This window comes from Mesocricetus auratus, unplaced genomic scaffold (genome assembly GCF_017639785.1).
Source record: "Mesocricetus auratus isolate SY011 unplaced genomic scaffold, BCM_Maur_2.0 Super-Scaffold_100022, whole genome shotgun sequence".
NCBI lineage: Eukaryota > Metazoa > Chordata > Mammalia > Rodentia > Cricetidae > Mesocricetus > Mesocricetus auratus.
In genome coordinates this window covers 10,575,960-10,706,899 of record NW_024429203.1, presented here as the reverse complement: position 1 = coordinate 10,706,899, position 130,940 = coordinate 10,575,960, and the positions used below count along the sequence as shown (strand labels likewise).

General features: G+C 45.4%; 2 protein-coding genes across 3 annotated transcripts; one reads left to right on the top strand and one right to left on the bottom strand.

Annotated features, from left to right (window-relative positions):
- Positions 1–26,746: 26,746 nt before the first annotated feature.
- Positions 26,747–46,418, bottom strand: Adamts8 (ADAM metallopeptidase with thrombospondin type 1 motif 8). The gene is given in 10 exon segments (XM_005084451.4): positions 26,747–27,953; positions 30,089–30,264; positions 30,377–30,549; positions 32,676–32,859; positions 34,744–35,048; positions 35,947–36,114; positions 36,724–36,859; positions 37,873–38,112; positions 45,362–45,610; positions 45,612–46,418. Coding segments are annotated over 10 exon segments (2,718 nt in total). The 5' UTR covers positions 46,128–46,418; the 3' UTR covers positions 26,747–27,382.
- Positions 46,419–64,377: 17,959 nt separating this feature from the next.
- On the top strand, positions 64,378–88,600 carry Adamts15 (ADAM metallopeptidase with thrombospondin type 1 motif 15). Of its 2 annotated transcripts, none has more exons than XM_005084452.4 (8): positions 64,378–65,689; positions 75,371–75,503; positions 75,963–76,130; positions 76,367–76,650; positions 80,968–81,145; positions 82,252–82,433; positions 82,525–82,700; positions 84,942–88,600. In XM_005084452.4, the coding sequence occupies exons 1-8, from the start codon at positions 64,733–64,735 to the stop codon at positions 85,714–85,716; spliced, it is 2,853 nt and encodes a 950-aa protein (XP_005084509.1). In that variant the 5' UTR covers positions 64,378–64,732; the 3' UTR covers positions 85,717–88,600. The 2 variants fall into 2 exon arrangements, with proteins under 2 accessions (XP_005084509.1, XP_040585945.1); XM_040730011.1 differs by lacking the exon at positions 64,378–65,689 and adding an exon at positions 66,818–68,170.
- Positions 88,601–130,940: the final 42,340 nt, after the last annotated feature.

Here is a 130,940-nt window from a genome sequence, read left to right as displayed (position 1 = left end):
TGAATTCCACCCCTCTCTCTCACTTCAAATTAGTCTAATATCCCCTTCCAACCTCCCTTCCTCTCATCCCCACTCAAGTTCATGACCTCTTTAGTGTTGCACATATATTTGGAATTGAATAATCTGTCAATGATGACCCCAGAGAAGATTGGTTCTCTGTCCCTCAGCAGTCATTGATCACCTGTAGCTTTTCACCTAAAAGCAGGGCCTTGTGACATTTCCCCTATTTGAGTTGGCATGTCAGCTGATGTCATTATGTAGGCTTTGTTTTTGAAGTCATATCTTGAGGCAGCTATGACTGTTGCTCAATTTCTCCTATCATGTGGTTCTTTCTTTTCTCTCTTCTCCCTCTCTTTTTTTCTTTCTATTTAATCCAATCTGGCCTCAAATTTATGATTCTTTGCCTTAATCTACCAAATCCTGAGAGTACAGGCATGTGCCACCATACCCAGTTCTGATTCTTTTGATACCTCCCTGCCAAGTTCATTGACTCTTATCAGGGTTATTTCTTTGGATCCTGAGAAGCATGCGTTTTAGACTGATTTAAACCACATCTGCCTTGTTTATAATAAACAGTACATCTTCCTGTTTTAGCAAACTTCCATTCATGACTTCCAGGAAGTAACAGAACTAAGAAAATGCTAATAAGAAGGGTACAGAAAATAGTAGGGTTTTTTGGGGGGGTTTCCTGAAGTTAATTCCATTATATGTACAGACACTGAAAACTAAGAGACCAATATTGAGCAGAATGGGTAGAATTAAGAGCTTTAGGTGACACTTAGGAGGAATTTAGTCTACCTTGACCTCAGTTGTCTCCCTTGTAAGACAAAGCTAAGAACAAAGAATCAAAGTGAAGCCAGCTGTCTGACCAGACAACCATCTGGCCTGATTTCACTTTTCTTAAATTTGAGCACCACTGGCAAACCAGTAATCTACCTAATCATTACTGTTATTGTATATACTTACAGTGTTCATACATGCACTCTTTCACTTAACAATATCTACTGAAGTCATGTTACATAAAATGAACAATACATGATAATTTGAGAATAAGATGAAAGTTTCTGCGGCTGGAGAGATGGCTCAGTGAACAGCATGTACCACTCTTGCAGAAGACTTGAGTTCAGTTCCTAACACCTGTACTGGGTGGTTCACAACTGCCTGTAACTTCCAGCTTCAAGGGTACTCAATGCCTTTGGTCTCCCAAGGCACCTGTACATAAACACACACATGAAAAAATAATAAAAATAAACCTAAAAATACATTAAAAGGGTATTTTTTTTGTCCTGTAGAATGCCATTTTAATTGGAGAAAAGAAAGACAACCTAACAAGAAGCTGGGAGTTCAGGAAAGGAGACCTTGGTTCCAGAAGAGATTTTGGGGGGAGATTCATAAAGGATGAACTAGTTGAACTGAGTTCTAGAGAATTAAGTGTAGTTTAGAGAGGCAGATGTTGGTAAATACCCTGCTGGCATGCTAAATGGTTGAGCAAGAGACATGGAGGCTGGGATGTGGGACTTTGTCTGGAAAACTACACATCATCTAAACAAAAGATAGCAACTGTGAAGATAAAATTCAAGTGGAAGAGTAAAGAGGAGACATAGCCCCAATTCCAGGGACAGTGGGTGAATATTGGAACCTGAGGGGTGGGGACAGGAGGGCTGTGAGACCGGTGAGGAGGTAGGACTATGGGAGTGAACGGGAAGTGATGAGGTGAGGACTGTGGAGGAAGATGACTCTTGCTGGTGGCTGTTCTGAAGGCTGAATGGCTACTCCACTCTTTATTTGAGAAGCACTTGTTTTCACATCCAGTCATCTGTCCAGAGCACATCAGGTGGATTAAATGGCACCCAAGCAGAGTATAATGACCCGCACCATCCCTCAAATCAGGTTTCACTTTCTGCAATTTCAGTTACCCATGGCAACTATGGTCCTAAAATATTAAATGGAAAATTTCAAAAATAAAGAATTCATAACTTTTATATTGTGTGCTGTTGTAATTTAGGTTACCATTGCTGTGATGAAATACATAACCAAAAGCAACTTGGGGAGGAGAAGGTTTGTTTGGCTTAGTCTTCCACATTACTGTTCATAATCAGAGGAAGTCAGGACAGGAGCTCAAACAGGGGAGAAACCTGGAGGCAGGAGCTGATGCAGAGGCCATGGAGGAGTGCTGCTCGCTGGCGTGCCCCTCATGGTTTTTATAGCCTGCTTTTTATAGAACCCAGGACCACTATCCCAGGGATGGCCCCACCCACAGTAGCCTGGGCCCTCCCACATTAATCACGCATTAAAAAAATGCCCTACAGGCTTGCCTATAGCCCAATCTTATAGAGGCATTTTCTCACTGAAGTTCCCTCTTCTTAAATGACTTTACCTTGTGTCAAGTTGACATAAAAGTATCCCGCACATGTACCATATGAGTAATGTGATAAAAATCTCTGTTGTCTTGCTCTGTCCTGCTTGGGACAGGTACCATTCCATTTGCCCAGGAGATCCACACAATATACACCAATCATCCATTTACATCTAGTAACTATCTCAGTTACCAGCTTACAATGCTGTATCCTAATGCTATGTCACAGTGTCTATCCCACTCACCTCACTTATCTCACCCGGTGATATTGTAGAACCTCACATCATCACAAGAAGAAGGGGGAGTATAATACGATTAAATTGACAGCTGAGCCTGGTGGCACATGCTTGTAATTCTATCATTTGAGTGGCTGAGGGAGTATATTGTGAATATCAGGTTGGGATATACAGATAAGGGCCATTTGAAGGAACATATGGAAACCTAGTATAGTAGAAGCTTCTTAAAATATATACATATATAGAAGAAATCTTTTTTTTAAAGGCATCCCTCCCCCTACCCCAAACAGGGGGTTTCTCTGTGTACAAGTGCTGGCTGTTCTGGAACTTGCTCTGTAAACCAGGCTGACCTCAAACTCACAGAGATCTGCCTGCTTCTGCCTCCGGAGTGCTGGGATTAAAGGTGTGCACCAAAAGAAATCTTAATGGAGTCACTAATAATTGGGGAGACAAAACTGAAATTATATATCCCACACTACAAAATAAAACCTCTAGTGTTAGGAATGGGTTACATCTGAGTTGTTGGCCAAAGGGGCCTCATGGAAATCTCTAAATAACTCAGGCTATTGTCAAGGCTATGGGTTGTTCTCCATAAACTGATGGTAAAGTCATGTTGCCAAAGACAACACAACTCATTGAACATGGAGAAGTTGAGCTTGTGTTCTACCTAGAGCCTTCACTTCTACTAACTAATGTTTATGCTACTGGAAGGTGCTCGGAATGTTAGAAAAGGAGAAAGGTAAACACCAACCCAACTACAAACTCTTCCACTTACAATGCTGTTCTGCTTGCAGGATATGCTGGTGAATATAGTGGCATAAAAGCTGTGGGAGTGAAAAATTAGTATCTGACTTGTTTAAGGCACATGCCATGAGATGGAACTCATGCCAGACACTGTTCTTGCAGTGCCCGTCCACAAGCAAGCCCAAGATATCAGGAAAAGAAAGACCAGATGTCCAGCTGTTTGTATTAAGAAGTGTCTTTATTTTGCAAGTGCTAAGAGGCCTCTCTCTTGTAGGAGGGAGCAGTCTTATATATAGTCTTACAACACAGTAGAAAAACCCCAGGTGGAAGAGAGAATGCTTTCCTGGTGCTAGATGTTGATGTCAGTGGGGCAATGTGGGGGCAGTAAGCCAGGACTAGAAAACAGAATGCACCTGTGGCTATCAGCTGATAAACAACTCAGAGACCCTGTGGGGGCTAGGCCCCAACATGTTCTGATGACCTTGAGCTAGATAGCCCTGGGACCTGGGTGTCTTAGTTAATGTTTCTATTGCTGTGAAGAGACACTATGGCCACGGCAACTCTTTTTTTCTTTCTTTTTCTTTTTCTATATTTTATTTTATTTTATTTTTAAGTCATTTTGCATACTAACCACAGTTCCACCTGCCCCCTTTTCCTCTTCCCCCCAACCCACCCCCATCCACTCCTCAGAAAGGGTAAGGCCTCCCATGGGGAGTCAACAAAGGACCACGGCAGCTCTTATAAAGAAAACATTTAATTAGGTGACTTACCTACAGTTTCAGAGGTTCAGTCCATTATCATGGCAGGGAATATTGTGGCATGCAGGCAGACAGGGTACATCATGGCTTACAGGGAACAGGAAGATGACTGAGACACTGGGTGGTATCCTGAGCATAGGAAACCTCAAAACCTGCCCCCACAGTGGCTCACTTCCTCCAACAAGGCCATACCCACTCCAACAAAGTGACACCTCCTAATGGTTCCACTTCCTATGAGATTATGGGAGCCAGTTATATTCAAAGTACCACACTGGGAAAGTCAAATAATATTGTTCAGCTGAAGAGTTATAGTAATAAGGCAGGCAGATCTCTGTGAGTTTGAGGCTAGTCTGGTCTATAGAGTAAGTTCCAGGATAGCCAGAGCTGTCATATAGAGAAACCCTGTCTTAAAAAACCAAGAAAAAAATTAATAGTAGTAATAAAATGAATCCTAATGATATTCTGCTGTTGTGGTAGTTTGAATAGGAATGACCTCTGAAGGCCACCAGGGAGTGGCACTATTAGGAGCTGTGGCCTTGGGGTAGATGTGGCCTTGTTGGAAGAAGTGTATCACTGGGGATAGGCTTTGAAGTTTCAAATGCTCAAGGCAGGTTCAGTCTCTCTCTCTCTCTCTCTCTCTCTCTCTCTCTCTCTCTCTCTCTCTCTCTCTCTCATCCTGCTGTCTTCTGAACTAGATCTATAACTCTTGGCTACTTCTTCAGCACCATGTCTGCCTGTTTGCTGCCATGTTCCCTGCCATGACAATAATGGATTAAACCTCTGAACTGTAAGCCTGCCCCAGTTAAATGTTTTCTTTTATAAGAGTGGCTGTGGTCATGGCGTCTGTTGGTTTCATTTTTTTGCTCTTTGGCTCTTTGGCCTTTTTGAGGGGGGTCACAGCTCCCAAATAAATACATGGAGGCTTATTCTGATTTATAAATACCTGGTCTTAGCTTGACTTGTTTCTAGTCAGTTTTTCTAATCTTAAAATAATCCTGTCTACCTTTTCCCTCTGGGCTTTTATCTTTCTTACTTCTGTGTATCTTACTTTTCTTCTTACTCTGTGGCTGGCTGGGTGGTGGCTGTCCTCTGCTGTCCTCCTCTCCTTGTTCTCTTGCTTGCTCCTCTTCTTCCTCGTTTCTCCTCGTATTTATAATCTCTGCCTGCCAGCCCCACCTATCCTTGCTCCTGTCTCATTATTGGCCATTTAGCTCTTTATTAGGAATATCAGTTGGAGAAATGACTCAGTGCCTAAATCTTGCAGAGGACCCAAGTTTGGCTCCCAATGCCCACAAGATGGCTCATAACCATTTGGAACTCCAGTTTCAGGGGATCTGCTGGCCTCTTCTGGCTTTCTTGGGTACTGTACACACAGGTAAAACACATACATAAACATGAAAAAATAAATACAATTAAAATATGCCTACATCTACAGATGCTTAAGGCTGGGAATAGCAGCCACAGGAGGGAGGTTGTGGTATGGAATGAAGGGTCTGGGAAGTAGAATATTTGCCGGTGAAAGCAGTCTACCAGTTGTCCCCATACAAGTTCTCCAATTCTGCCTATCAAGCTCCCGTACAACCTGTCTTGCTGACTTCTGTGGACTGCCTTCCTTTGGGTTGAAACTGTGTCACACTCTGGGGAAGAGCTGCTGAAGGTTGTCACTGGTGAACTGGCAATGAAGTTGGTGTCTGTCTGATGATCTCCCAAGGGTGAGATTTTGACAAGTTTGACAATGCACTTGATGCAAAGACAGGTGGGTGATTCCCAGAGCCTTTCATGTTGCCATTCCATCTCTCAAGACTGAGATGGCTTATTCCAAATCCCACCCACTACTTTACCAAGCTCAGCTCTCGACACTCTCAAGATGGATTTCTCTCTGTGGTCAGTTAGGCCACTGTGTGGTTTCCCCTACTGGATTCCCTTTTTGTGGCTGGAGGGCAAACATTTTCTTGCCTGCTGCTTCCAGGAATGTGCATGCGACATAGGAGAGCTTTATTTTACCTCCTTTGAATGGAATGGCAGTCATCCAGCATGCCTGGGAGCGCGTATAAATAGAGGGACACGCAAGCCCACGTTTAATATCCAGAACATAAACCAGCCACCCTGCACTACACCGTCATGTTTTGATTAAAGGCTGCTGACAGCTCCACAGACCTTACCGTGGGGCCCAGCAAACCACCTAATCCCACTGCTGTAGTCCAGGCAGAGACGGGCACACTTCACTGCCAGGAACAGCCTCCCTCCGGTGACTAGTAACTCTGAGCTATTTTGCCCCTTCTGCTTCAGCTTCTCATTACCTCTGACCACAGTCAAAGAGGACATGTGAACATAGAAGACTGAACTGTACCTCTAATCCCAAACCATTGTCTTCTTTTATTGTTCTTGTCGTTTTAGTGCTGAAGACTTAGACTCACCCCCCAGTGTCTCTTGGACTATAGAACAACTTCAAACGGATCCATGGAAAAGTGCGCTTTTAAAAAATTTCTTTCCCAGTTTCCACACAAGAATGTCACTTCCTGGTGTATCTAGCACATGGCAGGGATTTTTATTTCTGCTAGTCAGGTTCTTTATCCCCTGGTCTCAAGCCACCTTTCTTATATGTATAACCATTACACCTCCAGTTCCTGTGTAAAGACTGGTCTGTTTCCTGGGGTAATGGGCAAGGGGGTCAAGACTGGGCTGGTGAAGCCTACAGAAGCAGCTGACCTGGACAAGGGAAATCTCATGGATCCCAGACTGATGGCTGAGAGGCTAGCATGGGACTGATCCAGACCCCCCCCCGGAACATGGATGTCAGTGAGGAGACCTGGGCAATCTATGGATCCTCTGGTAGTGGATCAGTATTTATTCCTGGAGTACGAATGATCTTTGGGAGCCCATTCCAGGTGGAGGGATGTGCTCTCAGCCTGGACACAGGGGGAGGGCCTGGGCCCTGCCCCAGATGATATGACAGACTTTGAGGATTCCCCAATGGAGTTCCTTACCCTCCCTGGGGAGCAGAGGGAAGATGGGATGGGGAGCTAGTAGGGAGCAGGGGAGGAGGGGAAGGAGAGGGAGCTGGGATTGACACATGACGTAGGCTTCTTTCTAATTTAAAATTTAAAAATTAGAAAAATTATTTCCAAGCTCTTAAAAAAAAAAGACTGGTCTGTTTCCTAAGATTGCATGTCATTAACATAGTGGACACTTTCCCTAGATTAATTCCCATTTTTGTAGCACAAGTTCTAATTTTTGTGTGTGTGTTTTTTAAAATTAATTTATTTTTTACATTCCAATCCCAGTTCCCCCTCCCTTCTCTCCTCTCTCTCCTCTCCCCCCACCTCCCATCTGCTCCTCAGAGAGGTTAAAGCCTCCCCTAGGAATTCTACTAAGCCTGACCCATCATCTCATTGAGTCAGGACCAAGGCACCTCTCCACTCACCCCCACACCCCATGTCTAGGCCGGGGAAGGTATCTCTCCATACAGAATGGGCTCCAATAAGTCAGTCTATGCCTCATATATTGTCCCAGCCACACCATTCAGTCTTATACTGGTTCCCATTTGTCAGACCAGAGTCAACGATCTCTCACTACTCGGGTCAACTGTTTCTGTGGATTTCCTCATCATGGTCTTGACTCCTTTGTTCATGTTATCGCTCTTCCCTCACTTCAGTTGTACTCCAGGAGCTTGGTCCGATGGTTAGTTGTGGATTTCTGCATCTGCTTCCATCCGTTTCTGGAAGAGGGTTCTAGCTTCTCTGGGCTGTGGATTGCAGGTTGGGTATCCTTTACTTTATGTCTGGTATCCACTTATGAGTGAGTACATAGTATATTTGTCTTTCTGGTTTTGGGTTATCTCACTCAGGATGTTTTTTTCCTAGTTCTGTCCATTTCCCTTCAAATTTTAGGATGCCATTGTTTCTTGCTGCTGAGTAGTACTTCCATTGTATAAATATACCACATTTTCTTTATCCATTCTTCAGTTGAGGGGCATCTAGGTTGTTTCCAACATCTGGATATTACAAATAATGTTGCTATGAACATAGTTGAGCAAATGTCCTTGTGGTGTGAATGTGCCTCCTTTGTATATATGCCCAACAGTGGTATTGCAGGGTTTTGAAGTAGGTTCATCCCTAATTTTCTGAGAAATCACCATACTGATTTCCACAGCAGCTGTACAAGTTTGTACTCCCACCAGCAAAGGAGGAGTGTTCTCCTTTCTCCACATCTAATTGTTCTTAATAAAACTCAGAGTCAGATATTGGGTTAATGCTGAAGATCAGAGAAGCAAAGCAGTCAACCACTAGCGAGTTCTTTTACCTCTACCAATGCTCAGAGTGAAGGGGCAATCCTGTCCTTAGATTGCATCTCCCGACTGCACCTGTCTCCACCAAACCTCAGAGTTCCTCTCTCTTCTCCTCTGGATTTATAGTCCTCTCTCCTCCAAGCCACATCACTCCTGTCTCTACCTCCCTAGTGCTGGGATTAAAGGCATGTGATCCCAAATGCTGTCTGGGATCACCTTTGTATGAGCTCTGTTTCTCTTTTGGACAGATTCAATATTGTGTAGCCCTAGTGGCCTTGCACTCAGAGATCTGTCTGCCTCTGTCTCCAGCGTGCTGGGATTAAAGGTGTGTACCACCACTGCCTGGCCTCTGTGACTAACTAGTGTGGCTAGCTTTCCACTCTGACCTTCAGGCAAGCTTTATGTGTTAGATCATAAAGAAAACACCACCACACATTTTCTCTGCTAGTGAAATACAAAAACTGAGATTAATTTTAGGCTTTCATGACTAGTCCCATTCATGGGTGTCTTTCTTCATGATAGCACGAATTGTTAACTAGTATTTGCTCAATGACTGACTTATTACATACATTATTCTCTTTAACACCTCGTCCACTGATTGTAACAGACAGATTTTCAGTTAGAATATAGTCTAGACTAGAAACTCCTCAAGAAAAGGGAGTCTGTGTATCTTTGTAACAAGAACCGTGACAACTGGGTGGTGATGGCACACATTTTTAATCCCAGCACTTGGGAGGCAGAGGCAGGAGAATTTCTGTGAGTTTGAGTTTAACCTGGTCTATAGAGTCAGTTCCAGGGCATGCAGGACTACACAGAGAAATCCTCTCTTGAAAAACCAACCAACCAACCAACCAACCAACCAACCATCCAACCAACCATCCAACCAACCAACCAACCAATCAACCAACAAACCATCCAACCAACCAGCCAAACAAACAAACAAAACAAGTACAGTGCTGTGCAGTATGTTTGTGGATTTAATAATAATCTGCTCTTGAAAGAACAGAATTCCCAGTACTTACTAGTGAATCCAGTGAACTTTCAGGCACATCCACTGTCTAAATCCTGGGAAGCTGGCATATGAAAACAGTAATTAAGTTATTATGAGGCGTCAAAGAGAGCCCAGAGAACATCACACCCCTGTGCTCCAGAGTCATCCAGGATGTCAGCATAGAACTGAACTTCCAAGATGGATAACTTCTAGTGCATTAGATTTCTTGGGATTCCATTTTCTGAACTCATAATTGTTATTATTATTATTATTATTATTATTATTGGAGACAGGGCTTCTTTGTGTAGTGCTCGTTGTCCTGGAACTCTCTCTGTAGACCATGCTGGCCTTGAACTCACAGAGATCTGCCTACCTCTGTCTCCCAAGTGCTGGAATTAAAGGCATGCACCACCACAGCATGGCTTAGAAGAATTAATTTTTATAATTGTTATCCTTTAATAGCCTTAATAGTTAACACAGCTCCATTAGAATTAAAAGGCCATGGGCGGACACTTTATTAGATATAAAGAGAATGTTTGGGATGTTTGTATAAAATGTAAATTCCTTTTATAGCAATTTTAGGGATTTTTATGTGTGATGCTAAGGGTTGAAACTAGGGCCTCATCCGTGCTAGATAAGTACTCTATCAGTGAGCCAAAATCCAAACCCCTAAATTTAGCTTTTGAGCAATGCCTTTGGAATTCCTTAGGTACCTAAAATATACCATCCCTGATTGTAAAAGATTTTTACTTTTAAAGGGTTCATTTGACTTTATTTTTATTATTTTAACGTATGTATGTATGTATGTATGTATGTATGTGTGTGTATATCTGTGTGTGGATATGTTTACAGGAATGTAGACAACCATGGAGGCCAGAAGCATTAGAGTTCTTGGAAACTGAAGTTACAGGTCATGGGAGATGCCTGATGTGGTGCTAGAAACCAACTTTGAGTCCCCTTTGAGAGAAGTAAGTGCACATAACTCCTGAGTTCTTTCTCCAGTCCCTGGATTTGATCTTTGTAAGCACTGTAGTGTAATTTTTAGCTCTTTTTGACTAATAACTAGATGGATATTCACATATGCTATTTTTATCTATCACTCCTTGAGTACATGTTCAGATGCGCACACAATACAAGAAAGGAGCTACATATGCAAACAGTAGCAACTCCCCGTGGGCTTGTGTATGCATATAAAATGACTTTAAACACAAGCCCAAGGGAGAACCGTCAGGAATGTGTTACATTAGAGGATCATTCACTGAGGCTTTGCTGTGGGTCATTAAGTGCTCCATCTTAAAAAAAAAAATCTCACTTGAAGATAAAAGCATTCCTGTGAAGAGACTTGAGTTCTGAGTTCCATTTTAGAGACAAGAAAGCTGAAGGTTCTAACAGTTAGCCAGGACAGGAATTCAAACTTCTCAGACTCCGAAGTCCACACCCTATCATAAGCCCCACCGCGAAGGACAGACACTGACTGGATTTGGAGCTCGGTACAAGTGCAAAGTGGAAAGACCCTGCCAAAGGAGAAAGACGGAAGAGTGGTGGGAAAACATGAAGGGTAGGTGAGTCCGCTTTCTTCAAGATGAAAGTACAATGTGAGTGCAGAGGTTAGGACAAGGAATGGGGTGGATTGTGACAGGAGAAGGAATGAACTTTGAATGCTCTCTTAAAGACTTTAGACTTTGGCTGGGGATATGGCTCAGTTGGTAGAGTGTTTGCCTAGCATGTATGAAGCCCTGGGTTCTGTCCCCAGCACCACATAAAACTGGGTGTGGCATTGCACAACTCTAATAGTAGGAGGAGGTAAGAGGATCAGAAATTCAAGGTCATCATCATCTTTGTCTACACACACACACACACACACACACACACACACACACACACGGACTAGAGAGATGGCTCATTAGTTAAGAGCACTGGCTACTCTTCCAGAGATCTCTGATTCAATTCTCAGGATGGACATAGTGGCTCATAACCATCTGTAACTTTAGTTTCAGGGGATCCAACACCCTTTTCTGGCCTCCACATGTACCAGACAGGCAAGTGATACACAGACATGCACACATAAATAAATCTAAAATGTATAAGCTTGTTGATGATGATGATGTGTGTGCTCTATAGGTGTGTGAAGGTAAGAGAACAATCTTTGATATCGTTCCTCAGGTGCCATCAACTCTTTTTTGAGACAGGGTCTGTCACTACTCAGAAATTCACCAAAGAGGCTAGGCTGGCTGGCTAGTGAGCCTGAGAGATCTATGTGCCTCTCTGCCTCTCAAGCTCTGGGTTTACAAGCACACCACACCCAATTTTTTAAAATGTGGCTTTTGGGAATCAAACTCAAGTCCCCATGCTTATAAGATAAACATTTTACTGACTGAGCCATCTCTTTAGCCCAGTAGTTTAGATTTATTAGGGGCAATGGGCACTGCTGAAGGCTTTTGAGCAGGGGATGGCATGGTCTGATTTTTTTCCCCCTGGAGGTGGTTCCCTTTGCATATGCAGGCTTGGCTGCATGACTTGGTGGGAGAGTGCATGTTATTTTTTCCTTCCTGGAGCAGTTCTCTCAAGGAAAGAGAACGTATACTGTTATCCCTTTTGATCACAACTTCTGTTTGGTACTCTGCCATTCCCCATGCCTTTCCTTGGACATCTTTGGCAAGAGAAGAAAAATGTTCTATCATTTGTTCTTTCTGCTCAGGTTTAAGTCAAGTATTTGTTTCAACAGTCATTATCAAATGACTGTTCTTACTGGTGAATCAGAAGGATCACAGACTAAATAGTTGTCATTGTTTACAAGCTGAAAACCCAGGTGAGTCTAGGAATAAGAGTTGGAAAAATAGGCACAGACAGAGGTGGGATATGGGTCAAATCAAAGGTCAGTACACAATGAACTGAGAGAGATCTCGAAATAGAAGGTGCTTCTCTTGGGATTCACACTGTAGGTCTTGGCAGGCAGCCCGCCCTTATCGTTATTAATTTCCAGAGTTCATATCAGGCACCATACCCTGGTGTTAAATTGTTAACCTCCAGAATCAAGGCCACAGCCACTGGAGAGAAGTCTTCTCTTTTAAGCTGTGACTTTGTCAGAATCTTTCATCCAGACATGCCACAAAGGGTAAATGTTCTGTCTAATCCCATGATTCTGAGATTCTATAAATACTTTGGTGCCTCCACACACACACACACACACACACACACACACACACACACACACACACACGTAGGGAGAGAGAGAGAGAGAGAGAGAGAGAGTTTAGAAGCTTGTGTGTCTCTGTGTGGACCTACTTTCTTCTACTAATTGAAAAAATAAAGCCTAAAATAATTCAGACAAATTAAAGTATTTCTAGAGCTAGCTTTCATGACAAAAGTCTGCTCTTGATCCCGAGACAGATTACAACTCCCAGAGTCAGGAGATCTTTAGAGTTCATCCAGTTTCCCCTGCCCTATGCTATGAAGTTACAGTCAAGCCATCAGCAGAGGGCTCCCTCAACCATGGAAGCTGGTAGGACTGCATGCAGTGATGACCAGTACAAGTGGGTGAAGATCTGGCCGTGACGTTTAAACTTAATATCCTATACAAGTTTTAGGAGTATTCTTTTTATTTATGTGACATGCATCATTGATATTTTGATAGGGGCTCCTTAAATATGCAAATCACTGTGGGTTAACACGGACACTAAACACAATTAATTCTTCCTTCCCATGAATATAAAATACTTTATTTGTTTGTGTCCTCTTTAATTTCTTTTGTCAATATTTAATTATTTTTACTGTAGAGATCTTTCACCTCCTTTGTTAAATAAAATATGTGTTTCTAGAATATAAATGATTAGAAGTACCTTAATTTTTTTTGCTAAGTTTATTTATTTATTTATTATTTATGTACATGAATGTCATAGCATGTATGTGGAGGCATTTTGGGTAATGGGAATTGAACTTGAGTCTTCCTGAAGAACAGCAAGTGCTATTTACCATTGAACTATCTCTCTAATCTATTAGTTTCTCCTTTCTTCCTTCCTTCCTTTCTTCCTTCCTTCTTTCCTTCTCTCCTTCCTTCTTTCCATTTTCTTTCCTTCTTAAGGTGCTTTGAAATGTAGGCACACTTCTTGATTTTGAATATTGGCTTTATACCCTGTAACTTTATGTTTATTAATCCTAGCAGCTCTTTTACTAGAGTTGCTAGGATGCACTTTCTATTTGATAAAGTCATCTGTAAACAAGGACCATTTCCTCCATCCCAACCTAGATACTCTTTGAGTCTTGCTCTTGTTTAATTATTCTGGCTAGCACTTCCAGTATGCTGCTGAATGGATGTGGTGAAAGTGGGTATCCTTGTCTGTTCTTGATCTTGGAGATCATAATTAAGTGGAATAAGCCTGGCACACATGGTTTCGCTCATGTGTCAAATCTAAAGAAGCCAACCTCATAGAAGTATACAGGAGAACAGTGGCCACCGGAGGCTGAGGATGGGAGAAATAAGGGATATTGATTAAAGGCACCGTTTGTGGTCCGATAGAAAGACCAAACTTTGGTGTTGCATTACACGGAAGGGCAACTGTAGTCAGCAATATTGTGTCATGTAGTTCAAAATGGCTATAAGAGAGGATTTTAAATGTTCTCATCACAAAGAAGTGACAAATGGTCGAAATGATGGACAACTTAAACACCCTAAGTTATTTATTACATAACGTATAAAGTACCAGAAATGACATTATATTCCCTAAATATGTGTAATTATTATGTCAATTTAAAAAAATCCAAAGTACTTTTATAGAGAAGGAGCCGTAGCCCATCCTGAAAACAGAGCACTTCAGCAAGAAGATATTTGTTAGTGTTTACATTAAATGACACTGTTTAAATTCCTGGATCAAGGTCAGCACAATGTTTATGCTTGGTGTAATACACAGCTAAGTTACCCTTCAAAGAAACTCAGGGCAACTCCTTGACCAACCATTTAAATGTTTCTGGATGGGCCATTTGGCAGCTCCTAATTATCAAATCACAGAGCCATCAATCACTGTCCCAGATCTGGACCAGAGCTCTATGGATGCCAGACCTCTCATTGGCATTTGCTCAAATCCACCCGGCTAACTGTAGAGCACCTGACGGATAAGGCTCCTGTCAGTACATCTAATGCAGGTTCTCTGCTGGGTGAGTACGGAGTGCCAACTGCCCTGGATGAAAATTGAAAGCCTATATAGAAAAAACATAGGCGGGAGAAGAAATTGGATGCAGATGAAACAACATCCATCTAAAGGTAGTCTCTTGGGGGATGTTCTGAGTTTCCCCTCTGAAGCCTACACCAGTCCAAGATCCAATTTGGTTCTGATTCCTTGGAGCTTGCTAGACTACAGATGTCTAGGTTTCCCTGTTTAACTCTCCCTCTGCCCTATCTCTCCTCCATCAACTTGAGGCTGATAATAACAGTCTTGTGTTACGACGTTATCTGAGATGGGTTACTGTGAGTTAAGTCCCTTCTTGTTTGATATCAGGTATGTTTTCCTGAGGAAACAGTGAGAGAAGCATTCCAAACTTCTTGACCACATTGAAGAAGCACCTTGGTATTTTATTATGAAAGTGAGGACATATCTGGTTAGTGCAGGAGACTTTCGACCTTTTCAAATTCCGGGGAAGAGAAGGAGCCGCACATGACCAAATGTTTACTCCCATCAAACAGTATCAAACACAGCAATAAGGTCTGAGGACCGTGGGACACTGGTACAGACACGCAGGAGGAAGTGGAGGCGAAGCAGTTTATGAGGTCAGGGTTCATCACCATGATCTGGACAGGGCTTCCAGCAAGGAGTGAAACTTCCTTGGGACGGAAAGGTCAATGCATAGGAGCAGAAACTGGGGAAGCCAGAGCAGCCCAGGGCAGTGGGAAACTCCATGACTCCTGTTTGTCCTGGCTTCTTTTATTCAGATGGTTCTCATCAACTGCATTCAGATTGATTCCATTTGCAAAGCTCTCCTGGCAGTCTCCACGGACGAGGCTTGGTGGCAAATTTCTGGCACTTTCTGATCCTGTCCAGGCCTTGTCTTCTTGTGTAGTTTCTTGGCACTTGGGCTGTGCAGCAGAAATTGGCTAAGTGGAGGCTGCTGCGGAACAAAGCCAAATGTAAAACAGAGCACTGGAAAGCCAAAGCTAGGGAGTTTTCTAGATGTGGGGGAAGGGAGGGCAGTAGCTAGGAAAGCCAGAGGTTTCCTCAGAACTCTATGGAATCAGGCCCTAGTGAAGGTTTGTCATTGTAGGCTGCCTTATCAGCATCCTTGCTAATTACGCAAGACCAAAGGTCCTATCTTCTTTAGGCTGTGGCTCACTAGCGGGCTCAATATAAAATGTCTGGGTCCCACCCAGTGCTATCTTCTGGTTTTTCTGGTCCTCATGAAGGCATAGCATTCATGAGACTCTGACACCACCCACTCCTCTTCAAGGCTCCAGCTCTACCCTGCAACCTCTCTCGGCTGCTTCATGTTCACTCTGCCACCTTCCAGCCCCACTGCCGCCCACGTGTGCCCCGGCGTTTACTCCTCCGCGGAGGCCGTGTGGTCTACATTCACTCACTCTTCACAATGCGCTGTCGCTGTCGGTGCAGGGCTGGGGACAGGGCATCTCCTTCTCCTCCTACTGTCAGACCAGAAAGGGGCCCACTGCCACCATGCTCCGTTCTCTGTGTTTCTGCAAGACAGACAGCATGTGTTTTGTTACTCAGATCCTGCACCTTGTAGCGTGGGGCTTATTTTACTGCTCCACATACAGTCCAATAAAGACACACACACGCACACACACACACACGCAAACACATAATCACATACATTCAGTTTGGATTTATTATCCAAGAGATACAAAATGATGTTCTCAAGACATTTCCCTGCTTTTATCCCCCATCTTTCTAGTTTTTCTCTTCAAAGGCAGCCCATGTTTAAACAAGTCCAGTATCCTTCCCATTGTAAATACACAAAGGAAAAAAGTATGTATGTATACATATATGCATGTACGTGTACATGTATGTATGCTCATGTTTCTACCACTGGTCGCACACTGCTTTATTATACGTGTATATTTGCTTTATTATATTTAAAATGTTTTTTACTTCTGAAATCAAAATATAAATGCATTGTTTTCCCCTTTGCTTTAACCCTCTCTGACCCTTCCCACGAACCCACGTGTTCTCCCTTAAGTTCACTGACTATTTTTTTAAACGTTGTTACACATACATATGTATATATTCTCAGATGTATAAATACAACCTGCTCAGCCCATATAATGTTATTTGTTTGTGTGTATGATTTTGAGGCTGACCACTTGGCATTTGATCACATGGTATTAGATAATTGTGTTGGCTAGCTTTATGTCAACTTGACATTATAGCGATCTGAGAGGAGGGAACCTGGATTGAGAAAATGTCTCCATAAGACTGGGCTGTAGGCAAGGCTGTAGAGAATTTTATTAATTATTGATTGTTAGGGGATGGCCCAGTTCATTGGGTTGGTGTCACCCCTGGATTGGCAGTCCTGGGTTCTATAAAAAAGTGGGTTAAGCAAGCTCTGGGGAGCAAGCTAGTGTGTAGCACTCCTCCATGTCCTCTGCATAAGCTCCTGCTGCCAGGTTCCTGCCCTGTTTCGAGTTCTTGTCCTGACTTCCTTTGATGGTGAACAGTTATATGGCAGCATAAGCTAAATAACCCTTTCCTCTCTCACAGCTTTTTGGTCCTGGTGTTTCATTAGAACAATAGAAACCCTCTAAGATGATGACAAATTTGTTTTTTTTTTTTAATTAATCTTTTTCTTTTAAAAACATTGCTTGAGAATTTCATACGTGCATGTAATATGCTTGGGTCAAATCTATACTACAGTCCTTCCCCTCCAACTTCTCTCCTTGTTCCCAAACCAATATTGTGCTGGATAGTTTTTTGTCAAATTGTCATAAACTAAAGTCAGCTGAGAGGAGGGAACATTAATTTAAAAAATGCCTTTATATGATGAGCTGTAAATAAGCCTGTAGGGTATTTTCTTAATTAGTGATTGATATGGGAAGGCCCAGTCCATTGTGGGTGGTCCTGGGTTCTATAAGAAAGTGGATGAGCAAGCCGTGGGGAGCAAGCCAATAAGCAGCACCCCTCCATAGCCTCTGCATCAGCTCCTGTCTCCAGAACCTGTGTCTAGGTTCCTGTCCTATTTGAGTTCCTGTCCCGACTTCCTTTGATGGACTGTGCTGTGGAAGTGTAAGCTGAATAAAACCTTTCCTCCCCAACTTGCTTTTTGGTTATGGTGTTTCATTGCAGCAGTAGAAACCATAAGTAGGACAACGTTTCCCTTAATAAGCTTCTTTTTACACCCACTGAGTCCACTCAGGGCTGCCAGTAGATGCGTGGGCATGGGATCATCCACTGGAAATGTGGAGATGCTTCTAGGTGTCAAAACCTTGAAAAAAACAGAAACTCTCCCTTCCTTAACAGCTTTCCTAGTTACTGTTCTATTGCATGAAAAGATACCATAATCAAGGCAACTCAGAGAGAAAAGAATTTAATTAGTATTGCTTATGGTTTCAGAGGGTTCATCCATTCCCATCATGGTGGGGAGGCAGGCAGGCAGGCAGGGAGACAGGCAGGCAGGTAGGCATAGACTAGAGCAATAGCAGAGAGCTCACAACTGATCCTCAGGCAGGAGGCAGAGAGAGAATGAGACTGTGCCTAGTGTGGGCTTTTGAAATCCCAAAACCCACTCCCAGTGACACACTTCCTCCAACAAGGCCACACCTCCTAATGCTTCCCAATCAGTTCCATAGCACTCAAACCTATGAGCCTATGGGGGCTGTTCTCATTCAAACCACCACAGCAGTTATCAATTGCCAATAGTTCTTTGACTAGTGGTGGGATTTCATAAGCCATCTGAAATGGCTGAAAGGAATTTAACTAGGCCTGTTGGAGGGTCCACGGCAAAACTTAAGGTATGGCAATTTTATTAAGAGCTATCAGATTTTTTCATACTTTTATCAGAAACAGCATATAGTGTCAGTTGCCAGCATCAATACAGCCCTAGTCACCAGGATACAATGATGTTTGCAAACTTTACAGGGTGCAAAAGCTTAATGTCTAAGACCAATTGTGCTGTCAAGCTTCCATGCTTCCTTGACTTCTAAGGGAACATATAGAGAAACACAAAGTGAATGTGTCACTACCTGAGGGAGTGTGTCAGTCTGGGGGTGCATCCGTCTCCCAGGAACTATAAGGCACATCGTGCCTCAGGAGCCACGGGCTCTAACCTGGAAAACGTATGAGGCATGCCTCTCAAGGCAGCTAGAACAGACCAACTCCATGGTTCCCTGCAGAGGGGGAAGACTCTCAGCAATGGGGAGGAGGCATGCGGGAGAGGAGTGTGGAAGAGTGAATAAGAACAAAGTGTAAGGACTCATATCTATGAAAATACCACAACGAAAACAGCTACTTTGTGTGCTACCACAAATAATTAATAAAATAAAAATACGCTAAAGTAAAAGGTTTGGTTTTAAAGTGAAGAGGATGAAGATGTTGAAGAAGAAAAAAAATCAACAACAATAACAACGTCCCCCCCCCCAGACTCCTGCAGGCATTTTGATCTTGAACTTCTAGCCTTCAGAGCAGTGAAGAATGAGTCTCCGTTGTTTAGGCTGATAGTCGTGAATAACAAGTCAGTGCTTGAGCACAGACTGTGGTTGTATGATCATTCTTAGGCTGGTTTTAAATAATCCAAGGGTGAACCAAGCGTCCTGTCCTCTCAGAGTCTGAGGTCCAGTGGGAAGAAAGGGGGCACTAAATAAGCACTTGAGGCAAGAGGTAGAGTGATTAATTATGAAATAGATTAAAAGGTATCCTCTGAGGATACCCCCAAGGGCAGGACCATTAGCCTTATGCCAAAATGATAACTTGAGACAAGACAGTTCACGAGCAGGTTGGGAGAGGCTCTTGGGCTTCAAGTAGCATGCATGAAGCTCTGAGGTGAGAAAGGTTTTGGCAAGAAGTTGACAAGAGAAGCTGTCACCAGAGGAAGAGAGTTCTGGGAAGTGAGGCTGGCAGCTGGCAACCAGCAGTTCCGTGGGAACTGTCAGGGAGTTGGAATTTTATTCTTAGTGTATTGGGAAGCTATTGAAGGGTTTCAGCAGAGAAGTGAAATGATCTGATATTCATGTTTAGAAAAATCACCGTGAATGAAGTAAAGACAGGGTTAGAAGGTGGTCACATGAACCAGGAGAGGGTTAGGCAGCTCTCATTTGGGGAGGGATCCAGAGCTTCCAAGTGATGGTGATGAGAAATGTAGAGGTATTGGTACTGAAACAAGAAAAAAATAATAAAGCCCTTACAGGGAAAACGGGAATTTCTGCTCTTGAGCTACCTAAGACAGCACAAAAGGAAAGAACTGGACAAAATAATCTGACCCCCTGACTGAGTACTTGACTAGGGGCCTCCAGCTGGGTAACATTCCTTTGTCCCAGAGAAGACCAGGTACCACCAATTAACAGTTGTAAAAAAATCCCTGACCCAGGGGATAATTAACAGACTCATGACCAAATACCCCCTGCCCTTTCCTGTTCAATTGTATCTTGCTTAAACATACAGTTATCACTTTACCTTGTGTAATCACAGAAACTTGGTAATCTTTCAGCCTGTGGTCTTTCCCTTTAAAACCCCCCTTAGCTGTATGCTGCCATTCCACTTGCTGGGAGCAGAATGGGATCCCTGCTGTGGCTTGGGCAATAAAGAAACCTTTGTCTTTGCATTCAGTGAGTCATTTCCTTGGTGGTGGTCCTTTTGGGGTCCTGCAGACTGGGCATAACAGTACTGGAGGACCCGTGGACTGAGTGGCTGGGAAAGGAGGGGGACATATAAGGGAGGCCATAGGTGCAAGAGCTGGGAGGAGGAGATTGTTGGGTCTGGGGAAAAGATGCCTAGTCATTGCAGAAGGGCAATGACTGCTGTTCTCCACATCACCTGGTTGCAAGGGTGTTCTTAGGCCAGCATTGGGGAAATTGGCTCTCAGAGTGGCTCCCAAATAGTTAACTGAAGGTGGTTATACTGTAGGAGCAATATGATTTACATCGAAGGTCCACTAGAATTTTGGCAGTATAGAGCAGAAGGGGCCAACATGAATGTGCAACCTCAGTCAAGCCTTCTGTCATCAAGTCTCTAAGGGACTTCCTGCTGCGGGGGGGGTGTTGAGGCCAGGGGAGAGTGAATGGAATCCAGCCTTTCAGAAGGGAACTGGCATAGGCAGGCTGCATGTGGAGTTCTCCAGATTCTGCCTGTGTGGAGATTTCCCTTATGATCCTGCTGGGTATCCTTGTTAGTCAGAGTTCCACTACAGGCTGGGACCTGTGTCTTGGAGAGCTGGGCTGTTCTTGGGGGCCCTTGACAGGAAGCTTCAGGATTTACATTTACAAGTGAATCACAACACAGAAGAAACCCAAAGCCAGAGGAACAGATGACATCAGCCAGGAAGGGTGAGGTAGAAGACTGAGGAATTCCACAATTGAGGGTAAACAAAAGGAGACAACATACACTGGGGGGGGTTTGCAGAACTCCAGGCATCTCACTGAGGAATGTCGGCTGGATATAGCCCAAGATCATTAATGACTTTGGCCAGACAGTCCCCTGTGGGCAGTTGTAAGGAGATCTAGCTCATTAGGGGACGTGAGAGGGAAGCCATCCTCTCAAGGATGGGAGGGGCAGAGGCATGTGGGGGAAGTGTACACATATTTTGAAAGATGGAAGAAAAAGTGACAGGTATGGACCTAGATTTAGTCATACAAACGAACGTGAGAAGCATTGTGTGACTCACAGAGTATGTGGTCCAGTGTCAATGGGCAGGGAGGAATCCAGTGTGTTGCTTATCTGGAAAGCAATGTGCATATACTATGGAGTACTCATCCCACCCTGAGGATGACACTGGCCTTTAATTTGGGACTTGAATAATGAGCGGAAGTGCATAGGAGTACAGAAAAGCAATATTCGGGAAAGGGAAGAACATATGCAAATGACCACAGGAGACCAAGTATGTGCTTTAGAGGAGCATGGGGAACACTAAGGATGAGGTGTGGGGAGCATTAAGGAGTAGACTCAGCCTGCAGATATTCTAGGTGGTGGGATGATCAATGGAGGGAGGGATGTGTAGATGGGCTAAGAACCTTGAGAAAGTTGAGAGCTGGGTATCCAGATAGGACAAGTTTTGACATGAGGAACAATGTAATCTACTATAGAACAAGAACAGAGGCAAAAAAAAAAAAAAAAAAAAAAAAGACTTTTAGATCTTTAGACCTGACATTTATTTTAAAAGGATTGACAGAAATTAAAATATGCTTCTTCATTCCAGAATAATGTAGAATTGTAATGTTCTTCTAGATTTGTCCCTGCCAGTTCTGTTGACAGCAGCTGTTTCTTCCCTATCTACTGTGAACAGAAATGCACTCTTACGTTTTACCGGGTAGTAGAGTCTTATCGCAGTGAAACGTGGCAGCCTCATGAACTTGAGGAGAGTGGAGAAAGCACAAAATTATTCCTTTGAAGACCTACGGCTAGAGCTGTGTGCTTGGGTCACTGGAAAGTTTGCAGTGAACACCATAGTTTTATAGCGGCATGTTAGTGCGCCATACTGTAATTTCCCCAGTTGTGTGAATTTTGCTTAGCTCTATAATGAAAGTGAGAAGAGAGTTGGATGATTCCAGAGTGGGTCTCTGCTGTGGAGGACAACAGAGAGTCATTGAAGCAGGTACCCTGAGAGAGGAACCTTTGTCTCGGGAAGCATTAGGGCGCCAGTCAGATCAGGTATGCTCTTGTTGGCTCTTGATGATTTGGAGTAGGTCTAAATCTCATCCTGGGTTAATACATGTATCTGTGGCAGGTCTCCAAAGTGAATAGCCTCTTGCATATTAGAAGAATGTAGGTAAGGGAAGTTGGCAACTTCAGGAGGGGCTGGGTTGACCAATCTTGGCCCGGGGTATTAGGAAGAAGAAAGTCAATTGGGGAAGTTGCTCAATGTCCTTGAGGTGCTTGAACATGGAGTTTAAATGACCCAGGAAAAGCAGCAGCAGCATCCTAGGAGAAGAAAAGACAGATGAAGAAAGCACATACATGAGAATGATCTGGGACGTGAGGATGAAGGATGCAGGCTGTGTGGTGGGGCTAGTGAAAGATCTGGAAAGATGGTAAGCTGTGGTCAGGGAGCAGGATATTTGGATTTATGACTTCAGAGGTGGAGAAGCTCTGAGTAATCCATAAGTCAGGAAGTGGTCTTGGGAGGGGCACCGTTGACCCTTGTCATCACTGGGACCCTCTTTGATCTGACACTCACATGGGTTTTCTCACTCCTTTAAGCATCTGACATACCTTCCCAACTCCCCTTTCTCCTCTTTCTGGTCAAGCAAGAGGAACTCACAGCATCTTTTCTTATTTCTGGAGAAATTTATTCCACATGTGTCTGATTCACTTGCGTTTACAGAAACTCCAAATCTCTAGTGTCCAAATACCCTTTCAACTATTTCTTTCCCTTCCCTTTCTTAGAAACAGGAAGTTGTGTTTGGCCTAGGACAACTCTGTCAGTGCTCCTGAGACTTAGAAGATGTTTGGTGTGAGGAACAGTGAGGTCTAGGGAAGGCTTCTTTACTTTCTCCTTTGCCTGGGCTATTGGACATCACCTGCCAGGGAACACTGTGATGTTCTGATCTCTCCTTACTGAGCCCAAGCCTGGAAGGGAAATGTTCCAAATGGGACAGGTGTCTTTCTCCCTTTCTGCCTTAGCTTGGAGTTTCAGAATGTGCTTCCATATTGGCATTTTCTCTCTCTTCCCAATAGTTTTTCAAGAGGAACCACTTTCCGTCTTCTAGGGGTTTCTGGGTTGTTCGGCAATGTTAAGTAAGTATGGCTACTTCTTTAGTGGAATGTCAGAGAGTCTTCCATTTGAAGAACAAACCAGGGAAACATGTCCCAGGTTACAATGAGCACACCTGTCTTGCTGAGTCTGACAAAGCCATTCTTGTTTTTGTTGGTCTGGAAAACAGACAGGTGCCTGAGAGGGGTCCCAACCCTTCTGAGGAAGACTGGGAGTCAGCTCACTCACAGCTTATGGGGAAATCCAACCATTGGTTCTCTTGGTGTGTTAGCTGGTAATTGTTTAGAATATTATCTGTCTGACTTATCAAGCCTACATTTCTCCTTCTAACTCTTTTTTCTTTCCTGTACTGGGGATCAAAAGCCAGAATTTCACACATGCTAGCCATGCATTCAACCACAGAGCTATACTTCCAGACCCCCTTCAATATTTTCCTATGCAAAGCAGATAAGACCATAGTATTTGCACCTTTAATGATTGTCCACAATGAGCCAGCAGAGATGTCAGTGTCTACAGGTGACTTCTCTTTTATGTTTCATGCACACAGATTTCCTCATAGAGGCATGTTATCCTCCTACCATAGGCTACCAAAGGACAGCAAACCCCAGTTTATCCTCCTCAATCACAGGAGAGCTATTTCCCACTTCCTCTGCTTTTTGTCTTCTCATTTTGAATGACCTTGAGGTGGCTAAAGATCTGAATGAAGATAAAACTAGGGGCGTGGATTGCTGCCAGGGGCATACTCCTTCTCACTTGGGGAATTCCCTCCCCAAATTCCCAGTCTTTGTCCAGCTATTTGGGAATAAAGAGTTGAGAAGGAATCCCAGGGAAGGATTCACTCATCTTTTATTTTGTGACAGGGTCTCATCAAGTAGTATAGACTGGCACTGAATTTAAGAGCCTCTAGCCTCAGCTTTCCCAGTGCTTGGATTGCATTGGTGTGCTATTGTATCTAATTTTGGATTTGCTTATTACAAGGATAAAGAGTTGGTGGTGATGGTGGTGGGGAACTTGATGTTAATGCACTATCTTTGGACTATTTTGGACAGCTGCTTGGAGTATCCAGATTAACAGTTGAGTTACCTGCTGAGTTAGGGCCCTAGGGCCTCCAATGAGAAAGCACTGGTACTGGTTTCCAGGAGCAATGGCTAGAAATTTTCCTCTCAACAGAGGAAATACAGTTATCTTTCCTTTTTGAACTGAAGGGGTAGCTGTGACTGGCCAGGGCCGACCATGGTGTGGTCTCCCTCTGCAGCTCTGTTTGCTGAGTACTGAGCTGCAGCTGTTGAATTTCCAGACACAAACAAGTATGTATTCTGTGAGCCTTGCTGAGCCCACACAGCAAGGAACAGCCAAGCCGGATTCCATTCTGCTTTGCACATCGGCAGCTCTGCTGCCAGCTGAACTCCAGGGCAAAAGCTGTGTCTGGTAATGATACAGGCAGTCGGGATGGCACAGCTGGCCTGCCATGGGAGTTAGGGAGATGGCACACTTGTCTTTGATTATCTGGGGGAGAATGAGAAGCGGAAGGGCATGAAGACTTGCAGAAACACATACCAGTCTCAGCGACACATCAAAGGGGGGGAGCCGTGTTTATCACTCATCAACAACATGCCTGTGTGTGCACGCTTGTTTATATTTAGGTAAGCCTGGCCTCCTACTCACTAAAAAACTAGACAGACATGAAAAAGTAGATGTCAGCTGCCACCATCAAACCAGATAAGGAGGACAGTAGTGACTGCAATCCTACTGGCCTTACTTTGTGTCCCAAAGATCTAAGTCCTTATTTATACCAGGGCTCATGTTTTTGTTTGCTTGTTTTTGAAATAGGGTTTCTCTGTATTGCTTTGGAGCCTGCCCTGGAACTCGCTCTGTAGACCAGGCTGGCCTTGAACTCAAAGAGATCTGCCATCCTCTGCCTCCCAAGGGCTGAGATTAAAGGCGTGTGCCACTGGCACTAAGTCTTGGGCTCCATTTAGCCACGTGTCTGCCCATGTCCCATGTCTTGAGAGAAACTTAGAAGCAAGAAAAAAAAAGAGTAATGAAAAACAGGAAGATGTCAATTAAGGCATTTCCTTTCTGTTCTGGAATTGTATTTCTTTCTTTTTCTTCTTTTTGCAAGGGTATGCCTTTGTGGTGTGTGTGTGTGTGTGTGTGTGTGTGTGTGTGTGTGTGTGTGTGCGCGCGCGCACGCGCATGTGGAGGTCAGAGGTTGATATTAGCTGTCTGTCTTGATTGCCTTCCACTTTCTTTGTTGAGGGAAGGTGTCTTGCCGAACCTGGAGCTTGATGATTGGTTACTCTAGCTGGTCTACTACCGAAGTGATCTAACTATTCTAGTTGCTTTAAACTCTACTCAGTCTGCTGCAGACCCCCCATCACTCCCTCCTGAGCTTTGGAATGGCAGGCAGGCTGCCACACCCACTTGGCTTGTTAAATGGGTACAGGTGATGTGGACCCTGGCTTCACACCTGTTCATCAGGCACTTTCTCCACCAAGCTGTCTAGTCAGCTCCGAGGATGCCATTTTTTTTTGTATGTCGGTTTCTTCTCACCCATTTGTGACCAAGGATTGAGTTCCTTATACGGAAGATCGAGCCAGGGAGCTCTCTCTGAGCCTTGGGAGAGATGAGCCCTAAAGACAGGATTTTAGAGGCTCTCAGGCTTTCCAGTGGTATCAGCTAGGGACTGTTATTCCAGGCTAATAGTGCTCTTTGGGAAGTTGGACTAAGAGATTTGGGAGATGTGGGTGAAATGTGGTGGGGGTCAGGTGTTGAGCAGGTGCTGATGTCCCTGGAATGATGTGCCCTAGGAAGAAGGTGAGAAATCCTGGGGTCCCATGAGGCGCTTGTAGTTTGTTTATTTGTTTTCTTAAATGAGACAGGCCATCAGAATGCTGATGGGACAACTTGATGAGAAGAATGCTACATTCTCTCTTTCTCAAGAATAGCAAGGCCCTGCCCCCAAATAAATAAAAAAAAATTAAAACAGGCATGGTGGTGAGCCCCTGCCATTTTAGCACTTGGGAGGAGGCGGAGATAGGAGGATCAGAAGTTCAAGAACACCCTTGACTACATAGAGGTCAAGGTCATTTTGGACTACACTCCAAACAAAAACCAAAGTGAACAACAATGAAAAAATAGGGTTCCCATATACCATAACCTATATTATCTCTAATGCAGGGTTCTTGAAATTTGGTCTCTAAAATAGTAGCCTTCATATTACCCGGGTGGTTGTACAACCACAGGAGCTGTCTTATGACCGAGCCCTCTAAAGGCGCTGGGGTTTGAGAACTGCTGATGTCACTCACATGGACGAATAGTTGCTTGCACGAGATGGATTTAGTAGACTTGTGAGAACCTAAGGTAGTTGCCTTCTTACTGCAGGGTGAAGATCCCCAGGGAAGATGGCAGTTACCCTGTGTGTGCTCCAAGTAAGCTTGTTTTAGTTTTTGTTTCTGGATGCTGGGTCTCTGCCCTTTCCAAAGAAGTAATGGACCAGACTAGACAATTTCATTGGCATAAGATCACACTTTAGTTCAGAGACATATTTGCATAAATAGTTGAAATGGATCCACCCTAGCAGGTGACAGCCTGAGAACAAGTGGCTCTCTATAACCCGGCGATGGACACCATCACCCTTTAGACATTGGATTTTAGCATTGAAGATATTCATGGTCACTTCTGAAGATAACTTGGAGATAGCTATGGGGCTTGCTTTGATATTCACCATCAACGCCTGGCCTCATACCTCTCATATACTGATTTTCCCCCACTGTGAGGTAGATTGATTATTGGGGAAACCAAATAGAAAAAAAATCTTCCTTTTCTTTTAACTTTGCTAGTCCTTTGCATAAAGACAGGCTCTGAAGTCTCCCATTTGGGTCAACAAGTGCACTTTTACCTTTTAACCTATACCTTCTACTTGAACCTAAGCAAGGTCCAGTCCACTGGATAGTCAACTTTAGTATCTGTTACCCTCATACCCTCTTCTCCTCTTTGTTATGAATTAGGCAGTAGCCAAAGGGCTGTAGTAACAGGAGGCTCAGAAGGGCCAAGCCATCTTGATATGTAGTAGACCTCAGAGGGGACCCTTGTCTATATATCCCAGAAGCCCAAGTCCATGAGCCTAATACACTTCTCCCAAGGGGATCATAGGGGACATGGCTGGCTTCCACAGGGCTTGGCATCTTCAGGTTTCAGAGCCTCATCACAGGTGTCAGAGGCCTGACCTGATGGGTCCCTGCATTCCACAGTCCGCCGATGCCAGCTACCTCCACAAGTGCTAGGACATTCAGACCAGTCCCCCAGCACCCACTCTGCATGGGGCAATGACTGGATGATGTTGGTGGTTGCTCTTTCTTTGCTATTCTGCATGCTGAAGTCCATGTCATTGGGAACGAAGAAGGTGTATCTGACTTTTGGAGGAAAGACCTCACCAGACACAGTCAGGAGCTGTACTGTTAGAGGCTCAGGTAGGGCCTGGAAGCTCTGCAGCCTCTCCAGGGTAGCCATGGAACCACTGTACTTTAGAATGGTCCCCTTCATCAAGATGTCCTGCTCTATGGCAGAGATGGCCAGGTTGCCATTGAGCAGGTACTGCCCATTGGCTGTCTTCAGTGCCAGGTAGCTGCCATCATTCCGGACCCCTGGGTGGCTCCGTTGTTTCACATCAATGTTTGTGGCACCAGCTGGGATGGTGACAATGTCATTGTAGCCATAACTATGATAGAGACAGAAAAACTGTTAGGGTTGGTGGTTCCCTAGCCTGGGAATTAAAATGAGTTTCCCCACATGGCTGGAGGTGAACAGACAAAACAACTAGCAAATAATGAAGTGATTGCCTCAAAGTTCTAAATAAGGGGGCTGGAGATACTCAGCAGTTAAGAGTACTGGCTATTCTTCTAGAGGACCTGGGTTCAATTCTCAGCATCCACATGGCAGCTCACAATTGTCTCTAACTCCAGTTCCAGGGTACCCAACACCCTCATACAGATATATATGCAGGCAAAACTACCAATGTACATAAATAAAAATTGAAAAAATTTCTAAATAAATTAGTTGTCAAGGCAGACAGAATTGTCTTGGACATTGGGCTTTCCATGGGTTTTTGTTTCATTTGGTAAATCTACTGTGGATATTGAGGCAGTTAGACATGTAGACCTTGACAGCAACAAAGGAGAGCCTAGGAGAAAAGTGCCAGCAACCTGGCCCCTCCTTGGTTCAAGTGAGAATTCAAATACATTTGCTGCCTTGCAGTGGTAAAAGTAGGCATAGTTAGTTACCTCCAGACCTAGAGCTCAAACTCATGTGGAAAAATAGGAGTCCCCCACTCATGCCAGAACCCAACCAGGACAGTGAACTAACACCGCCTCTTTGAGTCAGCCTTCATGTAATATTTGATTACTATGGATTTGGGAAGGATGGGGTGGGGTAAAACTTGCTTCTTTGGAGCCACCTCTTGAGTGTGTCCAGATATTATGAATACCATGGTTTTTGGTGATGGGATACTATTGGGGAAAATGCTTCCAGTCCATTGTAGAAATGGGGCTTTATGTAGGATGTCAAAGCTTAGTTCCTTGTCCTCCTATGGAAATCTGGGTTACACAGGGCTGAGATCAACGACCGAGGAGGACCATCAGGTGGATTCTTTGCTATTCTTTCTCTGTGTCCAGCTAGGGCCAGTCTAAGGCTAGCGAAAGTATCCAAGACCATATGTCTAGGACCTAGGATCCAGGATCTGAATAGCTTATGCTTTTTTCCTACTTATTTGGAGTTTAAATTTGAAAATACTTCCAAGTTGGCTGCTATGAACTGGTTCTATTTTTTGAGATATGCACTACTATAACATATGTACGTGGAAAGGAGAAGATAGAAGAGGATGAGGGAGGGCGTGAAGGAGAAAGGAAGGAAAGGAGAGAGGGGAAATATAGAGAAGGATGGAGCAAGCTTCACTAGCTAGAAAACTAGTAAAGAGACAAAAACGCTGAGGTACTGGGCCTGCATTGGAGGCTTGAATGCTAGAAAGCTGTATGAATGGATTTGATACCAGAGTGACCAAGGAAACACTTGACCTTGACCTTACTCTCCATGACTCTCCAGGAAGTGCAAGGGACAGCAGATGACAATCACAAGGTACTTAAAGAGCCTGGCCTGGCACGCAGAGATGCCCTAGGTTTACTATTTGGCACAAGTAGGAGGAAGAAAAGAAGAAACCCAAGTTTTCTTTATTTATCACTAGCTCTCAGTGTGACCTCAGAAAAGTCAATTAATTTTTCCATGTTTCAGTTCCTCCACCCGAAGGCAGGGAACGATGGTATTGACTTTGCCCAGCAGAATGAACGTGCTTTGGAACACCCCAGGAGCTCTAAAGCATGGGAGGTGTTTGGCTGTGAGAAGCTCAGTCCTTAGATTCCCAAGGCTGCTGAGCCACTGGTTTGTGCTCTCACAGAAGGATGGGGCTCACCAGCCTCAGGGTTAAAGGTCCTTTCCACAACTGGCCCAGGGGAGCTCTTTTGTGTGTGAGTCCCAGCTTACTCAGTGTGGCTCCCCTGCTAATTGACTCAGTCAGAGCTGACACATTCCTGTCCACATGGTCTCCAGCTCTAACAAACTAATGGCTACCCTGGTCCCATCCTCTCCATGGCCAGATTCTATGCCAAGTGCTCTACACCCCCTATCTCAGGAAATCCCGACGATGACTGTGAGAAGACCACTGACATTCTGTAGAGAAATGGAGACTTGAGGCACTTGTGAGACCCCCCCTCCCTCATCTACACAACTATTAGCTAGCAGCTGTAATTTACAGTCCAGGCCATCAGTGTTCCTCCGCCTAGGTGCAACCACTGGGAGACCCACCTGAAGGGGGTGAAAGAGCCAGAGACCTTCCTGCAGGTGGTGCCTTTGCCGCCACACACCCCACATTTGTCCAGCTTCTTAAGTGAGTTCACCACATGGTCACAGCCAGCCTTAACACATTGCCCCCGGACGCAGATGGACAGAGTATCCGGCCCACACAGAGTACCATCGATCACCTAGGAAGGGAAAGGGAAGAGGGGACATGTAGCACACAGAAGCAGTCTGCAGGCAGGGTGTGGCAATGCTTGCCTGTCGTCCCATCCCTGTCTGAATCCAGGAGACTCTTACCTTGGCTTCAAACACTTTGAACTCACTCCTCCCCCGGGCTCTGCAAAACAGCTTGCATCGGTCCCGGGGGGACACTCCTGAGTATTTGGGGACCCACTGCAGGAAATTCCCATCCAAGTCAGTATGGTTGTAGGCATTGTATTTCTCACACTGCTGCTCCCTGAAGCTTTTGCCTGAGGAGAGCAAGGAATAGCATGGAAATAACACACGTGCTGAAGGACTTTGATAGAGAAAGCTGTGGACCCAGGGTCCCCCTCTTTATATAGGCTTTGGACTCAACCCACGGACACAGGCATAGCCCATTACTTCTAAACATAACTGGGTGCTGGTGGGTGACCCTTCCTCAAAGATCCAAGGGGAAGGGCCATTCAGGCCCACACTGAGCTTTCTGGTACAGATACCCTCCCCATCTGGGCATGGATGATTGATACAGAGCGATATTTTCAGGGCTCTGCTAATTATGCTTTGTGTTGATTTCCCTAGTAACAACGGACATGTGGCAAAGACTCACTGACATTTCTGGCCTTGCCTGTACATCTCATTTTCTGTAATTCTGAGTGTCTATGGGAGATCTCCATCTGCAGGTACTATAATTACCCCCCCAATCAGCATTATTTTAGTCTTCTGATAATTGGTTTGGTTTGGCATTATCATACTCCAGAATGAGACTGGCACCTCAGCATCCTGAACATTCAAGCATCTCTCTGGGTTATTTCTGATCTACCATGACACCCTCTGCCAAATTCAAGAAAACTCTTACAATTGTAGGCCCAGGCCTCATGCTGTCCTCTGGGGACCCAGTGCTCAGGCTCCAGTGAGCCTCCCCAGTGCTCATACATGAAGGCATATGCACACTGCCTTCAGACCAATCTACCCTTCAGATGTGAGTGATTCCCTTGAGCAATCCTGAAACAAGCCTGCTTGTTCTACCATGCATCTCCACCATGGCTGTACATCCAAATGTCCCATGGAGACTTCTAAACACACTTGTACAGTGCTGAATTTGTGAGTCCATACTGCCGAAGGGATACTGACTGTGGCTGCAAAAGATTCAAAGTGATCTGATAGGATAGCGGTCACGGACGACACACACACACTGTGTCAGACTTTAAGGGCCTTTGTGGTGTGGTTTCGTCATGCTTCTACTTTCTGCTTGGCTCTACCTGAGCAAGGGATAGCACATCTCAGACCTGCCTCACCTGGGCCCATCCCTCCTGTCTCACCAATATATCATCCTCTGGGCCTTCCTTAGCCTAAACTCTCTGAGCTTCTTTCCCTGAATTCCTCAGAAGCCCAGGGTTGTTGCCTCACAGAGGAAGCCATAATTACTATGTAAAATAATTTACCACTAATCACATTGCAAAGTCCTTCAGGACAGAGACCATGCCTTGTACATTTCTAGCTTCTATATCTGTTACATTTATGGACACACAGAGGCACTGACTGATCTCAGTGCATGTGAAATCAAAATGTTACCTATCATCCATGCCTACTTTGCAGACTCTCAGTACCAGAAAGAAATCTCTAAAGCCTCATATCATTGAAGATTCTTCCTGTTTAGCAAAACTGAAGATCCTACAGATTTCCCTATTAGACACCCAGTCCAATGCCAGATCATCTCAGCACTTGGGAGAATTTCTCCTAAAGTTCCCCTTGTCTTTTCATGCTGCCAGCACTTTCTGGAGCTGCCCAAACTGGTGCTGGAAGGACTGGTGGTGAAAAAATTTCTAATTCCCTTTCCTAAGTTGACTACTGCCTTTGTCTACCTCTGAGTTCACATGCGTGCTTTCCAGCATGAACTAGGGGATAAGAATGAGCAAGGGAGGCTCTCTCAGGCAGTTGCCATGGCCCCAAGGGAAGACGGGCAGCTCTTCTCAAAAGGAATGCACTCAGGAATCACACTCAGAGATCCTGAGGTTTGGCTCTGACACTTGCTTTGGAAAAGGCTTCCATCTGCCCATAGAGAAGGGTTCAGATGCCTCCAAGATGATGACTACTCTCCACACAACCACACCTCAAAGGTCCCATCCAGGTAAGTTTGGTTGGGAGTGACATGCTTTGTCTGTCTACAACTCAGAGACCAAGACAAGGGTAGTTTCCCTTCTTTGACATTACCAGCCTTTCCCAAAACTAAGAGCCGCCCTGGGTGCTTGAAGACTATTCCCAAGCTCAATGTCTTGCAGAAACCATGCAAATTTGGATTGGATCAGGACTCAACTCTATACCCGGTGGTACTTCCCTTCCCCTCTTCTTGGGATCTGTTGCACGTACACAATCAGCTATTCTGGCAGGTAATTACCATTTGGTGGACATTCCTCTGTGTTGCATGACTGATACTTGACTCTCTCACCCAGGCAAAATCTTCCTCCATTCTGAGGCACCGGACTATCACACTCACGGTTGGAAAACTGTATTCCTCCTCCACAGGTGCGAGAACATTCTCCCCAGGGTCCCCATGGACCCCAGTCTCCATCTACCACAGCCTGCAACACACAAAGCCACTGAATCAGGACCAAAGAGGGGAGCAGACTTCAGTTGTCTGTGTCACTTGTTGGCTGTGGACCTGACTTCCTCATCTAGTTACTCTCATTGGAGTGTATGGAGTTCTGTAAATGATTTCAATTGCTCGTTTTTTTATGACAGAGTGCCATGCTTGGCGTGGCTTGATAGTGTGAGCATAGAGGCTGCACTGGGTCTTTTTGCTGTGATTGCCCAGTGTATATAAAACAGCACTTTACCCTAGCCAAGTGCTCAACACAACAGCTGCTGAATGAGTATGAGGGAGAGACTTTTATGGATAAGTTTGGGTCTGGTGCAGTAGGTTTCCACTGGGGCCCATGCTGTTCTTCATGGGAGGAGTATGGAGTCATTGTGCTTGCCTCACCTAGGGAAGATAATACACCACTAGCACCTAGTGAATTAAGACAATGATTCTTCTGCATAGTCAACAGTGCACAATCCCCCCAAAGCCTTTTCCAGTTCCAAATGTCACTAGTGGCAAGGCTGAGAAGCCTTGGTCTAAAGACATGGCCACTGAGAGGTCTTGCCACAATTCTGTCAGCTACTGGTTCTAGGGCTAGGACAGTGCTGGGCAACAAGCAGAAATCACTTCCAAGTTTACAACAGGCTTACGAGAACAAAGCCTTTTCTTTGATAGGGCTATAGAGAGTTCTGAATTAATTTTTTTTCTGTTATTGAAGCAACACTTTGCTCATATAAAAACGAGAGCAGAAGACTTAAAAGGAATAAAGGAAGAAAGAAGAGATAGAAAGCTGGCATTCAGAAAGCACCACTGCCCAGAAAGAAGCCACTCCCATGATGATCCCATTCTTATGCTGCCAATATAAAATCCTACAGCCGGGGTGCTTTCATTTGACAGTCATGGCACTGCATACAAAAGTTAGTTTCCAGTCCTGTCTTTTCACTTTGAGGACAGATGATCCTGTGACTGTTTTATGTCACTCTGACTCTGAGATGGGCGGTTGGATCCTCCTCCTCTTCTCTCAGCACCAGGAGAGGAGAATGAATGGGGAGAACTGGAGCTGGCTGAGTTGGACTCCACGAATGCTGCACCAGCCCAGGCTTCGGATGAGTGTGTGTGGCGTTTCACAGACCAGGAAAGCACCTAAGCTTGTCACAAGCGCATGCCACTAAGGGCAGCCCTTGGAACGTGCTTGGGCCACCGTGGTTAGTCGGTGCTGGGCAGAGCCCAGGCTGTGAAACTCATCGGATGGTATTTCATCATGAGGGATCCATGACTTGCAGTAGGAGAAATGTGATCAGCCTTGCTGTTTGGATGTATTAAGAGCAGGGAGAAGAAGTGAACCACTTAGAATCCTCGGTGGCATTGCCTTGGTTTTTCATGTAAGTTTCCTCTGCACTGGGCCAAGTTTCCTCTTTTTTTGGACACAGGCCACTTGGATCCCTTCTCTCCTCCTCTGGGAGTGTGGCATTCTTACTATTACTCGTATTCTCTGATTTCCACTAAGGAACTCAGCTCAAACGTGGTAGGCTACGCATACTCAGACCTTGATGGAATGATCCTAGCTCGTGTCACTCTCTATTTATAGTAGATTCCTTCAGGCTCTCATTTGCTTAGTGCCCACCTCCTTTCTAGTCTTCACACCTTCACCAGTCTTCAGAAGCTCTCAAATTAGCTGCAAACCAGCACCAAGGAGGAGATGCTAAACTTCAGGCAGAGGTGGCCACACCCCACTGACCCTGCGCTAGCCTTAAGACTCCTCGCACATGGGGGTGATTGTAGTCTGCTTTGTTGAAAGACGAGTGATTTTTCTGATAAGAAACACTTTGGACTTGGCCTGCCCTTGCCTCCCGGTCCAGCATTCATCTTGGCCTGCCTTTCTCACCTTGGGATTCTCCACCTCCTCCTTGAGCACACAACTCCCATGCAGGCATAGATGCTCAGGGCCACAGGGCGTACCATCGGCCCAGAGTAGACTGCCATTCTTCGTGTGGCAAACAGGCTCATCACTATCCTGATGGCGGCACCAGAGCTGGGCACAGATGTCCTCCACAGAGGTGTTGGGGCAGTGGCGGAAGTCAGGCCCAAAGATCTGCTTGCACTGCTGGTCCAGCTCATAGAGGGTACTGTGGCCCGGAAGGCCTGTGGGGAGGGGCAGGACTGAGTTGGGGGCATCTAGGAGACAATCTCCTGAGAATAGAGAAAAGAGATGAGTTAGAAAAAGGGTGGTGCCTTGCTCTCAGCTCCCCCGTGGTCTCCTGCATGAAGCTCCAATTCTGAAGGAGTACTTAAGTGTCTGGGCATCCCAGGCTCTTCATCCTCGATCTAAACATCACCAGCATCCAATCATGTACACAGATCTCATTTAATTCTGGACAACTGCAGCAAAGGTTTCTGCAGGATGAGTTTCCTTTTACTGTTCAGAACATGTCAGGCATATTCCCCGTGACGCTCACACATCTAGTGACAGCCAGCCACTTGCACTGTTAAACCACACCCCACTTAAGAACCTTGGCGTGCAATAAAGCCTGAGTACTGACATTTGTACAATCTATGATTTCTGTATCAGCTATAGCCCTGCCTTCTAGAATCCAGAATAGCTGCTTCACTGCTTTGACAACCCAAACTTCTTTAGCCAGGCACCCCACCCTAGACCCTAGCTCTCGAGTGACCTGCCCACAGTCTTTTTGCCATTTCTCGGCTGCCATACAGTCTACCACTCCAACCTGGAACATTCTCTTCTCTGCTCTTTCAAACTACAAACAGCCTTCCATTCCTTTACGTTCTGCTTAAACTCACCACTTCCAGACAACCTTCTCAGACTAATTCCTTCTGCTTTGGAATGAGTACATCTAAGTTAGCCCAGGGCTTGGGCTATGGGAAGATGGGGGCAAGGGAGAGCATTCTGGGAGGATACTTAGCATGCCTTTCTAGAATGAAATGCCTCTGAAGTCCCCCCCCCCCCATGGGCTTTGTGAGAAAGCACAGCTGCAGGGAGTCCCCAGGGCAGAGCAGGTGCCAGCAGTCATGAAAGAGGCTCTACAGCAGATGGGTAGGGAGAAGTCGAGGGGAGCCCAGTGGGGCATACCGTGGCCATCATCCAGGAGCTCCGTGAGGTACACAGCACTGCAGGGAGACCAGGGAAGCGTCTTGTTCACGTGGATGAAGAATGGCGCCATCATGTGGTACTTGCCCATGGGCCCAAACAGCCTCACACAGGGCTTAGAATCATCATGGGGCATGCTGAGAACGTGCCCTGGTTGGGGGTAGGGGGGAGCAGAGAACTGTGATCCATTCCAGCTCCCCACACCTCCAGGTGCCCTGTCCTGCCCATAAGTCCCTATGTGGTCAGCAGTGTCAATGGGTTCAACAGTCCTTTCCTGTCACTATCTCCCAATAGGCATGGCTTCCAGAACACTTTACCCTCAGGTCCTACTTCCAGGAAGCCTTTTCATATGTCTGAGAACCATTGAGACAGACACCTTTAGTTTTCGGCAGATGTCTCTGGATCTCACGTTCACATCTGCTGTTGTTTGTCTAACATGGCTATCTCTTTATAACCCATCTCCCCATGAAGCCTAACTATTTAGCTTAATTACATTGTCATTATAACCTAATACTTCTTCCATGTTTTGGCATTCTCTGGGTAATGTTACTGATGGTTCAGGACACCAATTTGGTTTTTGGTCTTATGCTCAGGGTAGACGTGGAGTTAGTAATATCGGGAACAACATCTATCTACCCAGAACCACTTTGTTGATGCCAAATGTGAGGCCACTTCCTTCTCGGAATCTGGGCAGTTGTGGACTTGAAGGACAAAGCTTTCTTTGGTGTGTGGAGCAAGCTCTGGTATGAGAAGTCTTACCTAGCTCATGGGCCAGAGTGTAGGCTGCTTGTAGACCCTCATCCTTGATCACTGAGCAGCTCTTGTTAGGGTCACAGATGGTGCCGACGTCTGCCATTCCCAGGGTGTCACATTGCTCCCCCTTCCCACAGAAGTTCTGTTTGGTGAAGAGAGCATGTTAGGTTGTAGAGATAGGCATGGAGAGCAGAGGTAGGTGCCCAGTGTCTCACTCAGCCTTCTAAGAGACACCACCTGATTCTGAAAACATTACCGAGCCCTCTAAAGCGTTTTGAAAAGAATGGGGTAATCAGCAGAGCTCAGCTTCTAGACATCCCACCTAGTTGTCCTGCATTCTTGATTTTTCTGTCTTGTGACAGTTAGTTCATCTACCCTTGTTTTTCTAACCTGTAGAGGGACCCAAGAAGCGCATTATTGTTAAACAATACCAGTATTAATACTAACACACACACACACACACACACACACACACACACACACACACACGGCAGCAGGAGAGGGGCACTGAGTGACAATTGACTTGGCTGGGACTTCAAAGGCTTGCTTTGGGATATAGAGCTTCATAATTGCTCGCAGTCTGGTCCTGTAGTAAGATTGCTTGGCCTTAACCATGGGCACCACTGCTGCTTGGCCTCTTGGTGCCTCAGTTACCTCAGTTACAAAATGGGTATAACACCACTTCACTTCCACCTGTGACTCTTGTGAGGACTAATGAAATAGACAAGGCCTGGCATGCATGGCTGTGCTCACTGGCCTGCAGGAAAGCTGTTTAGTCAAGTCACCACAGCTGTCCTGTGTGACAACCCCAGGGATTCCCTATGTTATCATCCCCGTGCCTAACCAGCCTGAAGACAGAACCCTTTTCCCATTTCCATTTCCAGACCTCTCCCAGGGCAGCTTGGATCTGTTTCCTCTTGGTATGACCTCAGCAGACAGCTGGTCACAAACTTTTGGAAAAGAGCCCTTCTAAGATTCTTCTCCCCTTGCGATGGCCTCACACTTGTCCTCATGACCTCCTTCTCCATCATTCCAGCAAGAGGCCTCCCAAGTCCAGCTGCAGCCAGCAGGGAGGCAGTTTCCAAGGCTCTCCCTTCGATCTGCCCATCCCGTCTCCCATCTTCCTGGGCTTTCAGAGCCAGCCCACACGCCTACCTGTCTGGTGAACAAAATGGCGGTGTCATAATGCTCCGGGTGGCGGTCGCTGGGCTTGTTGAAGCGCCGCTGCCAGTTGCAGAAGTTGCGCAGTGTGAGCCCACCGTTGTCCGATACCTCTGGGCCCCATCCTTCCTCTTCCACTATCAGCACTTTTACCACCACAAGGTTGATGGAGTTCCTGATGCTCGGGTGCTTGTAGATTCGGGCAGCCATTGCCATCACCGTGAGGATGTGGTTCTACCAGGAAGGGGTAACGGTGGGAGAATGCTAATCACTTTCGTGTCCTTGGCTGCCCAACGCTACCACTTATCTCACACATGTCAGGCTCTGGGCTGAGCTTTGGATATGTAGCATCTCATGAGGATTAGGAAAATATCGAGGACTTGCTGTTCTTTCCCCAGAGAAGAACGGGACTCAGTGACTAGTCCAAGATCACAAAGCTAACGAACCAGCATCTGCACCCAAGACCTATTTGGTCACGAAACTTGAGCATGTAAGACCCAGACCAGGTCATTAATTAAAAATTAACATTATTTAATTAATTAAAATTCAATACAGTCAGTCCTTCCATCGCACCAGCCACACATCAACAGCTGTACATGGGGCATGGATGTTGCATCGGAACTGCAAATAAAAAGTTGAGTTGGATGGCTTATTCTGACTGCCCAGGACACCAACTGATTCCTCTGGCTTCACCCCAGCAATCGTCTAAAGACTCACAGTCAGTGGAATTTCCCTCTTAGGATCTGTGTTCCTGGTGTTCACTGGGATAACTTCTACATTTTAGTGTGGAAACTGTTAACTCTGAAAACTTTGCTTAGTCACTCTGTAGGCGTCATTGGCCACAGCTGACCCATCACCTCATTGACTTCTCACAGTAACTATACATCAGGTATTATGAATGACACAGTCATTCAAGTTCAAAAATTTCTTGCAGATAACACTACTCTTAAAGCCAAGACACCAGCCCAGGTGTGTGCCTGTGGTCTATACTCCCCCCTAGAGGTCCCTAGAGTTCAGATTTCTGGTTTCTGCCTGGAGAGTCCCTCCCCTCTCCCCCCTCAGTATTTATTCACTTCTATTTGGGACTTGAGAGAAGCCGGAGGGCCTAATGAGGATCCCACCTGCTCTCGGTTCCACCCAGGCCAACCCAAGGGCCAGCGATCTTACGTCATTAGTTGGCCTCTGGCCTATCCTTAAGCTGCCAACTGCTTTCTTGCTGGATTCCAAGGCTTTGAGTGGAGGCCAGATGGGAACTTATTGTCCTGCCTCCGGGACCTTGTGGATTATTTTTCAGGGGCAGGGACACAGGGTGACAGACTGGCATGCCTTGAGCCCATGGTGTGGCCAGCCGAGCAGTTACTTGCATGCTTTGTCCATTTTTGCTCCCCGGACCTTCATGTCCCTCAGCTCCTCTGTCTCTGTTCTCCTGTGGTCTAAAAGGTGGGAGTAGAAGGAGAGGAAAGGCTAGAGAGAGGACATTCCATCGAGGAAGGCCATGTGTGGGAGTCCCATTATTTGTGAATGGGCCCGTCTGTTCGTCCTGTGGGCGATAGACCAGATGTTTCACTAGCCCAACAAACAGGTTGGTGGGTTTCTGAGCTCAGGTTACTCAGCAGGCCACGCACTCCAGCTTGTTCAGGCTGCTGTAAACATCTTATCAGCAAAACTGCAACTTGACATTTGTTCCCTGAGTTGGCTTGCTGAGGGGAAAAATGCAATCACATCCTTGTGCAACTGGGGGCGAGTCCTGAGGAATGGTAGCTTGTGAGACAAGCTCCTGGCCAGATCTTCACTACTTATTGAGAGAGAACAGACAGGCTGCTGGTCTGCCTGGTAAGGCTGGACCAACCCCTGGGGATCTTTTCTGGAGCAATCTGCAACTATCCTTCCAGGATTTCTTTTTGTTGAGTCCCAGTTGCAAATCTGAAAACTAGGGAGGTGATGTCTTTATAAACAGGGTAAGACCAAGATGCTGGCTTCTAGGTATTCAATCCAGGAGGTCTGCTATGAGGAATTGGAAGATCTGGGGACCCGAGAATGGTCTGTGTGTGCAAGCTGACCAGACCAAACCAGACTTAGAGTGACAGACGATATACTAGTCTCTCAGGGAAAAGACAAATGGCTCTCTGGATGGAGTACCGGATAAGGGCTTCGTGAGATCCTTTTCTCCAGACACTGAACATCTGTCAGGCTGAGATGGCCAGGGAAATCACCACCTCTAGGTGACAGCTGGCTATGAAGACATCTTAAGTTCTTCCTGTCACTGACTATCTTACTGGATAATCTGCATAGTGGAGGGCCACACAGATTCCATGGTCCAGTGTTCCTTTCAGAACCTCCAGTCCTTGTCTCACTGAGAAGCAGGTCATCTCCACCATCTCCCATGTCCAGCTGGATCTTCAGATACCGGGACAGGAGCTATGTGACCTAGTTCACGTCATAGTTCTCCAGGGTCAAGGATTGCTGAGCTTGGGCTAGGCATGTCACCTGGAGTAAGTAAGCTTTTGAATCCCCATCTGTTCTCTGGGTCCTGAAGGACAGACCCGACTTACAGATACAGGGAGCAGGTCCAGGTGCCAGTCAAAGAAAAGGTCAAATGGCTTGCTTGCTCTGCCACCTGGTGTCTATTTATACCCCCCCCCTGCTTACCACACAAGTATGAACTGTGAGTTAAAGAGTGGAAATGAGAGTCTTCCCCCTATTGGCTGAGGCCCCTCCAGAACTATTCCAGAGTGATGGAAGCCCATAACCACCACAGAGAAGTTGAGTCAAACAACTTAATTTTCCTTAGGTAAAGGTGGCATTTCTGTGGGGGGCGGGGAGAGGGTCTTCTCTGTCAGTATCCTAAGAATTCTTGGAGCTACAAGTACGAACATTCCTTCCCTAGGTCCTTGGATGCTCCTATGGCAATCAAAGCCTACCTTTGGGATCCTTGTAGAGGCTGAACCTCGGCAAAGGGCACTACTAGTGGCTCCTCATCCTGGCTACAACGTCCCCTGTAGTACTTTGCTTGTCTGCCCTCCCACGGTGGATACTGAACTGAACCCTGTGTGGCATGCCTGGGGATGTCAGAAGAGTGGCAATGTATGCCCACATGTGGCGTTCTTACTCTTATTTCCAGGTGTGACTCTCAGCCCTCAGATAGTGCTGTATGGAGGAAAGGGGGAGGCAAAGGGAGAGGAAAGAGCGAGACTCACTTAGCCATCCTTTTCTCACCTTGCTTCCCAAACAGCAAAAGGTGCTGTTGCAAAAGCTATCCTTATTCAGAACTGCCAGAAACCAACCAAACATCCGGAGTTGAGGCAATCTGCAGAGATGGTCTTTCTGCCATGTGGGATGGCAAAGCTGAAAAGCAATTTGGCTAGCATTCCAGTGATGTGTAGCCATACCATTATCCCACTCTGACAAATGCTTTTTATCACCAAAGGCAACTAGGACTAGTTGAGCTTTGCTGAGTACCAGGCCCTGGCTCAGATGTGCTCCATGCTTCATTAAATTCTCGAGACAATCTCAGGGCTTGGCTATGACTGCTCCCATTTCCCTGGTGAAATAATCAAGGTACAGAGAGATAGATACCTGGGTAGAAACTCTGTTACTTCTATTTTCTTAAGTCTATGTTCCTGGTCACTATACTGCCATCGATCTTGGCTGCTACAAGGAAAACCAAACCCAAATTTTGCAAGCAAATAAGCAATCCAGGCTATCCTGACATGATCTGTCCCACTCCCACATTTGCGTATTAGGGGATTTTCTTTGGGAACTAGGCATCTTTGGTCATTCTGACTGCAATAGATAGATGTAAGAGATGGAAAGGACTCATTGTTGGGAAGGTGGACTAAACATAATTAATGTAACACAACAGTCTTCCACCCATGAAGACTGACATAGCTACAGAGCTGATGGAGCTTATACCTGTCTCTCACCCAGACTATCACACTACTCATGTCAAGAGACGACACTACTTTTTTTTTAATGTATGCTGACAGGCAGGAATTCCTCTGAGAAAACCAGTGTATAGGATAACTATAGTAATAGGACTTGTAGGAAGCATTCACTCCAGAAAGTAGAGGTAAATGAGATGGCCGCAACAGCCTCTTCTTGGATCATCTCCCAGGACCCTGACATTTGGGAATGCTCTAGTCTACTTTGGTGAAGAAGAACACCACTCCTAGATCCTCCCTGCTGAGAAGGAGGCTCAGGAGGTCTGCCTACTGCTGGGACTTTGTTCTGCTCCAAGGTTACCCAGGGGACACTTAATAGCATCTGAGATGTAGACATAGTTAATGGATTCTCCCAAGGTGGTTCCTCTTATCAGAAAGCCCCCTTTGTCCCAACTCTGATAGAAATTGCTGCTGTCTAGGCTCCAGAATTCCCAAGCTACCGAAGCAGGACATCTGGTTCTGTCACGCGTTAAGCTGACTTTTGCTTGAGGTCCAGGCGTGTTTTTCATACAAGTTGATGTTTTTCTGAGAAAAACAAGTCTTGAAACTTTAAGACTGGGCTCATTCAAACCCACCCCTCCATGCAGAGGCCAGTACTTAACATGTAACCTGCAGGGAAGCTCTGAGAGATTCATTTACACAGATAGAAGGCACTTTGGGGTGTCTTTGGGTAATGAGGTGGGCAATGGTGATGACAATAGCCCCTAATCCTCCAAGGAGCAACAAAACACTTGGACAAGGTAATGGATTCTGGTCTATGCATCTGTGAGACTGCTTCATGATGAGCCCTTAACTCTGAAGCCAGATAAAAAGGTGGGAGGTAGGGGCCCCTCTTGTGAAGGGATTAAGTGAACTCACTTACAGAGTTCTGGTAAATGTCATTGTCACCAAAGTGACACCTGTTGCTAGCAATGACAGTCTGGGTCATAGCTGATTCTTTCTCGGAGCTTTGAAGGTAACAGTGGTCTCTTCTCAGAACCGGGTTTGGTACTTTGGGGGGCATCTTGAGACTGATGGATTTAAAAGGAGCCATCACAAAGTAGACAGCTGTGAAAGTGTGACTAGAACCACAGAGCCTCCTCATGAGAACATGCAGTATGGTATAACAACAAAGAATGCTAGCCTTAGGTTCAGGAAATCTGGGGTGTGTGGCAAATCTAGCTTGGCACACTTACTAGCGTGTCCTTAGGAAAGTCACAAGTACTCTTTGAAGCATTCCCATTGAGGTCCTGCATGTAAAACCTTTCTGTAAATGGAGTATCTTAGAGAATGGCTGAATCTTCCAGAAGTTGGGCTCATCATAAGGCAGTCTCACAGATGTGTAGACCAGAATCCATTACTTTGTCCAAGTGTCTTGTTGCTTAGAGGATCAGGGGCCCTTGTTCTCACTGGCCATCTCATTAGCCAAAGACACCCCAAAGTGCCTTCTCTCTGTGTGAATGTGGATCGCTCAGCTTCCCTGCAGGTCACATGTTAAGGACTGGCTTCTGTGTGAAGAGGTTGGGTTTGAATAAGCTGGGCCTTAAAATAGCAGGACTTGATGGTTTTCACAGAGAAAGTCAACTTGTATGAGCGACAAACCTGGACCTCCAGCAGAAGTCAGCCTAACCTGGGTCAGAACCACATGTCCTGCTTTGGTAGCTCGGGAATTCTGGAGCCTGGACAACTGTGAATTTTGGAGATGCCAAGTACATCCTTGAAGGAAATGTTTAACATCTCAGTATTTAAACGAGGAGCTGAGGGAGGTGCTAGCGAGGACATCTTGGCTCTGAGTTCTGAGAAACTGGCTTTCCTGCAATTTCTCCTTGTTGTTCTTGGTCTTTCTACATTTTGGCTGTCAAGGATGTCATAGACTGGTCCAATTGGGGGATAGAGATGTAAGTTTTAGCTTTGGGTTTGTTCCTGGGGGAGCCTGGTCCCAGGTACATTGGTCTTAGTGAACTGGGGAGCCCTCCCCTCACCCCTTTTCCATCTCCAATACTTACTGGGGGAAAGGAGACAGAAGAAGTGGCTGGTGCCTCCCCTTAGGGTAGGCAGCAAATCAAATATCCATCGGCACCTATTAAACCTCCAGGGTTCGGTGGCTCAGAGCTGTCTTGCAGTGCTCTGAGCAGAGCCAATACCACAAAAGCATGCAGGGAAGCTGCCCCAGGTTTAACTGGTCTGTGCAGCAATCATGTGGGCTTCTCACCCACAGCATTTCCTGTCCTCTCCGCCTGATTTTCATTGGAACTTTCTCATGAAGCACAGAGAGGCGAGAATGACCCGATGAGAAGCAGGAGGCTGTCTGTCTGTGCCCCTGTCTGGCCATTCTGCAAAGGTAGTGCCCATGTCCTTGGCACCCACAATACTCAGGCACAGGCTGAGTCTAGGATGGGGACCCCAATAAATGGCACCACCACAGTCAAAGTGCTAACTGGGCTGCTGTGGTTCTGGGATCTCTGACTGGGGGAATCTGTGATTCCTGGGCAGGTCAGTTTCCTCTAGCTGAGCTAACATTTCTAGTTCTGTATGTTCCAGAAGATGGGACCCTTATCCTTTCTCCTTTTGGTAAGATCTTTGTCCTGTCTTGAGAGGGAGGTATTGTGTGTGTATGTGTGTGTGTGTGTGTGTGTGTGGTGTGGTGTGGTGTGCGTGTGGTGTGTGTGTGAGTGGGGGGCATTTCTTGCTGAGTCAGCACCAACTACATGTAGCTAGGAATGCTCAGCCACTAGCCTACTAGCGATAGTCTCCTGGACTCAGTTTTCCCTGCCCAGGTTATTTGAAAGCTGATTCTGGGCTGAGGGTGGCTGGGTCAGCTCTGGTTCCTTTAGACACAGTAAACTGAAAAACTTCACCGTTTAACCCAGCTCCCTCCCTTTTCACTGAAACATCAGTTTTCTGGGCTGAACCCCCAAGGCAGAAACTCTGTTCTCCTCCCTTCTTGTGCTGGGTGCTGGCATTGCCAAGTTCTGCCGGGGCTGAGCGCCAGGTTGGCAAGGTAGCTCGTGCCCCTTGATCAGAACCAGCTGGGCGTACAGAAGTTGGACAGCTTCCTTCCAGGTTCCTCTAACTTCTCTTACTTACAGGAACCTCAGTTCTCTACCCGAAGACAGTCCCAGCCACCTGGTCCCAGTCTAGCCTCCTGTGCTAGGGAGCATCAGAGTCACCCACAGACACTAGACTAGAGAGTGCAGGAAGCTGGCCCAGGAGGAGCAGGGCTCTTAAAGGGGGAAAAAAAGTGCAGTTTTCATGTCCTTTGGGAGAAGCAGGTGCCTGGGGACTGCGGGAGCCTCAGGATGCCAGCTCTGAAGAATCAGAGCCAGCACCTCTACTGTAAATTGGAAGGACTTAAGGGGTTGGGAAATAGGAAGCCGGGATAGCAGAAGTTAATGGAGTTACTGCTCTTTCTCAGAAAGGAGAAAGTCCCCTTTGGGGTTGGGCTTGGGAGCTCGAAGAGTCGTCCCCCCCCCCCCCCAGTGGGAAGGGAAGAATTGAAAGCCATTTGGGAAGAGACGGATGGTATCAATTGTTAGCGTTCACGGAAGGCTCTCGAGTCCTACCTGCAGGTCTGTCCCATAGAAGGCAGCCATGGACGCATCAGCCACCAGCAGTGTTTCCACGAAGCGAGCCTCGGACACAAACCGTTTGCTCCTAGTTTTGGATCTTAAGGGTGGTGGCAGTTCGCGGGAGTCTTCTGTCTTTTTGCGCAACCCCTCTTTGTCCTGCTCCCTGTCCTCTTCGTGGTCACTTCTCTCCGTTCCCTGTCCCTCACCCATCTCCACCTCCCACTCGAGTCCTTGAGGGAGGGGGGAAGACTTCGGCGGCGGCGAACCCGGGGTCCTCCCGGTGCTGCCCCGGCCCCCAGCGCTGCAGGCGGTGAGGCTGGTCCAGGGAGTCCCCAGCGCCTTGCGGCTGGATGGTGAACTCCTCGCCTGCCAGCAAGAAAGAGCCGCTCAGCCCGCGACACAGGCTCACCGCCACCAGCGACTCTCGCTCCCCATTCACCGTGCCAGAGAAGAAGCAACCGCGTAGCCCCGGCTCGCCTCCGGCCGCAGCACCGGAGCCCCCGAGACGCTCGATCTTGAACTCGGGTGCCAGAAAGCTGGCGTCGGGCGCCAGGCGCAGCACGAAGCCCTGGCCGAAGGCGGACAGGTGAAAAGCGAGCTCGCTCGGGCTGCCCGGCAACCGCGTGGGCACCAGCAGCTCCGAGGCCTGCGACCCGGTTCCCGGCTCTGCCGGGGCGCCGCAGACGAGTGGCGGCGGCGGCAGCTGCAATAGCAGCAGCAGGAGGGGCGGCCACCGGGCGGCGGTGGGTTCGCGGAGCATGGGGGCAGAGGGCTGCGGAGCGCGGGAGAGGGAAGAACGTAGTCGCGCGCAGGCAGGTGCTGGTGGCCAAAGGCGGCCGGGTCCCTCTCTCCAGGAAAAGTGATCAATCAGATGGAGAGGCCGACTTGGCCAGCGGCAGCAGGCGCGGCGGTCCCCTGGCGGCCCCTCTAGTTCGCGCAGCCCGCTCCTCCTGAGCCAGCCAGCCAACCTAGCGGAGCTCGAGCAGCTGGCGCCCCGAACCGCGAGCGCTCTTCTCCACGCTGTCTCGTGCAGTCGCCTCCTTCTTCGGGAAGCACCGAGTGGGCTGCCGAGCCCTTCGTATTTATACTTCCTTCCCGGCTTTGACATAAGAGGTTTATTTTTGATCTCTCACTATTCCCGTTTCCCCTCCCCTGGGGTCAGAGACAGAAACAGAAAAGAGGGAGAGGAGGAAAAAAAAAAAGGTTGAAATGTAAAACCAATCAGGAGTCAGTGAGCCCCTCCCCATAGTTATGTAGTTGTCAACTTTAGCGTTTTTTTTTTTTCTTTCTTTCTACGCGACGACCCAAGTCAATTCCTCTACTGCTGGCCAGCCTCTGAAGGCAAATGCTAGAGGAGGGAGACTCTAGCCTCTTCCTGTGCTAGAGCCAGGTGCTGGGGACAGGCACACTCTCTTGAAGAGGCCTCTGCATAGGTCTCAGCGACAGCATTCAGATTCCTGTACAGACCTGACAGTGTGAAAAGAAGGTTTTGGAGACGATTCCGGAGCCTTTAATGGTAAAACACAAGTAAGAGATAGAAAGTCACACTAAGACCACCGCAGAACTTAAAATACAAAATACAAAAAACAAACAAACAAACAAACAAAAAACACCGGGTCAAGGCTAGCAAGATCTTAATTGTTTGCTTCGGAGGACAGTGAGCGCTGAGAAATAACCACCATCGAGGTTGGTGCATTGAGTACCATTAAATTCCCAGTTCGCCTGGGAGGGAGCATTTCTTCAGTCTGTCTTCTGTCAGACACTTCTGCCAGTTGCGTTGCTGACACGAGGAAAGGTCCCCTTTATTGCACTGCCCACAGCTCCAAAAAAAAAAACCCATAATACATACATACATACATACATACATACATACATAATACATACATGCATACATAGGGAAACTAATTCACTTTGCCATACACTACATCTTCTTGTAGAAGAGTGGGACCCACGGAAAGTGACGGCAGAGTCTTAAGACCACGAAACTCAATGTTTGTATTCGCTCTGGTCTTAAGGGTGCAGATCTAGATTGGATTCAGATGGCTGTTCTCTCAGTACCTGTCCAAGACAGCCCTCACCCTGTGCCCCTTCTGGACGGCCAGCACGGAGGACACACCCTTTGCCAGCTCACCTATCCACAACTAATGCTGAGGGTGCCCAGAGCTGAGAGAAGGCCTGACACCCCAAGTCCTCTCTGCTTTTATAGCGATACAAACGGGCGGTTGAGAACCTCCAAGGTGCATAATCTCGTTTGTGTCCTGCCCGGAGAATTGGAAGTGTTGGGGTGAAACACTCCCAGAGGCAGGCCAGTGGAATGTATCACTGCTTCAACCCTTTACAAAAAATGAACAAAATGCTTATTCCACAACAGTTTAATGCCCCTGGGACCGTGTGACCTGTATGGATAAATGAGTAATCCCATTTGCCTCAGGGCTGCGGTGACATTTCGATTACCAGTCTTTGCTGTTAAATTCCTTGTTCACCATTTTCCAGTGCGGAACTCCTCCCGCCCGCCTCTTTCTTCAGACAAGGTCTCGACTACACAGTCCAGGCTGGCCTCAAATTTCTTAGTCTCTCACCTTAGCCTCCTGAGCACTGAAGTCACAGGTATGTGCTGGATGGAACCTTATGCCTGGCTGTCAACCTTTGTTTTTCAATAGTAGTTAGGTGCTTCGCCTGTGTCTTCTTTCTCCTTTGTAACTATTTGAGAAGAGTGTCCAGCTCCTCTTTCATGCTTAGACATCAATGGCTATAACCAAGCTAGGGGAACCAAATGTTGCTGGTGCTTTCAATCCAGAAGGGCTTTGGAAACTGCAGCTGCTACTGTTTTAAAATAGGAAGGAGACCCGCCTTTGGATGCCCCCTTTGGAGACAGCTGCTTAACTTTGGACTTTATCTTGCCCCATTTCATCAACAACCACAACTATAATCACACAACAATTGCGGACTGGCAAACTATCCCAGGAGCCAGCTTGGCTGCCCTCTGCCTGCTGCGGTTCATCTTTCTAGGAGGTTGCCGCCGTGGTAACTTCCAGGGAAGTGCCTGCCATTTTCAGTGCAACCACAAGGTGTCACCCATACCTTAGCTATGCTTAATCCACTCCTTGCAGGGATGGTAGATGGCTTGGAGGCGGAAACCTTTAAAACATGGTGGATGAAATCACTACAGCAATAATAAACACTATCACACCCACCACTGAAAATCTCAAATGGGCCAATTATGGAGTTCCTATATCATTATTTTTGTCCCCTCAAAGATTATAACTGCCAAAAGGTTAGACAAACTGTGGTTGGTTCATGGGTTAAGATTTTTTTTTTTGCTAAATAAAAATGTTTTACTTATTTTAAGTGGTAAATTAAAAAAATAGACTACTAATATTTCATGACACTTGAAAATTCCATGAAATTCAAACTTCAGTGTTTGTAAGAACAGACATTCACGGACACTTTGGCTGCATTTGAGCTGTGAAGGGTATGGCTGGATGAGCTTAAAATAGTTACTATTTGAGCCAGGTGGTGGTGGTGCACACACGGCCTTAATCCCAGCACTCAGGAGGCAGAGGCAGGTGGATCTCTGTGAGTTTGAGGGCAGCCTGGTCTACAGAGTGAGTTGAGTTCCAGGACAGCCAGGGCTACACAGAGAAACCTTGCCTCAAAATACCAATATCTATATTATCTGGCTCTTTCTATAAAAAGGTTGTTGACTGGAGGTAAAATGGTGCTACTTAGAATTCTGTAAATTTAGTGTATGGGATGTAGAGAGCCACACATGTGATTCTTAGGAAGTAAGAAGACTCAAAATAAAATTTTGCTCTGAATATGAATAGGAAATATGAAAAGTTCAGATGTCTCTGTTTTGTCTTTAAATCTTTATTTAGCAGTCATTCATTATTTAAATAACATTTAAATAATTAATTAGTTTATACTGGCTTATACTGCAGGCCTATTGTAAGTGTTGTTTTTTAAAATTTGTTTAGATTTATTTATTTTACTTTGTAGCTTTGAGTGTTTGCCCACATGTATGGACCACATGGGTTCTCATGGAGGTGAGAAGAGGGCATCGGATCCCCTGGAACTGGAGTTATAGACAGTTGAGAGCTGCCACGTGGTGCTGGGACTCGCACTGAGATCCTCTGCAAGAGCAGCCAGTGCTCTTCACCACTGCTCTGTCTCTCCGGCCTCTTTGGTTTCCTAAAAATCTTCGTTTGTTCATGTGCATGTTTGTGTGAGTGTATGTGCATGTGTACACATTCTGCACATGTGTGGAGGCCAGAAGAAGGCACTGAGTGTCCTACCTTACCACTCTGCCTAGTCTTTTGAGGCACGGCTTCTCCCTCAGCCTGGGACTTTCCTTTTCTTGGCTATGCTAGAAGCCAGCAGGTCCCAGAGAGTTTCCTGTCTCCATTTCCCTATTTCCCTTGGAAGTCATTATAAGGGATGTTGTGAGTGCTCATGACTACGTAGTAAGCTGTCTTAACTGGTGGGCCATCTTTGTAGTCCTGAACTCCAAGTTTTTCATTAATCCATACTATTTCTCAGTTAGTCACTAGAGTTTTATACAGTGCGTATCCCATAAATGTGTAGTATGTCCTAAATTCTGGTCGTCTCTAGCCTTCCAGATTCTTTCAAAACCGGAAGAAACATCAGTGGTCAACTATTCCATTTCTGTTTGCAATTTGAAGAGGAGGGCAAAGGCAGGTTTCAGTGACTCACTCAAAGTTGGGTAAACAATGACGGCCTTCCATGTAAATGCTATGGCACCTTCTGCGGGGAGAGAAAGACCGCCCTGCCCCACAGTTTCCTTTGTGATTTGTCCTTTCTCTTTACCACTGACTGCAAACCATGGCTGAGGCATTGTCTTCTGTGCACATTTTCATTGCCCTGGTCACATTTGCTCCACAGTAGTGACAGCTGTCATCCTTTGATGATGCCTTGCTGTGTGCCAAACACTCAGCTGAAGAGGGACTAACACAGGTGAAGAAACAGGCTTGGTGCACTTAAGTAAAATGTGCCCAGGGTTATGGCTAACAGGTGGTAGACACAGGCTTCCTCACCAAAGCCAAATGCTAATTAAATAGAACATTTTTTGGGGAAGGAATGCCTCACATAAAGTTACCCATGGTATTAGAGAGCTAGAGAGGAATCCTGGTGTTTCATTGGGCAGTGTCCTTCTTTGGGAGGATGCTTAGAAATCTCTTTTTCTGCAACTTGGCCCTTTAAGCTTTCAAAGAAAGAAATAAAATGACTTCTCTCAGAGTCCACCTATATCCCTTAAACATAAACAAAGTTCATTCCTTCCAAATCACTCTGTGCCACAAGTCATGTCCATTTTCTGTCATTTTAGCTGTCATATGATGGCCACAATTCCACCTAGCAGTCATAGGGGAAAGGATTTCCCAGTCTCTTTCTGTCCTGCCATTGAACACACAACTCAGGCATGCCATATTCCATTTACAACACTAATTTTATGTTGTTTCACACCTGTTTTGTTCAGCACACAGGCTTTGGTGCTTTCACTGGTGTGTAAGAGAGGCTCCATGCAAACTTCTATCTGCCCAGTTCTTCCTTGGTCATAAATGAAACCCCTGGAATAGTTCAGTATTTACAAAACCATTTGATCACATTCTCAAGGCTACCCTGGCAAAAAATCAGTTACTCTGGTCAATTGCTGCTTTCAGCTGGCTGGCTGCTGTGGTATTCTCAGACAGCATCCACGGGCATGCTTCCAGTTTTGTTAACAGGATATCAGTGAGGAGCAGACTAGGACAAACAACCTTATGGTAATATTGACATTCTCTTCCGAGAAAGAGTTCAATTGATTTAAATACACTAAGAAACAAAGACAATAACCTTGTTGTTTATGTTTTCAGTGTCTGCTAAGGTGTGCACCAAATTGCTTAAGAGATGGTCTCTACCCTCCAAGTTAGTCTAATGAAGGAGTGTTTGGTCAGCACACACATAAAAAATACTGAGGATTCCAGATGGAGTGCATCCATGTTTACAATCTGTGATTACTACGAAACTGACTTGTAGGAGTTATTTGGACATTTGAACAATACAGGTAATAACTATGGCCACAAGAATAGTCTTGGGGTTGCATATGGCCAGAAGGTGGCACTGTTGGAGCTTGGTGTTTCTAGAAGTAGCTATCATGTCATGAAAGAGTAGAAGGAGCAGTCCTTCCTATTTCTACAGATCAGTGAACTCATCAGATTCCTGACAGTCGTTCATCGAGGGGGGTAAGCTGCCTGTCTTAGCTAAGGTAACCTCTGTGCTGTCTTTCCTGCTAGCCTTTCTTCACTTCCGTCTGTGGTCTTCGTAAGACCAGTGCCTCTCAACTCAAAAGGGAGTCCGGGGGCAGAAAAAACTGAGATGTTCCCAGTGCCCGAGACCACCTCCAGCTCAAGAATCCCTTTGCTCCTGTACACCCAATTAGTTCCTAATGCAAGCAATGCATTCCCCTAAATTGTCACTATTTATTGCAACCACCAGATGGGAGTCTTGTTACATTTACCTTTTGTAGCAGCTATAAGAAGATCTGAAACCTCCTTAAACAATGGTCTCATCTCCATGTAACCATTTTTTAAACGCACACACACACACACACACACACACACACACTCACATGTATATCCCCATTTTGCACCCATTTAGCCTTGCTTTGAAAGGAAAGGGGAGATGAATGAAAGGAGCCACACACTTCAGGAGAGAGAATAATTTTTTTTCAGATATGGCAAGGTGCTTAGTCAAGATTATGAAGAGAACTGATGTAAATACTCTCTCTCTGTATATATATATATATATATATACACACACATATATATATTCGGAAGTGAATATATTTACAGTAAGTTAGGATGTGAAGTGCTACGGTACATGTAAGCATATATAAATCACCAGCAACATCCCTACCACTAGTACCACCACCATCACTGTCACCATCACCACCACCACTATTACCTCCACCACCACCATCACCATGATCTTCATCTGTTATCCCATCCGGCCTGGGAGAGCAGTTGTAAAACATCTGGAATAAATCTCACCACCTTTCCACCCAGCTCTCAACTCTGAGTTGCCTGGGGCCTCATCTGACCTTCTGCTTTGAGGGCCAGCCGAGAATCCAGTAAGTCAGGACACTTAGGCTCAAGAGTAACAACTACCAGGAATGTTTACGTTGTAAGAGAGCCGAGAAAAGAGAGCCAAGAGAAATAAAGACAAATAGGCTTTCAGGCACTGTCCCTGCAGCTTGGGAGAGGCCGGGGCCACGCGCCATGTCCCTAGCAACTGTGTTGCCTATTGCTGCTTGCATCTAGGCAGAAAGAACTCTGTCATTTTAATAGGGTCAATGGAAGTATTCGAGCAATAACAAGAGACTCATGTAAGAGTTTTCAAAAATAGGATTTGATATTGTAAGATGCACCTGTTGGACTTATCAAGTATTATTGAATAGTGGATCATTCTTCCCAGTCTGGATAAGGAAATCTAGTTTCTATTGTTTGTTGCTATTTGAGACATCTATACGTATTGGAAATTCTTCACCTGTCTGCTAGTCTTACTTCCTTACATTACAAGGGTTATTTTTTCCCAGATATTCTTCTGGACAGTCCAGTCTGTTTGGGTCTCATCCTGCTTGTTGTTATTAAAGAATTTCAAAGAAAGGCATAGACAGTATAGGGAGATAGGACCCAAGAGCTCCCTTTTCTGGTAGATAGGGAATGAGACTTAGGAGGCAGCCATCTGAACAGAGTCACACAACAGGTTGATGATATGAGGTTAGGGTTGGGCTTTGGGTGTTCAATGTCACATCTAGTTGTAACCTAGAACCCATATCTGTCTGTTGATGGGGCTGCCGGCAGAACTGGCTCATCAGAGTTCAGGGGCTGTACTGATGGTATTTCAGCATCCTCCCTATCACAGTGACCACGCCTTCATTCTTACCTCTTCCTTTTATGATTACAGTCTTTTAAAAACAAGACTTATTTTCTATTTTTGTCTATGTGCATGTGTGTGCCTGTATGCATTTATGTGCACCACATACGTGCAGGTTCTTGTAGAGGCCATAGATGTTGGATCCCCTGGAACTGGAGTTATAGATAGCTGTGAGTCTTTTGATACTGTGTTGGTAAATGAACATGGCTCTTCTATGAGAGCAGTAAGTGCTTTGAACTGCAAAGCCATCTCTCTAGGCCTTTATGTTTGTTTCATTAAAAGAATCTTCCATGCCGAAGAATTTGAGGTCTTCTGATTTTAGTCATATTTAGTGACCTACAAAGAAGTGCTTTAGTTGATGTGAATTCATTGAGAATGTGAAACTGCCTTTTGCTTGCCTTAAAGGTGATTGGGAAAGAAGCCAGGACTGAAGACACAGGAAGAGAATGGGGTTTACAGCCTCAAAGAAGCAGGGGGGGAAGGAGGAGGTAGGGACAGATGGGGCTTTTGTGTAATCAGTACAAACATTTAAATAACATCGAAGCGTCAAATGTTGACAGTTTTTCTTGGAATATTGCATTATGTGTGTGTATGGATGCTCACTCACACATACCCACCCATCAACAGGTGCACATGCACTTGTACACGAATGCACACATGGACACACACACATTTGAGTGGTGATAGGACACAAAGCTCACTTTTCTCTTTCTCCTTTCTTACTTTTCTTCTCTTGCTCCACCCCCAGCTTCTACCCTATTCTTCTCTCTTCCCTCTGACTTTGCTCAGTTTTTCCTTCTTCCTACATTTTCTTCCTCTTCTACCTGCTCATCACCTATATCTTCACTTTCAGTCATTCCATAAATCTACTGTGTGCCAGAAATGGTACTAGACATTGGGACAAAGAAATGCAAAAGACATTTCTGGCACTCTGAATGTCTGTTTCATCAAGACTTCTCATGATCTGCCTCAAAACAGTCAAGTAACTGTCATATGATATTGCAGGTGCAAGACTAAAGATGTATGAAAAGTCTGCCACAGAGAATGGGAGTCCAGTGAGCACGTGCAGGTGGACTTAATCAATATTATTTGATCCCAGAGATAGCAGTGCTTTGATGGGCAGAGAGCAGGCTGTGAAAGATTCCTTCCATGTTTTTTTCTTCTTAACATTAATGAGTGACTATGAGTTTACTAGGCACTAGGAGGAGAAAATCTCCTAGAAAGGTGTAGATGCATGCATGTCCATGCTCTCACATACAAAGACGTTAAAGTGTCTGACACAGTACAGGGATTAGTTGGATGTAGTGCATCTCAGTGCTAAGGAGTCATAGGCAGGAGGGTTCAAGTTGCAGGTTAGGCTGGGCTATGTAGGAAGATACTGATTAAAAACTAAGGGCCGAAAATGGAGCTGTATTGTAGAGCACTCGCCAGTCATGCTCAGGGCTCTGAGTTAAACTTTCAACACTAGAAAAAGAAAGCAGCTTCAAGGTCTGCAGTGTACACAAGGGACTGCGGAGGAGCACTGCTGGAGGAGCTGGCGGGGGCCACTGTGTGAAAAGATGTACTTCTTGCTCTGGGTACTGTGAACTCTCTTCCAGATGGCAACATAGATGCACAACGGGCATTTCAGCTGGGAAATGACACAACTGCATCCCAGAAGTTGCTGTTTAACACGAAGACCTTAACTGACCAAGGCACAGAGAACAAGAGACTGCAGAATTCCCCGCCCTGGCTCAATGATCGCTGTGGAAGACTGGATGGAGATATTGCAAGAGCCAGAGGCTGTGGGTGACTACAAGAAAGCGTCTTCTCCACTGTGCAAGTGGCTGCACATGTGAACACTTGGCAATTATAAAACAATGGGCAAGTCCCAAGCAAGTTCAAGTTAGAACAAATCCCAGCTTGGAGAAGGAGGTCAGCATGGATGTTTGCCTGCATGGATGTCTGTGCATAGTTTGTGTGCCTGGTGATGCCCATGGAGGTCAGAAGAGGGCATTTGATGCTTTGGGACTGGAGTTACAGATGGTTGTGAGCTGTTGCATGGATGCTGGAAATCAAACCTGGGTCCTGTGGGAGAGTAGCCAGTGCTCTTAACTGCTGACCCATCTGTCTAGTCCCAGTTTTCAGTCCCTTGATTCCCAATGCCTTTGAAGATGAGAGAATCGATACCTACAGGACTCATCCATGCTGGGTTATGTGTGCTCAGTAGTAAATTTTATCTCTACTTTGGGCTATGCTTTCGCCTTGCAATGCGTGAGGCTTGTTCTCACGGTTCACTTGCTTTTTCACTTCCAGAGTGCAATGGAGAGGCGTGAAGCCTAGAGGAAAGCACTGTGCATCTATTAGGTTAGCACCTAAAAGAGGATGCCTGAGAGATAAGCATCCTACCATACAGTTCAAAATGAGCTGCCAGACAAAATTAAAAGACTTGAGGGCCTGCATGTGGGTAATAGCTTGGTCTGTTTGTGGGCCTCCTAGCAATGGGATCAGGACCTGGGCTGCCTGGTCCAGTCTTGATGCAGGGGGAGGAGCTTGATCCTGCTTCAAGTTGATACGCCATGTTTTGTTGACTCCCATGGGAGGCCTGTAGGGAGACAGAAGAGGAGTGGATGGGGGTGAGAGGAAGGGGGGACTGGAGGAGAGGAGGGAGGAAACAGCAATGGGGGATGTAAAATAAATGAAAAATTTTAATAAATAAAAATATTTATATCATTAACAACAACAACAACAACAACTTGAAGGAGGCAACTTACTGGAAGCCTCTCTGTTACAATCCTGTTGGTGTCAGGAAAATGCTGGAGGGATGAAACACGGTTAGCAAGTATACATTTGCCTCTGCTGGTCTTCACTGATGAAAATCGTGCCCTTAGAGTGTGTACAACCTGTGAAACTGCAGACAACAACTCTTCCTGGGAGGGCCTTTCTTTCTCCTCCCCTGCTAAGTACCCTGCCTTTACTGGGCACTTTCTGAAGCTCTACCGTCAGAACTTGGCTTGGAAAAACAATTCGATTCCTTTAAGGTGTAAATAAATGTACACTGATGGGAACCGTGTTTTCAAGCCGTTGTCATGGTTTTCACATCAGTGTGAATGAAAAGCTGGCAGCACGATTTTGAGAAAAGGGAGTGAAGATGTGTGGGAAGTGTGAGAGCCACAGAAAGTTGGTGGGGGAGGGGCCAGTCAGGGGATGTGTGCACCCGCACGGGGGGGGAGGGAGGGAGAGGTAGGGTGGTGCAAGGGTGGCAGGCATACTCTGAGGAGACAGGAATGGAGGAGCAAGGAAGTGTTTGCAGCCTCTGGATTTGCACAGGCTGTATATGCCTTAGCCTCTCATTTTACCTAAATGAAGTGAGCAGGAATCCACCACTCATCTCAGCTTTTCTTGGCGAACAAATAAATTTCTAACTCCTGAAGTGAGGACTGTATCATACTTCCTAATTATGAGTTCCAAATGGCGCTACTTACTCTGTGGGTCTGATGTGTCTGTACTTGGGACAATAAGAATATTATCTCTAAGGGACAGAATGTCGAATTCAAAACACCAGGAGGCTGGAGCACAGAGCTAGGTGCCTCCAAATGAAGTAGCGTCAAACAACTGTCTGGACCCGGGCTTGCTGAACTGCATTGGACCGTGAGTTGGCCTGTTCTGTGCTCTGCTCTCTCCATCACGGATGGGCTGACTCATTGAGCTTAGGCCTAACACAAACCCTTCTGATTTTTCAAACATCTTATCAATTTACTTGCTGTGGGAGAGAGACTTTTTTCTTCTTTTTGGGCAGTAAAAGACTTGGCTTCTGAGGGAATGCATGTTCCCAAAGCTATCGATAATCTCTCTCTCTCTCTCTCTCTCTCTCTCTCTCTCTCTCTCTCTCTCTCTCTCTCTCTCTGTGTGTGTATTTGGGAGTTCTTTTTAGGGGGAGGCAACTCGCTATGGTCTCTGAGGTTCCCAAATCATTAAGAATCTTTGCAGTGATGTCCTGGGGATCCGGTGTGATTTCCAGTAAGTTGAGTCCTTTCAGTGGTACTGAGCAGGAGGGAAGTAAAAACAAATCCCATGGAAAATACGCTCTTGGGTTCCTACTTCAACAGTGCCATTCTATTTTGAGGGTTCATTGTAGATCTTTGTAGAAGTTCCAGAGAAGGTAGACTAAGTCACTTTAGGACTTCCATGGTAATTGTTGACCTAGGCAACTCAATAGATTCTTTTTTGTTTGCTCATTTGTTTTTGGTTTTTCGAGATAGGGTTTCTCTGTATTGCTTTGGAGGTTGTCTTGTAACTCGCTGTGTAGACCAGGCTGGCCTTGAACTCACAGAGATCTGCCTGCCTCTGCCTCCGGAGTGCTGGGATTAAAGGCATGAGCCACCAATGCCTGGCAACTCAATGGATTCTTAATTCCATTTAAGGAAATTTGTATGTGTTTAAGGTGTGTGAGAAGGAGTGTGTGAGGGAGGAAGATCTAGAGCTGCCTATGATGAATACTGTGGATAGTGATCATGGAAATACTGAGGGCTGAGGAGTCCTTGTGGTAGAACTTAATGTAAAATAAGTGCCTTGGTCTTAATTCTGCTACTCCTCAACAAAGAGATTTTTGTCAGTCATTCAAATTCTATGAGTTTTATTTCTTTTCTGCTTAAATTATTTAAAAATTTATTATTCTTGTTTATCATTAGTGAATGAGTGCATTTGATGTGTGTATCTTATATGATGTGTGTGTGTGTATGAGAGAGAGAGCAAGGAAGAGAGAGAGAGAGAGAGAGAGAGAGAGAGAGAGAGAGAGAGAGAGAGAGAGAGAGAGAGCACATGTGTGCCATGTGTGCTGTGGTTTGCTTGTGGAGGTCAGAAGACAGCTTCCAGGAGTGGTTTTCTCTTTCCAATATGGGTTTCAGTGTGTATCAGACTTGCTTAGAAATTTCCTTATCCATTGAGCTACCTTTCTAGCCCAAGGCTAAGTTTATTTTACCCAAAGTAGAAATATTAATAAGTCCTATCAGTCCTTTGTCCAAAGTTATTTATAAGGGTAAAGTGAGAAAATATGTATGAATTCTAAATTATATAGAATTTTGTATATTCTTAGTGTTTTGTAAGAAAGAAGTATGGGTTGGTGGAAGAAATTAATTTGCTTTTGTTGAATGATGAAAAATTTTAAAAAGATTGTCTTTTTAAAAAAACAATTTCACATATGTATACAATATATTTTAATTGTATTCCCTTCAACTTCCCACTCCCCATTCCCACTCTCCAGTATGTCCCTTTCCCACCATCTTGTCCTCAGGAATGGCAGATTTTATCTTTAAGCTTCATCTGATGTCTAGAAGTTGTCCTTCATCACTATCAGGATGGAGCCTGAGACTCTAGGTCAATTCCAATCTCAAAGGTTCTATTGTGAATGCAGGCTGGGGAAGGGAGCATAGTGGATGAGCAGAGGACAAGGAAGTGTGTTTGGTTGGACAACTGAATTGTTTTTGAAGTCTCTAGGTAGGAGTTGAGAACTTAATATTTCAGTTTGTCTCCACTGAAGGCATCCATCCAGCAGAAAGCAAAGGTGTGGTTATGTAGTGAACAGCCAAAGAAGGCCAAAGTAATTGACATTGGGGTGTGTACATATAAAACTATAAAATAAATGACTGAATTGGGGAACCTGAGCTACGGGGGTGGTGGCTGGTATTTAAGGCTATACAAGAGTAGAATTTAGGTTAGAAGGACACAGTCTGGAATTACTTGTTGAGTTTGCTTAAGCCAAATCCCTTTTTTCTGATCTAGTATTCAAAGGAGCAAGTACTGGAAGTTAGCTCTTCTACTTAAGCTCTTAAACCCAGAGAAAAGAACAATAGTGGGTGGCTTGGAGGAAAAATAGAGTTAATATTTCCTTGAGCAATGAAGAATGGACCCAGGCCCAGAGTTATAATTCATAGAGTCTTAGATGAACTTCCAGCTGCCTCAGCTATCCCCACATCTGGAAGGAGAGTAGTGGAGAGCTCAAGTAGTAGTGGAAGCCAGTGAGAGATCTCAACTCTATGGTTTATCATCTCCACAGTCCCCCAAGGCACTCTCCAAGCTGTGCCCACTGACGTTCTGTTTGGTATGGCTTTCTTGGCAGTCTAGATTCCATAATGAACAGATAAGACACCCATGGCTTTTAGAGATCTTTGACAAAGAATTATAAAGACATAAGGGGACAAGGGATGAATTGATAAGTTCGCAAATTTATTTTCATGCTGTGGTATAAAACATGATTTAAATCCCAACTTGGTGAGCCAATGGTTTATAATCACTAATCTGAGAAATCAAAATGTTTCTAATCACTTTCCTTCCCAGAAAAATCTTGCCTAACCAGCTCAGTGCTTGTTCCCCTAGTCTCTGCAGGGTTCATGTTGGTATTTTGGGAAGAACTCCCAGGATGCCGCAGGCCAACAGAGTAATTTTTGGTCTTGATGTTAGAAAATCATCAGCCTTGTCTCAGAAGGAAGTAGAATCTAACCTGATTGTGGCCGCCGTCTCTGGCCTCAGTGTTTCCCTTATTTAGCTGATCTTTTACCTGTATTGAACCTGGCCCAGCCACATTGTCAACACCTGTGCTGGAGACTGTCATGGAGATTGACACAGGAGGAAAGGAGCCCTGATTTTGATTCATTTCTGAGGCACGATGGCTGTAGCCCTGTCTCAGGATGTGATCCCATGTAATTAGAAAAAGGGCAGGTAAATGGAACCTTTCTGTGTGAGCATAAAGAGTGAGGGGCTTCTGTCATCTGTAGACAGGCATAGGAGAGATTAAGACAATATACTCTATGGGACAAATGGCTTCCATAGAGCTACTCACGTGGTAAGAGCTATGTGAAGCAGCTGTGCTAGTTGATTAGGTTAGAGCAGGTGTTCAGGGTTCAGACAGTGTGAAGACAGGTGAGTTCATGAGCTGAGTATGGCGGCTGGCTGGCGTGCCTTATGCAGCCAATGTACTCACTTGAACTTGAGATGTCTCAACGCTGAGATGAAGGTGCTGGGCTAGGTGATGAGGTAGTGGGCTCCGGCTGGTGTCTGAGACATGGGAGACATGAAGAACTGCAAGAGCAATTGGGGAGTCTACCTCATGGGGCAGGTTTACTTCATTTTGTAGGTGAAGCTGTTTGTCAGATATCTTATAGACTAGAATAACTCAGCTGAGCATAGAATAGGTTTAACCATTCAGTCAGTGTACAGAGTCCAGTGCGCCCTGCGCTATGCCAAAGGATAGAATATTGAACAAGACACAAGAGGTCCCACTCTTATTCTATCAGGGTCACAGGGAATCGATAGATAAAGAAGTGAAGATCTAGGGCCAAAGAGGTGGCTCAGTGGCTAGAGATGCTTCTGCACAGGCCTGAGGACCCAAGTTCCATCCTCAGACCCCACAAGGTGGCAGGAGAGCACAGATTCCTGAGAGGTTTTTGCGACCTCCACATGCATTGTGTGGTGCACACACATACAAATACACACACACACACACACTCACACACACACAAATAAATGTAATAAGATACTTAATTTTAAAAAATAGAGGTAAATGCTAGGATCTAAACAAAGTACGCCACCATAATTACATTGTGACATTGGGTGGCTTGGAGACAGCCCTCGGAAAAGCCTCATGTCAGCTGAGACTTCAAGGGTATTGGAGATGTTTAGAAGTGACAACACAGTTAGACTTCCTGTCTTTCTCTGGGGCAGTGGTACCTTTTATTTTCCAAGGATAATTGCATCATGGAGGACAGGTAAAAGCAAGAGGGTGGTAGCTGTGGGGTCCTAGCATGGAAATTGGGCAGCCGAAGCCGTGAAGGAGGATAATGATGTTTCCATAAGCTTACTTTCCTTGCCTGTTGGGAATATGGAAAACTTCAGAAGGCCATGATGCCAGCTGGAGGGCTTAATAAAGTCTGATAGTGGCGATGATGATAATGATGATGATGATGATAGCAGGCAATATCTCTATTATTAGTAGAAACCATTTTTCAATATTTATTTATTTAATGTACTTTGAGGTTTTGCCTGCATGTATGCTTATATGAGAGTGTCAGATCACCTGGAACTGGAGTACGGACAGTTGTGAGCTGCCATGTGGGTGCTGGGAATTGAACCCAGGTCCTTTGGAAGAGCAGCCCATGCTCTTAACCCCCGGGCCATCTCTCCAGCCCCCTAGTAGAGACTGTTTTAAGAAACAATTTGTATGTGTTCCAAACACTATTGTGCTCTTTGGAAGTATTCGTTATTTAATCTTCATGACTATTGGAGCTAAGGTATCATCCTTACCCTCTCCCCTATTTTAACAGTGGGGAAATGGAAGCTTAGGAAAATACTGTCATGTACCCAAGACCGTAGCTGGTATCTGAAGAAGGATTTGTGATTCTTGTCTCTGTCTCCATCTCTGTCTCTTTTTGTGTGTCTGTCTGCCTGTCTCCTCCCTGTTATATATGTAAAGGGTTCTACATCATCAAATTTTCATCTATCTATATCTATTTATCTATGTGTCATCACACCGACCCCATGTCCTTATCCTTACGCTACACTACCTTTTGCAGACCTCAGTCAAATAGACATAAATAGCAGATGTAGAAGTGTCTTCAGAGACCAGGGCTTTCCAATGTGGTGCTCTGACAAAGCACCTCTTACCTAGATTGGCCCCTGCTTACTTGACAGACAAGGAAACTCAGAGTCTGAGAATCAGGTCAGTAATATTAGCAGGGTGGATTCTGAGTTCTCCTAACTTCTACTTGCCTGTGCTTTATAACACCGTATCCCTCTGCCTTAATGTCCTCATTAGAAACCCCTGGCAAAAGTGACTGGATGGAATTGTCTTCCCAAAAGGACAGGGACAAGTATGAAATAAGATACTGCACATAAAACTTTTGGTGTAGTGCTTGGTTCTAGCAAGTGTGCAACACATGCTAGTGCCTTTGTACATGTCCACACAGTCAGGTTCCATGCTCAGGGGTGAGCTCTTTCGAAAGGCTGTGACTGGGGAAGAGAGATTGGAAGCTCTTCGGGGTGGGGAAGGTTTCCTCTCCCTGGACTTGCCGTGTTGATTGACAGGCAGCAAGACCTTGTTCAAAGCTATCGTAGTGAAAGTAAAATGTGGTTGGACGTCTTGTGGCCCACCATCAGAACTGTCGGGTGTAGGGAAGGGACTGCTTGCTCTAAATAAATGACTTTTCATTGCCGAGTCGCTCTTTAATTATAGGCCTTCTTTGAACACTCAAACACAAGGCCTTTGTAAACTGTAACTCCCTCTTCCACACGTTCCTCCCATATGCCTACTTTCCCTTTCATTTATAGAGTATAAACACCCATCTCTTACTCATTCACATAATGAATTTCAGATCCTTTGTCTCAGTTAAGGAGGGGCCTCAGTAGAATTATGGGCATCTGTCAGTCTTCCCATTCCAAAGCCCCAGTGGACTCCCCTAAGGTTCTTTATGGGGAGAAGATAATGGGCAAAAAGTGCTCTTCATTGATGGACCTGACCCAGCTTTCTCTTTCCTTTGACAACGGAACTGTTTACTTGAGCAGCACTGCTGTAACACAAATCCCCAACCTTTTCTCACCACCTCCTTTACCCTTAAAACTGTCACACTCTCCCTCTACTGGTCTCTTCCCAATGCAATCCAGAGCATTTTGTTTCGTGAAAGACTTTCTGCTTATCAAGAGAGACTCCTTGTTGGAGGAAAAAAAAAAAAAGAGATTCTGCCCAGATTTGCATATTTTATTTTACGTACAAGGAGTGTTTTGCCTGCATGCATCCTTTTGCCAGAAGATGTTGGGATGCATGAGATCCCCTTGCACTGGAGTTATTGATGACAGCGAGTCATTATGTGGGTGCTAGGAACTGAACCTCGGTCCTCTGCAAGAACAGGTGCTCTTAACCACTGAGCCATGTCTCCTGTCCCAGGTTATGCAAAGACATGAGAATTCTGAAGTCTAGTGGCACACACAGGTCCCCAGGTTTATCTCTAAGTGGGATAGGAAGTTTGCAGCATGGCTGTGTTTCCCCCAGATCTCCCACTCCAGTATCCTGCAGGACACTTGGACAAGGATCAAGTGACATACAGAAGATGCGTAGCGCACGTTTTCTATGCCCACCAGTCCCCCATCGCTCCATAGTGGAAGACAGCGGGAGTTTGCTTGTCCATCCCCTTCAGGCACTATGATTCTGGTAAATGTCTGCTAAGGGCTGGCATTAGCTGTACCTCCACCATGTCCGATTTTGAGCGCCCATTGCTCTGTACCTGTATGGGGAGATGGAGACACTAAGTGCCAGACCTTTTGTATTCCCACCTTCTCCTGTTCGCTTCTCTGGGAACTCTGGGCTGTGGGGGAAGGGTTGAAGGTCTCAGTGGCTCAAGATAGAGATAACAAATTGGATAATTAGGAAGTGATGGGGTTTTGAGAATTTATCATCTTAGTTTTAAAATACAATTTATTTAATTGTAAGTTTATATAATTTAATTTTAAATAATGGCTGCATTTGATAGTGGCCTGGCAGAATTCCTGAAAAATCTGGCAGCCTGTCTGGACCCATACAACACAGCACTAACCCCACAGGGCAGCCCGTGGGCCTGGGTGGCTCTGGGTTCAAGAATGTCTGGCTCTGTTTCTTGGAGGTTGCTCTCCCAACTCTCAGAAGTAGAGAGGGGCCGGCCTCCTTGGTTTGAAGTCTTTTAGGAAACTTGGTGGTTCAGAAGCAGCGGTGAGGGCTTTTGCAACTGGAGAACAGAGGTGGGTCTGGGAAAGGGGGTCAGTACTGTTTGGTTCCTGACTCTGGACCCCAGTTGCCTTGGTAAGACTTAGGGAGCTCACAGATGCTCATCCAGGCAGTAGTGACTGATGCATTGGGGTACCGAGGACAAAACTCGAATAGATTCCAGCATTGGTTTCTTAGGTCAGCCCACGCCTCCTGCCTCAGCATAACGCCACTCCCTCCCTGCCAAGTGGCTCTTGTTCTGGAGGCGGGACCGAGTTCTCCGGTGGCCCCTGGAGGCTCCAGGCTGCGAGCTCTGGGAGGCTGGGAGGGGAGTGAGGGGAGGGGCGCTGACTGGGCAGTCCAAAGAGGAGGGGGCATTTAATAGGCTCGCCCTGCGCCTGGTTTGCTGCACCGCGAGTGGCTGCGGTTAGCGAAGCAGCCTGCTACCTCGCGCCACTTCCCCACGACAAAATTTCGCCTGTGCACTTGACAGCGATCGTACTAAAGCTCCCAGAGCGCGTTTTGCTTAGGGAGGAACAGGTAGGAGGCGCGGGCTGCCTTGTGCACGCTTGCTACTCAGGGAGGAGTCTCCCTGACTTGGTTGGCTGTCCTTTCTGGTAGCTGCCCGTTGTCCCGGGCGTTGGTTTGTGGGCTATAAGCAGACAGTGCCTGCCGTGGGAGCCGGGCTAAGTCCCATTCCAGTGCGCGGCTGTGCGCGGCCCGGCGCCATGCTTCTGCTGGGAGTCTCAATCCTGGCTCTCGCCTGGCGACTTGCTGGCAGCTCCGAGCCAGAGTGGGAGGTGGTCGTTCCCATCCGACAGGACCCGGACATCAATGGCCGCCACTACTACAGGAGGGGTACGGAGGACTCCGGGGATCAGGGTCTCATTTTTCAGATCACAGCTTTCCAGCAGGACTTTTACCTACACCTGACGCCGGATGCCCAGTTCCTGGCTCCCGCCTTCGCTACTGAGTATCTAGGTGTCCCCCTCCAGAGGCTCACGGGCAGCTCTCTAGACCTGCGACGCTGCTTCTATTCCGGGTACGTGAACGCGGAGCCAGACTCCTTTGCTGCTGTGAGCCTGTGCGGGGGTCTCCGCGGAGCCTTCGGCTACCGAGGCGCTGAGTATGTCATTAGACCTCTGCCCAACGCCAGCGCGCCGGCGGCGCAGCGTCACAGCCAGGGCGCACACCTTCTCCAGCGCCGGGGTGCTCCAGTAGGGCCTTCCGGAGACCTCACCTCTCGCTGTGGGGTGGCCTCAGGCTGGAACCCCGGGATCCTGAGGGCCCTGGACCCTTACAAGCCACGGCGGACGGGCGTGGGAGAGACCCACAGCCGGCGCAGGTCCGGGCGCGCCAAGCGCTTCGTGTCTATCCCACGGTACGTGGAGACACTGGTGGTGGCGGACGAGTCAATGGTCAAGTTTCACGGCGCGGACTTGGAACATTATCTGCTGACGCTGTTGGCTACGGCGGCGCGACTTTACCGCCACCCCAGCATCCTCAACCCCATCAACATCGTTGTGGTCAAGGTGTTACTCCTAGGAGACCGTGACACTGGGCCCAAGGTCACAGGCAACGCAGCCCTGACTCTGCGTAACTTCTGTGCCTGGCAGAAAAAGCTGAACAAAGTGAGCGACAAGCACCCTGAGTACTGGGACACAGCCATCCTCTTCACCAGACAGGTGAGTTGATCTGTCACCTTTTAGGACTCAACCCCATTTTCTTAGGGTCATTGCGTTTAGCTCTCCAAAGTCCTTTTGTGTCACTCAATGCTTCCTTGAAATTGGTTTCTTCCGAATTCTAGCGTTGGAAGTTCTAATTAGAGCCCTCTCCTAAGCTCAGCAGAGCTCCACCTCACGTGCTTCTGGGAGGTTGGAGGAGAGCCTGCTTCTTCCGAAGGTGTTGTCCTGATGCGGCCAATCAGCGCCTTCGGGATCAGGCGCTGAGGGGCTGGAACCCGGGAAGTTGCCGCCCCTGAGCTGCAGTTTGTCTTCACGGCCGATAGGAGGCGCTATGAGGATGGTGTTGCAGATGGTGGGAATGGGAACCGCCTCTCCTAGGTGGGTGGCCAAATTTTCTCTGACATCTCCTAGCAGGCTTACTTTTGCGGGGTGTAGTACTGGAAGGTGATTCAAGTTCAGTGCCTGCTCCATTTCTAGTGGACAACACGTCCTTGGTTCTCTGTCCTGGGTCTGGGAATCCTGGATTGAGATGGAGGGGATCACTGCGATAGTTTGTGGGTTGCTGAGAAAGGCCAGATTTAAGCGTATACTCCGTGGCTGCTTCTCCCTGCATCCTTCTCTGTTGGGCCTCGTCCAGTGGCTTCCATACCATTCTGAGCATGCAGTCTAGTAAGGCCACCTGTTTGGAACTATTTCACTTGGAGTCTCACTTAGAACTGAGCTCGGGAAGCTTCCAGTTTTCTCCGACCCTTGTTAGTAGACGATGCCCCGTTTGCCCAGCTGCAGTCTAAGCAGCAGAGCAGACAAGACCGCTCGTGTTCCAGTCCTAAGACGCTCCCTTGAGGGCAGGGCTCCCGTTCAGCCCTTGCCGTTGCAAGGTGGTGGTGTGAGCCTAGTCAAGAGCATTTGGACACTCCAGCTGCAGGGCTGGAAAGACACTGAATTGGGGCTAGAGAGATGGACCCAGATGGGTGAAGACAGCCTTGTCTTCCTCATGTCTTTACCAACCTTCTATCTCAAGAAGCTATCAACCGGTAGACATTTAGAGCCCGAAGGGTGGACTCAAAGGTTGGGCGCCACCTGGATTCCTGACATTCCTTAGACACTGGAGGAAAAGAGTCATCCGAGGACCCCACTTTCTGTGCTTTTGGGGGCCGTGACTTGAATCCCGGCAGTGCTCTTGTTTTTTCATTATCATAACCACAACGCTACGGCCACATACATGGTTCTTGGTTACCTCCCAACCGCTAACTCTCCTTGTTTCTAAATGGCCACTTAGAGTTGGTCTGGCGCCCGCGAGCTGGAGCCGGAGTCTTCCACAGTAACCCATTTGGCACAGCCAGTCCCTTCCTGCGATGGAACTTCCTCCTTTCCCAGTCTCTTCTCCTCCCACCACCTGGTTTCTCTAGGGAGGTCTTTGGCCTGAGCCTTGTTTCTTTGTGTTAGCTCATTCTTCCAACTGAGGTTTGTTGAGCGGCAGCAGCCCAGCCCGACAAGCCCTGCTTGAGCCATGGGGAAACTGCAGAAGAAGCTTCAACTTCTGCACCCAGAGCAGATCTGCAGGCAGATTTCTGGGAGAAAAAGCAAAGGCCAAGAACAGGATCTCTTAATGGGCAAAGCAGCTGTTGTCCCATCTGCTACCTGAGATGCCCCTGCGGAGGTTGCTCCCTCGCTCTAGAATAACAGACCTCAGTCCAGTTGTCAAGGCTGAGTTTTGGAACCAGCCCCGAGAAGAAGAGCCCCCGCCGGGAGAGTAGGCCATGCCATCGGAAGGAGATGGTCTTTTTGAAGAAGCAATCAAACAGCATGGAGCTTCTGTTTCTCAGTGGTGTGCTAGACACCCAGGGGGCCTTGTCATCTGTGTATAATGGGTACAAGCTGCATGACCACTTGGGTCAGAAACGGTGATGTGAAGGATGTGCCTGTTAGAACTGTTTTTCTCTCAGGCATTTAGAGGGCAAAACCAGAGAGCAGGCAGTCTGTGTTGGCAGGCCGGTCATCAAGGTATGTGTGTCATGCTTGTACAAACAGCTCCTCCCCCACCTCCTTGTCAGCACAGATTTTGGGGCCTGCTGGACTCTCAGAGTTAGAGACTACTCATTCCTGAGTCGCCCCCACCCCTAGTCTCCCCGGGGAAGGTACAGTATTGGATGAGAACACGGACAAACAGCTGTTCTTTCTAGAGCAAGACAAATGTGATCTCCAGGAACCTTAGCTGTCCGGAAGACAGAATACATTGATCATACAACAAGTGTTTTGACAATTGGAAGAGATTCTGTAAAGATTCAGAATAAGTTCATGGACAAAGAGTGCACATCTGATTTTGCAAAGCAGCCAGCCTCCAGGCTCATAACAGCAGGGTGAGGTCAGCCCAGGAGAGGAGTGAGGAGCTGCCGAGGATCAGAGCCAGAGTCATTCCCACTTATTTCTATGAGGAGCACAACATCTCTGGCTCCTCATTGCACCAGCCGCAGATGCCAGGTACTTAGTGCTGTGACTCGGTAAACCCCCGGTTTCCTGAGTCCTCCTTGATTTTAGGTTCAGTGCCTCTGTTGTTACAGTAATCCTTCGTGGTAAAATGACTTTTGCTCGTTCGATCACACATCCTCTTGGTACTACTTGAGCATCTGTGACTTCCACGTGCTATTCTGGCTGGAGCTGTACATATGAGTAAGGTGTGGGCCCACCCCCCACCCCGGAGAATGATCAGTGTGGCAAAGAGCTCTCTCTCTCTCTCTCTCTCTCTCTCTCTCTCTCTCTCTCTCTCTCTCTCTCTGTGTGTGTGTGAGTCTCTCTCTCTCTCTTTCTGTGTGTGTGTGTGTGTGTGTGTGGAGAGATGTCTGTGCCTGTGCTGTAGGTGACCTTCACTCCTTCCACCGTCTGTTTCACTATTTGTGACATTTCCTCTCTTGACATGACTTCATTTTCATTTTTACGACTTGCCGTTTATGCTTTCCTCCTGCTTTCACCCGTTTTGTTTTTCTTTGCTTAGAGTCATTTCACGGAATTCTCCTTCCAGTCTTTAACCTTTTGTTTCTTCCTCTTTTGCCATTATCCAGGGGAACTCAACTGTCTTTCTTTTCTTTTCTTTTTCTTTTTTTATTCATACTCTGAACTTTCTGCTTTCCCAACCCCAAAGTTTGGCACTGATTTTTTTTGGTTTTGGTTTTGAGCAGTACCAAGTTGTGTGTGTGTGTGTGTGTGTGTGTGTGTGTGTTTGCCGGCCTAAATGAGTGTAGGTGCCCATGGAGGTCAGACAGGTAAGATTTCCCCTAGAGCTAGAGTTGAAGGTGGTTTTTGAGCTGTTTGACCTGGGAGCTGGGAACTGAACTCAGATCTTCCACAAAAGCAGTATTTGCTCTTAACTGTTAAGCCATCTTTCCAGGGTCTGTGTGGGAGCATAGGATGGGTGTTTTCTACATTGTGCAAAGCAGACTCTTTCAGGGAACAGAGCCTAATGTTTTCTATAAATCAAATACTTGCAGCGGGGTATGCATTTAGTGTTCAGATTAAAAGCTATGAATAGCAATATGATGATTTGTGGGTTATATCCTCCTCTCAGCATGGTAAGAAGGAATTTTTATTTCATCAGGCTTTGTTTTGAAGTTAGACTTTGGAAGATATTAAGAGAGAGGGGACATTTGAAGATTTGGTGTTGTCATTTCTTGGTCTCAACATGGCAGTGCACCACTGCTTTTGAAGTGAGCAAAGGGAGGTAGGGAAAAAGGAATGGTGGAATATAGTTGTTGTGTGTTTTATGGAATGACAACTCACCTTGTTCTTTCCTACTCAAATAAGTAAGCCTAACATTAATGCAGAAAGATGGGGTGATGGTAGAGAGAATCCTTCCTTCTGTGTGGCATCTTCTTATGCATCACCGGCTAGTTTGAGAGCATGGGCTCATGGGATCTTACTGCCTCAGCTTTAGCCTGCCCTTATTCCTTCCTCTGTCTTCCCATCTATCCCTCCCTCCCTTCCTTCCTGTCTCCTATCTGTCCTTTCCTTCTCTACTTTCTTCCCCTCTTCTTTTTGAAATATTTTTACTATACAGCTCAGGTTGGCCTTAAAGCTTCTGCTCTTCCTGCCTTAAACCACCAAAGTGACGGCTTCCTTTCACCCACCCTCTTATTAAAGAAATAAAAACCCAATTCATTCATTTTATTTTATGTGTATAAGATATTTGACTGCATGTGCATTACATGTGTGCCTGGTGCCCTCGTAGGCCAGAAGAAGGCTCTGGAGCCCCTAAAACTGGAATTGTGGATGGTTGTGAGCCACCACGTGGGTGCTGGGAATGGAACGTAGGTCATATGCAACAGCAATAAGCAAAAGCAATAACCACCGAACCGTTACTACAGCTGCATTCCTTACGTGTAATCACTGGGTTAGTTAACAAAGATGATCTCTCCTACCTTAGCGATTCCTCTGAACTTCACCGGGGTTGTTTCCTTTCCTCCACACTTCAACACTCTTCCCACTGTGCCTGGACTCCTTGACTAGAACACATGGGGCAATGGGAGGAATAATCGGCTTGGCGTCAAGCGGAGCTGCGCTTGCATCTCAGCACTGAACTTCCCGTCAATGGACTGTGAGCCAGCTACTTGAACTCCACCATCCTCATCTTTAGAAGGCATAGCATCACATTCAGCGCGTGCGGCCCTTTGAGGATGAGCTGCCTCATCATCTAGCCTAGGCCCCCAATGGTGGCAGCTGCCGTTTCATTATTTTAGCAGTTGCTTTGGCTATGTTTCTTGTTCTTAAGTAAGTCTATACAGGTCCCTTGCCAGCATGTAAATTTGGAGTAGCCTTGATTTAAAGCCTTTTGTACCATTGCCCTTGCAAGTATATCACACTTGCCTGATTAATACTCTTGTGTTTGTGTGAGGATTGTGGGTACCAGCACTTGCCGATCCCTTTTAGGCAGGCATCACATCCTGTCTTTGTAGCCCTGCACAGGCCATGTATCTGGTGGTTCATCAAATGCATGGAAGGAAGGCTTGGGGGAGAGTGCGGGCTGCCTGAAGCTGTTGGGTGTTTGGGTACTTTGCTTCTGCCTGGGGACCATTAATCCAGCTTTCGGGCTGTCAGGCTGCAGTGTTGATTTCTTCTGGCATTTCTTCTTGGCTCTCTGCCGCCAGGCTTTGCCCTTGAGGAAGGTGGGGCCCCATCGCGGAGCATGTTAATCCACCTTGGAGTCAGTAGACAGGGACGGGGTCAGTGTGTCAGTGCAGGTGTGGGGCGAGGAGCCAGCAGCTTGCTCAACCAGCATGGCCTCAGCAGATGCTGCTGTTAGCACTTAATCTAGCCAGTTCCCTCTCCCTGGGATTCTCCTCACCTATGGTCACCAGCACTGTCTTGATCTGGTGGCTGGGGGGTGGGGAAGATTGCTTCCCTCTTGAGTATCTTCTGCACCTTCATTCTTGGAGTAGATGCCCCCCAGAAGCAATAAGGACTCTTGCTAGAACTCAACCCAGGGGCTACACTCCCTACCTTTCAGCCTCTATTCTGCCTCACTTGAGGCTCTGCGCAACCCTGTAAAACAGAGTTTAGCAATGGCATATCTTCCGAAGGGGCATTCATTGAGTAATCCAAGCAGAGCTCTTGTTGCAGTGTCTGGGACGCTGTGGCCACTCAGTAGCTGTCATCATATAGTTGACAAGTACACTCTCCTGAAGTGCTAGGTTCTAGAGAGGTTCAGCATTCCTACAAGTGTTGGCTTCTGTTCTTCCTCAATGAGGCAATTCCTGTCCTTTGGACTATTCTAGTCCCTTGTGGCAATAGGATTTGCTACTTCTGGAAGGATTTATATGATGGTGATACCATATTTGTTAATGGGAATAGTCCACCTTCCCGGCTTCACTGCCTGCCTTCTTTTCTTAGTTGCAAGAGCTCTGAATTTCTAGATTTCACTCCTGGAAAAGCAAAGTCATCATTAGAAATTGTAAACAAATGGATTTTGTGACAGACAAAATATATGGTGATACAAGGCACAGCTTCATGTGGGAAACAAGACAGGGGCCCAGCTAATGCTTTCTGTTGGTGATCGTGGTATCCTTCCCAGTAGGATACAATTTGGAACCAAGAACACTGTTGGGCTGGCCTGAATGTCAAAAGCTATGAATTCAAGACCCTTAGTTTCGCTTAATAAATAGTACATGGCCTTGGGTGTGCAACCTCAGCTCGTCTGAAAAGTTCTCTGATGGTTCTGGACACTGGAATGTGGTTCTTACAATGAACCCTGGCTCAGAACTTGTTTACATAAGAACACATAGATTTTTTTCCTGCCAAATAAAAAAATATTAATGTGCTGCTTGGATTTTGTGGTTCCCCTTCCCCTTTCCCCTGTGCTGCTGGGAAATAGTGTCTCAGTACCTGCGTATGCAGCAGAGGAGGTGAGGAAGAGGTTCACAAGGGATGGGGGATTTGGGCAGCAGTCATGTGTGGGGAGCAACATTGGTAAAAAGGTCTCTGGTCACTACAGCGTGCCAGCCTTGTTTACGTAAAGCTCCAGACCTGGCTAGGAAAAGTTAGGAAAGCAGAGTCCAGGAGGATCCGGTTCTTGGCTGAGATGACTCTTGGATCCTCTGGAGATGCAACCATGATTGTAAGAGAAATGGCAACTTGTCAGAAATAGTGAATCAGGTAGCAACTGGGCTGAAAGATGCCTGCGTCTTCCCAACAGAAAGAAACAGGGCAGCGTCTATATTTTAGAGACCGGTGCCTGAGCTAGAGAGATTAAAGCAAATTCAAGTGGCTCTGAGTTCATTCACGAAAGGTGGAGACATCCCGTACCATAAATGAGGTGCAGCTGGGCCCTGTGCAAATGCCTGTGCCTGTTCAAAGCTCCAAATCTCATTCGTCATTTGCTTCCTTGATTGGGTGAAGGGGGAAAGGACTTCTGACCCTGGCAGCTCCTCTTCCCATCCTGCAGATGCTGGTGACTGGGGCCCTCTGTCCCCTGCTCTGCTCTTCCACACAGGGACTTAGCTGGCTTTCCTTGCTCGCTTTGTTTAATCCATGAAGCTGAGGTTTCTCGATGGAGAGAACAGGTTGCTCCTGCTCAGGAAGGGCCTACAGCTGCTTGCCTGCAGGAGGGAGGAGCTACTCTCTAAAGAGGAAAGGTGCCTTGCTACAGAGACCTCCCTGCTGTAGAATCTGCTACAAGGGAAGTTAGGCTCCCATGTCAGCCCTTCCTCTGGTTGGGTCACTTCAGAGGGGCAGAGGAGCCTGCGTTTCTCTGTGAGTTGTATGCTCAGCATGCATCAGTAGATTAGAGGCCCCCTTACCATGCATTCTGTTCGTAAAGCAGGTCATGCTGTGTGTTCCTACAATAACCAACAGGGCCAGGCAGGGCTGAGCACTTAGGATTGGAGAAGGAAGGAGAAGAGGTTCAAGTCATGGGGTGGTTTAAGTTCTAGCTGAGAACTGAGCCCTTAAGGAAAAGAGGCAGTTGGCCAAAGACACACAGTCACTTAGCAGTGGGACCTAGATCTCTTGGTTCTCATTCCTGTGTCTCTTGCTTGAGGTCAGCCTGAGTGTGTGGGTGGCCTGGAAGTCACAGAATGTGCTTGCCCTCCTAGAGGCTGTAGGTTTCAACTGTAGGGCTGAGATCTCAGGATTACCACCTCCAGTAATTAGGGTCTGTGCTTTAGTGTGCACAGACATGGTGCTTTGGCCAAACCCCTTGTCTTAAGGGGTTAAGTTATATATCAAGGAACACACAAACTACTATGTATTTCCTCCACATCTTCCACTTTACCTCCTGTCCAAAGCTTGTCTGTGATCTTTTGAGAGGGGTTATTTATTAGTTTTTTAGGGCTCTAGGGAGAAACCTTCTGGGAGATGAAGTCTTTGAAAAGGGAAGGGTACCGGGAAAGGAAAGGAAAGGAAAGGAAAGGAAAGGAAGGGAATTTGAGGTCACTTGTGAAGTTCCTTGAAGTGGCATACCATTCACACAGGCAGTAAAACAAAGGCATAGATCCTGTCACTGACTCTGGCACCTGGGGTTCAGTCTGGTCACCTTCATGGTTTTCTCTGGCTAGAAAAACTGTTAACTCATTAGGTGTGATTATCACCTGACCGTGGGAAGACAAGTTTGACTGCTCAGGTGGTAAACTTCTGAGTGTTTTGGATTAAGTTTTTGCTGATTCTCTCTGTACTATGACCACTTTCCTCTCATGCCTTCTGGCCCCACTAACCCTGTCGCTTCCCACTGCCCCCAGATCAGCATATGCATACACACACACACACACACACACACACACACACACACACACAGACACAGACACAGACACGAACACACACAGAAATACAGACACACACAGACACAGACACACACACACACAGTGACAGGACTGAAAGAGACATATGAAGGGAACAAAACTGAGTAGAGCTCTGTGTGTGTCTTCACCTTGACCTCTTGGTTTTCACAGGAGGACACAGCAGCTTACTTCAAGTGTTGCTGAGCCATTGGCTACGACATCCAAATCCCCAATCATACAGACCCTTAGATTGTGACTCTTTTGTGTGACTTGAGTCTCCCCAGGTGTCAGCTTCTTTGTTTGTGGGAGGGGATAACTAGTCATTACTTCAGTGGACTGTAGTGAGGCTTAGATAGGTCATTTATGTGAAATTTGTGCACGGTGCTGGCTCTTAGTGAACCATGGCCATGATTAGTTATGACCACCAGCCTTAGTTTCTACTTTTTGCAAATAGATGTGATTATATATCTGCCTCCTAAGACTGTTGTGAGGACCAAATCTCCATATGTTTTAAAGACAATGACAGAAAGAAGAGTATGTTGGTGTGACCTTCTGAGAGGAACAAATTGTACATGAGTGTTGTCCCATTTCCAACTTCTGGGTTCTCAAGGTTTCTAGATGCATTCGGGGTCTATAATACTGAATGAAGCTTTTGAGATTTCCATCCATGGAGTTCCATTGTTCATTTTAGCATCCCCTGGAAATACTTCCTAATACAGCCTAGCTTCTGCACCACCAGGCTTCTAGATAAAAAAGAGGGCCCCCTCACTTAGGTGATGATCTCTATCTTTTTATCCCTAGCAGCCTTCAGCCCGTGTTCCCCTTGAGCTTTGGTAGCTCATTAAGCTGTGTGTAGACAGTGGCTCAGGTCCACCCCTCTCTGCTTCCTGTCAGCTCACGGAAGCCAAGTCTCTGCCTGGGGTAGATCCTTGGCTGGCCAGCCTATGGCTGGGAATCCGAACTTAATTCATAGTTGTCCAAGAGGCGGTCACTCAACAAAGACAGGGACTGCTGAGAGCTGCCTGTGGATGGGGAACACGGCTGCCTTCAGCCCCCACGTATCTCAGAGAGCTGTGATCAGAACCCCACCCTGCTGTGGGAGTCATTATTTTTCTGACCTTCTCTATATAAAGCTGTGGCCCTTGTAGTCTAATTTTGTACCTCCTAATTTCCTCCCACAGCACTTCCCTGCATAGGGTACCGTCTTCTCAGCGGGCCACAGAGCTTTCTTCTTGGGGCCACTTCCTTCAGCCTGGGCTGATTCCATGAATAGCCCTGTGAGCCTTTAGCAAGATCTGACTGAAAGATGCTGGGGTTGGATGGCAGTTGCAAGGCCCATAGGATGCCCTTTATTTTCTTCAGGTCCCTTCTGTTAGCATCTCTAACTTTAGTCTGGCTTTGCTTCTCCTCCACCTGGCAGGACCTATGCGGGGCTACCACCTGTGACACCCTGGGCATGGCTGACGTGGGCACCATGTGCGATCCCAAGAGAAGCTGCTCGGTCATCGAGGATGATGGGCTTCCATCAGCCTTCACCACTGCCCACGAGCTGGGTAAGGCTGGACTCGAGGGAAGGTGACCTCTGGGGTTGACCTGGATTTGTGCTGGGTGCTTCGATGGGAGAGGAAACATTTATATTTGAATTCTCATGTTTTGGAGCTGTAGGAATCCTTTCCTGGGGCCAGCATCTGCCTTGGCATTGGCTTTAATTTTTCTGATTGCTGTAGCCCAGTTGACACTTGGGTACTTTGGGGAGAATACCTTAAAGGCAAGGTGACACCCTGCTGTTCTTACCTGGCTCACAGCCTGATGGAGAAGATGGGAGACACAAGCTTGTACCCTGCGAGACACAAGTTAGTCCCTAGGACATCTATAAAGAAGACAATGGATAGGTGCCAGTAACCAGCTTGAGAACCATCACGGGGTTTTCTTGCTTCTTCCTCTTGCAGCCCCTATTGCCTGTGCTCAGTCCTTTGCTGCTGGCTCCTGACTCCTTCTGTTTCATCCCACAGGCCATGTATTCAACATGCCTCATGACAACGTGAAGGTGTGCGAGGAGGTGTTTGGGAAGCTCAGAGCCAACCACATGATGTCTCCGACACTCATCCAGATTGATCGTGCCAACCCCTGGTCAGCCTGCAGCGCTGCTATTATCACTGACTTCCTGGACAGCGGGCATGGTAAGCCAGGAGACAAAGAGGAGCAGGGATGGATGGGAAGGCCTTCACTGCTGTCCTCGGTGGCGGTGTTTACCTCCTCTTTAGATGTCCTCTGTACCCGAAAATTGACAAAGAATTCTGACCTGGGTCTATTCTAGTTGCTCCTTGCTTTTCTTTCTCTCTACCATGTAAATTCTAGGTCAGCCAGGCTTCACTTTCAACAGCTTGTCCTAACAAGTGTCCTTGAATCTGTGCAGGTGACTGCCTCCTGGACCAGCCCAGCAAGCCTATCTCCCTGCCTGAGGACCTGCCTGGCACGAGCTACAGTTTGAGTCAGCAGTGCGAACTGGCCTTCGGGGTGGGCTCTAAGCCCTGTCCCTATATGCAGTACTGTACGAAACTGTGGTGCACTGGCAAGGCCAAGGGGCAGATGGTGTGCCAGACCCGCCACTTCCCCTGGGCAGATGGCACCAGCTGTGGTGAGAGCAAGTTCTGCCTCAAGGGAGCCTGCGTGGAGAGACATAACCCAAACAAGTACCGGGTGAGTTCTCATGTCAGAGAATGCTGGGAGAGGGATGGGCCTGGGCCTCCACTGCCTTGGTCTTCTTTGATGGAAGCTGCAGGTCTCACTATGATTGTGTCACATTGCATTACAGTGCCTCCATTTCTGTCTGTGGTCTCTTCTCCTCGTGTGTGTGTGTGTGTGTGTGTGTGTGTGTGTGTGTGTGTGTTCGTGTGATGCAAGTACACATGTTTATGCTTTTCCAAGTGCATTTGCCAGAGATTTATGTCAGGTTGTTTTCTTCAATTGATTTTCCACTTTATCTATCTGTCTGTCTGTCTGTCTATCTAGGGTCCTCATTGAATCTAGAACTTTCTAGTGAACCCATGGGTTATACCTATCTCTTCTCTGTAACACTGAGGTCACAGGCACCCATTACACCTAACTTTTATGTGGGTGCTGCAGGTATGAACTTAGGTCTCATGCTTTCATAGCAAGCATTTTATCTACTGAGCCACCTCCCCAGTCCTCTGGGTTTTTTTTTTTGACACTAAGACTAGAGAAACACTACTGTAAGCCAGTCTCTGCATGCATGAGATAAAGCCTGTGGCAGGACTGGGGACTCTCAGTTCCAAGCCCTGGGCTTTCTTGTGTAGGGAGGCTCTGGGATAGAACTGAAGGTCTTACCATGAGTCCTAGCTCTCTGGCTCTGTCTTTCTTCCCTCATCATCTACTTCCAAATCCAGGGAGGTGGAATCACTCAGATGAACCGGGTGTAGGGATGAAATGAAGCAAAACCCTGGGCATCCTGAGTTCAGCTACAGTTGTGCTTTTTTTAATTAGCTGAGACATAATTGAACAAAATTTTACTCCAGATAAACAAGATTATCAATTAAGCTGGACCAAAGGGAACCAAAATATTTTCTGAGTGTAATTCAGAATTTATATTCTTTAGGTCTCATGTTAGGAAACAAAGAAATCTGCACTTTCCCAGGCAGGAACAAGGAGTCCATCCTTAACCCTAGAGATGACTGCCCTTTGTTTACCCTTGTCCATAGCTGGGAGAGGATGCAGTACAGAGTTTCAAAGAAACAACCTTACAAAACAGTCATTTATCAAGAATCCAACCCATCCATTGTCTGGAAATGAATGTGGTACAGAATTAGTTTCTTAAAATCTTTTTTTTGTGACTGAGAATATGTATTTAACTAAACCTTTAACTACTTACTAGGTCAAATCCATAGAGTTCAGGGGTTAAGGAAACCTTTGTGATGAGAAAGCAAAATATAACACTGGCTGTCAGAGACCACAGTCTAGTGTGAGTTGTCATCAGGGTGCAAGACAGAGGTGTGCACTCTGTGTCAGGAAAGATGGGCCCAGTGCATCGTGGGAGAACTGAGGGTGAGAGATTAAGAGCAATTGGAGGCCACTGAGGAAACTTTGAGGAGGAGGACAGCTTTGAGGAGCAGCAGGATATCAACGGGTAGAGGGGGCAAGGCCGAAGTGGGCCTTGTGAAACATGGTGGCAGCAGGCTGCTTGCTATGCCTTTAGGCAGGTAGCTTGGGTGCCAGGTTGTATTTGGCTTAATGGTCAAGCTGATGAGCTCAGACTAGAAGGTTCTGAGGACTGGTGTGTCATGACTAGCTTCTTCTCTCCAGAAGAGTAGTGCAGAGGATACTGGACATAGGCAGCATTGCCAGGATACACAGTCTTTCCACCATAATCTCAACCTCTTTTCTGTGAGATGAAACCTGTCCCTTCATGGGGGACAGTACTTTGACCAGTCAAAGCCCAATGGCATATCCTATAAATGACTGCAGCCTTGAGGAAGTCCTTTGTCTTTCCTATTCATAGCTTCTGTCCAACCATAATGTCCCATCTTCACACTTATTCCCATGTAGGTTTTGAATTCCAGAAACCCTTCAGTCTGGACCCATAGTTGCTCATACAGCTATCAGTCTCTGTCTCCTTCTCATGCCCCCACTTCTTCCCTGTTGCGCTGAGAGACGGCAGCCCATTGTTAGAAATCCCCCCAACCCCTCATCTCTCCGTGTCACAGTCTCATAGGTGGGTCACCACCTTGGTTCAGTCCAGTTCACTATGTGTGCCTGCAGAGGTGAATGTGGCTGGAGTAAAATGTGCAACTGTGCTCCCTGGTCTCAGCTTAGATAAAAAACCTGGAAGCTCAAAGGGGCCGATAATGCATGTGGGGGACAGGGATCAACCTGGGGTGTCATTCCTCCTGTACACTACATAAGCTGTGTGCCACTGGGCCACGTCTCCAGCTCTGAACTACCTCTATGTTTAAGTGAATCTTGGCAAGTCCATTTGGACACCTGATAAACATTTTAAACACGGCAGTCATAAAACCAGGCTCCTCACCACATCCCCCAAACCTGCTTTGGCAACCGCACCTTCCACTTGTTTATGCCAAAACCCATTTGCTCATATACTTAGCATCTGATATCGCAGCAATTCCCATTGACCCTGTGTTCAAAACTGACCCAGAACCTCATTTCTCACTGCTTCCTTGCTGTCAAACTGTTCCAGGCCACATTCCCTCTTCCCTGGAATTTGGCAGTTTCTCCACATCTGCTCTCTACATTTCTGGTCTTACAGACTGTCATGAATAGAGCAGCCAGTGGGATCCTTTTAAAACAGGAGTTAGCTATACCACTTTGCTGCTGGCACCCTACAGGGCCTCCCTACTCAGCTTGGAAGGAGACAGCTTAGTCTCTGCCTCCACGGCATACTTCTGACTTCCTGCCCACTCTTCTGTGATGACACTCGACCCTCCATGCATCCTTTCTTGGCCACATCTCTTGCTTCCCTGCTTGGAATGCTCTTCCCATAGAACCTATCTGGCTCATACCCATAGTTCTTTGAGGCAGGAGCATGTCTGAGAACCTAGAAGCCTCTTACACAGAGCAGTCTACCTCACAAAGGCTCCTGTTAGCACTGCCGCCTCCCACTTTTAACCTCATCAGATACACACAAAGTCCAGCTCATTTTTATTGTCTGTCTTTCCTCTCACTGGGCTGTAGTGGCTTCCATAGCAGGGACTTGCTGCATCGAGTGCCAGGAATACAGTAGGAGGTCAGGAAATGTTTAGTGAATGAATGGATGATTGGCAGGTGCACAATTAAAGTTTTTGTACACATTGGTGGAAAAATTCTATCAAATAGATTTTGTCTACGGTTGTGGATACTGAAGAGAAGGTGTGGTACGAAGGCCCGGGCACAGCCACTCCTTTAGATGGTCACTGCTTACTCTAGAGAGCACCGTAGTGAGGGGCTACCCACGTGTGGGAGACTACCTCTGAAGGCTCCAGAGAAGCTCAGATCAGGGAAGAGCAGAGACAGAGATGACTCTCAGAACACGAAGGAAGGGATGTTAACAGTTCATGCACGTAGTTCCTGCGTAGGACCATGTAGTCTGGCCACTTTATGGATGCTCTCTGAGTGACAGCTGTAATCCCAGCTCTCTATGCCCAGCTGACACTTGTTCTGGGAGTGTCATTCTACTGTCATCCTACACATAACACAATGAAGATTATAATCCTCTGCCCTGTAAAACAAATGAACAAATGACAAACTCACTGTGTAATTTATCCCAAAGCTGGACAGTGGCTTAGGGTTGCTTCATTCTCTCTAACACAAGTTCTCTCGGCACAAATGTCAGCATTGCTGGTACATGTGTTGCCTTGAATTTTCTCAAAGGCAGTCCTGATGGAGATCAAAATCATTCTGGTTTGGTAGAAAGTCAGAATGACAGAACATTTACACATCAAAATGTTGCAGCACCCATGGAAACTTTGTGCGTTGACTTCTGTTGGTTGCCCTTGCCCAAGGTTTGGAGACAGCTGTAGATACACTAACTTCATGCAGGGAAGACGTTGAAATCCTTCATGGAGGCAGGCCAGGGGCTTTCATACATGCCCCCCAATTTGAATCTTCCAATCAGTCCCAGATCTGAGTGCTTCTGGCCTCATTTCGTGAAACCTGAGGAGGTTTGTCTACCACCTAAGCCCACTCCTGTGGGGCAGGCAGAGGCAGTCATAACACTCAGTTGGTGGACTCACTTTACAACCTAAGATGCCTCTTCCCAGAAGTCTCATTTCTAACTGGGAACAGTTGGTGTTTGCTGATGAGTCAGTTTAAGTATAGGGTGGGTCTTGAACATACAGATTGTTTGCTTATCATTTTTTTTAAACCTCATGATTCAAAGTGAACTTCATTCTAGCGAGGTGGGCTGGGAACTGATAGGTTTTAACAGGAGCTTCTGTAGGTGAGGGGCTGGGTGTGGCACCTGGGCCTGCTGGAGTATAACTTGCTATAAATTGCTCGTCTGCACAGGTGGACGGCTCTTGGGCCAAGTGGGAGCCTTATGGCTCCTGCTCTCGCACCTGCGGTGGGGGCGTGCAGCTGGCCCGGAGGCAATGCAGCAACCCCACCCCTGCCAACGGTGGAAAGTACTGCGAGGGAGTGAGAGTGAAATACCGATCTTGCAACCTGGAGCCCTGCCCCAGCTCAGGTGAGACACAGGACAGCAGAAGCCGGGGCCTATGTGCCTGGAGGTCACTCTTGGTCACACATCTTGCAATCTAGATCTCAGTTCCCAGGAAAGAGCCTGAGATGAGCAAAGTGCAGACTCCCCTTGGCATCGTTCCTTCAGCTGCTCAGCTTTGGCGAGGGTGCTTCCTTCTCGCTGCTTACAAGGGAGGCTGACTGGCACAAGGGATGGGCCTCTAGAAGCTTTCATAGTTTATTACAGGCCTATCTTTTAAGCAGGAATCCAGGGGCCATGGACTTTGTGGGAAAGATTTACATTTTAATTTCCAGTGATGCTTCTGGCTAAAACTTAGTCTCTCTTCAAATTGGAAATTTAGTGCTTTATTTTGTTTGAGACAGGGTCTTATTGTGTATCTCTGGCTGGTCTGGAATTCACAAAGATCAGCCTAAAGAGATCTGAGGTTAAAGGCATGCACCACCATACCCAGCTCAGCACTTTCAAATTTGCCTTTCCATCTAAAATTCAGTATTTCCTTCACTTGGGCAACAAAGAACAATAGCGGTGTAAATACCTGTGACTTTTAAAATATTCAGTTGAAACTGAATATTTTTACATGGTACTTCAATTGTTGAAGAATTTTCAAAATGCCATTATGTTCATCCTAACCTCAAAATTACAACAGTCATTTGAGGCATCGTTGAGTACTGTTTTTCTTAATGCATTACAAAAAGCACATACATCAGACGTATGTTTCACAGTATATGGATAGTTGCTCATCAATAGAATTGGTATTCTTGTAAATGATGTGATTTATGTAATGCATTTAACAATGTAACAAGAAGAGATTTAATAGGCTGCTGAAGGGTTTCATCATCCAAAAAATGTTTGGACACCCATTATAGAGAGAATTTGAGACTAGATACTGGAGAAGGTGACACATTGCTTATGGGGTGTCTTATTGTGTATTGTATCTTTTGGTTCCAGGCTGCTTTAATATTTTAAGATAGGGATGACTGTCACATGGCAGAGGGGCTTTTGAAGCTGGGCACCTCTGGTAGAGATGCTGTCTTTTGTTTCTTCCTTTGGCTCCTCTTTTAGCATCCTTTATGTGCTTTCTTCCTGTCTAGCCTCTGGCAAGAGCTTCCGGGAGGAGCAATGTGAAGCTTTCAATGGTTACAATCATAGCACCAACCGGCTCACCTTAGCTGTAGCGTGGGTACCCAAGTACTCAGGTGTATCACCACGTGACAAATGCAAGCTCATCTGCCGAGCCAATGGCACTGGCTACTTCTATGTGCTAGCACCCAAGGTGAGTGTGCAGGGACAGGGGGGCAGAGTCTAGTCTTCACAGGAGCACCTCACTGAACTGCCTCTCTCTTCTTTCTCTGGGGACACCGCAGGTGGTAGATGGCACCCTGTGTACTCCTGACTCCACCTCCGTCTGTGTCCAAGGCAAGTGCATCAAGGCAGGTTGTGATGGGAACCTGGGCTCCAAGAAGAAGTTTGACAAATGCGGCGTGTGTGGTGGAGACAATAAGAGCTGCAAGAGGGTCACAGGACTTTTCACCAAGCCTATGTAAGTTCTGGACCCTGTTGGGTGCAGGCAAGGGGAGTAAGAGTGATGCTGGTGGAGGTGAAATTAGGCATTGAAAGCTTGGGTTAGGGTGGAGTGAACGTTAGAATGGGCATATCAATACTGTTGAGGATACTCATATTCTTTTTGGACTGATAATCCCTCTATGTATCCACCCATGTATTTACACACCCATTCATTCAGCCAGCAAACAAAGACGAATGTGTGAAGACACACTCCAACAGAAGATGAGATTCAGGGGGATGGAAATGCTGTTAGGATCCATCTAGCATTCTAGAGCTGGACTGTGCTGGCTAGTTTTATGTCAGCTTAACTCAAGTTAGAGTTATCAGAGAGGAGGGAGCCTCAGCCGAGAAATTGCCTTCTTAAGATCAGGCTGTAGGCAAGCCTCTAGGACATTTTCTTAATCAACGATTGATAGGGAGCCCAGCCCATGGTGAATGATGCCACACCTGGGCTGCTTCTAAGAAAGCAAGTTGAACAAGCCGGTAAGCAGCACTCCTCCATGACCCTCTGCATCAGGTCCTGCCTCCAGGTTCCTGCTCCACTTGAGTTCCTGTTGAGACTTCCTTCAGTGATGAACAGTGATGTAGACGCCTAGGCCAAGCCCCTGGTCTCCCTGAGCTGCTTTTGCTCAGGGTGTTTCATCACAGCAATAGTAACCTAACTAAGAAAAGGACAGAGGTGTTTTCCCATCTTGGTTCTCTGATTTCTGCATGACCTTGGACAATGATTTACTCTTCAAACTTCTAGACACCCATTTGTAGATGAATTTCATATTCAGGCTCATGAAGAGTAAGGAACTTAATTTTAAAAAGGTAGCACAGTGCCTGGTGTGCACTAAATGCTTAACACATTCATGAGGGAAAAGAGGTAACATTGTTACAGCCACCATGCTCTTGTGGGACTTGAGATCCTGGTCCTGGGGATTGAGAAGAGAATGAGTGGAATCTCCACTTCCAGGGAAATGTATCCCATAACTAGCAGCTTTTAGTCTAAACTCTAGTGTCTGCAGCTCAGCAGCTTTATGAGACTTACCACACTGTCCTTCAGAAGTCCCAACCTATGTTCTAGAAGAAACAGGGTGAACAGAGTACCAGAGATCTCAGTTGGGTGTATGGTTAGCCTAAAAACTCATGGGTCCAAATGCTGAAGATAGTCAACTTCCTGGAGTTGACTATCCCCCTCTGGACATTACAACCTCTGTTGAGCCCCTAGGGGTGATGCACCAGGAAGTTCCTCAGCTCCAATTCTTGAGCTCAGTTGTTGCTGATGCAGAATTTTGAAGATGCCTTTCTGAAGGATATGCAGCAGGGTGGTTCCACGAAGGGTCGGAGGAACTGGATGGAGCCTGAGAAAGCATCTATCTTAACTCACCCTGTGTGGATGAGGATGAGGATGAGGTCTGGAGGACCCAGAGCAACTAGCTGACTTAAAGGGGACTGGTTTCTGAGTCAAGGCCTAGTCACTCACCTTGACTCCAAGGTCATTACTCTGATTTCACCTAGTAACAACCTTGGACTTGAGCACTGTACACTTACATCCTCTCTGTGCTCCTCCAAATAGTTGATGCCCATTGAGTCCTCTGTGTCAGGTGCTTTGTGATTTAGGTTCTGTGGCCTTCTTTACCCTGGGATAGTTCCATGGTATGTGTGCTTGTGAGCTCTATTTTTCTTTTCTTTCTTTGTTTATTGTTTAAATTTCATTTTACATTTCAACCACAGTTCACCCTCCCACCCCTCCTCCTGCACCCCTCTTACCGCCCTCCCAATCCATCCCCAATTCACTCCTCCCATAGGGTAAGGCCTCCCATGGGGAGCCAACAAAGCCTGGAACATTAAGTTAAGGCAGGACCAGCATGGCATTCCACAATAGGGAGTGGGCTATGAGTTCTATTTTCATGGGTGAGGAAACAGACTTAGAGATGCTGAGACTATCCACGATCCATAGAAACACAAGGGGGAGTGGTTCGTTTTAAGCCACGAACTTATGTTGGGTTCACCCAAAACACAAATTTACTGAAGGACAAAAAGATCACCAGGTCCCACAGCCTTAGGCTTTCAGTTTTCTGACTCCTTGAGCCTTGGATGGTGGTGGTTAAGCAGCCTTACTCTCTACCTCCATTTTTGTGATGTATCCCAAACCCACAACCAGTTACTACCTTGAAGGGGATAAAGGGTATTAACTCAAGCATCTGTATAATGTACAATCTCTTTACTCTAGGCACGGCTACAATTTTGTAGTGGCCATCCCTGCGGGCGCCTCCAACATTGATATCCGCCAGCGTGGCTACAAGGGGCTCATTGGGGATGACAACTACCTGGCGTTGAAGAATAGCCAAGGCAAATATCTGCTCAATGGACACTTCGTGGTGTCAGCTGTAGAACGTGACCTGGTGGTAAAGGGCAGTCTGCTACGGTACAGTGGCACTGGCACTGCGGTAGAGAGCCTACAGGCTTCTCGACCCATCCTGGAGCCACTGACTGTGGAGGTCCTGTCTGTGGGTAAGATGACGCCACCCCGGGTGCGCTACTCTTTCTATCTGCCCAAAGAGCCTCGGGAGGACAAGTCTTCTCGCCCCAAGGACCCTCGGGGTTCCCCAGTGCTGCGCAACAGTGTTCTCAGCCTTTCCAACCAAGTGGAGCAGCCAGACAACAGGCCTCCTGCACGTTGGGTGGCAGGCAGCTGGGGGCCTTGCTCGGTGAGCTGTGGTAGTGGCCTACAGAAGCGAGCAGTGGACTGCCAGGGCTCCCCGGGGCAGCGAGGAGCCTCTGCTTGTGATGAAACCCATCGACCAGTGGAGAAACGAGCCTGTGGGGAACCCTGCCCAACCTGGGAGTTCGGCAACTGGTCACCCTGTTCTAAGAGCTGTGGCCGTGGATTTAAGAGGCGTCCGCTCAAGTGTGTGGGCCATGGAGGCAGGCTGCTGGCTCGGGACCAGTGTGACCTACGCCGCAAGCCACAGGAATTGGACTTCTGTGTCTTGAGACCCTGCTGAGGGGACTGTCTTTTCCACTCCTTTATTCTCCACCCGCTGTTGGGCTGGTACTGCGGTCAGCTGGAGCAGAGGATGGTGACCAGTGGCTTGTGTCACAGTGTCACATCCAGAACAAGGACCATGGGTCTGGGCGAGAGGTTCCTTCCTCGGACTGGGCAGGGGGGAGCTAACTAATGCAGTCTACCTCATGCCCTGCTCCTCGGGGCCCAGTTGTGGGGAGAGGCTTCAACAGATGGGTGCTGGGCAGAAGGTGCTGAAGCCCAGCTTCCGAGGAACCTGGAAGTTGGGTGCCTTCCAGGCAGAACTTCAGGGACCTTGGCCCCCCTAATGGAGGCCACAGGCTGCTGGAAGAGCCATGACCTGCAGCTTGGCACCCTCAGGTGATCCCAGAGCTCTGAGCTATCCCTGAACAAGGCAGGGCTCTCACGGTGCTTTCAGCCCTTTTTTCTTTTGGACTGATGTAGACCTAACTAAAATTGTTCAGGGGTTCCTAGAAGCCAAAGGGACAATGAGATCGGGTTCATTTGGGTACACCTTCCCTTTTTGGATTTGTACAGGGAGTTCCATGTTTGCCCTCCATCTTGGCACTCCTTGTAAGACCAGCACCTTGTAATGTGGATGGCCGGGCATTAGATGAGCGGGAGGGAGCACTCATGTGGCCCCTGATGCTTTGTGGGCAACCAGAGAAACTACAGGGACCTCTTCTTGGTCAAGAGAGCAACTATTGCAAACAGATGCTGCCACTTAAAAGGGAGATGGTTTGGTGGCTGAAGCAGGGAGCACAAGAGATCTAGAAGGTTCTTCTTTCACTGGGGTGAGGATGGGCAGGTTGTTGAGCTGTGGGATCTGACTTTAGGGATGTCACTCTGGGAAGGGGAAAAGGAGTTCAGATGCTTGTGTCATCTTGAGACGAATGTGCACCTGACTGACGGTGAAGACACTGCATGGCCCAGGGAGCTTGCATGGTGACTATAGCCGGTACCCACCACCAGGGCAGCCGGAGTGCCTGGGAAGGTGAGATAACGAACACCCATCTGCTAGCAAGCCAGCCTTCTTCCCTGGAGGCTCCTGCCGTCTCCTGTGGGCACGCCACATTACATCTCCAAGCCTTCACCTTTCTTGTAGGTAAATGGGGTTCATGGGTTGCTACCTCAGATCATGCTCTCTAGGACAGAAGTAACCTGGTGCTTCCACCATACTAAGTCATTATCATTGCAGCTGGGTCTGCCCAGCCATAGAGAGGAGTATGTGCATGGCTTCCTATTTCCCACAGCCTGGCTATCTGCTGGGACTCTAAATATGAAGACAGAGTGAGGTGTCTTTTTCTTCAGGCTCCTTGGAAACACTAAGAAATCCATGCCCTAACCTAGGGACACTTGGAAGCCACCAGCAGAACTACTGGAGACCCATCTATCATTCTTATAGACTTGTCAGGGAAATAGAAATCCAGGTGTTTCTTATAGCAGGGTATTTCTTGAAGACCCAGAAGCTCCAGTGTATAATAGGGCATCTTCAAAGAATAGGCAATGTGTCTAAGACCTCAGTGAGGACTTGATGGAGACAAGAACAAAACCCTTGTCTTCACTGCAGGGGAGGAGGGCCTGTGTCAGTTCATTTACATGTTCCCTAGTAGTCAAAATCCACATGCTGGCCAGTGGCCAATTTAGCCTCTAGGGCAGTGGTTCTCAACCTGTAGGTTGCAACCTCTTTGATGGTGGAGTGACCTTTTCTGATATGTGACAGAGATCATATATCAGATATCCTGCATATCAGATATTTCCATTACAATTCAAAACAGTAGTAAGATAACAGCTATGAAGTAGCAATGAAAATAACTTTATGGCTGGGGGTCACAGCGCCAGGAACTGTATTAAGGGGTCACGGCATTAGGAAGGTTGAGAAGCACTGCTCTAGGGTGTTATTCTAACTCTGGTCTATCTCTAGTCTAGAGACATCGGACAGAGCTTCTACCCTCAGAGACTGGGCTACAGTCACCACTGAAGGACAGCGTGAGGGGGAAGCAACCAGTATGTCAGGGTTGTATTGACAAAAGGACCCCAGGGCCTGAGGCTGAAGGGGAGCCTTGCTAGCTGATGACAGCATGATGCCCTGTGCTTGGTGCATTCTATCCCTACGAGGAGAACGGGTGCTGGGCTGTCCAGAAAGGGTTAGGGGTAGAGGCGGAGGGAAGTGAGGCGCCCTCATCAAGGTGACTGGCCTCTAACGGAGCAGTATTGCTGTCAGCTATTTTCCACACCATTTCAAGGAGGGATGGCCACTCTTCTTCCCGACACATGCCAGGTGTCCACATTCTTTTCTGTCACAATAGTGTTTTTTTTAAATTTCTTCTTTTTAAAAGAAGTATGACGAAGACAACTTGGGAAGTTTGTCTTGGCTTTGAACATTTTCTGTTAAATCGTGCTGAGCAGAGATGAGGTCACCGCACAGGTTTCTTGTAATGGAATAAAAAGTAAAGTGATGTCCAGTGCCTACAGAGAAGAACATTCTTGGAGGTGGGGAGACTCCAGGAACTTCTTCACTGGGATGTGGACCAGAAAGACTTTGGGTTCGAGATCCCTTACCCTCTTTTGCCTATTGTGTGCACTGATTGGAGGATTTAGATCCAAACACCCTCTTCTCGACCTCATCATGTTGGGGAAGGGGCTGGAAGGAGTTCACCTTGGAAGTCAGCTCCCGGAGACTCTAGACACTGTTGTTGGTAGAGTCCCTTCCCCTTTGGGCTTGCTTCTTTTGCATTTTGTGTACTGCAGGAGGATGAGAGGGTCTGGGGACTGGCTGAGTGTGTATACTGTGTATACATGGGGGCTGGCTGCTGAGGTGACAGCAGCCTACTCCTAATAAAGATGGATGTATTTAAAACTTGCATCATGTTCTGTCACTGTGTCTCATCCATGGATACATTCTTCATGCTATGGTGGGGTGATGGGGACAACAGTGGCAATGGCAGCCCCACCAAACCCTGTGAGGTCTCGGATGATCAGGAGGTAGACCCCAGGCCAAAAAGCAAATGGACTGTATCATGAGAGGCGGCAGTAAGTGTGAAGAAGAAAGTAAACCATTTTAAAACCAGAAACCTAGTCAGCCTAGGCTCTGAGGCCAACTCTTAGAACCTCATTTCCTATGTATAGAGTGAGAAGGGGAGATTGAACCATCCTTTACGGTGACTCGTGCTTTAGCCTTTTGGCTTCTAGGCACAGCTATGGTTGAGATGTTGGTGGCTATCTAGTTTTAGTTTGGGTTCAGAAATTGGTGGCTTTGTCTTTTTGATTTTCTGGCTGAGCAAGAACATGGGGAATAATTTCTCCATAAGCCTTGTTGGCCCTTTCAGGTTTGCTGGTGAGGACAGAGAGGAAGGAGGTTTGCATAGAGCTGGAGCACTTAGGGATTCTGGGGGAAAGGCAGAACCAGCCAGAAGAGCCTAAAAGACTGTGGAGTACCAGAGGTCTGGAAAGGACATTGAAGGGCTTGGGTCAATGCCTAAGCTCAATGGGCCACTGTAATAACTTGTAAAATTGTCCATAACCTGGATATCTTCTTGGTGGTAATTTTTGTTTGCCCTCTGATTTCCATTGTAGCAATTTCTAGTAGGACTTATCTAAGGTAAAGGTCCTGTGGGCTGGTTTGGGTGGGGGTGCGGGGTGTCAGTAAATGGAGGAAACAGAAGGAGCTGGGTTCCACTGGGCTGTGAGGATAACACAGAGGCCAGTGCCCATGCAAGCTGCCTCCCAGAGCAGACAAGCCTGCTTGTGCATGTTTCTAAGCTTTCTAGAGAAGGAAAGAACACTTTTCTGGCTTTTGATGAGGGGCAAGGACAGTTTGCTTTGTGATGCATTTGTAGGAAGAAAATGCATCTTTGTCTCAGTGGAGAAAAAACCAGCCTGGATAACTTTGCAAACTGGTCCTGACTCCCTGAGCTAAGCTCTGCCCGCCTAGTGAGTCCTGGCAGGCCCCCAGCAGGCTGAGCTGGCAGAGCCAAGGGCAGCGTGGATGACCCTAGAGTCTTTCCATTGATCCTTGGCTCATACCCAGCCCTCCCTGGGTGAGTCAGCCCTCAAGTGGCAACCCTGGTAACAAATCCCAGAAGAACGAGTCTCCCTTCGGGCCCTTCAGACGCCACCGTGTCACCTCCCAACCCACACAGCTCTGAGAGGGTTGCAATGAAATTCTCACTGCTCTCAAGCAGGAGAGCAAACCCATTTCTCACCCTTCTCTGCCCACCCCAGGCCCTGGAGGATTTGCCCCATCCAGTCTGCTCTTGGAGCTCTATTGGGAAGCTCTTCCATTGTCTTATGTGGGCCATGGTCAGTAATGGAAACCAAGTTCCAAGAGCTGGCAGAATGTGGTTAAGAAGATAGAAGGCATTCCAAAGGAAGAAACAGTGGTTTGCCTCCTAAAGAAGCAGTTTGGGAGGAAAGGACAAAAACAGAGGGAGATGGCGAGATAAGGAAATGTAAAAAAAACCTGTGTTTTGGGAAAAATGGAGAGAACACAGTCCTGGTAAATGGTTGGAGGCTGGTCAGGGCAGAGCTGCCCCTCAGATTTTGGTTTTGCTTCCTTATTCCCTCCCCACCTTGCTATAGTCCCAGACAAAACATAGGACCTTGGACACTCTGTCCTTGACTCTGACCAACTGTTCTGATGGCAGGCAAACCTCTCTCAAAGCTAGAGAGTGAGCAAACAGGCCAGGGTTTGCTGCTGGGAGGACCTTGAGAGCGCAGCCTTTGGGTGTCCCAGGGAAAGGTGGAAACTGACCTCTTGGAGTGCACGCTTAGAGTGAGGGGTGCTGGGCCTCCTTCCAGATGTCCCCATGCAGATGTCCCCATGCACTTTAGAGGACTAGTCAGTCAGTCTCGTAGGGAGGCAGGGAGCCAGCTGCCTGACCCTTTGTTTTGCCCTGAGGGCTTTTACGTATGGAGCATGTTCCTGCTCCAAGCCTCTGTGGCCCCCGAAGGGCCCATCAACACACCCTGAGCTTGCCCAAGATCCCTGCAATGTCTCCTGCGAGGAAACCTATGCTCTTAATTGCTTTCTTGGCGTGACTCCCAGTGGAGCTTCTGACATCTCAGGGTTGGGAACTGACACATGGAAACCACTTTGCCACCAAATGAACCTTAACTTCAGAGAAGCCCAGAAAGCTGGGACAGTCTGAGCTACTCTGAGTGACAAAGGATGAGAAAAGTGCAAGAGGTGAGCAAACTCTGGGCACAGGGCCCCTTGTTTTCCCCGAAACATTCAGCACGGTCGCCCCTTCCTTTCTTTAAAATGACTATGGAACACTGGACATATGCAGAAGGCACAAAGAATAAGAAAGAAAAAACCTAGGTACAAATCACATTGCATAATATAAAAACACTACTGGGTGTGTGGTATGCACCTGGAACCCTAGCTCTTAGGAGGCTGAGGTAGGGGGATTGTGATTGGACACTAGCCAGTGTTGCATAGTAAGATCCCATCTCAAACAAAACAAAACAAAACAAGAACAAACAAACATCAATCACTAAATCAGTCAGATACAGTGACTATTTAAGACCTCTGAAGATGCCTCTGGAGTTCTGCCCTTCTCCCGTTACAGGTTAATATTATCTCCAGTTTGCTGTGTCTCTCTCCCCGTCACTCCTAGAGTCTTCTGCTGCATGTATGTATTCCTAAGCAATGGATAGCCTGCTTTGCATGCTTCTCGCCTATGGATAGACAAGGTAGCAGGTTACATGCTTTTTCTTCCAACTTACCTTCTGCTTCCTCCTCTTCTTCTTTTAATAAAAGAAAGCATTTAATTGGGACTTATGGTTTTAGAGGGTCAGAGTCTATGATGACAGAGCAAAGGCATGGCAGTAGAAACAGCTGAGAGCTTACATTTTGATCTACAAGTTGGAGGCAGAGAGAGAGAGACAGACTAAGAATGGTCTCAGTCTTTTGGAGCCTTAAAGCCCACACAGTGACACACTTCCTCTGACAAAGCCAAACCTTCTAATCTTTTCCAAACAATTCCACCAACTTGGACAAAGTGTTCAAATGCATGAGCCTACAGGGGCCATTCTCATCCAAACCACCATATCTACCATCTTTCATAATTACCCTTGCCAGTATCTTTTAGTTATTTTCCCAACATAATATTTTTATTATTGATTATTTGGGAATTTCACATCATGCGCTCTGATCACGTTCACTCCCAAGTCCCCCCCCCCTTTGTGACTTCCCTGCTCCCGCCAAAAGAAGGAAAAAAGAAATGCATCATGTCTGATTTGTGTTGCCCATATACTCACTGGAGCATGGTCCAATTCCCAGTGGCCAGCTCCTTAAACAGAACTGAGTCCTTTCCCACCAGAAGTCATCAATTGCGGAGGGCTACACTTCAGTACCCTTATCACAATTGTTAAATTCTCTTTGATGGCTTTCTGTCTAGGTTGTTACTTTATGGGGGTGGGGTGGGGGTAGGGATTGTCTCACAAGCCTTCTATGTTGCTCTTTCTCAACTGTGAGTCTGCAGTAATCAGTACCACTGCAAAAGTAGCTTCCTTCCTGTTTACAGTCAACGTGAACACTGATCATGGACTTCTACATGGTTTCTGACAACAGTGCAGACCATGGATATCCACATGATATACAGTCTCAGTACATGCCACAGACTTCAGCATGGTCTCTGGTGGCAGTACAGACCATGGAGCATGGGCATCCACCCAGCTCTTTGCTTCATCATGGGCCTCAGACACCATCATAGACCTCAGAGGCAGAATGGGGCATCAGGGACCATAGACAACAATATGGCTCCTGGTGCAGCTGAGCCCATGGACATCAACATGGCTTCAGGTGGCAGCACAGACCATGGACATCTGCATGGCCTTTGGTGGTAACAGAAGTCACAGATATCAACCTGGTCTCCAGCTGCAGCTGAACCATGGACACTACCATGGCCTTTTGGGGCAGCATGGATCATAGACATCAATATGGCTTTAAGCATCAATATAGGCCCCTCACATCAATATGGTCTTCAGTGGCAACACGGATCAGAGTCACTAATATGGCTTCCAGAAATATTACAGACTATGGACAACCACCTGGTCTCTGGTAGTAGCATGAGCCTCTGACATTGACATGGACTCTGGTGGCAGCCCAGACCACAGACATTCACATGAACCTTGGGCTTCAACACGGCCTGAGGTAGCAGACCATGAATACCAACATGGCCTCAAGGGGCAGCATGGATCATAGAGGTCTTTTGAGGGGTCTTTGGAGAAAATGAACTGTTCTTCGTCTTGGAATCTTGTCATTGTTCAAAACCAGGGTGATCATGAGGATGGGCAGTGTTGGGGAAGTCCTGTGCATTTGTCAATAAAGCACTGTCTGGCCAATAGGGAATCTAGATAGGAGGGACTAGGAGTCCAGAAGGACTCTGGGTAAGAGAAACACAAGATTCGAGATGTAACCGCCATGGGGTAGGAAGCCCGGAACTATTCTCCGGTAAGAGAAATACTTAGATTAACAATTATGGGGTAATTACTTAAGTCAGAGCTAGCCAGTAAGAAACAAGCAAGGTTAACAGCTTCATAATTAATATAGCCTTCTGTGTGTTTATTTGGGACTGATGCTACTCTGGAACCAGGCTGGTGGGAAGGCTCCTCTCAAGGAAAAAGCTTCTCATTACAGGGCAGAGTGTTGGTGGGCTGAGTATGCACAACTCCAGCTGCTACACACCATGCTGCTGACCCTACTCCACAATGACACTGGGAGGTATCTTGAGCACATGTGAGATCTGAAAGCCTGCCTCCACAGTGACACACTTCTTTTTTTTATGTCAGGTCATTCAATATTTAATCAACCAAACATGTGAAATCTACTACAAACAAAGAGACAGAGAGCATAGCTATGTAGACATAGGAGCGTAACAGATTGCTGCATAACAATAGATGCTCATGGTAAGAGCTACTAATCCCATCTAGCAGGTGGGGATGCAGAGGCCATAGGGATTCTAGCTGTGCGCTCAAGGTTACTGGCCACTAAGAGAACATCAGTACAGAAGCATCAGTGCAGATGCCTGAATCCTTGTGGTCTCTTCAAGGGTGCATGGATTCTATCATGCTCTGCAGACTGCAGGGCGTCCATCATTCCAGCTTGAGAGTGGTTTGAAAAGCACATTCAGCGTTAAAACTTTAGTTCACTTTGGTCCCCAGCCTGTGAATGTCTAGCCAGCTGTGGCCTAGGGAAAGCATCCTCCTATGCGTGAAGGGCATTCCAAGGTCAACAAAGCACTTCAAGCCCCATAAAGAAAGCAGCTATATAAAAACGGGGGTTCTTGTTGAGATCATAATGCTCGAAAGGCCACTTGTACAAAGAGAGGTCAACCGGAAGGTTACCAGGAGAAGCCACATGCCCAGCCGGTGACACACTTCTTCTGATAAGAACACACCTACTCTAACAAGACCACACCTCCCAATAGTGTCCCTCCCTTTGGGGGCATTTTCTTTCAAACCACCACAGCCTTCTATGTTTCTAGTTCCATCCCTAGGATGGACTTACAGCCTCAGCAGTAGGAGTTCCATCCTAAGCTCTCCTGGTTTCCTTTGTATCCCCTGTCCCTCATATTGCATGCATTGCTTGTCATAGCTTATACTCTAAGGAGCTGAGACTTAATTGCCCTTGCACTAAGTAAGTGTTTGGTACACGGTAGTAATATAGCAATTGTGTTCTTTAAAGGAACAGAGCTGATGGGATTTGTTAGAGTAGCTTACAGGCTATGGTCTTGTTAGTTCAACAGTTGCTGTCTCCAACAGAACCAAGAATCTAGTAGTTTTTAGTCCACAAGACTGGATGTCTCAGCTAGTCTTCAGTATAAATCTGAATCCTAAAGAAGTACACACTAATGCCAGTGATGGAATGGACTTGCCAGGGAGAGTGAGAGCAAACAGGTAAAGAGTAAGGGAATCCTTCCTCCATGTCTTTTATACAGGCTGCCACCAGAAGGTGAGGCCCAGAGGTAGAGCAAAGGTGGATCTTCCTACTGCAAAAGTGAGTCTGCCCACTCCAAATGATTTAATTAAGAAGAACTTCCTCAATGGGGGTGGTGGTGGCACTTTTTTAATCCCAGGTGGATGCCTTTAATCCCAGCACTTGTGAGGCAGAGGCAGGTGGATCTTCAGGTGTGAGGTCAGCCTGGTCCACACAGTGAGTTCCAGGACAGAGAAATCCTGCCTTGAAAAAGCAAATTAAAAAAAAATTCGTAACAGGTGTACTCAGTCATTTGGGTTTTAGTTAATTCTAGATGTAGTCAAGCTGACAACCAAGAATAGACATCACAATAATTATAAAGGCCAACCCCAAATGTCAATAATATATTAATGGTGATCCTTGTTAGGGTTTCTATTGCTGTGAAACGACACCATGAGCAAAAGCAACTTAAATAGGAAAGGGCTTGCTTAGCTTATAGTTACAACAAAGGAAGTCAGAGTAGAACCCGAGGCAGGAACCCGGAGGCAGGAACTGAAGCAGAGAACAAGGAGGAAATCTGCTTACAGGTTTGCTTCCTATGGCTTGCTCAGCCTGCTTTCTGATACACCCCAGGACCACTTGCCCAGAGGTGGCAACACTCACAGTGGGCTGGGCCCTCCCATATCAACCATTGATTAAGAAACTGTTCTGCAGGCTTGCCCATAGGTCAATATTTGGAGGCATTTCCTCAATTGTGGTTTCTCTTCTCAAATGACTTGAGCTTGTGCAAAGCTGACAGAAAATTAACCAAGACAAATAACCTTGGTTTATAACAGTGTGTTGAATTGTATCCTACCATTCCCCTTTTATATATGAAGAAGCTTAAAACCAAAGATGTTAGGGACATTGTTTCTGCAGCTTGTTAGTGACAGAGTTAGGAACATGCGCTGATAGTTATGGAATGAGTTGTAGAATGAACTCCCTTGTTCTGTTCCTCAAGAGACATCTGGAGGAGAAGGCAGGTACAAGCAAGACACAGGAGGGAGTGTGATGGGGTCTAGAGTAGACGTTTGTGTGTTGAGTGTGTGACACCAGAAGAAGCCGCCGCAGGGCTCTTGAGGTGTTATGGAAAGACCTCACAGAGGAAATCGTGCTTAAGCTGAACCTTGAAGAGTGAATACAAGTTGTTCTGAGGAGTAGGAGATTCCTCAGATTGCTCAATGTCATGAATTTGCTATGAGTGGACAAATACAGCACACAAGAGACAGGTGGATGGGCTTGAGGGCTTAACTAGATTCTGATCAGGAAGAGCTCATGTGCCATGCTGGGAGCTCTTGCTTTGTTTGGTATGCCACAGAGACCCATGACAGGATTTTATATCTCTTCTTCAAATCAGATCAGATTTTAATGAGCCCACGCCAGGTGAGATGGTGTGAGCCTGGCTTACAACAAGAAAAGATGGAGCGGGAAGACCAAGTAAGAGACCCAAGCTTGGGCTCTTGTGTGTGTCAAAACTCTCTGGTGGACACAACACACACACACACACACACACACACACACACACACACACACACACACACACACACCTACTCACCTTAGACAGGGATCCCATGACAGACCAAACTAGAGATACCATCCAAGTCCAAATTGGTGAACCAATGAGTTTTACTGGGGTTCTTATGTGAGTATGGGTGAGGGGTTGCTTACAGGAGCAGAAATGACTCAAAGACAGCTGCATCACCAAGGCCCACCCCAGGATGGGTGACAGCTCACAAAAGCTGGGAACCTGGAGCACACTGCATAGCCTACAGGCAGCTCAACAGATTGGAGAGTGTCCTTTCCAAGTGACTCAGTTGGTCTACACCTCTTCCAGGCAGCTCAGCTGTTTTCTGCTTCTTCCAGGAAGCATGGCTGGTCTCTGGAATCTTCTTTGCAACTTGGTTGATCTGAGAGTTGTCTTTGCAGTTTGGTTTCTTTTTCACCATGGCAGGGCAGCGAGGGGGGGGGGAGGGTCTAATGAATCTGGTTGGTTTCAGGGACTTCCTGGGGCAGTTTTGAGTTGTTTACCTTGCTGCTTTAAGGACCTTCCCTGAAGGATGAAAAATTTCAGTCTCTGAAGAAACCGTTACAAAAGCACTGCAGATTATCTTTTCCCATCTCAATAATTTCTCTGCTTTTTGAAAGCAGTACACAATCCTGGTGACTCTTTACATGTGAACATGGGTAATGAGGGGAGAATAGCAGACATGCTTAATAAACTCCTGTGATTAAATTTCTACAACCCAATACTCCCAGAATTCAGAGGGAGGAGATGACTGACTTTTCTATCCCTGACTTCCACCATCCTCCTTACACATTGTCTTAATTTCCTCTCTCACACCTCCCCCAGCTCTAGTCTTAGCATTCTGTGGCTCGCTTGGCTCTGGGAAAATGTACAAGCAGTCATGGGAAATTGAAAGAAAGGAGGATAGAGAGATCAGAGAATCTGTCAGAGAGCATCTACATCAATTACTGCAAAGGCAACTGAATGATATTTCAAATGTATTTCTGCACAGGTCATATAAACATATTTATTTTTTAATATACCCCCTGTATCTTTCAATTAACTGTATGTTGTACATAATATATTTCAATGCTGGTATCTCAGGATGGGAATAGCAGAAGCATATGTTAGCTGAGTTCTATTAACTCTAGAGACAACATCACTGAGTTACGAGATAGTATGGCTACATGTTTCAGTAACATATGTTACCCATAAGGAACCTTGGGATTTTATGTGGAATATAGTCTGGGCTGGACTGGTAAGTGGAGTGGAGTCAGGCCAAAAAAATGAAGATCTTCAGAATGAGAAATGCTACATACTACATTTGGGTCAGACAACCTTCCTTATGCAACCTGCCTGAATCTCCCTGCTGGCCAGCCTTTATCTAAAATTGAGATTCCCATTGATTTAGGACACTGCTCTGTTGTTTCATTGTCTTGAGAAAACTTGACCCACATATATAGCCTTAAAAATTGTTAGATAAATACCTTATTGCCAAATGGAAATTTCTCCTAGTTCCCACGAGTCTGAGGTACTTACTATGTTTTATTCTTATTTCTTCATAACCCACCTATTTGGAGATGGGTCCAGTGGCTAATCTTGATTACTGATTAGATTGGATTAAGGGATGCTCAAGAGATTAGCAGAGCACTCTTCTGGGTGCATCTGTGAAGGTATTTCAGAGGCAGTTAAGTAATGGTACCTGTGTGGCAAAGACCCACCTTGAAGGGCCTGGATGGGGTACAAAGAAACGGAAACTCCCATTGTTTGTGTTCCCTCGTCTCTCTGTCTTGTGTTTTTGTGTCTTTCCCTCTCCCTCCTTTCTTCCTGGCTACCATGAGACAAATAATCACATCTTACATGCCCACCATCATGTTTTGTTTTATCAAAACCCAGAAACAAATTACCAGCTGACCATGGGTGTAAACCTTTGAAACTATGTGCCCCAGCAGGTGCCTAGTCCTTTAAATGTACTCTCTTGGGCATGTTTTCCCAGGGGTAAAACCACGGCTCTGGCAAGGACTTGTTGTTTGAAGGCTCCACTTCCTCAGTTACTGGATGAGGCTCAGGCTTTGATTGTCTTCACAGTCTCCCTTCCAAGTGCAGGCTCATTGATTCCATGCATTTAAAATATCACCTCCAAGGGGATTTTCAAGAGCGTTGGTCTGATGATTCTCAAACAAAAGGAGATGTGTCATTTTGATTTTGTACTTTGGAAACTTGCGCGTTTCTCCACTCCTGTTTGGAATTTCCTTGCCCAAGGCATGTCTACCTCTACCTGCTTTTCAGTCTGTAGGTTGTCCTGTGGGAGAACAATTCACTGGGAAATCTCAGCAGAAAGGTTTACAGCTGTCTCTGGGGTTTTCTTAGTTAACTCAATGCTAAAAGAAGTTTTTGATGGTTGGGATCAGGAAAATAATGCTTGAATGTTTCTCTTATTTTTTCTTGTGCTAATTTATTTACCATGCTCCCCCTTCCATACTTAGCAAAGGGCTTCACTTTGAACTTTGTGCTGTGGACTAGTCGGTAGCTCTCCTTGTTTTAGGCTTTGAGGAGGGACATCTAGACTCCTTTAGGAAGGTGTTATCATATTGTAGCCATTGTCTCAGCTAACAGGGCTTTCTATATGCACATGTTAACTGTGTTTATGGATTGCAACTTTGATGTGGGGTGTCCTTCTGTATCTGCAAATATGTGTTGCTATTATTGGTTGATGAATAGATCTGCTTTGGCCCATGGCAGGGCAGAATATAGGTATGTGGAAAATCCAAGCAGAGATACAGGGAGAAAGAAGGCAGAGTCAGGGAGATGCCATCCAGTCATCCAAGGAGCAACATGCCAACAGACTGGTAATGCCACGGCCAAGTGGCAATACATAGATTAATAGAAATGGGTTAATTTAAAAGTAAGAGCTAGTCAGTAAGAAGCCTGGGCCATAGGCCAAATAATTATAATTAATATTAAGCCTCAGAGTATTTATTCAGGAACTGGAGGGCAGGAGAGAAACATCCAGCTACACAAGTCTGTGTAAACTACACATGGTTTGCCTTCATAGCAACTTGAGAAAGTACATTATATTAGTAACCCCATTTTATACATAAAAAATGGACTTTCTAAGAGTTGGCAAGTGACCAAAGCTTGGTAGGGTCTAGGGCTAGTGACAATGGGCTGGTTGCTCTTGGTCTTCAGATCCCACAAAGATCCTCAGCAGCTAAGTTTCTGACCCAGCTGCCTGTTTGGACTCAGTGGTAGACACTGTTTCAGTTCAGTTTATAATAGCTTGTGGCAGTGTGTGCTCAGAGGCAAAGCACGGTCCTCATCCTTAAAAGGTGTGTGGTCCAGATCAGGGGATTGTGCTTATGTTTACTAGAAACAGTACAGGGTTGTCCAGCAGTTTCATGGAGGAAGATGGAGTGATAATTATAGGTTGAGTTTGCAGGCTTCAGGAGAGAAGGGAGGTGGCCAGTGGCTGGGGGGCTTATAAGGATGCTTTTGAGGCAGGGACTATCTCCTTTCCTGTTCCTTTTCACCTCCTCCTGTTCAATGTTTGTTGTTTCTTCACTGTACTCCAGGAGTATGGAATCAAGACAATTCAATGGTGAGGCCATGGGCAGAAGGTATTTTCTGAAGCTCCTTTGTTAGCTATGAGGAAGGTATCTATCAGAAGGCCACATGCCTGGTAGGCTTTAGGATGGGAGGGGAGGAGAGCTAGATTGTGGCATTCCCCAAATTGAGGCATGATGCTGAACCACAGCCATGGAGAGTTTGGTTCCTAAACTAGGGAATAGCATTTTGAAACCACATGGCAGTGACTTTTTTAGGTAAGAGAAATTAGGAGAAGAGAGATGAATATGCTTTGTGCCAGAAACAAGTCTGCGTTAAATGTGTTGAACTCTCTGAAACCAATTTTGGAGAGCTCCCCCATGCTGTCACACCATCGCCTTTCTCCACCTAGAACTATTCCTGGAGGCATTCAACAGTGACATATTTAGCACCAGGAGCCATATTGACTGCTAGGGTTGCATTGCCTCCTAGGTCCTTTAAAGAGGTCTTCACAAGTTAAAGGGATATCTCAGGGACCCAAGGAGATGATGACCCCAACCCTGATTCTAGAGGCATTCTTTAATCTCTAGACCACACTCCTTGGTGGCCATGGAGCTGGAAGTTCTGTCATTTCCTGGGGTTAAGTATGTGAATGGCTTTTTCCATCTTCCTGTTTGAAAACTGCCTCTCTCTAGGTAGGTCCAATTCAGTCTAGGAAATAAAATAGGCAACCTAAAAAAAGGAAAGTAGGAAGATCCTTATTTATTGGGAAAGAACCGTCATGGATTATATTTAACAGACTATGCAAATGAAAGCCAAAGATTCTAGGAAACATTATAAGATAGTTTTCTTATTCAAGATGAGAACTCTTTGATGCTGAACATGAAATACAGAAATATTAAGAAAAACAATCACTTTTTTAAAAAAGTAATTTTTATAGTTGAAAAGGAAGAGAGAGGGTCTTGGCCCCCCTATGCCCTCTGCTTGAGGTGAGTCTGGTTTCTACTCAGGCCCAACTCACCCCCATCCCCTTCCTGGAACTTCCTGGGTCTGCTCTGTGTGTAGTGGACCCACAATGGCAGTCCAGACTATCCAGAGTCTCCTGGCATCACAGTCTTGGCCTCCCTATGCCCTCTGTGTGAGGAGAACAGCAGGAGAAGCTGAACCATCCAGAGTTGCTGACATCCAAGTCTTGGCCTACCTACACTGACGGGAAGACAAGAGGAGAAGGAGAGACCCCACCCGCACCCACTGGAAGCAGGGATGGGAGGATGACAGTATAAGAACACATTCAACAACAGAAAGACTACTATGACACCACCAGAATCTAGGGACTTTACACCAGCAAGACCTGAATATCCCAATGCAGATGAAGCAGAAGAGAAGGACCTTAAAAACAACTTTAAGAAGATGTTAGAGACCCTCAAAGAGGAAACAAGAAAATCCCTTACAGAAATGGAAGAAAAAAACAAACAAAATAATTATAGGAAATGGAGGAAAGACAAACCAAAAAATCAAGAAATAAACAAATCTCTTAAAGAAAGCAAGGAAAGTCAAGAAAAACAACCAAACAAGTGAAGGAAACAATTCAAATAGTTCAAGGCTTGAAAGCTGAAATAGAAACAATAAAGAAAACACAAAATGAGGGAATTCTGGAAATAGAAAAGCTGGGGAAATGATCAGGAATCACAAATGTAAGTATAACCAACAGAATATAAGAGATGGAAGAAAGAATCTCAGGTGTTGAAGACTCACTAGAAGAAATAGAGTCATAGACCAAAGAAAATCTTAAGTCCAACAAATCCCTAACATAAAATATCCAGGAAATATGGGACACCATGAAAAGGCCAAACTTAAGAATAATAGGTATAGAGGAAGGCAAAGAAATACAGCTTAATGCCAGCACTCAGGAGGCAGAGGCAGGTGGATCTCTGTGAGTTTGAGGCCAGCCTGGTTTACAGAGCAAGTTCCAGGACAGCCTCTAAAACAATATAGAGAAACCCTGCCTCGAAAAACCAAAAACCAAAAAAAAAAAAAGAAAAAAAGAAAAAAAGAAAACATAAATACAGCTTAATGATACAGAAAACATATTCAATAAAATCATAGAAGAAAACTTTCCCGCCCTAAAGAAGGACATGCCTATGAAAGTACAAGAAGCTTACAGAACACCAAATAGACTGGACCACAAAAAAGTCTCCTCACCACATAATAATCAAAAACACCAAACTTACAGAAAAAGGCCAAGTAACATATAAAGGCAGATCCATCAGAATTACACCTGACTTCTCAATAAAAACTCTGAAAGCCAGAAGGTCCTGGATAGATATTCTACCAACACTAAGAGGCTATGGATGCCAGCCAAGACTACTATAACCAGTAAAGCTCTCAGTCACTACAGATGGAGAAAACAAGATATTCCCTGACAAAACCAAATTTACACAATACATATCTACTAATCCATCCCTAAAGAAAGTACTGGAAGGAAAACTCCAACACAAGGAAGTTAATTACACTCATAAAAGCATAGGCAATAGATAATCTCACTTTACCAAACACCAAAAGAAAAAAAGGAGGGGGGAAGAATACACACAGACTACTACCACCACAAACAAATTCAAAACAAACAAGAATTAACAATCAATGAACATTAATATCCCTCAATATCAATGGTCTTAACTCACCTATAAAAAGACACAGGCTAAGAGAATGGATATGAAGACAGAATCCATCCTTCTGCTGCATAAAAGAAACACACTTCAACTGCAAAGATAGATGTTACCCCAGAGTAAAGGGTTGGAAGCAGATTTTCCAATCAAATGGATCTAAGAAACAAGCTGGTGTAGCAATCCTAATATCCAACACATTAGACTTCAAACTAAAATCAATCAAAAGATATGAAAGAGGTTATTTCATATTTATCACAGGAAAAGCCCATCAGGATGAAGTCTCAATTCTGAACATCTACATGCCAAATACAAAGGCACCCACATTCGTAAAAGAAATATTACTAAACTTAAATCACACATAAAACCCCACACACTTATAGTGGGAGATCTCAACACCCCACTCTCACCAGTAGACGGGACCACCAGACAGAAACTTAACAAAGAAACAAAGGAACTAACAGAAGTTATAGCCCTATTGAATTTAACAGACATTCCATGCAAACACAAAAGAATATACTTTCTTCTCTGTGCCACATGAAACATCTCTAAAATCAACCACACACTTGGCAACAAAGCAAACCTCAACAGGTACAAAAACGTAGGAATAACCTCCTGTATCTTATTGGACCACCGTGCTTTTAAGTTAGAATTCAACAACAACACAAATTGCAGAAACCCTACAAACTCATGGGTGCAAATGCACCATTCCTGGGTCAAGGAAGAAATAAAAAAAAGAAATTAAAGCCTTCCCAGAATGCAATGAAAATGAAGACACAACTTACCCAAACTTATGGGATACTTTGAAAGTAGTGCTAAGAGGAAAGTTCATAGTACTAAGTGCCCACATTAAGAAACTGGAGAATAGTCACACTAGAGAATTAATAGCACAACTGAAAACTCTAAAACACAAAGAAGCAAACTCACCCAGGAGGAGTAGACTCCAGTAAGTAATCAAATTGAGGGCTGAAATCAATAAAGTAGAAACAAAGAAAACAATACAAATAATCAATGTAACAAACAGTTGGTTCTTCCAGAAACTCAACCATATAGACAAATCTTTACCCAAACTAACCAAAAGGCAGAGAGAAAACATGCAAATTAACAAAATCAGAAATGAAAAGGGGGACATAACAACAGACATTGAGGAAATCCAGAGAATCTTCTGGTCATACTTTGAAAACCTGTACTCCACAAAATTCAAAAATTTAAAGGAAATGGACAATTTTCTGGGTAGATATCATTTACCAAAATTAAATCAAGAACAGATAAGCAATTTAAATTTAAATTTAAATGAAGTCGAAGCAGTCATCAAAAGTCTCCCAACCAATAAAATCCCAGGGCCAGATGGTTTCAGGGCAGAACTCTATCAGAAATTCAAAGAACAGCTTATACCAATACTCCTCAAAGTGTTCCACACAATAGAAGCAGAAGGCTCATTGCAAAACTTTTTTTTAAGAGGCTACCTTGGTACTTTGGTACCTTGGTGGCCAAGCCATACAAAGATACAACTAAGAAAGAGAAATACAGACCAATATCCATCTATGAACATTGATGCGAAAGTACTGGCAAATTGAATCCATTTGAAAAGAACACATCAGAAAACTCATCCATCATGACCAAGTAAGCTTCATCCCAGGGATGCAGGGATGGTGGAACATACAAAAAATCTATAAATGTAATTCACCATATAAACAAACTGAAAAAGAAAAACCACATGATAATCTCACTAGATGCTGAGAAAGTCTTTGACAAAATCCAACACCCCTTCATGATAAAGATCCTGGAGAGATCAGGGATAACAGGAACATACCTAAACATCATAAAGGCAATATACAGCAAACCAACAGACAACATCAAACTTAATGGAGAGAAACTCAATGCAATTCCTCTAAAATCAGGAACAAGACAAAGCTGTCTATTCTCTCCATATCTCTTCAATATTGTACTTGAAGTTCTAGCCAGAGTAATAAGACAACAAAAAGGAGATCAAAGGGATACAAATTGGAAAGGAAGAGGTCAACCTTTCACTCTTTGCAGATGATATGATAGTTTACATAAGTGACCCCCAAAAATTCTACCAGGGAACTCCTACAGCTGATAAACACCTTCAGCAAAGTGGACGGATACAAGATTAAAAAAATCAGTAGCTCTACTATATACAGATGACGAAAGGACAGAGAAAGAAATCAGAGAAACATTAGCCCTTACAATTGTCACAAACAACATAAAATATCTTGGGATAACGCTAACCAAACAAGTGAAAGACCTGTATAATAAGAACTTTGAGTCTTTAAAGAAAGAAATTAAAGAAGATGCCAGAAAATGGAAAGATCTCCCATGGTCATGGATATGTAGAATCCACATAGTCAAATGACAATCTTGCCAAAGCAATCTACAGATTGACTCAATGCAATTCCCATTAAAATCCTATCACAATTCTTCACAGATTTTGAAAGAACAATACTCAACTTTATATGGAAAAACAAAAGACCCAGGATAGCCAACAACAACCCTGTACAATAAAGGAACTTCTGGAGTCAACACCATCCCTGACTTCAATCTCTACTAGAGAGCTATAGTAATGAAAACAGCTTGGTATTGGCACAAAAATAGACAGGTAGACCATGAAATTGAATTGAAGACCCTGCTATTAACCCACACACCTATGAACACCTTATTTTTGATAAAGAAGCTAAAACTATACAATGGAAAAAAGTATCTTCAACAAATGATGCTGGCATAACTGGATATGGCCGTGTTGAAGAATGCAGATAGATTAATATCTATCACCATGCACAAAACTTAAGTCCAAATGGATCAAAACCCTCAACATAAATCCAGTCACACTGGACTTCTTAGAAGAGAAAATGGAAAGTAATCTTGAATGATTTGGTACAGGAGATCACTTGATGAACATAACTCCACTAGCACAGACACTCAGATCAACAATTAATAAATGGTACATCCTGAAACTGAGAAGCTTCTGTAAGGCAAAGGACATAGTCAATAAGACAAAACAGCAGCCCATAGTATGGGAAAGCTAATCACATCTGACAGATGACTGATTTCCAAAATATAGAAAGAACTCAAGAAGCTAGTCACTAAAACACAAAACAATTCAATTAAAAAGCAGGGTTCATAACTAAATTTTCAATAGAGGAATCTAAAATGGCTGAAAGACACTTAAGAAAGTGTTCAATATACTTAGTCATCAGGGAAATGCAAATCAAAACAACTCTGAGATACCATCTTACACTTGTCAGAATGGGTAAAATCAAAACACCAGTGACTGTGCTGGAGAGGATGTGTGGAGAAAGGGGAACACTGGGGGGAGTGCAAACTTGTGTGCCCACTTTGGAAATCAGTATGGCTGTTTCTCAGGAAAATGTGAATCAGTCTACCTCATGATACAGCAATTCCACTCTTGGGCATATACCCAAAGGATGCCCATTCATACAAGGACATATGTTCAACTATGTTCAAAGCAGCATTGTTTGTAATAGCCAGAATGTGGAAGCAACCTAGATGCTCCTCAACTGAATAATGGATGGAGAAAATGTGGTACATTTACACAATGGAGTATCACTCAGTGGAAAAAAAAAAACAATGAAATCTTGAAATTTGCAGGCAAATGAATGGAGCTGGAAGAAACCAGCCTGAGTGAGGTAACCCAACCACAGAAAGACAAGCATGGTATGTACTTATTCATATATGGATTTTAGACATAGAGCAAAGGACTACCAGCCTATAATCCACACCACTAGGGAAACTAGGAAACAAGGAGGACCCCAAGAGAAAAATACATGGTCCCCCAAAGAAGGGGAAAGAGGCAAGAACTCTTGAGAAAATTGGTAGTGGGGGCGTGGAGGGTAAGGAAGGGAGGGGGGGAAAATAGGAGGTGAGAAGAGGAGGGTGGGAGGAGAACAAGAGGGATCAGGAGGACTGAGACAGTGGAGGGATAGAGGAGAGCATGAAAAGAGATGCCTTAATAGAGGGAGCGAGTACAGTTTTAAAGAGAAATCTGGCACTAGGGAAATGTTCAGAGACTCACAAAGATGACCCCAACTAAGAATCTAGGCAGTAGTGCAGAGGCCACCTTTGATGCCCTTCCCCTACAATAAGATTGATGACTACCTTGGTTCCCATCCTAGAGCCTTCATCCAGTAGCCGATGGAAGCAAAAGCAGGCACCTGCAGCTAAGCACTGAGCCATACTCCTGGAATCCACTTGTAGAGAGGCAGGAGGGATGAGCAAAGGAGTCAAGATCATGCTGGAGAAGCCTACAGAACTAGCTGACCTGACCTAGTGAGACTATGCAGACTCCAGTCATAAAGCTAGGGAACCAGCATTGGACTGAACCACACCCTCTGAATGTGGGTGCCAGTTAGGAGGCCTGGGCAGTCTATGGGACCTTTAACAGTGGAACAAATATTTATCCCTAGTGCACAAATGGACCTCGGGAGCCCATTCCCTGTGGGGGGATACTATTTCAGCCCAGATACATGGAGAAAGGCCTGGGTCCTCCCCCAAATGATGTGACAGACTTTGATGATCCCCCATGGAAGGCCTCACCGTCCTTGGGGGAGCGGGTGGGAGGTGGGTTGGGGGTTTGGTAGTGGGTGTGGGAGGATGGAAGGGAGTGGGAACAGGGGGATATGTAAAATGTTTGTTTCTAAATAAAAAGAAAAGGAAGAGAGAGAGTAGATAGCTAACAAAAATGAGAATTAGTTGAATCAGTCATGGTCCATTTACAAAATAGAATTCTATGTAACAGATGAAAAGAAACATAGTAAATCTGTGTATAGTTTATGGGAGCAGTCAGGAAGCTTAACAGCAGGAATTGGCTTGTTACAATTCTGGAAGCTGCAAGTCCAAGAGCAAGGCGCAGAGTTGTTTCCTCTGAGCGGCACTTGACATGGTCTTCACTCTGTGTGTGTTTCTATCTTATTTATATCCTTCTTCTTCCATCGCACCACTTTTCCTGGATGGGTACATGCTGTTATGGCTTGATTATGGTTTGCTTTCCCTGAAACTTGAGATGACTGTGATATTGCTTTTGGGACCAGTTCGGTTAGATAAATTTACCAGAGTAGAGCTTATTATTGAATCTCAATTCCTGTATAAGAAGATACCAGAGGACACACACACACACACACACACACACACACACACACACACACACACACACACACACACACACACCACTCCACTTGGCAATGGCTTCTCTAAACATTTGAGTCACATTTGCAATTGGGAAAGTAATAAAACAGTTTGTGACAGTCAATTAGACAATGAAAGCAATACATTAGGCACAGTGAATGGCACCTGTACTTACTAGTTTTCTATCAACTTGACACAAGCTACAGTTATCAGAAGAAAGAACCTCAATTGAGAAAATGCCTCCATAAGATCAGGCTGTAGGCAAGCCTGCAAGGCATTTTCTTAATTAGTGATTGAGCAGGGAGTTCCCAGCCTATTATGGGTGCTGCCATGCCCTGGCTGGTGTTCCTGGGTTTTATAAGAAAGCAGGCTGAACAGTCTGTGGGGAACAAGCCAGTAAGCAGCATCCTTCATGGCTTCTACATCAGCTCCTGCTTCCAGGCTCCTGCTCTGCTTGGGTTCCTGTCCTAACTTCCTTTGATGATGAACTGTAGTATGGAAGTGTAAACCAAATAAACCCTTTCTTCCCCAAATTGCTTTGGTCATGGTGTTTTATGATAGCAGTATTAACCCTAAGACAGCACCTAGTAAGACTTACAACTGGTAGTTATTTTTATTACTATGATAGTAATGGAGAAAAATTCTCACTTGCAAGGGTGGGGTAACAGGCATAGTATTCTTAATCCCAGGGTGTTATCAATGAAATGCTATGCAATTTAATTGATCAAACAATGGAGAATCTATCATACATGCAATGCACCCTGCTAAAATCTGCAGAGAAACAAAGGTATTAGACCAAAGTATGTTTATCCATAGTTTGAAAATAGCCAAGTATGAGTTCATCTATATAATCACATCTAATAATCACAGCAGTATTGTGACTGTTTAATGAGGAAATAAATCACTTAGAGTTTAATACATGGCAACAATAATTGTTTTTTGTTTGTTTGTTTGTCTTTTCTAGTAAAATGTACACAAGTATTGTTTTAACTTCAGCACAGGGGCTATGCCTTAATCTATTGCCAGCAATTGCAACTCTGCAGTTACCAACTTGCTTCTCTAGCAGTGGCCTGACCACTCAGGCCGAAGCCTGGTGGGAATTCTGCTCCTGACGTCACTGGTCTTGTTGCTTCCCCTAAAGGTAACTTTAGCTAAATCTCCATCATTTCTATTTATGAATAAGACTAGAGATTCAAAGGCTGGAGTGATAACTTGTTAGCTCAAAGAGGCTGGGTTGCAATTAGCTTACCTTCTCTCCTTGCTGTCTTCAAAAGACCCATGCTTCTGCTTCAGCAAACCAGAAAAAGTCACACCACTCCAGACCCCACCCTGCTACTTCCTGTGTCTTTATGTCTCTCCTGAATGTCCTTCAATGCTCTATGATTACTTTTTGTCAACCAGTTGCTAATGCAGCCTCCTGACCCAAAGTTAATTTTATTTAATTAATGAAATGCAAACTTGGGGGTTCACAGTGTAATCAAATATCCCCCAACACTCAAAAATGTAGATTTAGGAATATTATGGAAAGTATTGTCAAGGTATTCCAGGTCTGGCCATTGCAGGCATCTCTAGAAGCAGATAGAAATGGTGACCAAAGTCCACAAATGCTCAAGTTCCTTGTACAAAATGGCGTGACATTTGTCTGTAAAATACATATACTGCACTCTGTATTTTAACAGTTATTTTATTACTTCTTGAGTTTTATATGTGAATACTGTATTTACACCACTTCCACCTCTCTTCCTCCCACTTCAACTCTTCTCCCTCAAAAAATGATGACCTCTTCTTTAACTGAGTCCATTTAATGTTATTGCTCATATATGTATGTGTATAGGGCTGACTATTCAGGATTGGGTTAACTTGTGAGGGAGCTGGACCCTGGAGAAGACTGATTCTACCTCTCTCAGTAGCCATTAATTGCCTGTGGCTCTTCATCTAGGGGTGGGAGCTTGTGAAACTTCCTCTGTCTTTGTTAATGTTCTATTGTTTTGAAGAGACACCATGGCCAAGGCAACTTATGACAAGAAGCATTTAATTGGGGGCTTAGAGTTTCAGAGGGATAGACAATGACCTTCATGGCAGGCAGTGGGCTAGCAGGCATGAACACATGACACTAGAGCAGTAGCTGAGAGCTCACATCTTTTTTTAAAAATTATTTTAATTTTAAATAGCTTGTTTCACATGTCAATCCCAGTTCCCTCTCCCTCCCTCCTCCCGAACACCCCCTCCATTCCCCCAGCCTCCCACCCTATCACCCCTTCCTTCCATATAGGGGATATCTAGAGTCTGTCATTTCACTCAGGGCAGGGTCCAGGCACTTCCCTAAGAGTCCAGGCTGAGAGAGAGCATCCCTCTTTGTGTTATGGACACATGAAGTCCGTTTGTATGCCAGGGATAAAGACTGATCCATTGCCCAGGGCCCCATAGGTTGCCTAGGCCTCCTCACTGACTCTCACAATCAGGGGGTCAGGATCAGTCCCATGCTGGCTTCCCAGCTATCGGTCTGGGGTCCAAGAGCTCTCCCCTGTTAAGATCAGCTGTCTCTGCTGGTTTTGTCAGCCCATTCTTTGCCAATTTGCTCATCGATCCCCTCTCTCTGTCACTGAGTTCCTTGGGTTCATTTCAGTGTTTAACTGTGGGTGTTTGCCTCTGCTTCCATCAGTCACTGGATGAAGGCTCCAGGATGGTTATAGACATCAAATTCATTATCAGGAATGGGCATTCAAGGTGGTCTCTCCACTATTGCTTAGCTTGCCAGTTGGTGTCATCCCTTTAGATCACTAGAAGTCTCACTTGTGCCAGATCTGTCTTCTAACCTATGATTCCCTATCCCCCCTATTCTATCCCCTACTCAACCTTCCTGTTCCACCATGACTTACTCTCTCTTCCTCTTCTCCCCCTCTCTTCTTCCCAGGGAACTCACATCTTGATCATAGGCAAGAGGCAGAAAGAGAATAAGACTGGGTGTGGAGTGGGCTTTTGAAAACTCATCCCCCCCAGTGATACACCTCCTGCAACAAGGCCATACCTTCTAATCCTTCCTAAACAGTCCACCAGCTGGGAAACAAAAATTCAAGTGTTTGAGCTTGAATTCTCATTCAAATCACCACATCCTCCATCCACATAGGTATGTCTACTGTCATTATGAAGGTCTTGTTTAGGTGATCATATTGTTGAGTTTTCATGGGTGCAACTCTCTGTCACTTCCTCTGTACTTAAAATTATATATAGCTGCACTCATGTACACATACCACAGAAATGCACACACACACACACACATGCTTAAAAATAAAAAAATAAAAAATAATTTCTAGCTTGCTTATCATCCCTATATGATGTAAAGAATATGCAAATAGTGGTTTATGCTGTATTATTTAGAGAATAAGGAAAAACAGACTGTACATGTTGAATACAGATACAACTTTGTCTGCTTTTTAAAAATATATGGTTGGTTGAATCCATAGATTGGAGGGGCATTGAAACTGTGATGTGATGGTCAGGATGTTGTCTTTCAACACTGGGGTGGGGATTTGACAGAGAAACTCTTCACTGCTCCTTTCTGATGACCAAGTGCATCTTCAAGTGTGGTTTTAGCAGAGACAAGCTACAGCTCTAAGGTCCTTTTCTTGACCTGCTGTTGGCTTCTTTCTTTCCCTCACTTCCCTACACAGTGGAATACTTCCAAATTGAGCAGATTCCCATCCCTATGTCTTGAAATGTGGTTTGTTGCTGGTCTCAGTCAACTAGTCCTTGGTCATCTCTCTAACATGGCCATCCTTGGGGGTGCTGATAGTGGGGTTCTGCTCCAGAGCTTTTTAGGATCATGGACTGGCCTAGATTTTTAACTGCATGCCAGCAGTGCATGTCTGAACACATCTACTCACTGAATGCATCGTAGCCTGTGTGCTGCTGCTGAAGTCAGAGCTCTCCACTTAATCCTAAGAGACTAGTGTAGCAAGCCCAGCTAGCTGGACAAAACTAAAGAGTACTGTGTAAGACATAGGGGAATGCTTACTTTGTGTTTTCATTTTTCCTTTGGGGAAGTTGTGTGGGATTGGCTTTCTAATTGAGTGAGTTGTGGAAGGAGGACTAACTACATGCATCACTGATGGTGGCTCTTCTATGAAGGATGTCAAGTGTGTTTGTAGTTGTGCAAACAGCATAGCGTGCACTTACACAAGCCTACATACTTAGCCAGGGCTGTGTGCTGTGTATCCACAACGTCACCTCCAAAGTCATGGTGAGCCAAGCAGTGTGAGCACAGCCTGGGAGAAGATGATAGGTAGACAGGATAGGCTCCTCCAGGAGCACTGTGCACTGCTTCATAGTAAGCTTAAAAAAATAAATGGAGGAAATACTCTAATGATAAAACTATAGAACTATGAATAGTGACTGCATAAGCCCTTAATTATCACTACTGAGTCTTAAGTACCTTACGGAATCATAGTGCTATCTATATATTTGTTCCTCTGGGGTTGCAATATCACAAAGGTGTGACTGATGTGTGGTGTTGTGGTGTTAGGACAGCTATGACCTCACTGGGTGATTAAGAGTTTTCAGCACCATTCTAATCTTACCGGACCTTTGCTGCAGCTACTGACTGAATTGTCCCCTATATGGAAAATGACTGCATTGGGGTTGGGCAGAACTCAGGTGAGAGCCTGGGGGCAGGAACACACCTGGATGGGTGTGTGGTGGGTCTGTGGGAAGGTAGGCAGCTGCAAGGGAGAGGGTGGAGGCTCAGGGACTCATTTCTGTCTCCTTACTGTGAACTTCAGGTGACTTTGGGTGATCCTTGCCCCACCCAGTGTTTGGTTTCCTTATCTGTAAACAGAGCTAAAGGTTGTACTCACCTCTTAGGCTTGCAGAGGGGATTAAATATGATAACCTAGGAAAGGTACTTAGGACACCGAGTGCCTGGCTGTACTGCTATCGCCCCAGGTACTCAGCACAGCTCCGCAGTAGTGAGCAGGGCACCAGAGGGGAAGCAACAGGGAGGGACCTCCTGTGACTCCCCAGCCTCTCCCTTACTGCCTTCCAGGTCTTATGCTATGTGGGAAGAATCTTTAAGGAAAAGGCCCAATTCCCAGGAAAGTCACTTTCTCAAGGGTTTAGCCTGGGCGGTAGCACCTCCCTGACGGTCAGCTACATGGTCCCAGCTGTACAGAGCCGACTCTTTCCCTGTCAACTTTTTTTCCAGCCCTGGGCAAGCAGGCACAGAGGGCAGAGGACTGTGTCACAGATGCAGCTGTCCTTGGGCAGGCTGCTCCTGGAATAGGGCCTGCAGCCCCTTCAGTTTTCAGTGGTGAACAAAGCCTGGCCCTTCTTGGACATTCATGTTGGAAATATGAAGTGTGACTTCCCTTGCTCAGCGAAGCCTGAGCCAGCCTGGGCTGGCCTTATCTCACCACTGAGGCCAGTGTTTGTTTTAAGAAAATCAAAGCATGCTCTTTTTCTGCTCTCTTCAAAAGAAAAGGGAATGATGCTGGCCACTGCAATAGGAGAGGGGGCTGCCAGTTGTGGGTGGAGTGATTACATCACAGCCTCCTTCTCAGACTCTCTGCTTCTGGTCAAGCCATATCTCTTCCCCAGACTATCTTCATGGAATTATTAAGGCTGCATTAGTAGCCCCAGACTCAAGGCTCTGCATGATGCAGCCTCTGAATTTGCCTCTGAAAGGTCCTCTTGCCTGGAAGTTCACCCGCTTAGGTGGCTCCCCTCACTCCTAGGTCACCATCCTTCACCTCCAACACCCCTGAAGTTGTAGGGGGCTGAGGAAGCCCCAAGTTGAGTAAAGTCCTGAATGAATGTATTGTGTTACCATGGGCATGGTGACAATGTTGAGGACTCCAAGGCCTCAGACACATGAGAAATTGGTGACGTTCTTACCCATATAGGCCAGGCTCAAGAGAGGTAGCAAATCATTCCTCGGGGTCCCAGTATGAGTGCTTATGAATGAGTGACCAGTGTGTTCAAAGACTAGCAACTGCGGCTTCCTCCTCCTGGATGTTTACAGCCTGAGACAGTGTGCCTCCAGAGACCTCCTACCAAGTGTAGCTAACCCCTCTTCCTATGCTTTAGAGCTCTCAGAGTTCAGGGTTGTAGGGTAGCTGATCCTCCTGGATCCCAGATTTTCTATACGTGTAATGAGAAATCCATGTGCTTCTGTTTAAGGGATAAATGGTAAATTACAGGCATTACTCCAATAGCTGACCTATCCTGAAGAATCTGAATCTAGTGCCTGATATGCTCTTAGTTAAGATATGGCAGGATAGTTAACTGTGACTCTCTAGTTTTCAACCTCGTCAAAGACCTGAAAAGGAAAATAATATTACGTGAGTAAACAGGAAGTGCAGCCAAATCGACTTCTGAAAAATACAAGTGTCAGAGACAGCTGTCTGCCTAGACATCTGATCCTACTGGATCCCAGATTTCCTATATGTATGTCTGATTATCTGTCCTTTATAGCAGTTTTTTTTTAGGTCACCAACCAGCTTCCAAATCATGACACGAAGATTTATTATTGGTCATGAGTGCTTGGCCTGATCTTATGCCAGCTCTTATAACTTAACCGTTTCTCTTCATCTGCATTTTGCCTTAGGCCTTTTTACCTTTCCTTCCTTCTGTACATCCTACTCTGTGTCTGCTGGCTGGTAGCTGCCTGTCTGGCCCCAGATGTCTCCCTCTTCCTCTCCTCTTCTCTCTTCCTAGGTGTCTCCTCCTACTTATTCTGTCTGACTGCCAGTCCCACCTATCCCTCTCCTGCCTTTTGTTTGACTGTTTAGCTTTTGATTAGCCCAATCAGGTGCCTTAGGCAGGCAAGGTGAAACAAATGTAACACATCTTTACACAGTTAAAGCAATATTCTACAGCATATACAAATGTAACACACCTTTACCCAATTAAAATATTATTCCACAACAGTCCTTTTTCTCACTCATTTGATGCCCCTAGTCAGCTTTCCAGGGCCCAAACTATGAGGCCTTTCAGACTCTTCTGTTCTGTTCTGTTCTGTTCTGTTCTGTTCTGTTCTGTTGTTCTGTTCTGTTTGTAGGTGACAGGCCTTGGCCCTCCTGGAATGCCACTTTTCTTATCTGTCCATTGATGGGAGAATTTCCTTCTGTATATATGTTTCTCTTATTGGTTGATGAATAAAACACTGATTGGCTGATTGGCCAGGCAGGAAGTATAGGCAGGGCTAGGAGATGAGGAGAATTCTGGGAAACATAGGCAGACGAAGTTGGCACGTAAGGACCAGGAAGAAAGGATGTTCTCTGGTGAGATAAGACCACGTGGAAACACATAGATTAATAGAAATAGGTTAATAATTAAGACAGAGCTAGTCAATAAGAAGCCCAAGCCATCGGCCAACAGTTTTTGTAACTAATATAGCGACCATGTGTTTATTTGGGGCTCAAGGCCTGCCGGACCAGCCAGGACAGAGAACCTCCACAAGAGCCCACTTATACTTTTCTCTTTTCTGTCCCCTTTCCCATCCCTACAGTCAGCAGTATATTCTTCCATCTAGGGAGGGTCCTAATCCTAAACTCTGTCTTCTTCTGTTTCTGCTGAGGGTCAGGTTTCATTTGTTTTACAGGCATTTGCCAGAGCAGAGTCCAGCCACTGAGATGAGAACAATCTATTCATTAAGATGCTTCTAGGAGAACTTAGACACTACTAGGTTCCTGGGTGGCCTCAGCCATGAACTGAGTAGGGCAAGGGTTATGTGTGAACTCTAGAAAGCCATGCTGAGTGTTGTGATCCATTCAATCAGAACATCATATCAATGAACATATATTATGCCCGGGATGGTGCTTTATGGGGCTCACATTTCTTTTCATATCTAGAATATTTCTTATCAAATGTTTAAGTATTTTAATTCATTTTATTTCATGTATTAGTTGTATCCATTAATTGGACCTAGTTTGATATTTCTATATATGCACAGGGCTTGCATCTATCAAATCCAATCACCTTTCTTGCCCCACCTTCGCCTTTCCTAATCTCTTATAATTTTGATTCCCTATTCTACTTCCTGCTTGACTTCTCCCACTCCTTCCCTTCCCTCCCCTCCCCTGTCCTCTTCTCCCCTTCTTTCCCTTCCCCCACCTTTCTTCCCACACATAGAGAGAACATGATACTTCTGACTATTTCATTTAATGTAATATCCTCTAGTCCCACCTGTTTTTTTTCAAAGACAGGATTTTATTCTTTACCGACAGATAATACTCCTTTGTGTATATTTGCCATGCTTTCATTATCCATTCATCTGTTGACTGCTACCTAGACTCATTCTGTGTTTAGCTGATGGGTGTAGTGTTGTAGTAAATTTGGGGGTACAGGTGTCTCCTTGGATGCTGAATTCATTATCAAAGAAGGATATCTGAATCACATATATGATAGATCTGTTTTTTAGCTTCTCTGAGAAACCCCTTACTATTCTCCATAATGGCTATCTTGATTTACATTCCATCCTGCAAGATTTGGTTAGTTTTGCTTTTCTAATAATTGCTATTTTAATTGGAGTTACATAGTATCTCATTTTAGGTTTGACTTGCATAAAATATTTTTATTGTTGAATATGGTGAATACCCTGGGTGGTGGAGTTAGTACAATCATGAATTTGAGGTCAGCCTGAGTTGTATAATGTGACCCTGTCTTGTGGTGATATCTTTTTTATGATTTATAAAAGCTTGCCTGAGGATTCAGAAAACAAAGTCAGCCACAAGCTATAGAAGCCAGGCACACACCTTTAATCCCAGCAAACGGAAGCAAGGAGGTGGTGGTACACAACTTTAATCCTTGGACTCAGGATTAAGAGATAGACAGATCTCTGTGAGTCCAAGGCCACCCAGATCTACACAAGAGTGATCAGTCTAAAAGAGAATTACAGCTCACATCTTTAATCCCAACATTAGGGAAGTATATAAGACAGAAGCAAGGTCTCAGAGATGCATTCATTTTCCAGCCACACGGAGGAAAGGTTACAGTCTGAGGCTTGGTGAGAGCTCATGGAGACAGGACCAGCCTATTCAGCCTGAGGTAAAGAGGCTAGTGAGTGGTCAGCTACTTTGCTTTTCTTATATTCAATGTGAAACTTGAACCCCAATATCAGTCTCTGGGTCATATATTTATTTGTTACACTGTCTCAAAAGTATTTGTTTTCTATTGTGGGCATTAAAAATATACAACAACAGAGATGCTGCAACAAGAATTTAAGTACTTACTGCCAGGATTCAGAGTCTCAGGCTCCCTCCCCCTTATCTATCCCTTCTCAGCTCTGGGCAATAGTGTTCTCTTAACTTGGAAACAGTCATGACTTTTTGGATGAATTTGGCATATCCCTTTTTGCCACAGTAAACAGGAAGCCAGTGCTATTATTATGGTTCATTATATTGGCTCATTTCTCACAATTAGAAATCACATTCTCTGTTTTACTAAGATTCTGAATCCAATGGCCAGTAGTTGTCCAGAAGAACAGCCCCGCCTAATGCTGAGTTGAGAAGGGCTGTTCCAGCCAGAGTTTTTCCTATATCCAATCAGATACATCAAAGCATGATGTGACTGGCCAATTTAGGCAGCTGCTTGGTGTTGGCTATCAACTGAGGACTGGTTCATTACTGCCAGCTCTCTCCAATCCTCCACCAAAGCAGAGCCCCTGTAGATTAGGAGCCCTTCCCCAGCCTTGCTAAGTTGCCAATGGGTTTATCCAAGGATGCTGTCCACAAGTTACCCATTGGCTTTTTTCAAGGAATGACATTGCAATTCCTCCTAGAAGGCAGCGCCAGGAAAGGCTTGTCTTCCTTGATAACTGGTACGATTTTTTTTAAAAACAACATCGTTGTGTTTTGCTTCTTGCCTTGACTACCAGGAAGCTTTCTGCTGAATTTACAGCTCAATTAGAGTGACTATTTCACCTATGACTGTAGTGACCTTATCTCAGAGCATTTCCTCTCTATGGTTTCCGATTTTCCTCTTATCTTTATAAGCCCAGGGTACAGAGGTTTTATTGTATCTGGGCTTCATTTTCATCTCTTTAAAATTAGGAGTGGTAGAAAGGAAAAATAAAAGCAAACAGAATTGGACTGCACCTTTCCTGCAAATGTTATCCATGGAGCCTTGTTTGCTGGAAATTCAAAGGGTGTAAAGTACTAGGCCAAGATCAACGGTGGGGAAATTCGGGATTATCAGAGCTCTCAAGCATGCAGAGCACTCGTGCTTTATCATGTATGATTTAAGCCATTAAAAGAGTTTCTTTGAGCCCTGGTTCAATTTGTTCTTGATTTATTATTTCAACATATACTTACTTCCACTTTACATACTAAGTGTTATAGATGAATCAATAAAGATAAACAAACATTTATCTGTGCAAATTTATAGTTTACTGTTGAATACCAGACTTGTTCTTCTGATTATAACACAAGATAAGAAGTGTTTTAGATAAAATGTATTGAGAAGGGGAAGAATTTACAGTATTTGGAAATGAGGAGTGAGAATGGGCTTTGTATATATGGCTGGCATGTAAGCTGCTTTATCTATTTTTTTATTGAAAATGGATTCTTCTCTCATACAATACATCCCGACCACAATTTCACCTCTCTCCATGCCTTCCAGCTCCCTCCGATCTCCCTTCTCCCTGAGAAAAGAACAGGCCTCCAAGAGATGACAACCATTCTTACAGGAGAGATCTATCTATCTATCTATCTATCTATCTATCTATCTATCTATCTATCTATCTATCTATCTATCCATCTATATCTATCTATCTATCTATCTATCTATCTATCTATCTATCTATCTAGACCACCCTGTCCACTATTTTTTTTATTTTACAGAGGATTGTTGCAGTGGTTTTTCTTAGTTCTGCCTAGGTCCCACTGCTGCTTCAGGCTCACAGAGACTTATATTAATTATTAAACTGTTGGCCAAAGGCTAGGGGTTCTTATTGGCTAGCTCTGTCTTAATTATTAACCCATTTCTATTAATCTATGTATTTCCATGAGGTGTTTGCTTACGAGAATGTCCAGACCTCTACTCCTTTGTGGTCTACATGGTGACCATTCTGGCGGGCTCCTTCCAGCTACCTTTCTCAGGTTTCTTCTTGTCTCTTAGTCCGGCCTATCTTCCTGACTCATTGGCCAAACAGTGTTTTATTCATCAACCAATAAGAGAAACACATATACAGAGGATAAAATCATTTCAGCGAAAGAAAACTTTCCACACTCTCCAGTTAGAAGTTCTTCTATTCTAACTATATATTGTGGCCATGCCTATGTTATAGGTTGATTCTTCAATATTTGAAAGCTGGGCTCATTTATTCATAAGTGACAAGTGCAGTTGGTCATCAAATTTGTAGGTTTTTTCCCTGTGGATTTAATGAATGATGAACTGAGACCATCGGAACCATTCTTGCATATCTCAGGTAACTTCCTCTTGGTTGTGGTATACAATCTTTTTAAGTACAATGTTGGATTGGATTTTGTTGACAATTTCTGCTTGTATCTTTATAAGTATTGACCTATAATTTTATCTTTCAGTGTTTGTCTGGCATCATAAGTAAATTGGGAAGTATTCCTTCTGCTTGTGTCTCCTGAAAATGCTGTTACAGAATTGGCATGATTGTTATGATATGGTGTTAGAGGGACCTTGGTAGCTAGGAGCCAAGAGGCCCCACAGTGGATGAGAGACAGACATACCATGCAGACAGAGCTCATGTGGGGAGTTTTACTGGGGGAAGGGAAGGGAGAGAGGGGAGAGAGAAAGGGAGTGCCTCACTGGAAGAGGGAAGAGGGAAGAGAGAGACAGAGAGAGTGAGTGAGAGAGAGAGAGAGACAGAGAGAGACAGAGAGACACAGAGAGAGACAGAGAAAGACACAGAGAGACACAGAGAGAGACAGAGAGAGACAGAGAGAGATGCGGGTGGGAAGCAGAGGAAGAGGAAGATGGAGAGGAGGCAGGGTTCCAAGGGGTGTATTGCACATGCACAGAGACCACACCTGGGTACTGCCTGCTTACTGAGCATGTGCACAGAGGTGCTGCAATCTGCAAGGTCTATTCTTTTGAGGAGGCTGAAGAGATATTTCAGTGATTAAGAGAACTTGTTATTCTTCCAGAGGACCCATTTGATTCCCAGTGCCCACAAGAGGTAGGGCTCACAATTATCTGTAACTCTAATTGTAGGGGAGTCCAATACCCTTTTCTGACCTCTATGAGCACCAGGCACACAAGCAGTACACATGCATTCACACAGGCAAACAATCACACACTTAAAATGCAAATAAATACTTCTTTAAAAAATTTAAACACTTTTCCTTTGAGGCCAAGGTTTTCTTGTATGCTTCATGCTGACCTTGAACTCCAGATCCTTCTGTCTCAGCACCTGCGTGATGGATGTTCACTTGCTACAGACGGGCACCATCATGCCTGGCTCAGGGTTATTGTCCTTGGAGTATTCATGGGATCTGTACTGATGTCCCTCTTCTCAGTCTTGAGTCTGGCAAGTGTGTCATCTCTCTTTTTTCCTCAGGAAGTCTAACTGTAATTATTGAGTCTTTTGGCTTTCTCAAAGAACTAGTCCATTTGAGAAAAAAAAATCTCTATTTATTTATTTATTTTTGGTTTTTCGAGACAGAGTTTCTCTGTGTAGCTTTGGAGCCTATCCTAGCACTCGATCTGTAGCCCAGGCTGGCCTTGAACTCACAGAGACACGCCTGCCTCTGTCTCCCAAGTGTTGGAATTAAAGGCGTGGGCCACCAACGCTCGGCTTCTACTTATTTTTTGTTTTCAGTTGCATTTATTTTTGTCTGTAGTTTTTATCATTTCTCTTTGTTTGCTCTTATTTTTTCAAGTCTCCCAGGCAAAAACTTAGATTACTGAATTTATTAAACTTTTTCTTATTAAGTACTTATTTATTAAAAATATTTTTCAATACAATATATTCTGATCATGGTTTCCCCTTCCTCATCTCCCACCTTCCTACCCATCCAACTCCATGCTTTCTTTCTCTCTGTCTTCAGAAAAAACAAACAGGCAACTTAAAAAGAAAAAAGACTTAAAAAAAAAGCCAAAGAAAATCTTGAGAAGCACGTATACATACACACAGCAAACAGCAAACAAATAGCAAATAACAAAAAACCAAAGGAAAAACCAAAACCAAATCCCATGTAAACAAAATTAGAAACCATCACATACAAGCAAAAGGTGAGTTGGGTAAAAAAAAAAAAGCCAAATAAAGCAATATGAGACAAAAAAGTCTCCAAAAAATGTTATTGAGTTAATTTTGTGTTGCCCATTCTACTGTTGGGCATAGAGCTTGTCCTCAAGTTTCTCTATTAGAAAAAACTAGTTTTTCCTTTGCAAGCAGTTGTCAGTTACAGATAGCTTCTCGGTTAGGGGTAAGAGCTTGTGTTTATTTCCTCACTCAGTCCTGGGACCCTGTCTGCTGCAGTCTCTGTGAGGTCATATGCGCATCAGTCCTGTTGTATCTGGAAGACACTGCTTCCTTGGCATCATCCACCCCCCTTGTCTTTTCCAGTCTTTTGTTTCATGCTGTAAAGTCCCACTCAAGGGTTGCTTTCACCAACTTCCACAAGTTCTAATAAGTTGTATTTTTATTTTCATTTATTTTAAAATCTTTTAAATGTTCATTTAAAGTGCTTTGCTTTGGCCTATTGTTACTGTGAAGCGAATTGTTCAATCTCAAGGGTTTTGAGATTTTCCAGCTCTCTGTCTAATTCCATTGTGGCCTGAAAGCACACTGTAAGCTCTCTTCCTTTAGATTTGTGAAGACCATGCTTTTACAATTTAAGGGTTTGTTTTGTGACTTGGAAGGCGATCCACCTTGCTGAATGCTCCATGTTTGAAGAATTTGTGTTTTACTGTTGCTGGATGAAATAGCCCATAGGTGACAGTTATAGCCCCTGGACTGTTGGGGCTACTGAAGTCAACTGTGTTCTAAATTGATTATCGGTGTTCTGGGTCTGCCTATTTCTGATATTCAAGTCTTAGATAACAAGACTGATTAATCATTACTGAATTCTATAAGATTTTGCCTCATATGTTTGACACTGATGGATGTTAGTATGATATATATTTCTTTGTCTTTTTACTTATTACTTCATCTTTTATTCTTTATTTTTATTTTTCTTGGTGGTACTGAGGATTGAACCTAGGGTCTCATACATCTTCAACCACACATAAATCAGACAGAGTGAGTGAACTGGGAGTGAGGTTAGCACTCTGATAGTCAGCCCCCATGGTGTACTTCCTCCATCAATCCCGCCCTCATGACGTACTTCTTCCATCAAGCACGCCCCCGTGATGTACTTCCTCCATCAAGCCCGCCCCCATGATGTACTTCCTCCATCAAGCTCCTAAGTTTCCCCAAACCGCACCACCAACAAGGCCTATGGGAAATATTTCTCATTCAAATGACCTCAGAATTCCAGGCATAGTTTTTTCTTCTCTACTCTCTAAACTGTCTTCAGTTATTCCAGTGGTTCCTGAGCAGTTTGGTAAGATTCTTACCTTTTCTTCATTTACATAAGTTATTTTTCCCCTTGTGGCTTCTTTGGAGATACTTTTCTCCTCTTCGATTTTCTGCAGTTTGAAAATAATTTATCCAGAATCAGTTTTTTTAATCCTGTTTGGTGGTCTTTGATCTTCCTAGATCTGTCCACAGTCTGGGGTCATTGATTTAGGGAAATTTTCAGTTATGATCATTTTAAATAGTAAGAAATATAAATTCTCCAGATGTTTCATTCCATGTGTGCTAAACATCTTATGATCTCATAATTTTTGGTGCTCTGTTAATTTTTTTCAATATTTTCTCTCTGTGTTCTTTTTTTTTTCTTTTGACTTTTTTTACTCAATGTTTTCAAGTTTACAAACCTTATCTCAGCTGTATCCAATCCACTCATGAGGCAAGCAAGCATTCTACAACTAAGCCCCATCTCTGTCCCCTCAGATTTCCTTTTGATCCTTTTTTAGAATTCTAGTATCTGTTTACACTGACCATTTGTTGTTGCATACTGTCTGCTTTATGTATTGGAGGCTTTGCTGTATTAATTGTAGTTACTTCAAATTATTCATTCAATAATTGAAGCATCCTTGCCAAATAAGTTTGATTCTGATGTTACTGTGTCTTCACATTTATCTTTTGCCTTTTACAGTACTTTGTAATTCCTTTTCATTCCTCCTCCTTCTTGAAACAGTGTTTTGATATGTAGCCCAGGCTACATATCAGGATCTCCTTGTCACTCCTCCTCAAGTGCTATGGTTACAGGCATGTACTGCCAGACCTCAGTTTGTGTTTCCTTGACAGCCAGTCTTGAGGTACTTGTGGAGAGGACTTGTAGTGAGTGGACTTTACTCATTTGAGAAAATGAGGGTGAGAGAAATTCCTAGTCTTTTGGTGAGCTTGTGTCACTGGACTGGATGCCACTGGTGGCTCTCTGTTGGGGATGGTAGGTTTCTGGATTTACCTCTCCATTACAGATAATTGTTTTCCTCTTGGGATTGATAGAGTCCTGGGTGAAGCCTTTCCAACCACCACAGATATTTGTTCATAACTTGAGTTTGATAGATTCCTGGGTGCAGCTTCTCCATCATAGGCAATTGTTCTCATGTTGGGGACTGTTCTGTAGGATTAAGCATTCCTGCAATTGAAGGTTTGGGTCAGGAGTAAGATCATGATGGCTAAGTATGTTGAGCCCTTTCTCAAATGTCTCTCAGCCATTTTAGACTCTTCTATTGAGAATTCTCTATTTAGTTCTATACCCCACTTTTTAATTGGATCCTTTGGTGTTTTGGAGACTTGCTTCTTGAGTTCTTTGTAAATTTTGGAGATCAGCCTCCTGTCAGATGTGGAGTTAGTGAATGTCTTTTCCTGCTATATGGGCTGCTGTTTTGTCTTGTTGACTGTGTCCTTTGCTTTACAGAAGCTTCTCAGTTTCAGGAGGTCCAATTTATTGTCTATCTCAGTGTCTGTGCTACTGGTATTATGTTTAGGAAGCAGTCTCCTGTACCAATTCATTCAAGGGTACCTCCCACTTTATCTTCTAAGAAGTTCAGTGTGACTGGATTTATGTTGAGGTCTTTGATCCATTTGGACTTAAGTTTTATGCATGGTGATAGACATGGATCTATCTGCAGCTTTCTACACACCAGCATCCAGTTAAACCAACACCATTTGGTAAAGATGCTTTCTTTTATTAGAATGGTTTGTAGGAGAAAGCCTGTATGCCGCCATTAACCATGTGACTTACTAGAGGCGCATACAGATGAAGTAATGAAAGGGCGGTTTACCACACCGCTAACCACACCGACTTTAGGCATGACTAAAGATGTATACGTACGTAGGCAGTGAACTACGTCACTAGCCAGGCCCACTTTTGGGCATGGCTAGGGGGTGTTACGGGGGAAGGCATAAAAGACAGCACACAGGAAGTCTTGGTCTCTTTTCCCGGAGTTCGGCTTCCGGTTCGGCAGCGGGGAAAACTACTTGGCTCATCTGGGTTACTTGTTTGGTATCTTGTGAGTAATTTCTACAATAAATACTTAGTTTTACTTTCAGTAAGTGTGTTGCTTATCGTTACAGCGTCATTTGGAGCCACAATGGTTAAAATAAAAAATACTAATGACAGTTTATGCTGGAGAGGATGTGGAGAAAGGGGAACACTCTTCCACTTCTGGTGGGAGTGCCAACTCGTAAGGCCACTTTGGAAATCAGTATGGAGATTCCTCAGGAAAGTGGGAAATCTGTCTACCACAAGACCCAGCAATTTCACTCTTAGGCATATACCCAAAAGATGCACATTCATACAACAAAATTGTCTGCTCCACTACATTCATAGCAGCATCATTTGTAATAGCCAGAACCTGGAAGCAACCTAAATGCCCCTCAACTGAAGAGTGGATAGAGAAAATGTGGTACATTTACACAATGGTATACTACTCAGCAGAAAAAAACAATGGAATCTTGAAATTTGCAGGCAAATGGATGGCACTAGAAGAAACTATCCTGAGTGAGGTGACCCAGTCTCAAAAAGACAAACATGATATGTACTCACTCATATATGGATTTTAGACATGGATCAGGGGAGTGTCAGCCTACAACCACACTGAGAGAGATTCTGGGAAATAGGAAGGACCCTAAGAGAGATATGCATGGCACCCCAGAGAAGGGGAATGAGGCAAGATCTCCTGAACAGATTGGGAGCATAGGGGAGAGGGGGAAGGGAGCCAGGAAAAAGAGAGGGGTCGAAGAGGAGGGGAGAGGAGGACATGGGGGAGCAGGAAGGTTGAGTCCGGGGAAGAATAGAGGAGAGCAGGATGAGATACTATAATAAAGGGAGTCATTATAGGTTTAAGGAGAGATCTGGCACCAGTGAGATTTCCAGATCTACAAGGATGACATCAACTGGCAAACTAAACAATAGTGGAAAGACTATCTTAAATGCCCCCCCCCCATGATAATGAGTTTAATGACTACCTTTATGCCATCCTAGAACCTTCATCCAGTGACTGATGGAAGCAGAGGGAGACACCCATAGCTAAACACTGAACTGAACTCCTGGAACCCAGTGACAGGGATGAAGGAGTGATGAGTAAAGGGGTCAAGACTGGGCTGGTTTAATCCACAGAAACAGCTGATCTGAACAAGGGGGAGCTTTTGGAACCCAGACGGATGGCTGAGAGGCCAGCATGGGACTGATCCAGACCCCCTGAATGTGGGTGTGAGTGAGGAGGCCTAGGCAATCTATGGGGCCTTGGGTAGTAGAACAGTATTTATCCCTGGCATACAAATCGACTTTAGGTGCCCATCCCACAATGAGGGAATGCTCTCTCAGCCTGGACACATGGAGGAGGGCCTAGGCCCTGCCTTGAAGGAAATGACATACTCTGGAGATCCTCCATGGAGGCCCTCACCCTCCTTGGGGAATGGAGTGGGGGTTGGGTGGGGGACTGGGGGTTTGGGTGGGGGGCCGGGGAGGAAGGGAGGGAGAGTGAGCTGGGACTGACATGTGAAGCAAGCTTGTTTCTAATTTAAATGAAAAAGAAAGGTTTGGTTCAATGGCCTGTCTTTGTGCTTTCAGCTTTGAAAAGTGATGAGATAGCTTAGGGTCTCATGCAGACTCATTAGTGCCTATTTTGCCAATGAAAAATCATCCAGGAATCTGATCCAAAAGTGAAGGATACAAAAAGTAGAGATGAGAGATGAAAGGAGAGATGCCAGGCTTTCATCCTGGTCTTGATAACCTTGGCAAATCAACTTCTAAATGACTGTTACAGTTCCCATTGATGGGATGTGATATAGTATAATTTGATGGTCCCTAATCATTTAATGATGTTTAGCATACTGTCAACATGTTCCTGTCTCATCTTTTATCTTCTTGGGTAAAAAAGTATCTTTATGTCTTTGGTCTATCTTATGGAATCATTAATGCCAACCTTTTCAAAATAGGATGTTTAACATGCATTATAATGTCCTTTGCAAATAGGAATTGTCTTTCCTTATTTTGTTTTTTCTATAATAATTTCCCTGTCCTTCCTCCCATGCTCCCAATCCCTTCAGGAGATTTTGTCCCATTCCAATTCTCTGGGTTACCATGCATATCTCCCTTAGGGTTCTCCCTGTTTCACAGACTCTCTGGCAGTGGGATTATAGACTGGCACTCCCATGATCCATGTCTAAACTCCATATATGAGTGAGTACATACCATGTTTGTCTTTTTGTGAACTTTTGCATTCCTTATACTGGCAGAAACTTCCAGTGTTATGTTAAATAAAAGCGACAAAAGTAGGACTGGTGATATTGTCACTTGGTCAAATATTTGCCTAGTGTGTAGAAGCCCTGAAATACTGGATATGGTGGTGCACACCTACAATTTCAATGCTCAGAAGTTCAAGGTCATCTTCAGCTATGTAGTGAGTTCCAGACTGGCCTGAGTTACATGAGGACCTGTCTCAAACCAGAGAGGGGGGAAAATAGGCAACAAAACTAGATGCCCTGACACTTGTTCTTGAATTTGGCAAGGGCAGGAGAGCACACAAAATTAATTTTTGTCATAAAGTATGCTAGGTGACATTGGCATGAATTGAGTAAGCCTTGTGTCTTTGGAATAAACCCTGCCTAGTTAGGTGTATCATTTCTTAAGATATTGCTGAATTCCTTTTGTTTAGTTATGTTGTTTTTTGAGATAGGACCTGGGCTGCCCTCCCTCCTTAGTGCTGATGTCACAGAAAATCGCTACCATGCTGGACTGGTATTGATTCTTCTATTTGCTAATATTCTACGAAGTACTTTGACATTTATATTCATGACGGATAGTACTTTGTAGTTTTGATTTTTCTTATTTATTTATTATTTTTAGGGATGGTGAAATGACATATCAGGTGAAGGTTATTGTAGCCAAGCCCACCAACCTGAATTTGACTCTTCTGTTTCTGCCTCCTGAGGGCTGGGATTATAGGCCTGAACCACCATGCTCTTCTTAGTTTCCATTTTTTCTGTACTCCGCATCTCTGGGTTTGGTTTGAAGGGGTATGCTAGGATCGTGAAACGGGCTAAGCAGTAGTTCTGATGTCATACTACTTTCTGGACTAGAATGGATGTACTCAGTGTGACCTCTTCTTTAAATGTCTGGTAGAATTCTCTAGTGTAATTATCTAGCTATGGAAATCTGTTTTCCTAGAATTTATCACAAATTAAATTTCCTTAATAGTAATAGAATTATTCAAATTAAATTTTTGTATCGAGTGAGTTATGATAGATTTGGTCTTTCCAGGAAGTGGGCCTCTTCATCTAAGTTGTCGGATGTGTGCAGGTGGATTTGTATGCAGCAGTTGACTTGACTGTCCTGTGTCTGTGAGGGTTGTCACATTTCTTACACTAATTTGTGTTTTTTTCTCATTTTTATGGGTCAGCTTTTTTTAGACATACTTCTTTATTGATTTTTTGGGAATTTCACATCACACATCCCAATCCTGCTCACCTCTCAGTCCCTTCATAACCTCCCCCATCGCTGGAGCATCCCCCCTCAAAGATCCCCAGAAAATCAGTTAAAAACAAAACAATGCACACAAACAAAACCCACCTTGCTCCTATATCTTTCCAACACCTCTTCATTCATCCTAGTGCATTGGGTGCTTTGGTGTGACACACAGTATACCCTTTTGTCCAGTCAGCTCCACCCACAAAGTGCTCATTGCAATGAGTCATCCGTCTGGTTCAAGGTCTCTGGCACAACGTCATCACTGAACCCTGACGAAACTCCTCTCTGACATCTTGCTGTTGTCTGGCATCATGGAGATCCTGCAGTTATTTTTCTGTAGGACCAGTCCCTTCATGCACTCCATCAGGTTATAGATGGGGTAAATGTTACGGTGGGCCAATTGAATGCCCAGGATGTGGGTCTGGGTGGTAGCTGAGCTGGTCAGTTTGAGCTCTGGACTGCCCCCCTCAGGTGAGGTGTGGAGGTAGCTTTCCTAGGCCCATGCCATTGGAGCCCTCTCCCATACCAATGGTGTGGGGTGGAGCCATCTCTCCTGAGTGTGGGGGCCAGCACTCCTATGGGGGATGAGGCCAGCTCTCTTGCTGTTGTGTCAAATGAGAGGCAGAGCCAGCCATCCCAGGGGCAGTGAGGGATGGGGTTGACTCAGCATGGCCCTCACATTTCAACATGGCCCCCTAACCCCACCCCTGTGGAAGATGGACCATGGGCATCATCACAGACACCAGCTGCAGCAGGAACCATGAACCTCAGCAGCAGCTCCGGCCCAGATGTCACTAGGCCCCAGTGGCAGCACAGGCCACCCAAATCAGTAAGACCCTGGAGGCAGCAAGGTTCTCAGACACTAAGAAGATCTCAGGTGGCTGTTTAGACCCTCAGTATCTGGACAGTCCTTAGAGGCAATAGGAGCTACAGATATCAACCCAGACCCTGGCTGTTGCTGGGCCATGTACCCAGTTCAGACAACAACATGGATCTGTGTGGCAGTGCAGGCCACCTGGGTCAGCATGGCCACAGTTGTAGCACAGCCCTTCAACACCAGTGTGACCACAGGTTGTGGCCTAGACCCTGGGCATCTGTGTGGCCTTTTGGTGGCACCATGAACCACAGGTATCAACATAGAACCTAGCCATGGGAGGATCATGGACCCAGACATGGCCCTCATGTGCAGCCCAGGTTTGGATGCCACCATGGCCCAGGTGGCAGTGAAGAACACTCTGGTTGGCATCACCCCAGCTTCAGGGTAGCTTTTGGACCCCAACTAAACTCCAGGTGTGTTGGGGGAAGTCCTGTGCATTTGTCAATAAAGACTGTCTGGCCAATAGGAATCTAGATAGGTGGGGCTAGGAGTCCAGGAGGATTCTGGGAAGGAGAAACACAAGAGAGTCGACATGTAACGCCGGGTAGGAGCCCGGAAACTTCTCCGGTAAGAGACATACTTAGATTAACAATTATGAGGTAACTACTTAAATCAGAGCTAGCCAGTAAGAAATAAGCAAGGCCAACAGCTTCATAATTAATATAGCCTCCTGTGTGTTTATTTGGGACTGATGCGGATCTGGAACCAGGCGGGCGAGAAGGCTTCTCTCAAAGAAAAAGCTTCTCTTAACACAGGTGGAGGCCCAGATCCTGTATATCCATACGACCCCCAATGGTAACAGGTGCCATGGATACCAACACAGAGCCTGGCTATGGTAGGGCCACAGACTCAGACATGGTCCCTGGTAGCAGCTCTGCCAGTTGACACCATGATCACTGGTGGCAGTGCAGTCCACTCAGATTGTCACGGCCCCAGCCACGGCATGCCCCTTGGTTGCCACCATAGCCAAAGTTAGTGACACAGAATCTAGGCATCAGTGTGGCCCTTGGTGGCAACTTGGGCCATGGATATCATCACAGACCCTGGCTGCTATCGGATCACAGACCCAGACATGGTACTCAGAAACACCCGAGACAGTGATGGCACCATGACCGTGGGTGGCAGAGCCAGGTTGGCATCACCTCAGTTGCAGAGTAGCCCTCAGGGCCCAATGCTGTCCAAGGTAGGAGCCCATATTCTAGACATCCACATGACTCCTGATGGTGACAGGCACTGTGGACATTAACACAGGCCCTGGCTGCAGCAGGGCCATAGACCCGCACGTGGTCCCTGGCCACAGATCAAGCCCAAATGACTCCATGGCCCTGGGCAACAGCCTAGGTCAATCAGATTGGGATATTTCCTTCTGTGTAATGGCACTTGGGTACCTACTTGGCATGTGACAGCCCAGATTATGGGCCAGTCTTAAAGGTTTGCCAACTTTGCTGATTTGCAGAGGACCTGGCTTTTTGCTTCATTAATTTTTACCAGTTCCATTGTTTTATGCTATTGTCTTTATTTCCTTCCTTCCTATAGCTTGGATTTTCAGTGTTCCCAAGTGGCCCTCATCATTGAAGCGTAGTTTTCAGCTCGGTGCTGTTGAGAAGTGGTAAAACTTTAAACGTGGTCTTCTTGGACATTTTAGGTCAAGTAAAGGATATTATGGGATATCTGTCTCTTGTTCTCTCTGTACTCTCCACCCCCTTCACCATCATGGAATAAGTAATTTGCTTCACCATGTACTTCCTGTCACTGTGTGCTGGCTTACCACAGGCTCAGAGCAATTAACTGGCCCACCATAACCACTACGCTAGTGGTTCTCAGTCTTCCTAATGTTGCAATCCTTTAATTTAATACAGTTTCTTACACTGTGGTGACTTCCAACCATAAAATTATTTTTGTTGCTACTTCATAACTGTAATTTTGCTACTGTTATGAATTGTAATGTAAATACTTTTTGGAGATAGAGGTTTGCCAAAGGGGTTGTGACCCGCAGGTTGCAAACCACCTCTAGGTTATGAACCAAATTAACCTTTTTTTGCTTATAAGGTTGTTGTCTTAGGTATTTTGTTACAATAATGAAAGGCAGACTCCCATATCTCTTTTATTTCACTTTGGATTCTTTCTTTCCTTCTTTCTTTCTTTCCTTCTTTCTTTCTTCATTCCTTCCTTCCTTCCTTCGTTCCTTTGTTCGTTCGTTCGTTCATTCCTTCCTTCCTTTCTCTCTTTTTTCTTTCTTTTTAGGTTTTTAAAGTAAAACCTAAATTATCAGTTCAAACACACACACACACACACACACACACACACACACACACACACACACGCTATATGTATAGCCCCGTCTCATCTTGAACTTTTAATCTTCTTTTTTCAATCGCTCAAGTGTCGAAGTTACAAATGTGTGCCACAAAATAATGTGTCATTTAGTTTTATGAATTTCCCTTGGAGCACTGCTTTAACAGGACCAACACATCCATATTTTCATTAGTACAACATCT

Bases quoted from the DNA above. Each gene is read 5' to 3' on its own strand.
- Adamts15 (XM_005084452.4), top strand. From the start codon at position 64,733: ATGCTTCTGCTGGGAGTCTCAATCCTGGCTCTCGCCTGGCGACTTGCT. The intron at 65,690-75,370 runs GTGAGTTGATCT...TCCACCTGGCAG, and splicing joins CCATCCTCTTCACCAGACAG to GACCTATGCGGGGCTACCAC. The intron at 82,701-84,941 runs GTAAGTTCTGGA...TCTTTACTCTAG, and splicing joins GGACTTTTCACCAAGCCTAT to GCACGGCTACAATTTTGTAG.